The 140,455-nt window shown below is 35.3% G+C and overlaps 5 protein-coding genes and 1 pseudogene across 8 annotated transcripts; 3 read left to right on the forward strand and 3 right to left on the reverse strand.

The window, feature by feature from the left end:
- Window positions 1-49,045: 49,045 nt before the first annotated feature.
- On the reverse strand, window positions 49,046-50,220 carry LOC131643226 (protein FAR-RED IMPAIRED RESPONSE 1-like; annotated as a pseudogene).
- Window positions 50,221-66,824: 16,604 nt separating this feature from the next.
- LOC131643270 (triose phosphate/phosphate translocator, chloroplastic-like) lies at window positions 66,825-69,924 on the forward strand. Its single transcript, XM_058913461.1, has 11 exons — window positions 66,825-67,321; window positions 67,419-67,490; window positions 67,626-67,691; window positions 67,823-67,901; window positions 68,162-68,282; window positions 68,390-68,598; window positions 68,688-68,765; window positions 68,838-68,954; window positions 69,053-69,152; window positions 69,349-69,449; window positions 69,561-69,924. The coding sequence occupies exons 1-11, from the start codon at window positions 67,062-67,064 to the stop codon at window positions 69,588-69,590; spliced, it is 1,233 nt and encodes a 410-aa protein (XP_058769444.1). The 5' UTR covers window positions 66,825-67,061; the 3' UTR covers window positions 69,591-69,924.
- A 6,582-nt stretch (window positions 69,925-76,506) lies between these two features.
- Window positions 76,507-81,237, reverse strand: LOC131643268 (pentatricopeptide repeat-containing protein At1g26460, mitochondrial-like). 2 transcript variants are annotated; one of them, XM_058913459.1, is made up of 7 exons: window positions 80,500-81,237; window positions 79,011-79,233; window positions 78,432-78,911; window positions 77,963-78,169; window positions 77,558-77,695; window positions 77,284-77,472; window positions 76,507-76,990 (listed from the first exon to the last, which is right to left on the reverse strand). In XM_058913459.1, the coding sequence occupies exons 1-6, from the start codon at window positions 81,099-81,101 to the stop codon at window positions 77,287-77,289; spliced, it is 1,836 nt and encodes a 611-aa protein (XP_058769442.1). In that variant the 5' UTR covers window positions 81,102-81,237; the 3' UTR covers window positions 76,507-76,990; window positions 77,284-77,286. The 2 variants fall into 2 exon arrangements, with proteins under 2 accessions (XP_058769442.1, XP_058769441.1); XM_058913458.1 differs by having other exon boundaries at window positions 76,507-76,974; window positions 80,500-81,236.
- Window positions 81,238-88,109: 6,872 nt separating this feature from the next.
- Window positions 88,110-91,300, forward strand: LOC131643271 (PLASMODESMATA CALLOSE-BINDING PROTEIN 3-like). The gene is made up of 4 exons (XM_058913462.1): window positions 88,110-88,384; window positions 88,678-88,923; window positions 89,019-89,052; window positions 90,668-91,300. The coding sequence occupies exons 1-4, from the start codon at window positions 88,333-88,335 to the stop codon at window positions 91,005-91,007; spliced, it is 672 nt and encodes a 223-aa protein (XP_058769445.1). The 5' UTR covers window positions 88,110-88,332; the 3' UTR covers window positions 91,008-91,300.
- A 5,034-nt stretch (window positions 91,301-96,334) lies between these two features.
- LOC131643269 (putative pentatricopeptide repeat-containing protein At1g12700, mitochondrial) lies at window positions 96,335-100,934 on the reverse strand. The gene is made up of 2 exons (XM_058913460.1): window positions 99,147-100,934; window positions 96,335-98,406 (listed from the first exon to the last, which is right to left on the reverse strand). Exon 1 carries the CDS (start codon window positions 100,794-100,796, stop codon window positions 99,153-99,155), a length of 1,644 nt encoding a protein of 547 aa, XP_058769443.1. The 5' UTR covers window positions 100,797-100,934; the 3' UTR covers window positions 96,335-98,406; window positions 99,147-99,152.
- Window positions 100,935-115,338: 14,404 nt separating this feature from the next.
- Window positions 115,339-119,519, forward strand: LOC131643179 (putative pentatricopeptide repeat-containing protein At1g12700, mitochondrial). 3 transcript variants are annotated; one of them, XR_009296147.1, is made up of 3 exons: window positions 115,339-117,122; window positions 118,004-118,161; window positions 118,540-119,519. XR_009296147.1 is itself a non-coding variant. In XM_058913333.1 (2 exons), exon 1 carries the CDS (start codon window positions 115,476-115,478, stop codon window positions 117,114-117,116), a length of 1,641 nt encoding a protein of 546 aa, XP_058769316.1. In that variant the 5' UTR covers window positions 115,339-115,475; the 3' UTR covers window positions 117,117-117,122; window positions 118,540-119,519. The 3 variants fall into 3 exon arrangements, 2 of the variants coding, with proteins under 2 accessions (XP_058769316.1, XP_058769315.1); XM_058913333.1 differs by lacking the exon at window positions 118,004-118,161; XM_058913332.1 differs by lacking the exon at window positions 118,540-119,519 and having other exon boundaries at window positions 118,004-118,533.
- The last annotated feature ends 20,936 nt before the right edge of the window (window positions 119,520-140,455 follow it).

Consider the following 140,455-nt stretch of genomic DNA (forward strand, 5'->3'; position numbering starts at 1 on the left):
GCCATTCAACTGAGGATTGTGTGTCGTTCACTCCAAGAGGTTCATGCATAAATTGAAGTCCCTATGAGGTCTCAAAACTGCATAAAGTATTCAAGAGCAATAAGTCCATACGGAGTCAAGTCTCCTTAACAGTGACATTCATTCAGTTCTTTATTGCATTCTCATTTGTAACATTTCATTGTTTGTTTAAGCATTGTTAGCATGTAAAAACTTGTTAATTTCTGAATGAAAATCTTAATACATTATTTATGTTTGTCTTGAAGAAACCCATTCGTTTTCACTCATAAAATGTTTTTGGCATTACGATACCAACTTTACTAATCGCTTGCTTAGGCAAAAAGCTGAAGGAGAATGATGAAAAATAAAAATGCAAAATCTCTAATCGTGTTTTTGAATAAAACCCTACTGAGGATGTACAGGCATTATTTCAAATCCCCAAACACCGAAGATATAAGGGAGATAGACCCTCGTCAACCGCTTTGAGCCTTGAAGTAGGAGTTTCTTTTCTAATCATAAGAAACCCTTATCTTAACCTTGGGGCAGGGTAGTGTTCATTTAACTTGATCGAGTGTTCAAAACTCACCAAAGGGTATGCATCTAAGGATACAACAATGGTTATCCTTCAAAAGGTTGAGGAATGTCAAAACCGCGATGATTATCCTTATTCCATCAAGAGATCGAGAGATGACGATATCACAATGGTAATCCTTCATCAAATCAAAGGAGTGAGGCGGTCGCAATCACCTCCAACGAATCAAAGATAATGCGAGGTCACACGACTTGTTAAAAAAAATATAGAAAAAAAAAAGAAATGGCAAAAAAAATAAGAAGAAAAGGATGAAAAGAAAAATGAAAAAAGAAGCAAAAAAAAAAGACGATGAAATTGCCAAGCAAGAACAAAGTCGTGTGACAATGAATCAAAAGAATAAAAGGTGAGCGACCGCCATGTCCAAAGAACCTCATTGATTCCTCAACCATTTCAAATTCCTTGTGAGGGATGAACACTCGTGTCGAGTTAACTGAACAAGGGAATGGAGGACATCACGAAGGGGGTGGGTACAAATAACTTTGAGCCTAAAAATCCTTTGTTTTCTAAAAAACCGTGAACCCGGCCAAATTACAACCCTTAAAAGTCCTAATTGAAGTAGGGTTTATTTTGAAAACGCACTCCAATGAGATAGTGTTTAACTGACTCCTAATGAAGTGAGACTCATATCCATGTTGGTATCGTACGTTTGCTTTATCTTCCATATGCAAAAATCGAGGTTGTGTCAACTAGTGATTCAGTCACAAGAGGTCGCAACCTCATTTCATAAAAAGTTTTAAAACTTCAAGACTAACATAGGCTTTGCATTAGAATTATCATTCTTAGAATTAACATTCTTTTGCATACAAAATATGTGCTTAACATCTAGGAAATTTTCAAGGATGAGAATCAGTGAAGAGCTTGATCACGTCACAATAACAAGACTTGAGAACTTTGAGGAGTAAAAGCTAATCATTTCAAATGTTGACTATCAAAGAGCAGGTTCTCTAAAGAACTCCGTTGGGCATGAACAATTAATGCTTTCTTTGAGTACCCTGAGGGGAAGAGTTTAAAGACCTCGTTGAGTGTGGTAAAGTTGTTTCCATGTTTGTTTGACTTCAAAACAAAGAAAGCCCGAGGATTCTAGTAAGATATACCTAATCAGGGGCAATTGAATCGAGGTTTGACCTCTCAAATTCAGCATATCTGGGGCAATCATGTCGATAAATCTCTTCAAGCTTCGATCAATCTGGGGTAATCAAGTCGAGGAATCTCTCTTGAGTTCAACCAATATGGGGCAGTTACGTCGAGATTCGAAAAATCTCTCCAAGAATCCTTTGAGGAGAATTCCTCCGTAGGTCACGAAGCATAGGGCACAATCTTTTGAGTTGTATTGTCTCTCCCCGACCATTGGAGTTTATTTCTCCTAGAAATTTGGTCTCTCCCCAAACACAGGAGTTTGTTTCTCATGGGAATTGTTCCACTTCCCCGACCATGGTTCCCTTATCTGGATTTCTCATCCCCAACAAGGTGAATCGAGGGAATTTCCTCAAGCTGAAAATTCTCCAAGCAATGGCACATGGTGAGAAGTCAGAAGTTATTCTTCAAGTCAAAAAAGGGGCATCTTGCAAGTCAAATTCCAATATCTATTGGCATTTCTATAGAATTCTTAATACTAAGGGGGTTCTCCCTGGTGTTTACCTCACTAATGCCTTTATCTGGCACTCTGCATATAGTATTCACCGCATATAACATTGCATCCTCAAAAGCGTAGCATATCCATCAAAATGGAGCATTACGCCATTGAAAAATTCAAACATGCATACAAAGCATAAGCCAGATAATACAAATCAGCACTCAATCAAGACGACGATACTTCCCCACAGAAAAGGTTGTCCTTACAAACTCTGATTGATATCTGCTACTACATTACAAATCTCCTCCAGCCACGGTGCCGATACCTGATATCCTCAATCCCCAGAAAAAGTTTCGTTCTCTCTCTCCAACATGGATCGGACACAATGTCTTTCTTCGTCAGAATCGTTGTCTCCGAGGTTATTTCCCGTGTGTTGCGTGCATATTAGAGTGTGAATGAGGGTGGGCATTCAACCCATCTCATTTTTCAATCGTTTGAATAACCATACTTGGTGTGTGGCAATTCGAACGATTGCCGCTCTTGAAGAGTTACACCCCGCCTTTTGGCCTGAGGGATTAATGTAATTCTTATGCTTCGTAAGCACCGATATCCTCGTAATCCCCAGTGGTTACTGTCATCTTATTGTCGAGTCTAGTCGTCACTAGTCTCCATGGTCACTTTCCCTCATGCAGACAAAACTTTCAAGTCCAACCCCGTGTTGTGAATCCTTTGCCTTCCATCCTGGCAAACTATTTCAAGACCAATTCCCAATCCCTAGTGAGTCCATCTACCAAGCTTCTCAAACACTCATTTGTGTCATTCCTTTGGTACTCGTCTGTATCATATTTCGATGCTCGTCTGTATTGTTCTCAAACACTCGTTTGTGTCATTCCTTTGGTACTCGTCTGTATCATATTTCGATACTCGCCTATATTATTCTCAAACACTCGTTTGTGTTATTCCTTGATACTCGTCTGCATCTCCTTTCGATACTCGTCTGTATTGAGTCAACACTCGTCTGTGTCTTTCCTTCGATACTCGTCTATGTCTTTCCTTCGATACTTGTCTGTATCTTCTTTCGATACTCGTCTGTATCTTCTTTCGATACTCGTCTGTATTGAGTCAAACACTCGTCTGTGTCTTTCCTTCGATACTTGTTTGTATTGAGTCAGACGCTCGTCTGTGTTATCCTTTTGGTACTCGTCTGTAACTCCTTTCGATACTCGTCTGTATTGAGTCAACACTCGTCTGTGTCTTTCCTTTGATACTCGTCTGTATCTTCTTTCGATACTCGTCTGTATTGAGTCAAACACTCGTCTGTGTCTTTCCTTCGATACTCGTCTGTATCTTCTTTCGATACTCGTCTGTGTTGAGTCAGACGCTCGTCTGTGTTATCCTTTTGGTACTCGTCTGTATCTTCTTTTGATACTCGGCTGTTTTGAGTCGAACACTCGTCTATGTCATTCCTTTGGTACTCGTATGTATCTTCTTTCGATACTCGTCTGTATTGTGTCAAACACTCGTCTGTGTCATTCCTTCGATACTCGTCTATATCCTCTTTCGTTGATACTCCTCTGTATTGTTTCAAACACTCGTCTGTGTCATTCCTTTGGTACTCGTCCGTATCTTCCTTTGGTACTCGTCTGTATCTTCTTTCGATACTCGTCTGTATTGATTTAAACGCTCGTCTGTGTTTTTCTTTTAATACTCGTCTGTATCTTCTTTCGATACTCGTCTGTATTGATTCAAACGCTCGTCTGTGTTTTTCTTTCGATGCTCGTCTGTATCCTTCTTCGACACTCGTTTGTGTTATCTTATCTCTCCGTCAAGTCCATATCTTTCAATTGCTATTCCATGTAACAAGCATTTCTTTTGAGAACCTTGTATTGGCACCGCTACCACGTCACAAGCTACCCCCATTCAATCATTACTTACCATAAATCCCTCCATCATGAAAAACAAAAAAGCAAAAATTTCTCTTCCCCCAGCAGAAACAAAATAAAAAAATAAGAATAATACTTGCACCATCTTTTTAGGACAAATTTCAGGTCTTGGTATTTAATCTTCTTCTACCTCGAATGTTCGAAAGGCTAACGTCAATCTCACTTTCAGGTTTAAGACGATTAAATAGGGGCAACTGTCATACCCCAAATTTGTCCTACCCTTTAATTTCTAACTGGCTTTAACTTCGCATTTCATCTGCATACCTCCACTAGGTCATTTAACACATCATGCATCATTAATCAATAAATTTGGCATGGGATCAAGGATCTTGGAAATTAGGGCTTCTAGTTCACCCAAGCTTGATTCCTTTGGTTCTTCTTTGAGTATTGGACTCTGAAATCAGGGTTTGGATTCATGGTATTATGGACTTCGTTGTCATTAGGTTACATGGCTTGTATCATGGTGAAGGTGAAAAAAGGGTGAAGATATCAAAGTTAAAGGCTTGCTTATTAAATTGTTGTGCTTCCAAATGAAAATTAGTTTGAACTTTAAATTCAAGTATTGAACTAAAGTTTCGCTAAAAAGCAAGTATGAGATATGAAGCTAATTGGTTCGCAAGAGATCAAGAAAGAAGAAAGATCATTCAATTAAAGAGGAAATTATAGAAGAAAAGCTTTGAGTCTCACGGAGATAATATTGAAAATCAAAAGAAAGTCATTTGGAATGCTTCACTTTTCATTAAATTCAAGTTTCTTCCCAAAGGAAACTAACTACAAGCTTTATCTTATTGTCATTTCAAAATCAAGAGGAGAGATATGCAATTCAAGGATAAGACTTTGAACATTGAATCTGTCAAGATAATTACAAATAAGGGCATTACACTTGGCCGTTACAAGTTCGATCGCATCATTTGTGCTAAATACGACACTTTACATCAAGAATTGCAAAGAAAATTACATGGAAAATTTACTGATCCTAAGCTTAAGTTACAACCACCAAAGCATATAAAGAAGTTACACTGCACCATAATTGCAGCCACTGAGCCACCTATTCCAAGTAAAACCGAGCTGCACCTTCGTCAAGCCAAGCTACTGAACCACAAGAAACCCGCCCCTGCATCATAACAAAAACTGGTTAATGTCAAAATCGACATCCATCAAAACAGTTCAAAACATGACATCTTGAAACCTAAAGGAAACGACATCGGTTCAGGAAATAAAAGAAGAAATAAAAGTCATACACAGTTAGAACAAAAGACATTCAGTATACTTCATTCACATACCAATTCACCTATTTAACCTAAAATAGTCTATGTCATTCAACACACTTCAAACCCAAACTCCAAGTCACCTTGAACTTCCTCTTTGTACTTCCAACTGGAAGCCATGAATCCCAAGACCAACATACATTTATACGATACAACCCTATAAATACAAAACAAACAGCATCCAGAGCTAACATTCATGGCATTTAAGGAGTTCCGCAGCGGCTCTCATTAACCGAAAAAGTGACCTTCTTTTGATAAGAGGTGCAAACAATCGCAGACGGTCATTCGGTGGGTTGAACTTGTCCCAAGCTTCGACAACATTGTACAAAGTGGCAGGATCCCTGCATATTCAATCAGGGAGAAAGCTCGAACCTGCATAAACACAATTAAACCAAATTCAAAAAAGAGAAACCAAGCATACATACATACATGAAGAAGAACTACATCAAATTGAGCTTCACTTCCAAACATCCAAGATACCTCTAATTATTCTGGGGCAGAAAGTTCTACGACATTGACTAGTACTCAAGGATTCCGCTCACCGCAAAAATCAGCATCATACATGAACCGACTCTGCACATTAATAAACAGTGTCAATCCCATACTTCAAATTCAACTGGAATTCAAAACCCCACATAACCATTTACTAACCATAACTAATTTTACTGAAAATCTAAAAACCAGCCTAACAGAATCACTAACTCAGTTCCAACTCAGTCTAACTGACTGAGTCAACAGTCATAACTAACTGAGTCAGTTCTAACCAACATAACTAACTCTCAAATCCTCACCCTTCAATTCATAACAGAATCTCTCTAATCCAATGGCTCAGCTAACTCCACCTCCAACTATAAATCCTCTTCCCTCCACAACTCAAAGACCTTCACCACTTTTTTTCCAACACAGAAGTTCATTCTCTCAACCATTTCCACACCCTCCACCATTCATCTTCTCTCTTCAACACTCTTCAACTTTCAGACCTTGACCATCTTCATCATCCAATCATCATCTTCTCTCTTCCTTCATAAATCTTCAATCACCAACAAACTCAGAAAATCACCATCGTAGCAAAATTGGAGAACAGAAAAAAATCAAAAAGAGAACGAACCTTGTAACAAACTCTCTGCAATCTTCATCATCTTCAATTTCCCTTATCTTCTCTTCTACGTTCTTCAACCACCAGATTCTTCAAGAACCGAAACTCTCGTCAATCTCAGAACCTCGTCTTCGTATCACATCTCAATCGCACGATTCAACCTTCAACAAACCTGCAACAACCGGTTCCATCAGTACCTTCGCATCATAATAACAAAACGTTATTCAGAAAAACAACAACAACACCAGGTGAAGGTTCGAATCAGGAAATAACGAAAAGAGAAGTGGAAGAGTTCGAGAACGAAAGCACGCACTTGAGGATTCTGGATCATAACCTCTAGCCGCCGTCATCGTGTTCGTCATGGTGGCGAAGAGAATTTTTCATCAGAGAAGACTGCCGCGGTTCATCCGAGTTCATGGGAGAGACGAGAACTGAGAGAGTGAATCGAAGAGAGGTGACCGCTGTTCATCGCGCGATCGTTTGATGTTGGTGCCACCGTGTTCAATCGGAGAAGATGAGTTGATCGCCGGAGATTTGAAGATTCCTCCGCGCCGTGTCATTGAGGGAGAGGGAGAATTTCTGAACGAGAACTTCAAGGGTCACTATACAGGTAACCCTAATCCCCTTTTAATTTCATATAATTTTATAATTATTAATTGATTTTAATTTGTATTAAATGAGTTTAATGTGTATTAATTAAATTTAATCTAATTGTTGATTGGTCTAAGTTGATTAAATGACATTAACACAAAAAATCTGAAAATCTGATAGTTAGATCCAACACCTTGGGCCACAATTTCTGATTCTCATTCCCTTTGGCCCATGTTGTTCACTTCTCCTTGCCAAAAATTTGAAACAAAAACAATACTTCAATGGGCTTGATCCACAAAATGCTCCCTACACCCCTTAGCCCAGTCATGCACCATCCTTATTGTTGCTAGAAACTGAATAAAAATTTCTGCTGGGCCTTAATCTGATTGGGCCTGCGTTTGATTTACTGAACAACTTTCTACACCTTATTTTCTGGTCTTCACCCCCTGACTCACACTTAATTGATGGATTTTAGGTCTTCTTACTTAGTTTTTTTACCATATTTTTAGATGATAAAAAGCATGTAAAAAATTATAGTTTTGTTCTAATATTTTAGATAATAACAATACTTAGAATCATAATTTTTGTTCGATTTTTAGGTAATATAAAAATGACATAGAAACCAATAAAAAATGCTAGTTTAGGTTTATTAGAATACAAAAATTTGAATTAGATTTTCTCCCTCATAAAAATAGTAGATTTTTTAGGGTAATTTCGCACTAATACTTGAACCGTTGTCCTTATATTTTTGTACCATTTCTATGATATTTCTTTGTGATTGTTGTGTGACTTTGTTACTTAACTTTGGCCATATTTCTGGCCTATTTTGATACCATTTTAATGCTCCTTTTAGAATTTAGTCACCATGTTAACATAAGGATTTAAACTAGTATAGACAACTTAGATTAGAATTTAGGATTAGTTCCCTATTGCATTCTTTTTCTTTTCAACTCTTTAAAATACTTAATAAAAGGAAGATGCGAATCACAATAAGAAAGTGATAGAGAAATGAGTGGGATTCATTCCCTAATCTGTTTCTCAATCGCTTAGTGGCATAGAAACGAGTGGGATTCATTCCCTAATCTGTTTCTCGGTCACTACTTAATGGGAGAGAAATGAGTGGGATTCATTCCCTAATCTGTTTCTCAAACATTAATTAATGGGAGAGAAATGAGTGGGATTCATTCCCTAATCTGTTTCTCGAACATTACATAATGGGATGGAAGTGAGTGGGATTCATTCCCTAATCTGCTTCTCGATCATTATACATTTTTATGTGATTCAAATCGCAAACAAATTCCCCCTAAAAAATACACAACCAAAAAACACTTAAAACACCTAATAATGGTTCAAATTCAAAACAAAGTAGAGAGAGTGGTGAGTGGCCCGGTATTGGGAACTGTTCATCACTCATCTATGCTGAAAGACACAAACCAATCATTTCTTTTTCTTTTGCCTCGTTGGCACCTAAGGGCACTGTTATTTCCGCTCGAACGCATCGTAGGTCGATCCCTTATGCAAGAGTGCGAACGTTAACTCCGCCCAACTAAAAAACACAAAAACAAACGGAAAATCGTGAGTCGAGCTACGGTATCTCTGATTCCTGAAAAGGATACTGTCATACCCCAATTTTTGACCTAAGATACCACCTCATATCATTGCATATGCATCATCTGCATCTCTAACAAGTTGCATAGCTTGTGTTTGTTAATTGTGACTCAACAGGATTTAAACAAGAAATCACTCATCAGTACAAGTAACAATCAATTAGGGTTTTGTTCTCCCTCCATCTCAAAAGAACTATCTTCATCAACAATCAACATTTGGTCCTCAGAGGTTCATTTCAGCAAGCTCGAAGGCTCTGAATCGACTGAATTAGGGTTTTGACTGAAGACAACATACTCTTGACTTTTACTCAGGATTTGACCTAATGACTTGGGACATGACCTCAAGACTCCCAGTGCATCATTTTGACCTAATCCATTGGCTCATAACATCTCCTACACAAAGATTGATCAGACAAATCCTCAGATCAGGGTTTTGAACTATCAGGGACTGAAATCAGGGATCACATTTGGGAAACCCTAAAAATCCCCAGGAAGTCAATCAAAGGTTTCAATCATCTTCAAATAATCCCTATGACAATATCCAATGGAAATTACATCTCAATTCAAGATCCACAGTCATCAATTTCATCAGGTCGACAATTAGGGTTTTTGACCTAATTCACTAAACCATTGACTTTTTAATTAGGACATGGTGCCACAACTCAAACCATGGCTCAATATCCTCTAATGCTTCAATATGATCCATTCATACCATTCATATGGTGAGGATAGCCTGTTTCATTTGAAATCTCCAGAAACGCGATTCGTTTGAAAAAGTCAACTGTACAAGATCACCATTGACTTTTGGGGAATTTTGGTCAACCATGACTTTTGAAGTTTTGAATCATCAATATATGATATATGAAGTCATTTGATCAAGAAAAATCAAGAAAATCAATCAAGAATCAAAAAGTCAAAAGTTTGACTTTTCATACTTAGAAAAATTTCTAAGTGTTTTTCATGGTTTTTTCCAAACTTTGGAAGGGAATTTCTCAAAATTTCACCTACAAACTGAAAAAAACTTCCAACATGAAAGTTGTAGATTTTGATCCAATAAACAACTTTGACACATATAAATTTTTTCCATAAGATCAACCATTTAAGAGATATGGAGCTTCAAAGTTGGTATCTTTTGAAAATTTCACTTAAAACTTCATTTTCTTCAAAGTTCATGGATCTTTTTCACCCACTTCCTTAAGGATCTTGAAGAAACTTTCAACTAGGGTTTTGAAGTGTGTAATATGAGCTTTCCAAAATGTCCAAGAGCAAGAAAAAATATGGAGTGTAGCTATGGTTTTGAATTATGCATTTAGTGATCTTTTTCACTTGAATTTTCACCATTTTTCACTAAGTTTCAAGACTACATGACCTATAATCCAAGCAATGATGCATAGGAGCAATAATTGAGAGATATTTTCTGATTAGAAGATCAGAATGGAAGAGGATAAGAAGCTTGAGAAATAACCATGGTTAAGTCACTTTTAACCATTTGCATTTAATGTGAAAGATTCCTTTTTATCTCTTAAGCCAAATCATCATTCTTGATCAACTTGCAAGAGCTTTGTATTCAGAAACTTTGGCCTATAAATAGAGGTCCTTACCTCATTCAAAATCACACCAAAACCTCACAATTATATGTTTTCTCTCTTCTTTCTTGAATTGCAAGTTTCATAGTTTTCAAAGAGGTAGAAAACTCAACCTCCAAACCCTTGAAGTTATGGCCAAAGTGATGGTTCTAGCAACTCATAAACATCATATGGGATGTGTTTGAACCACTCACACACCCCAAATCACCCCAAAACTCAGATTCACTCTTCAACCTCCATATGAACACATAAAGAGCCTTATCATGCCAATTTTCATTCCAGATCATTTCTGTCCAAATTAACACTTCCCACACCTCACATATATCACATATAAGCTATCTAAACACTCATCACCAACCTGAAACATCAGAATCATAGAGCTCGATTCACACTTAGGCTTAACTGCAGATCGGGTACCTCCAACTACTCCAGGTGTTTTCAATCCACTCCAAGCATCCAGACACCTTCCATATGGTTCATTGAAGCTGTCCAGATCAAGCAACAACATCTGTAACACCTCCTTCGCAAAATTCAATCTCCAGCTTGGCCGTTTTTGAGGTAAGTGTTCATGAACTTCAAACTCTATCATACATGCATCATAAATGCAAAACTGAGTTACCATCTTGTTTCTGCACCATCACTGAATAATAACCCTCAATCAATTGCATCATATCATGATCATACACGATTTCACAAAGATTTTTCATATTAGGGTTCTTCGTGTTCATCAGAGGATTAATCATCTTAGAGCAAAAATAAATGAAATTAAAGGTCATCATCATGTTCCTCGTCCAAAACCGAGTGAGATAGACCCTTTGATCGATCAAAACAACACAGTTTTGAAGAATTTTGAAAATCAGTTAGGGTTGTGTTCTTGGCGCCAGATTTGGTTTGGGAAATTCAAATTCTTGATTTAAAATATATTTTATCAAACGCGTATGTTTAACAAGCCACAAGCGTGGCTCAGTTGGTTCATGTTTTGGCTGGTGAGAGAGAGGGCGTGAGTTCAAGCCCTAGTGGAGACAAAACCAATTTTTTGCAACCTATTTTCTTTCTTTTTTTAACAAACTTCACCAATTAATTTAACCAATCAAAATTCATCATTTTCACTTCATTTTTTTTACACTCTTTATTTAATATACATATTTTGATAATATTAAAAAAAATCACAAAAAAGGATTCATTTAATATATTTTTAATTGAGTTTAAAATGACATGTTTTAAATGTTTTAATACTTTTTAAATATTGTTTTTCACTTGATTTTTCAAACTTAATCACTTATAAATATTTTTGGAGCAAACCCTAATCATCTAAGTGTTAATTGAGGATAACCTTTTTGTTATTTTGATTAATTTGATTCCTTTCAAAATTCAAATCGTTTTAAAACAAGCGATCGCGATTCTTTTCAAAAACGATAAACCATTTCTTTTTGATTCTCAAAGGAAACTATTGATTAAATCTTTTTTATTGATCAATTAATTTTCAAAAACGAAGTGGGGCCTCTCGAATATTAGAGAGTGTAAGTCCCATTTCTTTTCCTTTTGTACAGTTTTTTTCAAAACAATAAAACTTCTTAACAAAATCTTTTCAAAACAGTTTTCAAATCATTTTCAAAACAACAAAACTTCAAAGAAACAAAACTTTTCAATATACCATGGGCCTCCATGTAGGTATAAGCCCCAAGCCCTTTTGTACATACCCACTCCAGTACATGAAATTAGGTATTTCATTGTACGCCTTTTGTACATATCTCAATCTGTTTTTTTTTAACTTTGAATAACAAACCAAAAATGAAGGTTTCTTTAAATCTTCCCAAAAATATACCATGGGCCTCCATGTAGGTATAAGTCCCAAGCCCTTTTGTAAATACCTGTTTACATAGCTTTGAATAAACTCAAGTGGACCTCTCCCCGAGTATGAGTCCCGAGCCCTGTGTATACAAATGGATCATGCTTACAGGTATATTTCCTTCATAAACTCCATTATGTACACATACTTTGTCATATATATGTGCTTGTTCATACTTGTTCATGTTTGTTCATACTTGTTCATGTTTGTTCATATGTGTGATATGTGTGCTTATTCAACTTAGTACAACACTAGGTTCCCCATAGCCTCCTATTGGGCTTCGTGCAAAGAATCTCCCTAGTTTAGGTTAGGATATAGAGTATGGTTTCCGGTGAAATCGCTCTAAGAGCTCAAACCAACTATACCATGCCTCCCCTTGGGCTTTGTACAAACGAGTGACCCTCCCATAGCCTCCTCTTGGGCTTACAATGCAAGGACCCTGGATTGTCCCTCCCATAGCCTCCTCTTGGGCTTACAATGCAAGGACCCTCGGATAGCCTCCTCTTGGGCTTCGTACAAGGACCCACGGGCTTCTTATAAGCATCCCCAATATCCAAAACAAATACCCTAGGAGATTAGACATTTTTCATCTCTATGATAGGAGTATCTCTTCTATATCATCACAAACAATCAATCAATCAATCAAACTTTTTTGCCACAAGGCTGGCTAATCAATCAAACTGTTTTACCACCGTACTGGATGATTAATCAAAGTTTTTGTCACAAGGCTGACTTCATTGAAACTTTTGCCACAAGGCTGGCTGATTAATCAAAGTTTTTGTCACAAGGCTGACTTCATTGAAACTTTTGCCACAAGGCTGGTTAAACAACAAAAACATCTTTATCATTCTAAGCACCCTAAGTGGCATGGCCCCGGGCTTATAATGAAAAGATTTTCAAACAAAAATCAAACAGATGTATGTGATGATATAGATTAGATACATCGAACATTTAGATGACATTTGTCTCTTTTCCTTTGCTTCCACTAGCATAAGTGGGAACTACGATTGCTCTGACTTTCTCAACATCCCTTTGAGAATACGTAGGCACAAGGTCGATCCTTGGCGAGCAAAGCAAAACAAAAAAACCATTCAAACCTTAGCACCCGTAGACCCCGAGCTACAGATGCTCTGATTCCCTCTAAGGGATATGTATGCAGAGGATCGCGATGATCTTTGCGAGCATAATCAAACAAACACCTTAGGTCCCACCTATTTCACAAGAACCTCCACCACAACAAGAATGGAATAAACAAAACAAAGAAACCTATAGAGTACTATAGATACGTTGGGTGCTAATACCTTCCCTTCGTATAACCAACCCTCTTACCCGGAATCTCTCCCCCACTTTTTAGGTTATTGCAGCTTTTTTCCTTTTCCTACTTTGGAAACAATAAAAAGTTTGGTCGGTACAAAAGAAAAATCATTTTTTGAGCACTCGAGCCCAAAGAAGGCATCAGGTGTCTCATCCCGAAAAAGGACAAACGATTTTTCCCCGCGACAGAAAAATGGCGACTTCACTGGGGACCATCTTTTTATTGTTTCCAAAGAAAGGGTTATTTCTATTTGTTTTGTTTTTATTTTATTCTTGTTACATGTGTGGTTCCTTGGTTCTGTTACTTGGGTGATTCTGTTACAAGTGATACATTATGGACAAATCCTAACCCGGATTAAGTACACATAAGAATTAGGTGGAGGGTATAGTCATGTATGGCATACAAGGAGTTAGTCCTTAAAAAGTCAGCATGAGAATCCTTCCGCTCAGTGGAGGTTCCTTGTTTGTAGTATATGTTTAGCAAGTTCAGTTGCGAAGACATTATTGCTTTCATTGAACTGTAGAAGCTGAGTTGGCTGTAGAACCCCAACCCATCCTGGCCTTATTAGGACGTGGTGCAGAAACGATCCAGGTGAAGACTTGGATAGTTGTCATGCGGAGAACCACACTCAGACGAGTTTTTCTTGAGAATATTTCTAGCTCACAAGTTCAGTTGTGCAAGCCGGTAATATCCGAAAGAAAAATGTAGACTCTGACGTATCAGTAGAACATGTTTTGCAGGTGATAAACCCTAGTACTATCCCATGTTTGGTTCTCTGACCTCATGCTCGTGACGCTGGACCTTTGAACCTATGTGTACTATGTTTGAATTACCATGTTTGTAGTACCATGTTTGCGTTACCATGTTTGAACTACCATGTTTGCTTTACCATGTTTGAATATGTGGCATCCACGCATCCATGCATTCATACATTCAAAAATCCATCTTTTTCCATAAAAATATGATTTTTCCAAAAAAAATTTAGAGAATTTTCTTTGCAAACATTATAGGATTAAGTTATGGAAGGGGTAAAAAGGCATACCAAAAAGTACGATTTCAAAATGCCTAATGTGGAAAGGCTGAAAGAGTTAGCATCTTCTGTACAAGATCCTTCTGATTTTAGGAAAAGCCATGGAAAGCTTTTGCCTATCTTGAACACTCATGTTGATGAAGGACTTCTCAAAACTCTGGTTCAGTTCTATGATCCCGTCTACCGGTGTTTCACCTTTCCAGACTATCAGTTGGTACCAACCTTGGAAGAATACGCCGATCTTTTGGGTATTCCTGTATCTGACAAAATACCTTTCAATGGTTTGGAAGCCATTCCTAAGTCACCAGTCATTGCAGCAAGTATCCACTTGAAGAAATCTGAAATAGAAAGTAATTGGACTACTAAAGGAAACTTTCCGGGTTTAACTTCGCAGTTTCTAATAAAGAAAGCCTTTGATTTCATTGACACTGGTAGCATGATAGCTTTTGAAGCTGTACTAGCCTTGCTCATCTATGGGTTGGTTCTGTTTCCCAACGTCAACGACTTTGTTGATATCAACGCCATAAAGATCTTTCTGATTGGAAATCCCGTTCCGACTTTGCTTGGTGACATGTATTTCTCTGTCCATCATAGGAATCGCCAAGGCGGTGGAATCATTGTATGTTGTGCACCTCTTTTGTACAAATGGATTGTTTCACACTTACCTAAGTCTCCTACTTTCACGGAAAACCGAGAAGGCTTACGTTGGCCTCGAAGACTTATGTCACTTACTAATAATGATATTCATTGGTATACCTTGGCTCGCTGTGGTACATAAACCATTGATAGTTGTGGAGAGTTCGCCAACGTACCTCTCATTGGCACACAAGGAGGAATTAACTATAATTCGGTCCTAGCCCGACGACAACTCGGGTATGCAAATTCAGTTAAACCAATGGGTCTCGCAGTGGAATGCTACTTTTACCGAGAAGGGGAGGATCCTCAAAGGTTGAAGACAAGAATGGTGAGAGCTTGGTATGACGTCCGAAGAAAAGAAAAAGGTGGGGAAAGAAACTGCATTGCTACGAACGCCTACACCAGCTGGGTGAAGAAAAGAGCAAAGGAGTTTCAAATGCCTTATGATTATGAAAAACCCATGTTCCCTGTGGTGTCTCAACTACCCAACATTCCCATTGACACTACGGAAGAATACCAAGAGATTTTAGCCAAGATGAGGTCAGAAAAGGACGCTTGGGAAGAAAAGTTTCGTAAAACTGATGAGGAAAATAGAAAGTTGAAGAAAAGAATGAAAGATCACGAAGAAACTCTCTATTATCAAGATGGATGGCTCATGAGTAAAGATGAGAAGATTCGTCAGAAAGATGCTGCAATCAGAAGGTACATCAAAGAAAGCAAGAAGAATCTTGAAGGCTCAACAAGCAACGCTCTGATGCCTGGCGACTGGAAGAATGTTGTTGACAAACTGAAGGCTGAAAAGGCCAAGTTGAAAGCTTACTATGGGAAAGAAATCCTGAAGCTCAAGCTGCACAATGCATTTGGTTCTTCGTCTGATGAAGATGCTTAGGATTTGTTTAGCTTTTTTTATTTATCATTTGCTTTTGTAAGGAGCTACGCTCCAATGTTGTAACATTTCCCATTATTTCAATAAAAGAATTGTTTGTGTTCAAATTTTTGCAAGGAAATAATCTTTAAAATGTTTGGAAAAATCATAAATTTCTTTTTGCATACATCATTCTGCATATCGAGTCTGTTGTATAGAGTCTTATCTTTTGGATCTTTCTCCAATAGATCGTCAAGCTGTCGCGTCTCAAAGTTTCTCGACCACGCTCGCAATCAGATCACAGATACAATACTCGTTCAAGCAGAAGAAGAGTAATGGAACACTCTGAACAAGAGAATATTGAGCTCCGTGGTACAGTGACCACTCTTCAGGAAAAGTTGGAAAGTCTCACTACTCTGGTTGACTCCTTAATGGCCGCACAGAATCAGCAGCCGCCACCCAACAGTCAAGCGACGGTAACATCTGAAGTCACTACTCCGGTTTCTACAGTTGCATTCGGTATTCCATCTTTCTCCATGCCAGAAGGTTGGGGCCCGCCTTTCAGTTTTGGTACAGGTTTCCGCCATAATTTCTCTGGGGTTCAAACAGCTACAACTGAAGCACCTGCTGCACAAGGTTCAGCATTTATTCCACATTCAGGGGTAACTTTTTCCCAAATCACTATGGCACTTTCTCAACCCACTATGACAATTCCGACTCCTACAATTCACACTGTTCCTTATGATGGCAATGAGATTTATCATGATCAAGGTGATAGCACAAATCCGCGTAATCTTGTGGAAGATCTCCAAGAACAGTTCAACAAGATTCAATTGGAAGTCAAAGCTATTCGTGGGAAAGATTTGTTTGGAAAGAATGCCCAGGAACTATGTTTGGTTCCCAGTGTGCAAATACCTGCTAAATTCAAGGTCCCAGACTTTGAGAAGTACAAAGGTAGTTCTTGTCCGCAAAGTCATCTCGTGATGTATGCCAGAAAGATGTCTACTTATGCAGATAATCATCAGTTGCTTATCCATTACTTTCAAGACAGTTTGACTGGTGCCGCACTGAAGTGGTACACAAGCTTGGATAGCACTAATATTCGAACATTCAATGACCTAGGTGAGGCCTTTGTCCGACAATACAAGTATAACTCGGATATGGCTCCAGACAGAGATCAGCTTCGGTCCATGGCTCAGAAAGATCATGAAGCTTTCAAAGAGTATGCCCAACGATGGAGAGAAACTGCTGCTCAGATTAATCCACCGTTAAAAGAGAAAGAGATGACAAAGATCTTCTTGAATACTCTCAGTCCGTTTTATTATGAACGCATGATTGCTAGTGCTCCAAGTGATTTCACCGAAATGGTAAACATGGGGATGCGTCTAGAAGAAGGGGTCCGAACCGGACGTCTAACTAAAGAAGGTGGATCTTCGAGTGGAACCAAAAAGTTCGGAAGTGGTTTCCCAAAGAAGAAAGAACAAAGTGTTGACATGGTGTCCCAAGGGAAGCCAAGAGGAAACGTCAATCGTCAACGACAGGTTGCTGCTATCACACCAGTCGTTAATACAACACCGAATCCGGGATTCACTCCTCAGTTTCAGCAACAACAGCCTCGACAACAGGCTCAACAACTTAACAACAATCAGAATCGTGTGCAAAGAGCTCCACAGTTTGATCCGATTCCAATGACCTATACAGAATTGTACCCTGCTTTGATTGAAAAAGGTCTCGTTCAAACTAGAGCACCACCACCACCAGTACCTGAGAGACTCCCATGGTGGTACAAAGCTGAGGTCTCATGCCCTTATCATCAAGGAGCACCTGGACATGATCTTGAGCATTGCATAGCTTTGAAATATGAAGTTCAGAGGTTGGTTAGATCTAATCTTCTCTCTTTCAGAAATTTGAATCCAAATGTGCAAGCAAATCCCCTGCCCAATCATGGAGGGCATGTTGTAAACATGGTGTACGGATGTCCTGGCCAATACCGAGTCTATAATATCAACTTCTCAAGAGCAGATTTGGTACAAATGCACGCTACTCTTTGTCGGGGGCAGAATTTTCGCCAGCATCAATACGGTTCCTGTAGAATATGTTGTGTGGATCCTCACGGGTGTTCGATTGTGAGAAGAGATCTCCAAGTGCTGTTAGATAATGGTACTCTTCAGATCTACAGAAATAGGGATGAAAATGAAGTTAACATGATAGGATGTTATCCGCATGAGCTTTTAGTCTCAGATATCAACTCGGAAATGCCTACAGTTAACGTCATCGTTCCTCATTTCAACATGCCTGGGCGCATGGAAGTTACTTACAACAAGCCAAGGGTTCCTGTTGCTCCTTTGATCATTTGTCTACCTGGACCTGTTCCTTATGGCTCTGACAAGGCAATTCCATACAACTACAATGCAACAATGATAAAGGATGGACAAGAAGTTCCTTTACCAACTCTCTCATCTGTCGTAAACATCGCTGATGTGAGTCGAGTGACAAGAAGTGGACGTGTGTATACTCCACTACCTCCAAAGCAGCCTGTTGCTCCTGCAACCGGACAAAATCCTGTCAATACACCAGTGGGGAATCCTGAGGAAACTCCTGTCAGTAATACAAACACTGATGTTGGTCAGTCCAGTGGAACCAATGTCAATCCAGATTTTGATGAAATTTTGAAGCTTATCAAAAGAAGTGAATACAAGATTGTGGATCAGCTTATGCAGACTCCTTCAAAGATCTCAATACTTTCATTGCTTTTAAACTCTGAAGCCCACAGGGAAGCCCTGATGAAGGTCTTGGATCAAGCTTTTGTAGACCATGATGTGACTGTTGATCATTTTGATGGGATAATAGCCAACATAACTGCTTGCAACAATTTAAGCTTCTGTGATGAAGAACTCCCAGAGGAGGGCAGAAATCACAATCTTGCTCTACACATTTCTATGAACTGTCAGTCAGACTCTTTGTCCAATGTGTTGGTAGACACCGGATCTTCCTTGAATGTGATGCCAAAGACGACTCTTGCTCGCTTGTCTTACCAAGGAATGCCTATGAAATTCAGTGGTGTAGTTGTCAAAGCATTTGATGGATCGCGAAAGTCTGTTATCGGCGAAGTCAACCTTCCCATGACAATTGGTCCACATACATTTCAAATCACTTTCCAGGTCATGGACATTCAAGCTGCTTATAGCTGTCTGTTAGGACGACCATGGATTCATGAAGCAGGGGCAGTAACTTCGACGCTCCATCAAAAGCTAAAATTTGTAACAAATGGAAAATTGGTAACAATAAGTGGAGAATAAGCCTTGATGGTGAGCCATTTATCCAATTTCTCTTTCATCAGTGCTGATGATGTGGAAGGAACTCAGTTCCAAGGTCTCTCTTTAGAAGACGAATTTTCCAAGAAGAAAGCATCGATCTCTTCTTACAAAGAGGCAGTGAAAGTAGTGAAAGATGGAACTACCACTGGCTGGGGGCAAGTTGTAATCCCTACCAAGAATGAAACTAGAGCAGGACTCGGATGTTCACCAACATTCTCAAACTGCACCAAGAAGGATGAAACCCTTCGTCCGATCAAAGAGACATTCATTAGTGGAGGATTCCTTAACCCAATTCCTCAGGAGGTTAATGTCCTTATCGAAGAATGTATCGAAGAAGGTCTACCTGATTCTGAAGAAGAATGGAAATGTTATCTCAATGACTCGGGATATATATCTCAGGAAGAACAGTATGCACCATTTCATCCTCCTTCAGAGAAGTCTAAAGAAAATGAGCCTATTCCTACAGAAATATGGGATACCTTGGGACAACCAAGTGGAAAATTTGATTATATGGTGAAATATACTGCACCTGAAAGTTCAAAGATTGCGATTGAGGACATCCAACCAACTGGATGGGGAGATTCCTTTGAATATGATAGTCAACCAGAAGGGGCTTATCAGCCCTGTCAATTTTCTCAGCAGCCTGAAATTACTGAAGATTTCAGCTTCAACGCATCTACCAAGATTAACAATCCTGAAGATGGTTATTATCACATAAATGCCATTTTTGAAGATGAAGGGGAAGATGGTCCCGCAACTGACTCAGAAAGTGTCGCTGACAATGAGTCTCTTCATCCTGAAGACTGGGAAATACATCCTGAAAATTCTGAAGATTGTGACTCATCTTATGCTCTTCAAGAGGTAGAAGAAGACTGTTTCAACTCTACAAAGAACAAGGTTGACAAACCAGGGCCTTCAAATCCTGCTCGACCAGCGGTCAATGTCAATACTGAAGATAATTCTGAGGAGAATTTTCTTGAATACATAATGCACAGAGGAGTTCGTTGCTACTGGAAGGCTGTCGACGTTCCGAATGTTGTTCGCCGCTCAAAGTAATCACCTCGTTGTTATTTTGACCTCCTGCCTTGCCCAAAGCAGAGAGATGTTTTATAGGGCTTTGCTTTTAAATGTTCCGCCCAAATAACTTTGTGTATAGGGCTTTGTTTTAAAAGTTTCCCTCTTTGTCCTGCCCAAGACAAATGAGTTTGTGTTTAGGGCTTTGTTTCAAAAATGAATCATAAATAAAGCGTCATTTTGAATTCCCTACATTATATGTTTTATTTTTGCTTTTTCTGGAAATGGTAATCCTAAAAAACCAAAATAAAATAAAAAAAAACTTTTTCAAAAAAAAAAAATCTGCATACACTCCTGCATTCATAAATTTTCTGAAATAGATATAAATCACATGTGCAGATTTACTATTGATAAACCCATTGAATGCAATAACCCTATGCCCTCTCCCAACTTTGAGTTTCCTGTGTTCGAAGCCGAGGAAGAGGAAGAAGAGGAGATTCCGGACGAGATCTCTCGATTACTTAAGCACGAGGAAAGAGCCATTCTGCCTCACAAAGAGCCTTTAGAGAAAATCAACTTGGGTTCTGAAGAAGACAAAAAAGAAGTGACCATTGGATCGCTGCTTGATGCTGATATCAAGAGTAAGTTGACAGACCTGCTCAAAGAATATGTTGACGTGTTTGCCTGGTCCTACCAAGACATGCCTGGGTTGGATACCAATATTGTTCAGCATTACTTGCCATTGAAGCCAGAATGTCCGCCAGTTAAGCAGAAATTGCGAAGGACTCACCCTGATATGGCTAACAAGATCAAAGTGGAAGTTCAAAAGCAACTCGACGCAGGTTTTCTTGTCACCTCAGAATATCCTCAATGGTTGGCTAACATAGTGCCAGTTCCGAAGAAAGATGGAAAGGTCAGAATGTGTGTTGACTACCGTGACTTGAACAAGGCCAGTCCAAAAGATGATTTTCCATTACCACATATCGACATGCTGGTTGATAACACCGCTAAGTTCAATGTCTTTTCCTTCATGGACGGATTCTCCGGTTATAATCAGATCAAGATGGCTCCCGAAGACATGGAGAAGACATCTTTCATCACCCCATGGGGTACATTTTGCTACAAAGTGATGCCGTTTGGATTAAAAAATGCAGGCGCAACTTACCAAAGGGCAATGACTACTCTCTTTCATGACATGATGCATAAAGAAATTGAAGTTTATGTGGACGACATGATAGCCAAGTCCAGCACAGAAGAAGAACATATTGAATACCTTTTGAAGTTGTTTCAACGCCTAAGGAAATATCAGCTTCGCTTGAATCCTAACAAATGTACTTTTGGGGTTAGATCTGGAAAACTCTTGGGTTTCATTGTCAGCCAAAGAGGTATTGAAGTAGATCCCGACAAAGTCAGAGCTATTCAAGAGATGCCTGCACCAAAGACTGAAAAACAAGTTAGAGGATTTCTTGGACGATTGAACTATATCTCCAGATTTATCTCTCAAATGACTGCTACTTGTGGGCCAATTTTCAAGCTTCTCCGCAAAGATCAAGGGGTTGTATGGACTGAAGATTGCCAGAAAGCGTTCGACAGTATCAAAGAGTACTTGTTAGAACCACCAATATTGATTCCTCCAGTTGAAGGAAGACCACTAATCATGTACCTTACCGTGTTGGAAGAATCCATGGGTTGTATGCTTGGACAGCAAGATGAAACCGGTAAGAAGGAGCATGCCATCTATTACTTGAGTAAGAAATTCACAGACTGTGAGTCTCGTTACTCCATGCTCGAAAAAACATGTTGTGCTTTGGCTTGGGCTTCAAAACGTCTCCGCCAATACATGATCAACAATACTACTTGGTTAATCTCCAAAATGGATCCGATCAAGTATGTCTTTGAAAAGCCTGCCTTAACAGGAAGGATTGCCCGATGGCAAATGCTGTTATCTGAATATGACATTGAGTACCGTGCTCAAAAAGCGGTCAAAGGAAGCATTCTCGCCGATCACTTGGCGCATCAACCAATTAATGAATATCAATCTCTCAAGTTTGACTTTCCTGATGAAGATGTCATGTACTTGAAGATGAAAGATTGTGACGAACCGTTACCTGAAGAAGGTCCTGATCCTGGATCAAGATGGGGCCTAATTTTCGATGGAGCAGTAAACGCTTTTGGCAATGGAATTGGGGCAATCATCATCACTCCCAAGGGTACTCATATCCCGTTCTCTGCCAGATTGCTATTTGATTGTACCAACAACATCGCAGAATATGAAGCTTGTATCATGGGTCTCGAAGAAGCCATTGACTTAAGGATCAAGATCCTGGACATATATGGAGATTCAGCCCTTGTGATCAACCAAATCAAAGACAAGTGGGAAACTTACCACCCTGGCTTGATTCCTTACAGAGATTATGCAAGACGTCTGTTGACTTTCTTCAACAAGGTTGAATTGCATCATATACCTCGAGATCAGAATCGAATGGCAGACGCCTTGGCTACTCTATCTTCCATGTTCAAAGTCAGTCACTGGAATGATGTGCCTAAAGTCAGAATCACGCGCCTTGAAAGGCCCGCCTATGTATTTGCAACTGAAGCAGTCATCGATGATAAACCGTGGTTCCACGACATCAAACGCTTCCTTCAAACTCAAGAGTACCCGCTTGGGGCATCAAACAAAGATAAGAAAACTCTAAGGAGACTTTCTGGCAGTTTCTTCCTGAATGGAGATGTGCTATACAAAAGAAATTTCGACATGGTTTTGCTCAGATGCGTGGATAGACACGAAGCAGACATGTTAATGCATGAAGTGCATGAAGGGTCCTTTGGAACTCATTCAAATGGGCATGCAATGTCCAAAAAGATGTTAAGAGCAGGATACTATTGGTTAACAATGGAATCTGACTGTTATAAACATGTGAAGAGATGTCACAAGTGCCAGATCTACGCAGATAAGATCCATGTGCCACCGACTCTACTCAACGTTCTCTCATCTCCATGGCCTTCCTCCATGTGGGGTATCGATATGATTGGAATGATCGAACCGAAAGCTTCAAACGGTCAACGTTTCATCTTGGTAGCAATTGATTACTTCACCAAATGGGTCGAAGCAGCATCTTATGCCAATGTTACACGACAAGTGGTTGTGAGGTTTATCAAGAATAACATCATTTGCCGATATGGTATTCCCAGCAAGATCATTACTGACAATGGTTCAAACTTGAACAACAAAATGATGAAAGAATTGTGTGAGGAATTCAAGATTGAGCATCATAACTCTTCTCCTTATAGACCAAAAATGAACGGCGCCGTCGAAGCCGCCAACAAGAACATAAAGAAGATCGTCCAGAAAATGGTCGTCACTTACAAAGACTGGCATGAAATGCTGCCATTTGCTTTACATGGGTACCGTACTTCAGTGCGTACTTCAACAGGGGCAACTCCCTTTTCTCTAGTATACGGCATGGAAGCTGTGCTCCCCGTAGAAGTTGAAATTCCATCAATGAGAGTCCTCATGGAGACCAAGTTATCAGAGGCTGAATGGTGTCAAAACAGATACGATCAGTTGAACTTAATCGAAGAAAAACGTATGACTGCTCTATGCCATGGACAGTTATACCAAGCAAGGATGAAACAAGCTTTCAACAAAAAGGTTCGACCTCGTGAATTTCGAGAAGGCGACCTCGTGCTTAAAAAGATCTTGTCTTTTCAACCAGATTCTAGGGGCAAATGGTCTCCTAATTACGAAGGCCCGTATGTTGTCAAAAGAACATTTTCTGGCGGCGCCATGATTCTTACAACCATGGATGGTGATGAACTCCCATATCCTGTGAATGCTGATGCAGTCAAGAAATACTTTGTCTAAAAAATACAAAAAGAACAGCTCGGTAAGTCGAAAACCCGCAAAGGGCGACTTAGGCAAAAATGAGCGTCTCGGTGGACTGAAAACCCGAAAGGGCGGTCCAGGCAAAAATTAGAGACAAAAACAGAAAAAATTCATCCTGGTAGATTGAAAACCTGAAAAGGCAATCTAGGCAAATATTAGGGATTTATGACAAAATAACTGCATCAGTCTGTACTTCGTCACCTGAAGAGTCTGTACTTCATCAAAGGATCTTCAAACAAATCATTGTCAATCTGAAGCGACAAGCACAGTTGGAACTCAAAGTTGTTGGGGGGAATAGTGGTTATTGCTTTCAATGTAGCCTTTTCCGCATAATTACCATTTCCAACTTTTGTAAATACTCCATGGAATCACGCCTTTAGCTGATTACCATCCTATTAAATAAATTTGAGCCTTGTGCCCACTTGTTTGCAATCTCTAATTTCTTTTAGCTTGCAAAATGACGCTTTAATTGTGTTATTCATTTTTGAAAGAAAAGAAAAAAAGTTTTAAATGAATTTTACTTCACTTTTTCAAAATAAAAGCGAAACTTTCCTTTGAGTTGTGAACAACAGAAGGAACATCAACAGCTATCTCCATAGGACGAATCAAAGATTATGATAGGAAAAGCTCTTCTATCCCCAGTGAAGAAGGTCTTTTATCCCCAGTGTCGAAGATTTTCCATCTCCAGTGAAGAAGATTTTTCCATCTCAGTGAGAAAAAGATGCTTATCTTCCCCAAAGAAGTTTAAAGCACGTAACACCATTCATCACCTGTGTTATCTACACCGTGTTGAAGAACATTTGCCAAGTATCTGGTTGTATTGCGACGTCGGTCCTTCTCCAGTACATACTTCTTTGTCTGTCAGTATCGTCAGCATGCATGCTACATTCATGACATTCATCATTCATACATATTTGCATCATTTATGCATTCTTGCATTTTTCAATGTATGCTTTAAAATCACTTGTTTAGGATATATCTATCCTCAAAAAAAAAAAAAAAAAAAAAGCAAAAAAAAAAAAAAGAAAAAAAGAAGCAGGTATGGGCGTGTCATCTCTCTAACAGGTTGTCACCCATAAGCAGAAAGAACATCTTCTTTCTCCAGTTCCCCACTGAGATCATTCCTCGTGGAAGAAGGTTGCTTTAGTTTCTCCTCTCAAAACGAAGGAGAAAATCCCATTTGAGTTCATTCCTCATTGGGTACAAAGTCTTGTTTGACCGTTTCTTTCCAATTCATTCTTGGTTAGAACCCTGTCTTTACCAGAGATTCAAGTTCCGATTCCTCAAATAGAGTCGTGAAAAACAGACAATAAGCAATAGCCTCATCATCCGAGCAGCTTGTGTCTCTTTCAAAAGCTTTTTCCTCTCAAGGAAATCAATCATGAAGACCATTTGACAATCAGGGCCTTATTACTGTTCACAAGGCTGAATAACCAGTAATTTCCCTAGCTAAGTCTCCAGAATCATTTTATCACTCGGCTGATAATTGATCATGTCTTCAAAGCCACTATCACGAGGCTGGTAGTCGGTAACTTTTTGTTCTGGTTATATTATTTAACATGTCTATCACCATGCTGATAGTCGGTAATATTAACCGAACCTTTGAAGCTCTTTTTGCCATGTCAAGTCTATCACCATGCTGATAGTCGGTAACACAGTTTCATACCTTTCACCTTCGCATTATTAAACAAGTCTATCCCCATGCTGATAGTCGATAATGTCGATAGGTAAGCTTTTTCTTACAAAGCTATCATTCCCCGGTGAAGCATACACTTGCTTTCCCGAAAAACGGATTCTCTTCCTAAAACGGATTGAGACATCCTTCCCGATCTCTTTTCCCCAGTGGAGTCAGTTATTGATATCCCCTCGGTAAAGATATCCTTGCATCATTCGCAATTTTGGTATCTTAGGTCCAAAATTTGCGTCTTCTGATATTTAAGTCTCTTCCACCCTATCAAAACGAAGATTTTCAATCTTCATGTCTCAGGTTGAAGAAACTTAAATAGGGGCATCTGTCATACCCCAATTTTTGACCTAAGATACCACCTCATATCATTGCATATGCATCATCTGCATCTCTAACAAGTTGCATAGCTTGTGTTTGTTAATTGTGACTCAACAGGATTTAATCAAGAAATCACTCATCAGTACAAGTAACAATCAATTAGGGTTTTGTTCTCCCTCCATCTCAAAAGAACTATCTTCATCAACAATCAACATTTGGTCCTCAGAGGTTCATTTCAGCAAGCTCGAAGGCTCTGAATCGACTGAATTAGGGTTTTGACTGAAGACAACATACTCTTGACTTTTACTCAGGATTTGACATAATGACTTGGGACATGACCTCAAGACTCCCAGTGCATCATTTTGACCTAATCCATTGGCTCATAACATCTCCTACACAAAGATTGATCAGACAAATCCTCAGATCAGGGTTTTGAACTATCAGGGACTGAAATCAGGGATCACATTTGGGAAACCCTAAAAATCCCCAGGAAGTCAATCAAAGGTTTCAATCATCTTCAAATAATCCCTATGACAATATCCAATGGAAATTACATCTCAATTCAAGATCCACAGTCATCAATTTCATCAGGTCGACAATTAGGGTTTTTGACCTAATTCACTAAACCATTGACTTTTTAATTAGGACATGGTGCCACAACTCAAACCATGGCTCAATATCCTCTAATGCTTCAATATGATCCATTCATACCATTCATATGGTGAGGATAGCCTGTTTCATTTGAAATCTCCAGAAACGCGATTCGTTTGAAAAAGTCAACTGTACAAGATCACCATTGACTTTTGGGGAATTTTGGTCAACCATGACTTTTGAAGTTTTGAATCATCAATATATGATATATGAAGTCATTTGATCAAGAAAAATCAAGAAAATCAATCAAGAATCAAAAAGTCAAAAGTTTGACTTTTCATACTTAGAAAAATTTCTAAGTGTTTTTCATGGTTTTTTCCAAACTTTGGAAGGGAATTTCTCAAAATTTCACCTACAAACTGAAAAAAACTTCCAACATGAAAGTTGTAGATTTTGATCCAATAAACAACTTTGACACATATAAATTTTTTCCATAAGATCAACCATTTAAGAGATATGGAGCTTCAAAGTTGGTATCTTTTGAAAATTTCACTTAAAACTTCATTTTCTTCAAAGTTCATGGATCTTTTTCACCCACTTCCTTAAGGATCTTGAAGAAACTTTCAACTAGGGTTTTGAAGTGTGTAATATGAGCTTTCCAAAATGTCCAAGAGCAAGAAAAAATATGGAGTGTAGCTATGGTTTTGAATTATGCATTTAGTGATCTTTTTCACTTGAATTTTCACCATTTTTCACTAAGTTTCAAGACTACATGACCTATAATCCAAGCAATGATGCATAGGAGCAATAATTGAGAGATATTTTCTGATTAGAAGATCAGAATGGAAGAGGATAAGAAGCTTGAGAAATAACCATGGTTAAGTCACTTTTAACCATTTGCATTTAATGTGAAAGATTCCTTTTTATCTCTTAAGCCAAATCATCATTCTTGATCAACTTGCAAGAGCTTTGTATTCAGAAACTTTGGCCTATAAATAGAGGTCCTTACCTCATTCAAAATCACACCAAAACCTCACAATTATAGGTTTTCTCTCTTCTTTCTTGAATTGCAAGTTTCATAGTTTTCAAAGAGGTAGAAAACTCAACCTCCAAACCCTTGAAGTTATGGCCAAAGTGATGGTTCTAGCAACTCATAAACATCATATGGGATGTGTTTGAACCACTCACACACCCCAAATCACCCCAAAACTCAGATTCACTCTTCAACCTCCATATGAACACATAAAGAGCCTTATCATGCCAATTTTCATTCCAGATCATTTCTGTCCAAATTAACACTTCCCACACCTCACATATATCACATATAAGCTATCTAAACACTCATCACCAACCTGAAACATCAGAATCATAGAGCTCGATTCACACTTAGGCTTAACTGCAGATCGGGTACCTCCAACTACTCCAGGTGTTTTCAATCCACTCCAAGCATCCAGACACCTTCCATATGGTTCATTGAAGCTGTCCAGATCAAGCAACAACATCTGTAACACCTCCTTCGCAAAATTCAATCTCCAGCTTGGCCGTTTTTGAGGTAAGTGTTCATGAACTTCAAACTCTATCATACATGCATCATAAATGCAAAACTGAGTTACCATCTTGTTTCTGCACCATCACTGAATAATAACCCTCAATCAATTGCATCATATCATGATCATACACGATTTCACAAAGATTTTTCATATTAGGGTTCTTCGTGTTCATCAGAGGATTAATCATCTTAGAGCAAAAATAAATGAAATTAAAGGTCATCATCATGTTCCTCGTCCAAAACCGAGTGAGATAGACCCTTTGATCGATCAAAACAACACAGTTTTGAAGAATTTGAAAATCAGTTAGGGTTGTGTTCTTGGCGCCAGATTTGGTTTGGGAAATTCAAATTCTTGATTTAAAATATATTTTATCAAACGCGTATGTTTAACAAGCCACAAGCGTGGCTCAGTTGGTTCATGTTTTGGCTGGTGAGAGAGAGGGCGTGAGTTCAAGCCCTAGTGGAGACAAAACCAATTTTTTGCAACCTATTTTCTTTCTTTTTTTAACAAACTTCACCAATTAATTTAACCAATCAAAATTCATCATTTTCACTTCATTTTTTTTACACTCTTTATTTAATATACATATTTTGATAATATTAAAAAAAATCACAAAAAAGGATTCATTTAATATATTTTTAATTGAGTTTAAAATGACATGTTTTAAATGTTTTAATACTTTTTAAATATTGTTTTTCACTTGATTTTTCAAACTTAATCACTTATAAATATTTTTGGAGCAAACCCTAATCATCTAAGTGTTAATTGAGGATAACCTTTTTGTTATTTTGATTAATTTGATTCCTTTCAAAATTCAAATCGTTTTAAAACAAGCGATCGCGATTCTTTTCAAAAACGATAAACCATTTCTTTTTGATTCTCAAAGGAAACTATTGATTAAATCTTTTTTATTGATCAATTAATTTTCAAAAACGAAGTGGGGCCTCTCGAATATTAGAGAGTGTAAGTCCCATTTCTTTTCCTTTTGTACAGTTTTTTTCAAAACAATAAAACTTCTTAACAAAATCTTTTCAAAACAGTTTTCAAATCATTTTCAAAACAACAAAACTTCAAAGAAACAAAACTTTTCAATATACCATGGGCCTCCATGTAGGTATAAGCCCCAAGCCCTTTTGTACATACCCACTCCAGTACATGAAATTAGGTATTTCATTGTACGCCTTTTGTACATATCTCAATCTGTTTTTTTTTTAACTTTGAATAACAAACCAAAAATGAAGGTTTCTTTAAATCTTCCCAAAAATATACCATGGGCCTCCATGTAGGTATAAGTCCCAAGCCCTTTTGTAAATACCTGTTTACATAGCTTTGAATAAACTCAAGTGGACCTCTCCCCGAGTATGAGTCCCGAGCCCTGTGTATACAAATGGATCATGCTTACAGGTATATTTCCTTCATAAACTCCATTATGTACACATACTTTGTCATATATATGTGCTTGTTCATACTTGTTCATGTTTGTTCATACTTGTTCATGTTTGTTCATATGTGTGATATGTGTGCTTATTCAACTTAGTACAACACTAGGTTCCCCATAGCCTCCTATTGGGCTTCGTGCAAAGAATCTCCCTAGTTTAGGTTAGGATATAGAGTATGGTTTCCCGGTGAAATCGCTCTAAGAGCTCAAACCAACTATACCATGCCTCCCCTTGGGCTTTGTACAAACGAGTGACCCTCCCATAGCCTCCTCTTGGGCTTACAATGCAAGGACCCTGGATTGTCCCTCCCATAGCCTCCTCTTGGACTTACAATGCAAGGACCCTCGGATAGCCTCCTCTTGGGCTTCGTACAAGGACCCACGGGCTTCTTATAAGCATCCCCAATATCCAAAACAAATACCCTAGGAGATTAGACATTTTTCATCTCTATGATAGGAGTATCTCTTCTATATCATCACAAACAATCAATCAATCAATCAAACTTTTTTGCCACAAGGCTGGCTAATCAATCAAACTGTTTTACCACCGTACTGGATGATTAATCAAAGTTTTTGTCACAAGGCTGACTTCATTGAAACTTTTGCCACAAGGCTGGCTGATTAATCAAAGTTTTTGTCACAAGGCTGACTTCATTGAAACTTTTGCCACAAGGCTGGTTAAACAACAAAAACATCTTTATCATTCTAAGCACCCTAAGTGGCATGGCCCCGGGCTTATAATGAAAAGATTTTCAAACAAAAATCAAACAGATGTATGTGATGATATAGATTCGATACATCGAACATTTAGATGACATTTGTCTCTTTTCCTTTGCTTCCACTAGCATAAGTGGGAACTACGATTGCTCTGACTTTCTCAACATCCCTTTGAGAATACGTAGGCACAAGGTCGATCCTTGGCGAGCAAAGCAAAACAAAAAAAACCATTCAAACCTTAGCACCCGTAGACCCCGAGCTACAGATGCTCTGATTCCCTCTAAGGGATATGTATGCAGAGGATCGCGATGATCTTTGCGAGCATAATCAAACAAACACCTTAGGTCCCACCTATTTCACAAGAACCTCCACCACAACAAGAATGGAATAAACAAAACAAAGAAACCTATAGAGTACTATAGATACGTTGGGTGCTAATATCTTCCCTTCGTATAACCAACCCTCTTACCCGGAATCTCTCCCCCACTTTTTAGGTTATTGCAGCTTTTTTCCTTTTCCTACTTTGGAAACAATAAAAAGTTTGGTCGGTACAAAAGAAAAATCATTTTTTGAGCACTCGAGCCCAAAGAAGGCATCAGGTGTCTCATCCCGAAAAAGGACAAACGATTTTTCCCCGCGACAGATACGTAGGCAGCGGGGTAGGGCCCGTGCGAGTACAATTCTTTATTTTCCCTACATTTCGCATTCATTCGCATATAGGCTTAGACATAGATTACACCCTTTAGATAGAAACAAACATAGGTGGATACCATCGAGGACGATGGGCGTGAGGGGTGCTAGTACCTTCCCCTTGCGTAACCGACTCCCGTACCTAGATTCTCTGGTCGCAAGACCCTGTTCTTATCCTTTGTTAGGTTTTCTGATATTCCTTTCCCTTATTGGATAAATATATTGGTGGCGACTCTGTTCCTTTTTTCGCGAGCGTGCGACACACCTGAGATCTTTTCGGCTTGAACTGTGTCTTCAAGGAATTGAGGGATCGAATGTGTACCAGAATCCGTCGTTTCTTCCTTTCTTGGAATTGCACCTACAATCATGTTTGATAATTTGGCTTCGAGAGCCGTTTTTCTTTTGTTCTCGTCTATGTAAGCCGAAATCTTTTCGAAGAAGGATGATTCAGACATCATCAACGTCGTCGTCCCAGCCGGTTGGCCGTATTGTTGGAAAATGCTCTATTGGTGCGGTATCTTCTGGACCGTCCATTATTTCTGTATTCCATTGGAACCCATTTGGGTGTAAAGACAAATAGTATAAAGCATTCTTATTTGGGGTGTATATATCTTCTGCAGCGTGGCAAGGCCCTATGTTCGCCAAATTCCTGTCGAAACTGGTTTTATTGACTTGATTAACTTCAGCCATGTAGTAACTTTGATCCCCTTCAATGTTCTCTACTATACCATCTTCCCTCCAAATGGTTAATCTTTGATGCATTGTCGAAGGCACTGCAGCAACTCCATGGATCCATTCTCTTCCTAGCAAAAGATTGTAATTTGCCTTCGCTGGTATCACCATGAACATCGTTGGCCTTGTGACCGAACCTACTGTTAGATTCACTTGAATGACACCGAGAGTTTGCCCTATTTTGCCTTCATAGTTAGACAAGACCATGTTATGTGGCCTTACATCGGTATCGAACATACCAATCCTCTTCAACATATATTGGGGCATTAGGTTCACCGCCGCCCCCCCATCTACTTGGACTTTGTTAATGCCAACATTTTTAATCTTAGCCCTTATGTAGAGTGGTTTTAGATAATTTCTCATAACTTCATCAGGCCTCTCGAAAAATGCATTCTGCTCTTCAACTGCCCCGTTGTTTAGCACATAATAACACACAGGTTTGTGTCTGGCCATCTCTTCCATATCAGCTTCCTCACAATCTTCAACTTCTGTTTCTTGGTTAAACTCATGAGGGAGTACTGACACAACATTGCAATTGAGGTTTATAGATGACACTCCATCTGAGTCGAAATCATTTGTCATTCTATCGTCTTCTTTCCGAGGGCTGGAATACATCTTTTCTTCTTCCTTCTCATTTTCAGAATCGAACAACTTGCGTTCCACTGGAGGTTTACTTGTCCTTGTCCCTTGTGTTAGGATTTGATTACTACTAGACTCTCCAATCTCCCTTGGTTTGTATTCCCTTTGGGCCTTCTTCATCCTCTGGTGCCTTCTCCATTGGGATCTGGACATAGGATTTTTGCCTTTGTAATTCTCCAACCTGTACATCTCTCGATTTGAGGTTTGGAATTGCTTCCTATAAGCCATTGCAGTTCTTCTCCCTTGGTCCCAACTTCGCCATTTGTTGGTTCTCACACCAGCTTGCATCCATCTATCCCTGGGTATGTCTGCAGGGACTTTGAATGTGACCCTTTGAGCTCTAGGATGGGGGCTGTCAGGCCTCTTCGATGGGGTCCAGTTATCGAACCCATACAGGTTAGGACGAAGCCCTTGAGTTTCTCGACCCATATAGAAATATAACCTTTCGAATGATCGTGCCAGCAATTCGTCGTAGACTGCTCCACATCTGGGGCACAATGCAACCTCAGTGTTTGCTTTGTGACATTTGACCAAGAAACCCACTAAGCTTTCTTCCATTCTTGGGTACACATTTAGCAATAGGTTTCCTCCTCTCCAGGGTTGTTCCAATCTTTCTCGTAGGGCCCTTTCGAAATTGGCCTGAACCCTTCGATTCAACATGATTGAACACCTTGGGCACATCAGCATCTTTCCGCCATTCTTCTCATGGCAATTCCAGAGATAATCTTTCAAGCTTTCCCCTCTTGGTGGGATTTCAATGTTTCCCTTCTCCCTTATCAGCCATTTTTCTAGTTCCTCTATTTCAGACAAAGGCCGCCTAACATTGACCATGTTAACAACTGTCGGAGGAGCTTCAGAAATCTGTATCTGCTGAAGTTTCACCCTGAGGTCTTCAGTGGCCTCGCTAGTTTTTCCTTTCATATCTTCAGTCATATCTACATCGAAGGATTCTTCAACATCAGTGTTGAAGACTGCATTGTCATTTAGGCCTTCAGTAGCCTGCTTTCCAGTTGAAATTGTCTCCGATTCAGCAAGATCTACTTCAGACACTTCCACCATGTTGACGTCAAGTGGTTCACACAGGTTAGTGGCAGCAACATTCAAAGGATCTGTGTCAACCTTCATATGACTCTTGGTTTTGTCAGCGAATTTCAGACGTCCGTCCTTGATAGCATTCTGAATTAGATCCCTGAAAAGAAAACATTGTGAGGTTTTATGGCCTAAAAAACCATGATATTTGTAAAAGCCTCGCTTCTTCCATTGTTCTAACGAAGGAACTTTGGAATTAGGAGGCACTATCATCTGGACATCTTTTACTAATAAATCAAATATTTCGTCACACTTAGTGACATCAAATGTATAAGTTTTCTTAGAAAATCTATCATTTTTATCATTATCTACTGGATTTTTTCCATTGGCAGGGGTGAGCAATTTGCAAGAATAAGGTGGTGCTTCTTTTAATTCAGCTAGATCTATTTCGACCTCTTCCACGCTGTATGAATCTTCGAAAGATTCTCCGTCAACGTCTTTAGCTTCAATATATGCTACCCTCTCCTTCTTGTAACTTTTATTTGCTCTGGCCTTTTCTGCTTTTAGTTGTTCGACTTGTCGAACCCTATCTGCCAATTGAGCCATATCCCTTAGGTATTGGGTATCTAGTTTCTTTCTGATTGAATAATCTAGACCACCTGCAGCCATTTCGACTAATTCATGTTCTGGTACAACCGTGAAGCATCTCGACTTCATCAAACGGAACATGTTTAAGTAATCATCTATAGGCTCTGTGAACTTCCTCTTGATGCTAGCCAATTCTTTCAGGCTTATCTAGGTTTAACCCATATAGAATTTTTCATGGAATAATCTCTCCAAGTGTGCCCATGCGTCTATGGAATTTGGGGGTAATGTGGTAAACCAAGTAAAAGCATTTTTCGTTAGCGAACTGGGGAAGTATTTAATCCTAAGGTCCTCGTTGCCTGCTAAATCGCCGGCTTCCGTCAAATATCTGGCTATGTGTTCCACAGCTGACTCGCTGGTGTCCCCTGAAAACTTAGTGAATTTTGGTATTTTGGTACCTCTTGGTAATTCTGTTTGCATGATATATTCCGCTATGGGGGACGTATAATTTGGACGTCGAAGTCCAGTATTGAGGCCATTATTGGCCATAATTCTCTCTATCATGGTGGTTAGGTTATTTTCAGTGGCCATATTCTCTCTTCTAACCCTTTGAACTACTTCATCCGGGTGTTCGTTCCTACCTACTATCCTTAACCTTGGTCTTTCCTCCGCAATCTCCTGGTGGACAGGAATAGTCCTTTGACTCGAACCTTCTAGGTCTATTACTTGGTTCCTTTCGATTGCTGCTGTTCTAGGTGGGGGAACTATGTCAACGGTGATTGCCCTAAGCAAAGGAACTACATCAGCGGTTGTTGCTCTAGGCGGAGGAACCGTGTTAGAACAAGATTTGTTCTTATCAATTATCTTAGTTTTGATGATAACAATAATATGAATTTTGCTTAAGATAATATGGTACTCTAATCCAATGCAATTTCCCTTTCAGGAAATATATAAAGAGTACGCATAATTCAGCGCTCAGAAGTTGTGTCTCAAATGGTTCAGTATGCAACATCAGAACATGGTCTGGCAAGACATCAGAAGATGGTCGATGCAGAATCAGAACATGGGTCTATGGAAGCATCAGAAGAACATGAGATCAGAAGCACTGAAGATCAGAAGATGGTATCACGCTCAGAAGCACTTCAAGGTCAGAAGATCAGAAGATGCTATGCACCTAGCTGTTTGACTCTGATGATATTCAAACGTCGTATTCACAAACATCAGATCAGAAGGAAGTACACGTGGCAGACTACGCTGACTGACAAAAGGAACGTTAAAGCTACTAAAGGCAACGTCAGTAGACACAGCGTGAACAAGGCTCGAGGTAGTTGACAAAAGCGTATAACATTAAATGCAATGCTGTACGGAACACGCAAAGCATTAAATGCACTCAACGGTCATCTTCTCAAACGCCTATAAATATGAAGTTCTGATGAGAAGCAAGGTTAACGATCCTGAACAAAGACAATTCAAATTAACTTGCTGAAACGCTGTTCAAATCTAAACTCAGAATCTTCATCTTCATCAACTCACTACATTGCTGTTGTAATATCTTAGTGAGATTAAGCTTAAACTGTAAGAGAAATATCACAGTTGTGATTATAGCTTTTAAGAAGCATTTGTAAACTCTTGAATTGATTACATTAAGTTGTAAGGAACTAGAGTGATCAGTGTGATCAGTATACTCTAGGAAGACTTAGCAGTTGGCTGAGCAGAAAGTCTTAGGAGTGAACTAAGCCTAGAGTGATCGTGTTGATCAGTAGACTCTAGAAAAAGTCTTAGGAGTGAACTAAGCCTAGAGTGATCGTGTTGATCAGTAGACTCTAGAAAAGTCTTAGGAGTGAACTAAGCAGTTGTTCCTGGAGTGATCAAGTTGTGATCAGAAGACTCTGGAAGACTTAGTTGCGACTAAGTGGAAAACCATTGTAATCCGTGCGATTAGTGGATTAAATCCTCAGTTGAGGTAAATCATCTCTGCGGGGGTGGACTGGAGTAGCTTCGTTAACAGCGAACCAGGATAAAAATAATTGTGCAATTTATTTTTATCGTCCAAGATTTAAAGTCACACTTATTCAATCCCCCCCCTTTCTAAGTGTTTTTCTATCCTTCAAACCGTATTTTGAACACGTTCCATAATGGGTTCACCCTCTCGATAGGGGGGTTGATTACTTTTTCGCCTAGGTTGTGGGACTCCTAAGAAATCCGCCATTCGCTCTATTTGTGACGATATTTTTTGATATGTTTCCACATTGTCTTGGTTAGTCCTTGTAATGTTTGCTACTAATGGATTGAAAATCGACCCCAATTCTTTAGCGAAGACTCCTAACATATCATGGTTACTTGCGTCCATCTCCTGTCGAAATGCTGCTTGACTATTTGTGGTTAAGGGAGGTATTAGGGCAGAGAAACCAGTGTTTTATGCGCTTCGACCTATCGAACCGACATTAGGCGAAAACGCTGTTGGGTTAGTTGTAGTGTATGTAGAACCTGTCCCTTGTAATACTGCCATGTATGAATATGGCATTCCATATGGGTTGTTGGGTCTCTAACCTTCGAAAGCGGTTGATGGTCCTGGGGTAAATAATTGACTTGCGGCGTTTGTCGAGAAAAATGGTATCTCGTTTACGCTTGTGAGTGGAAGCACGGTAATCGAACTCGAGACTGGAACAGTCCCTGTTGTCCATGAAGTGTTCTCGGGTATAGCCTGGGAACTACTTATGGGTCCAGATCCTGTCGAAACCGGTATATCCTGCGCCTCTTGAGTAGAAGTCGAAACGTGCGTGGAATTTGCCGCTACTGTTCCTGACCCCTGTGGGGGATCTTGATCTCCCCCTCCACTGGCCGCATTGACCATTTTCTTGTTGTACCTTCGTTTAGGAATCGGTTGTGCACTGTTGGTTAATTTACCGTTCCTAAGGTTCATACAAGGTCTTGATATTTTCTAGACAAAACAAAACAATCAATTAATAACAATTTGTTTGACACTGTCCCACTGGGCGTGCCAATTTGTTTACGGTGATTTCCGGTAAACAACCGCTAGTCCTCCAAACTATAAAATATACTTTGGTTACTCGCAGGATCGACTAGATTGATCCTAGGACATAGTCAAACAATTACCTCTCGATATGATTTGATTCATGTTCGTTTGTTCTGACTTCAAGAAAACTTGTTTGTGATGTGATCGAACGAATATTCACTTAAAAACAACACTTGTTACATATGTTAATATGTCTTTCGACAAAAGAAACATAAACAAAAGCATGTAAATTGCAGGAATGTAAAGTGCAGAAATATAACGTGCAAGAATGTAAAGTGCAGAAATGTAAAGTGCAGAAATGTAAAGTTCTTCGAAATGAAAGTTAAACAAAGAAAAAGGAATTGAAAAGATACTTGAATAAAGAAAGATACAAATGTATTTAAAATGGTGTTGGTGTCATACGTACATTTCTCAGCGAACTCGTTCTCTAAACACTTGATACTTGAGTGATTTGTGAGTGATTTGTACAAAATGAACACACGGAATCCTAACATTAAGACCCTTACTTATACTAATTTCGACCCTAACGGTCCTACACTAATCTGATGCCACGTTGCCCACAAGAATCCCTGGGATGCCATCTGTCCTTGTGCAGTTACACAAACTACTTCGAAATTCAAATCCTCCCGCCTGAATCCTCTTTCGACGCGTGGCAACGTGATCAGAACCGAGAATGCCACGAAAACACGTTCAGCCTCAGTACCTTATGTATTTCGCAAAACGTTTAAGTCTCAAAGATAACCCTCTTCAAATTAGCTCCAATTCTGACTATCTTTGTTCCAACTCAAACAATCATTCTCGAAACATGGCCATCAGTAGCCATTTTTAATCTCAGAAATGGTCATCAGTAACGATCTTCCTTCGAATTCTAACTCTTCAAAGAACATTCTTTCTAAACGAAATCTTCAGCCAACATAGGCCCAATGAGAATATTAAAATGGTGAAGTTTAGGTTAAATAAAAATTAGGTTAATTAGAAAGAGGAAGAGAAAGAATTGGAGAAATAGTGAACGTGAGAAGTTACAGAGAATAGGAAAATGGGCCAAAACTAGGTTCAATCAGAGAGTTATAGAGCGACCTTCAATTCAAGATAAGTGTGGAGTTCTGACTCTATAATGGGGTTTATGATGAATATTATGTAGGGATTGGGTTTGTATAATATTGTTGTTGTGTATATTGTGGTTGCGGAATATATTGAATCTCTGTTGTTTCGCCTATCTGATTGTTATGATGTTATGAGTTGTTATTTCTGGAATTAGTGTTATAACTGTTATAATTTTCTGATATTATAGCATTATACAATTGATGAATTTGGCTGTGGAAAATAACGCATGGTTATATAGTGACCTACTGTTGTTACGGTGATTATGTGTTGTTTCGGTCTGAGAGTGATGATCGAGTGAGAAATTGGTAAATCGAAGGAGGATATGGGTTTAACTGAAAAAGAAAATTTAGAAAAACATATGAACCGGGGAATTTGTGTGTGAGAGGCGTTTGCCTCAAGGGAGAAGGAGGATGAGAGGCGCCTACATCTCTTTGAATATGGAAAGAGGCGCTTGCCTCCTCATGTGGGAGAATAGAGAGACGCATGCCTCACTGGTAGGTAGTAAGAGGCGCCTGCCTCTCATTGAAGCAAGGAAGAGAGGCGCTAGCCTCTAGATAGTGAAGATTTGTAAGTAAATAACAGAAAATTAGTGGAAGCTAGCTGACAGTAGAACAATACCATTATTAGTATGAATTGCAGGTGGTGATGAATTTTGTTGTGTTGCCTCTATTGATTGGCAAAACCAAGTCGTAGGCTTATGACAGTGTTGAATTGTTGTCATTATTATTGTTGCATTCATAATGTTATCGCATACATAGCATAAAAGTTGGGAGCTTATGCTCTGTAAATTGGCTTGAATTGGTACAAGTTTAAAGTTGGAGGCTTATGCCTTGTTGATGTCTCTATTAATTGGCAATAATAAGTTAGGGGCTTATGCTCTGTTGGTACCACATGCATGTGCATTGTAACGAGTCGCATTTCCTTGTTGCACTTTTATGTTGAAATGTTGTGATGACGAATTAATTGTTATATTGTGTTGACGATATTATTGTGATAAATGTTGTTAATTAGTTGTGAAGCGGTGATTTTGTACGAACTGATTCTAATATAATATTTATCATACATTCGATTATATTGTTCGATATCTCACCCCTTCTGTTTGAATGTTACTCCTATGTTGGTAACGTGCAGGTAATCCAAAATGAATGTTGTATACCTTCATTAGTTCGAGTCGCTGTCGTTGCTCTGATACGTAACACTCAAGGGGATGAACGCTTGTTGCTTTATTGTTGTTATTACTTCAGTTGCTGAATTTTAAGTTGATTTTATTAAGTACTTATTGTTTTGAAGTTGTTTTCAGTTGGACAAAGACGTTATGTCATTTGAGTTGAAGTTTGTGATTCCGCTGCTTAATTAAAAAGTTGTTTTAATTTTAAATACTAAATTATGTTGTTATCGGTTCATTCGAATTTAGATGTTATGTATCTGTTTTACATGCGATTAAGTGTCGTTGTTTTGAGAAGTAAATGTAGCATCCTATTTATTTGTTGAAATTTTGTAACTATAATTTTAATAATATTCGTCGGGTAAAATGGGGTGTTAAAGTATCTACAAAAATTAAATAGTTAGTTCCGGAATCAAAATAATTAACAAATGCCACAAAGACAAAGAAGTTATATCGTGATGAGTGACATGTTGTCGGTCATCTGCTTCGCCGTCCACCTAATTCCTTCATCCAACTTTGTATACAAGTAAACCATGCGAACAGTCCCCCAGTTCCACTGGTGGATTTTCATAAAATCATTAAAATATCGCAAGTACATGATATCAGTGTAAGTGGCACTAGTGTCCATAAAAATTCGTGTGCCAACAAGATACAAAAGGTATGATCTCATAGAAAACCTCTTGTAAATGGTAACCTTCTCGGGATCACCATCAGCCTCTCGTGCACGCCTTATCTCATTCGTGAACACCTGACCCAAACCACGGGTTTTATCAATCTTTCCCAGGGCACTCTAAGGGGTTACTCACAACATCTTTGTAACACCCTATTTTTATTAGATTTAATTAATTAGGATTATTTGATATTTGATAATTGTTTGTGTGTTTTATTTAATTATTGTTTGAGTGATAATTATTTAATTGGGTGGTAATATGTTATTTAGCTAATTAATAAATAGTAGAATTTTATTAGAAATTAGTTAAATGGGTTTAGTTGAGTGAGAAAGATTATTGGGTGGGTTAAGCCCAATGAAATAATGGGAGTTAAGAGAGAACTCTATGTCATAACCTAAATAGAAAGAAAAGAGGAAAAAGATAGAAAGAAGAGAAGAGGAACATAGAAGAGAAGGAGAAGGGATTTATAGGTTGCTAAATTAGGGTTTATAGGTAAAAGTCAACCGAACTTTGACCAGCCATAACTCTCATACTTTCTCAGAAATTCCTCAACCAAAGCTCATTCTCAAGGAAATTTGATTCTCTACAACTTTGATGTTGGGCCCAAGGTTGAGAAATGCTTCCGCATAAGAGATATGAACCAAAACATTACAGGTCCTTCTAGAAGATCGCAAAAAGCTGTTTTTTGTCAAGAGTGATATCATCAAGATAAATTCTCCAAATGAAAAATATGTTCCAAAGTAGCTTTTAGAGGACATCTTGGGCTTTCCAAAAAGTCCTAGAACATCATCATATGATAAATAATGAGGGAGATATGCCTTGTCGAAGTTGGGCAAAATTTGAGAAATGCATGAAGCTTTAATTGACAAATTTCATATTTTTGACTAATGGGCCATGACGTTTGGATTACCCACGAAATTTTAAGATTATAGGAGGCCCAAGGTCCAAATATTATTTATTTTATGATATTATTTCATTTATCTTTGATTTTATTCAAATTAAATCAAACTAAATCAAATAAAATCAAAATTTAAATAATAGAAGATGATATGGAATAATCTCAATTATTATTCAGATTCAAATCATCATGCAAGTTCCAAGAATACGTGGAAAATATTGAAGAATTAGAGAAGCACCCAAAATAGCAAGATTTGGTGCAAATCCCATTCAAATATTTTCTCAACTTTCTCTCATCAATCACATGATTTGTGTCCATATATCCAACCCTAATTCATCACATATAAAAACACAACATTCTCAGCTTTACAGAGGAGGAGAAATTGGAGACAAAGCCAAGGGTTTCCAAGTGACAAAATTTCAAGAAAATAAGGGCACGATCAAAAATAATCCTTCGGCAGTTTTTGTCCAATTCCAAGGATCTTCCCATCCTACTGAGCATCCCAGTAGTGGATTGGAGTCATTAGACAAGCAAAGACGTGCCCAAAGCAAGCTCCCTCGGACTCACTATCGTTGTTAAGTTTGTAAGTTTCGAATCTCTCTGATTATTCATTGTTGACTAACGTGGTATGTGCAGGCATGTTCAGGATTCTATTTAAACGAGAATAGACGTGGTACATGCGCGTGAGGGGGTCGGAATCTCAAGGTGCCATTGTTAAAGCACAAGGTTCTATTTTCGTCGAACCGTCGCATACAGGTTTTTTTAGGCGAAAACAACCCCACCATCGTGATCGTAAGGGTCCATTTATGGGGGTAGGGTATCCTTTGTGCATTTATTCTGTAATTTTGCAGGTTTGGTAAAAAGTCTCGCCGGAGAAGATGAAAGTGCCGTCGCCGGCGGCGGTTGAAACCTCCAGGGTTTGGTCAAAAAACGCGTGGCCTTTCCAAGCAAGCTAATTTGCCAGTCAATCTCGCTCGTTCCTCTCTCCCGCGCTCATTGGCTCGTACAAGAATCAGGGGCCCCCAGTTTGACTTTGTTTTAATTCTTCCATATAATTCACGCTTTCTTCTTATTAATTGATGTTGGAATTATAAACAGCTAGTAAATGTAGCACAGAGGGCAACGTGAATGGATTGGTAACAGAGGCGCCTTGGGGTCGATTCCTACCAAAGACGTTTTATTTCTTGCAAAGTTTTTCTGCAGATCCAATACGTCCAAGCCACACAAGTCCAGGACGCACCCTCTGCGATCAACCATTGGATCTCCGTCATGCCAGATCTTGCGCCCAGATGATGTGTGCCCACCATGCTCCCTCAGGAGCGCATCTCATATGATCCCGAGCTAAGTCTCAATTAATTCTTTTTCTTTTCTTTTTTAAATTCCATTTAAAAATTATTTCTTTTCTTTAATTCTTTAATTAATTTCTTTTTTTTCTCTCTCTCTCTCTCTAAAATTTGTTTTTTTACTAATAAAATAATATTATCTTTTGATAACTATTTAGTCGAAAAACCCGACTTTTCTCATAAAAATTTCTTTTACAATAATAATTAAGTTAGCGTTTTTTAGTTAAAAATTATTTTAGGTAATAATTTAATTTTGGGGCTAATTAAATATTTTTATGCCTTAAACCCTGATTTTATCATGAGCACTAATCACTGTATCTTTAGGTTTGTTCATTACCCCTCAAGATTTATAATTTATCACCATAAAAAAAACACTAATTGTCTTGCTAACCCTTATTGTTGATCTTTTAATACACTAACGCATTTTTCTTCTTTATGCCCAATTTTCAGGGTTAATCAAAGATGTTTCAGCCACGCGCCATACAAATTGAAAAGCTAAGTCCTAATCCTTGTTTTTATTTAATTTTTATTTTTTTGCCTTTTGATTAAAATAGGGTTTGTTCCAATTACCAATGAATTTGTAATGCGCTCACCCCTATTATTTTTTCTTTTTTTAATCTTCAGAGTCGAGTTGATCGGGTTCGAGGAAGATCAAAGCGTCCAAGGATGTTTAAAACTAATTGTTGATCCCTCTTTTTTTTCCGCCTTTTAGATTCCCCCATCCCCGCAGGTGTTTATTGTAATAGCGTAGGAAATTTTATTTCGGCCTTTATTTTATTTTAATTGCGTGGTTAGTAATTTAGGGAGTGATAACCATGAATTGAACATAGATCACCTAATTACAAGATAAATGTCATCGAAGTTAACCACGTGATTGTTGCACCCACACACCTTTAGGGTAACCCTTCTTGTTGCCTGTTGCCTTATATTGTTGCCTTGTTGCCTCTAAGTATACTAAATAGTCAAGTCCCTCGATTCCGAGGATACCTAAAGCAATGTTGCCTGTTGCCTTCAAAGTTATTGAAACTCCCTCGATGTTGCCTTATAAAGAATAATTGTCCCAATTGCTAAGGTATCCTCGCATGATGCCTAAAGGTTAAATGACTATTATATCCTTCCCTTAGACTACCTGCCCTCTTTATGGCAGGGACAGTCTTATGGCGAACGATACTTTTCTCGATGACCCTTCAACATCCAATTGAAAGACTTCCTGCCCTCTTATGGTATGGATAGACCCTTTCGCCCGAAAGACTAAAAGAACGATTTTTCTAACTTAGGGTAGTTGCTACTAATTGCTTGCTCTAAAATTCAAATTACTTTTCACACCTCTTTTCAAAATCAAAATTCAAAAAGACTACGCTTATTTACAAGCTAAAGTTCTTCTTCGAAATCTTTTCTTATTCAAAATCTTTTCAAACAAATCAAACATTTTGAAAACAAAGTGAGCTAAGCAATTAAGAGCCCGTGGATAACCATGGATGCAAAGGGTGCCTTACACCTTCCCTTTGTATAACTTACCCCCCGAACTCAAAATCTTTTTGAAAGGTCTTTTCCTGTTCTTTTAGCCTTTCCTAAAATTGGATAAAATAAAAGTCGGTGGCGACTCTTGCTTACCGCGACATTTCGAATAAAAGTCAGTTCACCGTATTACAGATTGGGTAATGTTGTGTATGCTTTCTATTCTTCCATTTCATGAATTTAGAAAATGTTAGGGTTTATGTGAGATCAATTGGATTTTTTTGATTTGTTCATGTTCAATGTGTTGTATGGATGGCCCATGGTTATGAACATGTTTAGGAACCTTATATGTGTGCTAAATTTGCTTTCAATTGATGTATGGATTGTGTATAGGTTAATGGGTGTTGTATGAGGGAATTAGGGAAGAAAAATGGTGAACTCTGAGTTTTCACGCGGCCTGGGTCCACCTATGCAGAAGCTGCGTCGACCTAAACAACCCAGAAAGTCAAAAATCTATTTTCCTTCAGTTTACGTCGACCTGAAGGAGTTTGCGTCGACCTGAGAGATGTATGCGTCGACCTAGGGGTTCAATTTCGAGCAGATTTTGTAAAGACCATAACTTTTGATCCGTAACTCCTTTTTAGGTGTCGTTTGAAGCATATTGAAGCTTAAATAATTGTCTATATGATAGAATAGAATGGATTGGCACTTGTTTGATTAATTATGATGATAATTGGGAATAACATTTACCTATATGTGTATGTTATGGATGAATTGTGCATGATCAATATTCATGGATGCATTATGTGATATGATAACCATGAATTAGGTGATTGATTGCTAAATGCTAATTGATGTTTGATAATTGGTGGAATGTCATGTTGTGTAATGATGTGCAAAGTTGGAAAGATGTGATTGTGTAGTTTAAGAGATAGAGGGATCGTCTTAAATGCATGAGTCTTGTTTTGTTGCACACGTACACAAGCATGAGTCTTTGAAAGTGGCAATGTTGGGTAATCTCACGAAGGTTATTTACTTGTCCCAAACCTAACGAGTATGGAGTTTGAAAGCTTAACGAGTATGAGGCTTTGAGGTGGTTATCTAGTCTAGAGAGAATGACAATCGACATGACCGGAAATGATAACAGAGGGATCCACATGCATATCGCATATAGTCACACTTGAGTCGCACGTGTCGGTGTAAAATGTTGTTATGTGTGATTATGTCGTATGAATGTGTGGATGTGAATTCGATTGATATGCATATATGTGGAATGATGACTCATTTGATATGAATTAGAGAGTGTGATGGGAATGAGATATATGTGATTAAATACATATTTGATGTGAAATGTGAAATATATATATATATATATATATATATATATATATATATATATATATGAGTGATATATGTGTATATATGTAAATCGTCAATATATGAGGTTGCGAATTTGATTCTGATGCTTAATTGTATTGAACATGTTAACTTTATATTGGAGATAAATGCATGTTTTGAGAAGAGTAAAGAATTGTGAAATGTATGCTTACTTATGTTGCATTTCCCATTATTATATTTTCTATTGAGAATTTGAATTCTCACCCTTCTGTTTGAATGTTACCCTTGGTTGGTAACGTACAGGTTCAGAAGAGTAGTTGCTTGATTCGTGGCTTAGCCGGAGAGCTCCGAGATTTCGTTTTGATTAGGTAGTGAGTCATATGCTCTGATCATGTAAAACTTGGGGGTTTTTCTTAGACTTATGTTCATGTTTGAATATTGCTATTTTCTATGTTTCGTTGAATATTGGATGTATGTGATAACATTTGGATATGTTGATTTAAAGGCCGTTGTAGCCTAGAATTGTGATTTTTAAGTAACAAAGATATTAATGTTATTTGAATTTGGTAGATGAATGTAGTATGGGATATATTCATTGAAATCTTTAATAGCAACTCAAATTGTTTTCCACAAGCGTTTATGCATAAGGTATGAGAACATGAGATTACATTTGTGTTACAATATGATCTTTGCGTATTATGGATGTTGTATGTATGTTATTTCGGGATTTTCATTTTGTGAAAATCAACATGTGGCGCCCTTTTTCCTTTATGCATGCTTACTCTGTTTGATTGTATGATATATTTGGGGTTAGAAAAGGGGTGTTACAATCTTAACTAACATATTCAACGCCTCCTCTTTATCAATCCTCTCATGATCCAAGAATGTCACTCTAATTGGAAGATGCACCAAACATGCGACGTCGTCGAGTGTCATCATCATCTCACCATGTGGTAGATGAAACGATGATGTCTCATGGTGCCACCTCTTAACGAAAGCGTTAATCATACCCCATTTGACCACATTATATCCAGACTGGGCCAAATCTTTAAACCCTTTAAGTTGTAAAATCTCATCAAACCATGGCTTAACAAGGATTACGAGTCCACTGATCTTTCGCGAGTCTATCACGTTCTTGCATAAATATTTTGACGAATTTAATCAACAAACCAAAATTCAAAATTCATAACAAAAATGTAATAGAAATCAAAATTCAAAATTCATACATGTTTGTCCCCATATATATCTAAAAACATGATCAGGGTAAAGAGGAAGAAGGGATAAATCAGATGGTCTTCCTCCAAAATCCTGAGGCGTCGCAGGTGCAGCCTTAGGTGCCGCCTCATGAGTCGTCTCAGGTGCCTGGGATGACTGAGAATCCACCTCAGGTGTTGTTTGAGATTGAGGTTGTAATGGAGGTTATGGTTGGGCCTCTAGTGTCTCTTGACAACCAGACGTCTCTCCCGCCTCAAATGCACTCAGTGGATAAGTGCGTCTGCGGAAGGACGGGGGTGGAGACGAATGAACTGGAGAATCCCGCTTGCTGCAGGATGATGACGTAGTAGGATTAGAAGCAAGAACACCGGGGGCTGAAGCTGTAGGAGGTGTTCCTGGTATGACTTGTCAGAGGCAGAGGAGGTTGGGTTTCCTGACTCCTTTCTCTCTGCATAGAAGCATGTTATGCAACCCTGTTATTCCTCAATTGATATGCTTAGTTAGTCATCACTCCTGTAGAAGTACGAAAAAATGTTAACTTAAAGACCAGTGTTCAAAACAAAGATGAAAACACATACAAACAAAATCCGAAAATACATTTGCGGTTTTGTTCTTCCTAAAATCGTAAATGCATTTTCGGTTCCTGCTGCGATTACAGAAGAACGTTAATGGCTTCCCCAAATGAGCTAAAAAAAATGTCAGTGATCATGAAAATAACATTGCCAACACCTTTCTAATGATTCATAATATTGATAACAAACTACAAAATCCCAATTTCTAACCTAAAACACATATTTGAGTGGATTTTATATAAACTCTAAAAAGTTCAAAAACAACTTACTTGATTGATTATGGTTGATTTTCCTTGATTAATTGTGGTTGGATGCTTGAGAGACTGGTGCTTGATGATTTATAACAACTTGGGTTGTAAATATGGTTGATTTAGTGAAAATGAAATTGAGAGAGTTTTTGTGTTTTTTGTTTTTGAAACTGTAATGGGAGAGGAAGAGGCAACGCGTCTTTTAGTTGTTCCATGAACCGAAAATATATTTACGGTTCTAAACCGTAGTTATATTTCCGATTAATAACCAACTCTTCCAACATTCATGTCTAACATGGTGCGAACAGGAAATATATTTCTGGTTTTTATGGGCATTTTTGGAATTTTGCATGGTGCGCTGGAAAAACATAGGATGGAATAAGAAATTCCCAGAATTTATCTTGTCATCCCGATACTTTAACTTGGTGCCCCACATGAGCAATGTTTTTACCGTGATGCTCTGATATAATACTTTTAGTTTTTTAAAAAGTACCATCAACTACTCAATTTTTCAATATAGTACCAAATTTTTGGAGTTTATATGAAGAAATATCGGATTTAAAAAAAATACTGGATTCTTTTAGATTATTTGAAGAAATACTAAAAGCATTTAAAATTTTCGATAAAAATGCATTGTTTTATGATAATTGTATGGAATAAGATCCTTTCCTGCCTTATCTCTCCTGCTTTTCCTCCAGTACAATTTTAAACCATTTGATTAATCTCATGGTTAAACATTAAAAGAAAAGAAAAAACAATTAGAAGAGAGACAAAACGATTTATCACAGGAAGTTAGAAGAGAGAGAAACTGCTATATATATACATATTTTTTATTTCAAAACTGTTTTAGAATCAAGGGTTAATCCCTATTTTCACCCCTTCCATATGAGGTTGGTTTGAAAAATCCCTCAGCCAAAAAAAAGTTGCAAGAATTCCCCTAATAATTGAAGATTCTCTCGTTTTAAACCTTGTAAAATTGTTATTTTTAAAACCAACCTTGCCCGTCATATTCCAGAGGGTTTAAAATGACATAATCTACAAAATTATAGGGTTTAAAATGACCAAATCTTCAAATAGCAAGGTTGGTTTTAAAAACAATTTTTTTACAAGGTTTAAGACAAGAGAATCTTCAAACATTAGGGGAATTCTTGCAACTTTTTTTGGGTAGGGGTTTTTCAAACCAATCTCATATAGCAGGGGTGAAAATAGGTATTAACCCTAGAATCAATTATTTTCTTCTCTTCTCATAAGCAAAATATTACATCAGTAGCTACAAAATTGATATTTTACAGCCGCCATCGCCGGTAATTATGAAAATTAGTTAGATGAAAATTGTAATAATAACAATCATAATCTCATGATTTAAAGAAAAAGATGAAATTTCTTTCTCTTTCATTTACATTATTCGAGTCGGACATTTATAAATATTACTGCTGATTACAAAAGAATGGAACCACACAAACCATCATGTAGCAGAAACTTTGTTAAACCAGTAGAAAATCAACATGCCACAAATTTTTAAAAAGAGGGTTTATAATTTAAAATTAAAATGGTAGACAATTATCCTAATCTTTTTTTATCAACTAGTAAAACTGGCAGAAAGTTATTATAATAAGATAGAATCATAATCCCATCTTCCATATATAAGAATTGTCAATAAAAACAATATAACAAATTCATTAATTCTGAATGATTTCTTCCCAAACTAAAAAATCTTTCACAAAATAATACACTACCACATGTAGCAGGAAACATTACTATTATAAAACACATACCAACACATTTCTGATATAAAACACAGACCAACATTTACCAGGAAGTTCATTAAACCAATAGAAAGCAATTCTTCACTTCTCTATGAATTGGTCAATGTTGAAGCATCTCCATGAAGATTTTCCTATAATTAAAAGGATATAAGTTAATAATTTAAATATAGATATGAAAAAAACCACTTCGATAGAAATTAAAATTTGTAAAATTGTTAAAATTTACCATCAATAATCTAGTAAAACTAATGGTACTAAATTGACTTGTGTTATTATTTTCCTGCACAAAACATAAAATCACTCAATTACTAAATACTTTTTGACAAGTTTACATACTCAAATTGAGATTTACTTACCATGGATGGTATGTTGTAAGAGTTATTGAGCCAAACAGATGCACTTGTATTGGGAACCTCATATTGAATTTGTGTTTGTGAGTCACCTATTTAATTGTCCTTTTCTTTTCCATGAAATTGTGAATCACACCCCTTATTATGCTACATGACATAAAAGAATATAAATTATGAATTTACTTAATTGACAAAAGACAACAATTAAAATAAATAATTAAATAATACCTGAACTTGTGAAACTTTAGAGCCAATATTTTTCTTTCTTTTGGGAGGTTGGCGCTCTACCCAGCCTTTTTGACTATTTGAACTCCTTTTGCCTTCTCTCGTTTTGAATCCCTTTGTTTGTGTCAAATCATCATGGTTTCTAGTAGACTCTTTAACTCCACCGATAAACTCATTCACTTGAGAACTAATTATTAGATTGTTTTGAAATTGAGTATGTGTCTATCCAATTCATTAGTGATTTTGCAAAGAAAACTGAATGCTTCTGGGTTTCTACATGCTTCAGTGGCTATCCTAATAAGGCGAGGACAAATCTCCTTGTAGCGTTGAGCTAGGGATAAGTCAACATCTTCCACCACATAGTTAACCTCAACATTACGTGAAGTCTCACTTCTAGCTAACTTTGTCCACTTTTTTAAGATATAATGTTCTGGAACTGATTTGACATCCATGTGAGTAAACAGTCTTAAACAATGACAACAAAGTATGCCGAAACTCTCAAACTTACGACAATAGCAACAAATTGAATTCTTCCTTTGTTGTAATCCCGCGTCATCGGCTAGATCAATCTGTTGACATTGAACTTGAGAGGCTTTCCTTTGAGATGGCAACATACGAGTTGTTTCTTGTAAATGTAAATTGTGATTATGTTCTTCCACAAAATCAACGACCATAAATTTACCATCCATATTCTTAATTCCTAACCTTGTTTGACAATTTGTTCTAGTCTCCGGCCTTGGATTGATCGTTTTTTAATCTCGTTTATCTGGTTTTCGTATACCTTATTTACAACAAACAAACTTGTAAGAAGTAATTATACCATTCTTGTTCTTGTGAGAATATTGTTTCCTCACCCCAAATCCAATCTTTCCGCCATAATTAACCCAAAACTTCCAAGCATCTTCAATGCTATCAAAAATCATTTTTAATTTTGGTTTCCAATCTTCCATTTTCTACACACAATATATATATATATATATATATATATATATATATATATATATATATATATATATATATATATATATATATATATATATATATATATATATATATATATATATATATATATATATATATATATATATATATATATAACTATAACTTAATGACTAACTAAATTATTAATTTATAAACATGTAATTTTAGTGTAAATAAATGTCTTATAACTATAAAACATTTATAATTTGTTCATGACAATGATAGTTTTACAAGTTATTATATTATCATAATATTAACTTAGAAATAAAAAACAAAATTTAAAAAAACTAACCTTGTATGGAGAATAAATTTCTGGAAATTTCGTTGATGAAATGATGAAGCTATTTGATAAGTTTCTGGACATTTTTTGTGAAGCTTTTCTTTGTTAGAATAATGATTTTTTTTTTGACAAATTGTTAGAATAATGATTATGTACTTGGAAAGTTAAAAGTAAAAATGAAACTGAAAAGCTAAGAAGATGTATCGTTACTATTCCCGCTATAAATTTCCATCATGTTATTTTCTCTCTCTTCTTTAGTAGTTGTTTTTTAATTAATTTAACTTTATGAATTCTTAACCGTTAGATTGTAAACTGGAGAGATGGAAGAATAATTATAGCAGGAGGTGATCCAATTCCTAATTGTATGAAGAAAATCGATTTTTTTCAAATTTTTGGTGCATGTATTAACCTATATTACGTACCGCGTATATTGAAAAATTTGGTGCATACCAAAATTTTGAAATATTTGAAAAGTTCGGTAGGCATTGGGGATTTTTGAAAAATCCTAAAGTTTTTGACATTTTTGACAAAACATTTCGACAATACAACAATTAACCCGATAAAATATATACTTATAATGCAAAATGTACTACAATATGAATACAAAATAAATTATGTTGACTTCCTAAATTTTTCTTTCCAGTGCCTATATGTCCCCGCATATGTTGTTTCTTGTACTCTTGCACCTTCATTAGAGTTCTGTCTCCATCAGTTAATGATAGGAGAAAATGGACAATCAGATTTCAACTTCACATTAACCCAATGATTGTCACAACTATGGATGGAAATACCACTAATGGAAAGAAAATGATGTTACGGATCATAGACAAATATGAAATTGTATTTATAAGCAATAGGTTCCATGGAATTTATCAATGTCAATTTCTGATCCATCACCAAAACCTTTGACAATGCCTTCTCGGAAGCGAACAACTCTTTCAGCTTCTCCAACTCTCATGTGAAGTTTTCCTCCCTTTTATGTTCGTTTTGAATGTACAATCCAAAATCAACACCAAATGAAACATGTTCAACAACTTCATCAAATTAGGATGTGTCCAAAAAATATTAGCAACAATATTTGAATTGCTCATGTTTTTGGTCCAGTACATGTGTTTTTGTTCATGAATAAGACTTAACATATGTTGCATTTTAGTCAATAGGTCTCTCTTGCTCAGATTGTATTAAGATTTCGGCTTGTACACTTAGGTAACGCTTGTGAGATTGTCTAGTCCTCTATCTTTCAAAGCAGCAATTATATACTTGAGAGTCATATTGTATTTGTCATGTCATTCATAAATTATCTTTCATAATCTTTTAAACGGACTAATATGTCTTGGCCATCTAAATCCATAACAAATTTATGTTTGTGAAACCCACACATAACCATAACCTTCCATCCGTTACCATTTGGCACAGATCTCAACATAAATAGACATTTAACTTTCATACTATAACTGTCTTCAGAGGATTTCTTCCTTTTATAATTTCATCCTCTCTCACAACTCAAAATCAATTTATATGTCCTCCCTCTGATCCCATTTGTGCTATCAGAATGAATAGTAATGACAATAATACCATGATATTTACCAATGAACTGTGTCCATGCTAACACATCAGCAGGACCGGTAAAAGAGTTGTGCAAGACGTGCCTCTGCATAGGGCCTCTCGATTAATGGGACCATAATTTACCGATATTTACTATTTTCAATTAAAAAAAAGCTAAGGAAATGAGTAATTGGATAAATAAATGCGCCTTATTATATATAATGTATAAGCTTAAATAACATTAATTATCTCATTCATCTATAACTAATACAACAAGTTAATTATACTTACACAAATAAATTTTAAAATGTTATAATATTTTCTCAAAAAAATTATTTTAAATTATACCACGTGTTTTTATGATATGATATAAGTTAAAAAATATAATCAATTAAATATAAAAAATATAAATTTTATTTATAAAATTTTATTCTATTTAAAAATAAGAAGGGATAATAATTATATTGCAAAATATCATTTTTCGTCCCTTAACTTTACCTCGGAGTCCAATTTGGTCCCTTAATTTTTAAAAAGACCATGTAATCCTTTATGTCTTTAAATAACGTCATTTAAATCCTTTTTGTCTAATTTCCACAAACGTTGTTTATGTTTGTATGTGTGGCATCCGACGTGGCATCTGACATGTCATCTTCATACCAAGGTCATCAAATTTCCAAGCAAAATGTTAAAATTTTGCCTCAACCAAGAATTGAACTAGTGGCTTCAACCAAGAGAGGAAACACCTCCACCAACTGGGCTATTTTACACTTGTGAAATAAAAAACTCATTATATTTAATTTAACTATCCTTCAAAAGTTTCACCAGCTGAACTTGAACACAACATAATGTTTTAGAAATAACTGGAAAACGTGATAGTTGTTGCAACATGAGTTTTTCCAAAATTTGTGCCTTCATGTAATATATTGGTAATAATATTCCATCAGACAAAGATCCCAATTTTCCACACATTTTAAACATTTTTAGTACGGGCATAATTTTACTAGTACGGGCATTTTAAACAAAGATCCCAATTATGCATTTTAAACATTTTTAGGCACATAATTAAACATTTTTAACAATTTTCCACAATGACACCCAATGACACATTTTAAACATTTTTAGTACGGGCATAATTTTACTAGAACATGGCCTCCGAATTATTGAAGACGGCCCTACACGTCAGCTCGAGAGAGAAATATATGTCATTTACAACAAATAATGAAGAAATTATCAATGTCAAAGATACTAAAAGCCTATTAAATTTTGAACAAGTTAAAAATAAAACATGCAAGTAAAACATACATCGTCATTGTCCAAAAAGTACATATGTGTGTGTGTGAGTTTCCCTGCAAGGGAAGAGAGACTCAGAGTCACTAGTAGGTATTACACGTTTGAGATGAAGGTTAGCTCACGGCGGCGAGTAGCCATTTACGGTGGTTTTTGAGGCTGTTTAAGAGACGAGCTTGTGTGAGGTGAGAGACCCTAATGGCGGTCGACGGTGCTAGGTTACAGGCGGGCGGTTAGATTGACGGTGTTAGAGCTACTAGGAGTGAAATGCTCTCTGAGTAGTATTGGATGATATTGAATGTGTATGACTTGATCCCTATATCCCTTTAAGGGATAATGTATTTATAGGAGTTCCTGATCTTTAAGGTTTTCTTGGGAAAGATCACCACCCACCTAGTCAAGAGATGGACGGTTGAATCCATATTCCCAAGAGAAACGTGGGTCGGTAACGACTATGAATTTATCTTTATCCAAGACACGTCTCATCACACATTTCTTCTCCCCAGGGGCGAGGAAGCATAAGGGTGAGGCGATACCTCCATTCAGGCATCCTTCTGTCATCACCTTTTCCTAGGGCGGTCCAAGCTGACGCCCTGAGCAAGGTTATTTGCAAATATACTACTACATAAAACATTATGAGCTACCAATTTTTTCAATACTAGGCTAAAAATCTAGTAAATCAAAATTTTCAAAAAATCTGAAATATTTTAGTGTTTCCCGAATTTTTCAAAAACTCTGGCAGGCAATATAAGATTCTCTAAAAATCTGGTATAAATGCATTGGATTTTTAAAAAGTCCGGTAAAAAAATCCCCAAAAATTTAAGATTTTTTTAGAATATGAGGTAAAAATGCACCAAATTTTAAAAAGTTCGGCAAAAATGCAACAATTTTCTAGAAAATACCAAATTTCTTAAAGAATTCGATAAAAACTCATCAATTTTTTTAAATATTTGGTAAAATTGCATAATTTTCACCCTATTTTGAAATTTTTTGGGACCGTTTTTCGTTTTTTACAACTTCTCCAAAGTAAGCATTTTTACAAGATGTAATTTTGGATATGTAAATAATGAGAACAACGTTTTTACCAATATGAAAGTACGGGGTGAGGGTGCCAAGATAAAGTTTAGGGGTAGCAAGTTAAATTCTCATATCTCTGGGGTTGCTCTCCCATCGTTAGTGGTGAAAAGCCACCATAGAACGATTGCATACGAGGTAGAAAGGTTGGAAAAGCTTAAAAGGTTCCTTGTCCAATTGTTGGAGGTTCCATATTTTTGGCGTCGGAACTGTAGGATGAGTGATTAGGACCAGAGCATCCTCTGTTGGTAGAAAGAGTGAAGCCTCCCTCACCAGATCTAGGGCATTGGTTATGGATGTTGGCGCGACGATGGTGTTGTGTTCGACGGTCGAACGAGTGGCCTTCGATGCTACCATGGCAACAAGAATTGGATTGATGGCATGTGTGTTGTGAAAAACGATACCAATAACAAAGTATAATAGGGAATTAGGGGAGAGAATAAGAACACAAGAATTGGTTATAACTGCTATTCTTTTACTTTCTCTTAAAACAAGATTACAAGTTTACAAGAATAACAAATAACCTCTCTCACCCTAAATTAGGATTTGCAGCTTAGCAATGATGAGAGACTAGTATGCTATTTATAATAAAACCTAACATACTAACTAATGGGCTTTTTCAGCAAGGCCCATTACACAAGCCAACTTAATAAACAAGCTAACTTAACAAATTAGGGTTTAAACACTAAAACCTAATTTAACATGCTAACAACCCTAGCATCTTCGACACCTGCATGCTCGACCCATCTTCGACTACAGTATGCACACTTCGACACCAGCATGTGAGCAACCTTCGACTTCATGCTTAACTCTGTCAAAATGTCGAACCAAGAAGCTACCCTTCGGCCATACTAGAGTTCGATCCAATATCTCACAAATCTCCACCTTGGATCTAACTCTTCAACATCAAGGGAACAAACTAGCTTTCTTCATGCAGCTTTATCAACTGCATACAGTGGAAAAACTTGCAACTCGGCAATGTCTTGGTGATCATATCAGCAACATTGTCTTCAGTCGAAACCTTCAGCACTTGGACTTCTCCACGCTTGATTAATCCTCTGACAAAATGCAGCCTCACATCAATGTGCTTAGTTCGCTCATGATAGGCTGAATTCTTGGACAGGTGTATTGCACTCTGACTATCACATTTAACAGTGATACCTCGACCTTGAAGTTTCAGCTCCTTCGCAAAACCTTCAAGCCACAATGCTTCTTTCACAGCTTCAGTTAGGGCAATATACTCCGCTTCAGTGGTTGATAGAGCAACAACCTTCTGAAGTGTTGCTTTCCAACTAATTGCAGTGCAAAACATAGTGAAAATATATTCAGAAATAGATTTTCTGGAATCCATACAACCTGCATAATCAGAGTCGACATATCCTCCAATTGCTGCTTTATTATCTTCACCCAAGGCTCCACCATAAATTAGGACTCTATTCAGAGACCCATTTATGTACCTTAAAATCCACTTTAATGCTTGCCAGTGAGCCTTTCCAGGATTCGCCATGTACCTGCTTACAAGACTTACTGCGTATGCTATGTCGGGTCTAGTACAGACCATAGCATACATCAAAGAACCGACTATATTAGCATATGGGATGCTATTCATATAGGCTCTTTCGACATCAGTACTGGGACACTGATCAATACTCAGCTTGAATTGAAGGTTTGTTGGAGTCACAACTGGCTTCGAATTCGACATACCAAACTTTTCAAGAATCTTCCGTAGATATGCCTCTTGAGATAGGCATAACTTTGACTTCTTTCTATCTCTTCGAATGTCAATTCCAAGAATCCTGGAAGCAGCTCCCAGATCCTTCATATCGAACTCCTTATTGAGTTCAGCCTTCACCCTCGTCACATCTTCAACATTGTTGCTTGCTATGAGAATATCATCCACATAAAGCAACAAAATAACAAATGAATTACCAGGTCGAAATCTGAAGTAAACACAGTGGTCGAACTGACTTCTAATGAAACTTATGCGTGCCATGAACTTGTCGAATCTCCTATTCCACTGTCGAGGAGATTGTTTCAGCCCATACAAAGATCTTTTTAGCTTGCACACATAATCTTCCTTTCCCTTTTCGACATACCCTTCAGGTTGCCTCATCAGGATCGTTTCATCTAAATCACCATACAAGAACGCAGTCTTCACATCCATTTGTTCCAGTTCAAGGTCGAACTGTGCCACCATGGCAAGCAACATTCGAATGGACCTATGCTTTACAACAGGAGAAAACACATCATTGAAGTCGACACCTTCTTTCTGAGTGAAACCCCTTGCAACTAACCTTGCCTTGTATCTTTTCGACGTCACTCCTTCAATTCCTTCCTTAACTTTGAAAATCCATTTACAGCTGACTAACCTTGCCCTGACAGGTTTCTTGATCAGTTCCCAAGTATGATTATCATGAAGAGATTTCATCTCATCATCCATGGCCTTCAGCCATTCAGTCTTATTTCGACTCCTCATAACTTCCTTATAGTCTCTAGGTTCTTCGTCTAGAACCTCACTTGCAGAGATTAAGGCATAAGCTATAAGATCTGCATATCCAAGTCTCTGAGGTGGCTTGATGACTCTTCTCGACCTATCTCTCGACAATAGGTAGTCATCGTCAGTTTCCTCAACTTCAGCATCTTCTGCTTCTTCTTCGACTTCATCTGGGATATGCAATTCAGCATCAACATGCTCCACCTCAACAGGAATCTCTACCTGTTCCAGCTCTTCTGCACTTCGATCATCATCATCATCAGTTTTCTTAAAAGCCATTTCAGCTTCATTGAAAACTACATCTCGACTGGTGATACACCTCCTGTGACCTGGCTCTAGGCACCATAGCCTATAAGCTTTGACTCCTTCAGGGTATCCCATGAACATGCATTTTAGAGCTCTAGGTTCGACCTTGTCTTGCCTAATGTGAGCATAGGCTATGCAGCCAAATACTCTTAGTTTGTCGAGATCTGGTGGATGTCCCGACCAAACTTCTTCAGGTGTCTTCATATCTAACGCTGTCGAAGGACATCTGTTTATCAGATATGTTGTTGTCGAAACAGCCTCAGCCCAGAACACCTTCTTTAAACCGGCACTAGTCAACATGCATCTGACTCTCTCCAAAATAGTTCGATTAAACCTTTCAGCTAAACCATTTTGCTGTGGAGTACCTGCAGTAGTTCTATGCCTTGCAATACCAGAGGCAGCACAAAAACTGTCGAATGCCTCATTGCAAAATTCAAGGCCATTGTCGGTTCTCAACCTCTTGACCTTTCTGCCAGTCTGATTTTCAACCAGAGTCTTCCAACTTTTGAAATTCTCAAAAGTTTCATCCTTAGTCTTCTGGATGAATACCCATAATTTTCTGGAATAATCATCTACTATGGATAGAAAATACCTTGCTCCTGAATGTGATGGACACCTTGCAGGCCCCTAAAGATCAGCATGGATGTAATCAAGGGATCCATGTGTTCTTTGTTTGCCTTTGTTGAACTTCACTCTGCAAGATTTTCCAAGTACACAGGGTTCACAAAACTTCAGCTTTTCGATTTTGTCTCCACCAAGCAGATTTTGTTTCCCTAATTCGACCAGACCCCTTTCACTGACATGGCCCAATCTCATGTGCCAGATTTCTGTTTTCGACAAAGGTTTCGTGGATGCAACATTTGTCGAACCACTTACAACTTCAGCTTCAAGGGTATACAAGCCTTGTTTCTTCACGCCTCTCAAGACTTCCTTCGAACCCTTCATGACTCTTAGGATACTTTTCTCTCCTTGGAAAACATATCCTTTCTTGTCGAATTCACCAAGAGAAAGCAGATTTCTCTTCAAATCAGGAACATACCTGACTTCAGTCAACAACCTTATTGACTCATCATGGAGCTTGAATCTCACAGATCCAACACCTGCAATCTTGCAAGCCTTGTTGTTTCCCAGCAATACTGATCCACCATCTTGATCACATAATTCCTCGAACAAGTCTTTGTTTGGAGTCATGTGCCAAGTGCAACCTGAATCCATAATCCACTTCTTCTTAGAGTCACTGCTTGAAACCACAAGAACATCAGATGATTCGAAATCATCTTAAACAATGGCAGCGTTGCCATTATCCTTACCTCCATGATATTTCAAGCGTTCAGGGCACACCTTTCTTGTGTGACCCTCCTTCTTACAATGGTAGCATCGAATGCCAGATGCTTCGCCACTGTAAGTCTTCGACTGGCTTTTGCCTTTCTTCTTGTCGAACTTACCATCCTTTCGTAAGAGTTTTCCTTTAACGGCCAAACCTTCGCCAACAGTCGAAGGTTTATGCTCCTTTCGTTCATTCAAGTCCTTAGAGTACAAGGCTGATTGAACTTCTTCAAACGTCAGGGACTCCCTTCCATACAAGAGAGTTTCTTTGAAGTGAGCATGTGATCGAGGCAAAGCGCACAATAGTAACAGCGCTTGATCTTCATCATCAATCTTCACATCAATATTTTCAAGATCAAGAATCAGCTTGTTGAACATATCCAACTGCTCAGCCAACACTTTGTCTTCAATCATCTTGAATGAATACAAAGCTTGCTTCAGGTAGAGTCGATTTACCAGCGATTTGGTCATGTACAAACTTTCAAGTTTCACCCATAACCCTGATGCCGTCGTCTCCTTTGATACCTGCCTGAGAACCTTATCACCAAGGCTCAACAAAATTGCGCTGTGTGCCTTCTCAATCATAGTCGTCTTCTCCGCTGCCGTTAATGCAGCATTCATGGCTGCCTCTCCCTTCAACGCTTCCAAACACCCCTGCTGAACCAGTAGGGCTTTCATCTTCAAGCGCCACAGACCGAAATCATTCACTCCGGTGAACTTTTCAATCTCATACTTTGTTGACGGCATCTTCTCCACGCTCACCGCACCAATTTGTTGTGAAAAACGATACCAATAACAAAGTATAATAGGGAATTAGGGGAGAGAATAAGAACACAAGAATTGGTTATAACTGCTATTCTTTTACTTTCTCTTAAAACAAGATTACAAGTTTACAAGAATAACAAATAACCTCTCTCACCCTAAATTAGGATTTGCAGCTTAGCAATGATGAGAGACTAGTATGCTATCTATAATAAAACCTAACATACTAACTAATGGGCTTTTTCATCAAGGCCCATTACACAAGCCAACTTAATAAACAAGCTAACTTAACAAATTAGGGTTTAAACACTAAAACCTAATTTAACATGCTAACAACCCTAGCATCTTCGACACCTGCATGCTCGACCCATCTTCGACTACAGCATGCACACTTCGACACCAGCATGTGAGCAACCTTCGACTTCATGCTTAACTCTGTCAAACTGTCGAACCAAGAAGCTACCCTTCGGCCATACTAGAGTTCGATCCAATATCTCACAATGTGCAATGGGGAGATCAATGTTTTTATAAAAGAAAAGTTTGGTTATCTAAAAGAGAAAAGGTCAAGAATATGGAATTATGATAGAATATTGGTGGCTCTTCATGGAGATATGCGGGGATCAGAAGTCAATTACCACAAACGACACCATTATTCCTTATTAGAACTAGAGATATGTGCAAATCAAATGAGTTTAATCTCTTATGTAGTTGAGTGAACTTCTGATACGGCGGAGTAAGGTGAATCTGCAAGGTTATCACTTCAACGCCTAAGTCATTGAATAATAAATATAATAGTTCGAGATGTATGAATGAAAGAATCACTGAAATAACCCGCTCGGTGCTTTATATATGATGAACGGTCAAAACTATTTATGTGAGATCCAGTGTCTTACGTGTATGGTTGTTCGTTCAAATCCAACTATACATGGTGTGTTGGAGGTCAGAATCTTATATGCTCAACTTGGTTGAGGTCCCATCTGTTTTGTGTGCCTTTCTACATGACACTCATTATTTAGACTTTTTGTCATGCGCCTTACGATCCGTCTAGAGAAACATTAACTCAAAAAAACTTTTTATTTTTGCTATTAATAGTTTAAATTCAAAAATTAAATTTCATATATACTAGAATGATATGGCGAATGTTGGATGGGCAGACAATTTGCCTTAGATTATTAATGAGGTCATCGTTTTTATCTAAAACTAGTAACAAACCCGTGCATATGCACGAGTTCTATTTTGTTACATGCATTTGGATACATAATTTATTTTAAATAAAACGTCAAAAAAGAAAAAATATTTAAATAACTAATTGATTATTTCGTATATAAAAATATTTAGATCAATAATAGATTTTTTCCCGTATATCATTGTTGGCTAAAAAATATTTGATCATAAATATCATTTCTCGTATATAAAAATATTTAAATCAATAATAGATTTTTTCTTGTATACATACTTCATTTCTGTTTAGGTATCATTTACAAAAATATTTGGATCAATAGTAAATTTCGTATATAAAAATATTTAGCTCAATAGTAGATTTTTTCTGTATACTATTTTTTAATAAAAAATATTTGAATCATAAATACTATTTTTCATAAATAATAGATTTTTTCCGTATACAAATATTATTTTTGTTTAGATATCATTTACAAAAATATTTGGATTAATATTAAATTTTCGTATATAAAAATATTTAGATCAATAATAGATTTTTTTTTCTGTATACTATTTTTGGATCAAAAATATTTGATCATTGTAGATGTTAATGATTGACTTCATTTTATGGTAAAACATCCCTGTGTGTTCTGATGTCTTGACTGGCTTTTTGTAGTGTTCTGCAGGATTTGAATGTTTAAGCTAATACAAAATCTAGTTGGATGTCATGCTGGATGTTGTGACATCAGTATTTGACAATTGACAGTAGTGTCTGTTATGTTTTCTGTTATGTTTCCTTATTTATCTCAGGCTATAGTTTAGGAAACTATCTATTTAGTGCTGAGTGGATAATAGTAGAAGGTCTCGTCTGCAACATATGTGTTAACACCTTGATTATGTGAAAATTAGGTTAACTTGGTTAACCCTAATTTGTGTTTGTTAGGCCCAAGGCCCATGTTCTGCCTATAAGAATATTGGTAATTCTACTTGAAGAGGCGAAGATTTTTATGTGAAGAATTTATTGTGCTGCTTTCTGTGCGTTAGGTTTATTGTTAGTATTCTCTTGTGAGCCAAGCAATTGTCACTTTGATAATTGTATTGGAGTAGGGTATTTTTGAGTTGTAATTTGTTGTGTCACTCTAAGCTTTTAAGCACGAGTATTGTGTCTCTTGATTGAAGCTTTTAAGCAAGATTAAGAATTGTTTAAAGTGTGTCTTCATGTTGAATTTGTTTCTGTTTGTTTGTTATCACTATTGTGATTGAGGGGGAGTGAGTAGGAACTCAAGTTTAGTATTAGATTGAGATTGCATTGGGTAGGTTTTAAGTGAGGGGTGTAAATTGGTAGTTTAGCTCTGAATTAATACTGCTTATAGTGGATTTCCTCCCTGGCTTGGTAGCCCCTAGAGTAGGTGTAGTTGTACACCGAACTGGGTAAACAATTCCCTATGTTCCTTATTTTATTGTTTACTTACTGCTTAATATAATAATTTGTTCAGTAGTGGATGTCATAACATCCGATACGATATCGATCCACTGTTACTAGAATTTTCAATTGGCATCAGAGTAGGCACCCTGCATGTCTATTTCTGGGTGAGATCTAGGGACAGTAAATTCTGGTACTACAGACAAGGATGGAGGATTTGGGAATAGACCACGATTCTGGATGGATCTAAATATGACTACTGGAAACCTCATATGATAGCCTTCCTAAAATTTATGGATAGAAAGGCTTGGAGAGCTGTAAACAAAGGATGAGAACATCCTGTTAAGAAACAGAAAGATGGAACAACTGTGTTAATACCTGAAGAAGAATGGAGAAATGAGGAGGAAGAGTTGGCTTTGGGCAACTCTAAGGCCCTAAATGCATTGTTTAATGGAATAAATAAGAATATATTCAGACTGGTGCATCACTGTGAACTGGCCAAAGAGGTTTGAGATACTCTCAAAACAACTCATGAAGGTACTTCCAAGGTGAAGATGTCTAGACTTCAGATGTTAACTACTAAGTTTGAGAATCTAAGGATGAAAGAGGATGAGACCATCCATGATTTCTATATGAATACTCTTGAGATTTCCAATACCTCAGGAGCTTTAGGAGAAAAAATGTCTGAAGAAAAGCTGGTAAGAAAGATCCTCAGATCATTGCCCGAGATTTGCTATGAAGGTTACTTCTATAGAAGAGGCTCAGGATATCAGCAACATGAAGGTAGATGAACTCATTGGTTCCCTCCAAACATTTGAGATGAGTATGTGTGACAATGTTGAAAAGAAGAATAAGAGCATAGCTTTTGTATAAAAAAATTAAGAGCACTCAGAAGAAAGCAATGGCGGAAGTGATGAAAATCTATCAGAAGCCATAACTATGCTTGGAAGACAATTCAACAAATTTATAAAAAGAATAGATCAGAAGTCCATACCTAATCTCAAGAACATTCCCTCTTACAACAGCAGGGCTTATGATTCTAGTAGAAGATCCAAATCTGAAGAAAAGTTCAACCAAGTCAAAGGGATTCAATGTCATGGATGTGAAGGCTTTGGACACATTAAAGCTGAATGTCCCACTTATCTCAAGAAGCAACAAAAAGGGCTATCTGTCACCTGGTCTGATGGAGATACTGAGAGTGAGTCTGAAGAAGAATCTGCAAAATATGTCACTACACTAACTAGTGTACGTGTATCTGATGATGATTCAAGTGAAGATGAGCTAACCTTTGATGAACTGGATGCATCATATAAAAAGTTGTGTGTCAGGAGTGCATAAGTGTGCCAACAATGGGAGAAGCAAAAGAAACTCATAAAGGAGTTGGAAGCTGAGAAGAAAGAGCATCTTGCAACCATAGACTCACTCAACAGTGAAGTTACCTTGCTGAACTCCAAACTTAACCAGATGACTAAATCTCTCAGGATGATAACAGTGGAACTGACACATTAGAAGAAATTCTGCAAGTGGGCCAGAAAGCTGGAGACATGTCTAGAATAGGATTTGTGGGTAAATCAGAATCCATCTTAGGGTCCAGAAGGTCAAAGCCTGAAGCTCACATGTCAAAACAGATGTCAAGACCAATGTCACAACATCATGGAAGCAGGGGGAGGAACCAGACTAAGAGGAAATTTCAAATATGGAGATGTCACTACTGTGGAAGATTTGGACACATAAAACCATTTTGTTTCAGACTGTATGGCTACCCTAGTCAGGCACCTCAAGTCAAACCTAAGCAGGAAGTTCCGACCAAGAAACAACAATGGGTTGCTAAAGCTACTGCCTTAATAGCCCACACTTCACTGAGGGTGTCAGCCAAAGAAGACTGGTACTTTGATAGTGGTTGCTCAAAGCACATGACTGGAATAAAGATCCTATTGGTAGACATAGAACCTCATTCCACTAGCTATGTGACCTTTGGTGATGGAGCAAAAGGAGAGATCAAAGGGGTTGGAAAACTAGAATATCCTGGAGTTCCAAAACTGGACAATGTTCTGCTGGTAAAGGAAGTTATTACTATGCTCAGAGAAACTTGCAAGGAACTGGATGCCGGGAAGGTGGCTATAGAGAAGATGATAAGCACATTGGAGATGGAAGAGAATGATACTTTTGCTGATGCTGTAGAGACAGAAGGTAAAGCTGATGAAGATGAACAAGAAGATGGTAGTGATTCTGATGAAGAGGTGGAAGAAGAAGAGGCCAGTCCAGCTGATGGCACAAATGAAGATGTTGATGGTGATGGCTCTAGTGGCTCTGAGTCTGATGACTAGAGCATTAATGGTGAATTTTAATGTTTTCTTTTAACTTTTGATCATGGTTTGTACCTAATCAGAATATCTTAGTTGCTTTGGCAACTTTTATGGCCAAAAAGGGGGAGAAGTATGTCACCCTAGAAAAGATGTGTGTGAACAGCTAATTCTATTCAGTGTTGATGAAGTTGTATGGAGTATTTCTGAAGTATGTCTGATGTGGTAGTATAGCCTTGTGTGATGTGGTAGTGTAGCTATTTCTATTGTGTGATGCTTGTTTGATCAATAGTAAATTTTTTTCCGTATACCATTTTTAAATTAAAAAATATTTGGATCATAAATACCATTTTTCGTAAATAATAGATTTTTTCTGTATACAGATATTATTTTTGTTTCATTTACAAAAATATTTGGATCAATATTAAATTTTTCGTATATAAAAATATTTAGATCAATAATAAATTTTTTGAATAAATTTTTCACGTATATCATTTTTTAATAAAAAATAGGGTTAATAGTCATTCACCCCCCTGCCATATAGGCGAGTTTTGATTTCCCCCTTTAAAAAAAAAGTTTTGGATTACCCCCTATAATTTTAAAATTTTTAAAATTCTAAGTCTTTTTCCCCTAAGAGGAAAAATTACCCCCTGTAAAATATTTTATTTACCCCCTGGTTTTTACACGCTTAGGGGTGCCCGAAAATTATAGGAGGTAATCCAAAACTTCTTTTTTAAAGGGGGAAAAAATCAAAACTCGCCTATATGGCAGGGGAGTGAATGGCTATTAACCCTAAAAAATATTTGGATCATAAATACTATTTTTCCTATATAAAAATATATAGATCCATAATAGATTTTTTTGTGGAAGAAAGAAACGAGAAAATGATGAAAGAGAAAAAAAAGAATGAAGAGAGATTTGATAAGTTTGATAAAATATGAGTGTTGTAATATTTAAATAATAAAATTAAAAAATTTATTGTGCAAAGACCAAATGAAGACAATTTTAATGTGGTGACAAAAAATTAACTAAGAATATTTTAGACTTTTTCACAATCATTAATTTTCTTATATTATATAAGAGAATAAATATAGTGCACTGACAATGTAAAACCACATTACACTGTCAACCAATCAGCTTTATTCAATTTGCCATGTCATATTCAAACAATATTATTAAAATTAATTGAAGAAAAGTTTTAAAACAATTAAAATAAGGACAAAACTTAAGTACAATTCTTTAGGTGTGGTTCTTACTATTTTTCAATAAAGTTATGACAAGTGTATAATTTTCTATTACACATATGCTAATTTTTCCTATTTTCACTCACTAAATCATATTTAAGTATATTTGTCATATTTTCATTGAAAAATAGTAAGAACCACACATAAAGAATTGTACCTAAGTTTTGTCCTTAAAACAATTTGACAGTGGTAATAAGAAACCGCTCCATCATGTATATTTTCTTAAGCCGGATTCCATTTTCTCAGACCGACATTGTTTTAGTCCAAATAAAATACCAAAGTGTAATTGGAGTGACCTAATTTCAAACAGAATGCCTCTTTCTTTCCCATTCTTTCATTTCCTCCACCTATTTTGTGCAAAGCACATTATAGAAACAAAGCTGCAAAAGAATGAGTTTGATTTTGATACTGTGTGGAGATAGGGCCGACCCAATCAACGCAGAGGCTCCTTTCTAATTTTAAAAATAGGTCCAAATTTAAAATATAAATACAATTATAATAATTAAAAAACACATAAAATTACATTTATGTATTAATCAATAATATATTTAATTAAAATTATCGAGTTTTGATATATCTAAATTTTTATATGTATTGAGTTTTTATTATAGCATTTTTTAATTTATTGAATTTTTATTATAATATTTTATTTATTTCAATTAATATTTATAAAAAAGATTGGACCTTTTAAAAATTTGGGCCCCTAAAATTGGGGGCGTGTGCTGTAGCACTTCTTGCACATGCACAAGGCCGATTCTGTGTGGAGAAAATGGCACACGACATACAAATACGGCATAAGAAAATATACATGATGGAGCGGTTTCTTATTACCACTGTCTAATTGTTTTAAAACTTTTCTTCAATTAATTTTAATAATATTGTTTGAATATGACATGACAAATTGAATAAAGCTGATTGGTTGACCGTGTAATGCGGTTTTACAGTCGGTGCACTATTTTTATTCTCATTATAATAATATGGAGATATAAAATTTGTACCAAAAAATATATAGACATATAATGGGGCATATGCCGGCAAACACGGCAATACTAAAAACATTTGAAGTTTATTTTTTATATTAACAAGTAACAACGTTTGTGGTGATTGAAAAATTAACGTCATGCATCATGCGTCTCTTGTCTAATTTTCTTATTCTCATGAAACTCCACTTACAACCAAGTTATTGGTTAACACACTTTTGATTATATTTTAGAGCGAAACTTGACAACAACATTGAAACGCATTATTATACTCTTTTCTTTTCCAACATTGTTTTCAACGTTCAATTATGTTTCCAAAATAAACACTCACAACTTCATTGGAATTTCAGTATTCTACCTTTTGAAAATGTGTTCGGTAACAAACTCAGTTCTCATATCACTTCAAAAACCTCAAATTTCTTCACTTTTTTTGTCACCCAAAAGAGTTTCAACTTCAACCAGTTATGCCTTGTTAAAGTCTCCAACACTTCACTTTGAGACTAAAGATTCAAGCTTGGTGTTTTCTCCATTGGTGAAGGCCTTGGGAGTAAGACAAAGAAGATTTCCAGTTGTTGTTGCAGCATTAGCAGCTGATGCTGATGACAGTGAAATTGAAATTTCAAATGGGTTAGAGTTGCACTCTTCATGTTTGATTCTATGATTATCAATTTTTTCTGGTGTTTCAATTTTGATATATTTTTTAACTATTGATGTCTAATTACAGGTCAGTTATATCCTCAAAGAGTTTTGGTGAGAAATTTCCTGCATTGGTTACTGGTTTCTTTTTCTTTATGTGGTAAAAATTTCTCCTTTTATTTTTAAATTATTCCTGGTGTGGATGTGTCAGTGTAAGTGTCGTGTCCGGTGTCTATGTCTGTGTCCGGTTGCAAGCTAGCAATATGTTTTCTGAAATTGTCTTTCTTCTATGCAGGTACTTCTTAAATGTGATTTTCAACATACTCAACAAGAAAGTCTACAATTATTTCCCATATCCATAGTATGTTTTTTTCCTCAATGAGTATAATTACTATAATTAGTCCAAGATAACTGTTCTTTCAAGATTAAGACTTCATAATTTCGTAGCTTTCTGTTGATTCAGATATGCTAATCTTTTCAAATTCTTTTCAGTTTTGTTTCTGTTGTACATCTCCTTGTTGGGGTGGTATATTGTCTTGTTTCTTGGGGTTTAGGTCTACCAAGACGCGCAGTAAGTTATACTTCCTCTGTACTAATATCTTGTAATCAATGTTTTTGAAACACGACTAGAGATCGAACCGAAGAGATTTGAGAATAATAAACCATCCAAACCCTAGTTTGATCTGGTTCTAAGAGACTAAGAGCCAACCACAATTGAACCAGCCAGCAGACTGCTCGGCTCATCGATCAACCGGCTGGTTGGTATTAGTTCTCAACTTTGAAGTCATAGTATAGATTTCAATAACATGTTTTTTTTCCCTCTCTTGTCAGCCAATGAATAAGGAGCTTTTGTTACTATTGACTCCAGTTGCATTTTGTCATGCCCTTGGTCATGTTATGTCTAATGTATCATTCGCTGCGGTTGCTGTGTCTTTTACACATACCATAAAAGGTATTAAAACTTAAACACTTCTTAGTTCTTACACTGCTTTTATCTATACACTATATGTGTCTGTGTGTTGATAAATTTCAATCTGTTGTATTTTTTTTCCTTTGAAGCTCTGGAGCCATTTTTCAACGCTTCCGCTTCCCAGTTTGTTTTAGGCCAAAATATTCCCTTGTCTCTGTGGCTATCCTTGGCCCCTGTTGTTTTTGGTGTATCAATGGCATCACTAACTGAACTGTCTTTCAATTGGACTGGTTTCATTAGCGCAATGATTTCAAATATAGCGTTTACATACAGAAGTCTATATTCTAAGAAAGCAATGGTAAATAAGATCCTTTGCCACATTACTCTTGCTCACTGGATTGTTGTCTGATCTTTTCTAGATTGAATTGTTTTACCAAATTTTAACAGACAGGAATGGACAGTACGAATGTATACGCGTATATTTCAGTAATCGCGCTCGCCTTTTGTATCCCTCCGGCAATACTTGTAAGTTCATTTGCTACAACAACTACTGATTTTTTGTTAGTTTGTGATTGATTTTGTTACGGGTGCTTCCAGATTGAGGGGCCCCAACTCATGGAATTTGGATTTAGAAATGCTATAGCCAAAGTAGGATTGATCAAGTTTTTGTCTGATCTTTTCTGGATTGGAATGTTTTACCATCTTTACAATCAGGTATGCTTGTGTTTTAGTACTTTTCTTCTTTGCAGAATTAAATTGGTGTGCATGTTGTGAAATTTTCACAATTTCTTTTGATGTTGTTATAATTGCAGCTTGCTACTAATACTTTGGAACGTGTTGCGCCACTGACACATGCAGTTGGAAATGTGTTGAAGAGAGTTTTTGTCATTGGATTTTCAATAGTGGTGTTTGGTAATTAAATTAATTGACTTATTTGAGTTTATTTACTCATGAAACAATTTAGAAGAACTTACGGAAACAACTTATGAGTTATGACATGTTCATAAGTGATTCTGAGCTTATTTTCACAAACTCTATAGGATGACTTATTATGAAAACAGTTTATAGTTTATACGCAAACATTCTGACTTTATGTTAACATCTGCAGGCAACAAGATATCTACACAAACTGGCATTGGAACTGCGATTGCGATTGCAGGTGTTGCCATCTATTCTCTGATAAAAGCAAACCTGGAAGAACAAAAACGGGTAAACTTCGATAAAAAAAATTCAATTTTTTGTTTGTTTGTACCATGCCTCTTTACATCTTGATGGAATGCTAAATTTCTATTATAAATCAACATCTAAATTCCATTTCAGAAAGCTGCTGCAGCCGCGGCTGCATCTTAATGGAAGCTCTTTCATTCTTCAACAATATTGGATCAAGCTACATTGAATAAAGTGGTATGAGAAGCATTCTGAGAATCTAATATTTATTAACATGTTTCATTCTTTGTACCTTTAAAAGGGAAAACTTTAGAAAAAATGGAAGATGTACAACAGGAATAGGCTTATTTTACTTCATTTTCTCTATACCTTTTAGTATTTATTTGATTATGTATAATTTAACTATTAGTGGATTTTAGTTTATGGGTATTATCATATGTGAATTTTTTTATCGATGTGGTTAAACCGATCCTGTATAAATCTTGATCCAATTGTATCTACACTAACTCTTTTTTATTTGTGCTATTTACTCTGATTTTTTGTTTGCCTATTTATTTTGTTGCCTATTTTTTTTTTTTTTTTTTTTTTTTTTTACGTACAAATCTTAACGCTTTTATTTACCGCATTTTAGATACTTTCTATTCATTTTTTTATTGTAGTTTTTATTTATCGTTTTGTTGTAGCTTTTGTACCTCATAGATATTCTTAATTCTCGCTTAGGTTCAAACCATTCAATGTTTTTTTAAGATTGAGCAATTGATTAAAAGTCAACAATGTATGATTTGAATCACAAGTAAAAAGACTTGAAGATAGATTTTTTTGCTTGATTCGAGTCAAAACTTTGTTTGAATCGAATCATGAGTATGTATGAAATCTAAATTTTGCCGCTAAATGACTTGATTCGATTCAAGGTCTTGCTTGACTTGAACCAAAGGTATCTTGACTCGAGTCATAGTAATGGTTAACTCAAATCATGAATGAAATCAAAATTTTGGAATTTCATTCGTGAAACGTGACTTGAGTCACGGTTTTATTTAACTCTTATCACATGAATCAAATTATAACTTAAATCAAAGCTGTTGAATCATAATTGTACCATCTTGATTCAAGTCACTCTTTCATTTGATTCAAATTCTAATTTTGGGTTATGTCTCCATTCATTCTGCTTACTTTTCACCTATTTTTTTTGCATAATCTTTAGCACATATAAAAGCAACAAAAAAAAAACTCTCTAGAATAAAAATTCATGTGATAATTTTGTTGGGGAGTCCGGGAGTACCAACGGGACCAATGCTCCAGGACGACACGAGAGGGAAACACCACATCTCAACCTAAAACCTTGAAGCGTTAGGTAAATGGACCATCTCTCTTATAAATTCAACATTCCACCCATTCATAGGCAATGTGGGACTTTAATCACTCACACTTGCACCCAATAAATTTTCATACATTTGAAAAACTCAACGCAAAACTAAATACGCTATTCATTCGTGAGTTGATTTCTTGAGTGTAAGTAAAGTTATGTGTGAGATTCTTCAAGAAAATTTCATCTTCAACCTTTAGTCAAAAAGTCGGCTATTGTAATTGTTCAGCTCTAAGTGAGACTATGAGTGATGAATGTAAGGTATATTAGAGACTATAATGTTTTTGTGAATTTTGGTAGTGATTTTAGGTTAAAGAATCAGATTGTATTTGTGAATTATGGAGATTTAAATATAATGAAGAAAACAATTTCTTCTCTAAGAAAAATTTGATAGGATTAAAAAAAGATTGATGTGAATGAAGTCTTGGAGTTTATAACTCCTTAGTCAGTTCAAAGACTCAAAGAATGAAATTATGGTAGTATTGAGTGAAGATTTCTATAGACAAGGTGGTTGGTTCAAAATCGAATAAAGATCTTGAAGGATTTGCAACTTAGTGAGTTGTGTACAATAGAAAGAAAATCAAGATTTAGATATGTGTTGATTAACATTTGGCTTTAATTTTTTTCAATTTGTCTATGATGATGTGTTGTATCAAAAGACACTTATAATAATTTTAAATTAGTGGAAGACCAATAAATTTTCAATGGTTCGCTGTGGAGTCTTGATTAGGTGCATGGGAGGAACACACATCGAACCAATTTAAGTTTGGTGTAAAATATTCTCCATCTCTCTCATTTAATTTTTGCATAGTTTGCATGTTTTTCAGTCTATATCAATTTTTAGTATTGTATATTGTTAGTTTTACTGTTTATAGTGATTTAATATTTACGTATGGGTCTGTGTTTGATCTTGTATGTAAAATACTTGTTGGTTTTTTTATAAGCAAAAGATAATATTAATAATACGAGTACAAGGGGTACTCGAACCCATACATAATTGCTCAAATTAGATTAGTTACTATGTTGTGTCTAATAGATTCATCATTAACTAGTATTTATTGTATTCTTATTGAATTCATTTGAACATTCATTCAGTTGCGTAACTTGATTCGTAAAATTCTTTCAAACTTCTGCTCCCACATATTTTCTAAACTCTAATTTTTTAAAACCTTTTTGAAAAGGATTTTAGGGGAAGGTTTATTCACCCCTCCGTTGACCATTCTCCTCCCATATCCAACTTAACAAAGATAATTAGTGTTGAAGTCCCTAATCCTTTAAAAGAGCCTAATGTATAATTTATAATTTGGAGTAAAAGTCACATGGTCTATACCCCGTGGGTTGAAAAATCAAAATTTCAAGTGCATGAAAAATGTAAAGTGTGCCAAGTACATCCCAAGAAATTCCAAGATGTAATTGTGGTTGATCAAGATGGATATCTAGTGTATATAAGAAGAGATAATAGAAATACAGTTGAGAAAATTTAAATTAAACTTCATATCATGTTGTCCCTCACAATCCAAGTTGTTGATGAAGTATGAATTCCACATGAATATGGAATGATACAATAAGAGTACTTCAATCAAATATATATTTAAGTAAATAAAAAAGGGTTATTGTTGAATTTCAGCTCTTATCGTTCTAACTATTCTATCTGCCACAACAACATTATGAGGTGAACAAAACATTGATGAAATCAAACAATACCTTGAAGCAATTTAAGAAGGTTGTACTTAAACACAATATGTTGAATGGTAGGGAGGTGAGGTTTGCCAAAAATGATTCGAAGAGGTGTAGGGTTGTTTGCAAGGACAAACAACAATGTAACTACACAGTCCTATGCACTAGGGTATTGAGAACAACATCTTTTAGAATCAAAACTCTATATCAAAAGCACAAGTGTGGTAGGAAGTTCTTCAACAAGAATGTTAATGCTGATTGGGTCTCTAGAGTTATTGTTGACAAATTAAAGAACAACTCAGGTATGAAATTGAATGAAGTTGTGGTTGATGTAAGACTTAGGTTTGCCACTGAAATTACTCGGCGTAGAGCTTTTAAGGCAAGGCTGCTAGCTAGAAAGGTTGTTGAACGAGACTCAGCCAAGCAATACAATATGCTTTAGTCATATGGAGCTGAATTGAGAATGGCATCAAGAGGAAACACCTTTAACACGAACATTTCTGGCACACCACCAAGATTTGAAAGATGCTACATGTGTTTTAATGGTACTAAGAAAGCATTACCGGTTAGATGCAGACCTTTCATAGGGTTAGATGGATGTCACCTTAAAAACAAATATGGTGGTATCGTGTTGATTGTTGTTAGTAGGGATGCAAATGATCAGTATCTTCTTCTTGCCTTTGGGTTGTGGACAATGAAACTAGGGACTCTTAGAGTTGGTTTGTTAAACTACTTCTTGAGGACATTGGTCATGAAAACAGTTGGTGCTTTATGTCTGATCAGCAGAAGGTATGATTACAGCCTCATTAATTTCTCATTTTCATCCATGTTTACTGTTAGTTTATTTCTGATCTAATGTCCTTTGTATAGGGACTGGTGAATGTATTTGAGCAAGAATATCCTGAGTTTGAACACAGGTTTTACCTGAGGCATTTATATGCTAACTTCAAGAAGAAGTATGGAGGTGGTACACTATACAGAGATCTCATTATGGTTGCAGAAAAGACAACCTATTTGGAAGTACATGAGGACAAGATGAGTCAGATTAAGGAGGTTAGTTTAGATGCTTTTGAATGACTAAGTGTTATACCTAAATATAAGTGGTGTAAGCATGCATTTCCACTATACTCTAAGTGTGATGTTCTGATGAACAACCTTAGTGAATCCTTTAATGCAACAATTTTAATGTAAAGGGATAAACCTATTATCACCATGTTTGAGTGGATTAGGAACTATCTTATGGGTAGGTTTTCCACTCTTAGGAAGAAATTAGAAAATTATAAGGGAGAGATCATGTCAAAACCACTTAGGAGGTTACATAGGGAGATAGAAAAAAGTGCAAATTGGTTACCAACCTATGCTGGTAGATTAACTTTTCAGGTCACTCATGTTATGTTCACATATAGTTTTGTTGTAGACTTGGAAAAACATACTTGTTCTTGTAACTTTAGGGACTTGGTTGGCATCCCCTGTAGACATTATGTTGCAGCCATTCATAGGAAAGTCGATGATCTCGTTAAGTATGTCCACAAATGTTATCATAGGAATACTCATTTAGCATGCTACAATGAAGTTATCACACCTCTTAATGGCCAAAACAAATGACCAAGGACTTTTGACCCAGACATATTACCACCTAATTTTAAGAAAGGTCCAGGTAGACCCAAAAAACTCAGAAGAAAAGAGCCAGATGAGGCTTCCCAAAACAGGTGGCAAAGGACAAACACAACTCATAGGGGCAAAACTTGATTTGAATATGGGCACAACACAAAGACCTGTAAGAAAAACAGACAACTAGCATGTGTCGACACTACACTTACTTGAGCAACTACATTTCATAAAGGACACAACAAGATACACATTACAACATTAAATCCAATACATCACACTTACTTCAGTAACTACATTTCATAACAAAATACATATTAATCATAAAGAACATAACAAGACAAAACATCTTCAATCTCCCATGAAATTTCTTTGTTTTCAACTTTGTCTTCAAGTTTTTGTTCTTCTTTCTTGATTCTTCATACAAGGACTTCATATATCCCACAGATGCCATGGCTTCCGAATCCGTGTTCGTCGTATATGCAACTTTAGTTCGAGATTTTTCTGCAAAATTTTCATCACAGATGAAGAGATTACACGTATATGCACTCCTCCAATAAGGACACCTCCAAAACAACCTCTCTTTATTTGGTCCATTCTTGCAGTGATACAACATCATACGAACCTGACACCCACAAAACATCCCAACTCGAGATTTTACCGAAGCAGTTAACATGATGTTGGAGAGGAGAAGAAGAAGAAGAAAGAAGAAGAAGAAGAATAAGAGCATAAAGGTGACGAAAACGAGCAAGTGGGAAAAGAAAATGTGAAGATGGGGTTCACGATTTTCAGTGGGGAGGAGATGAAGGAGAAGATGAACATAAAAAATTGGGAAGATTAGGGCATATGAAAAATTGGGATCCTTCTTTAAATTGGACTCATTTGTGCCACGTTGTCATTCAAGGAACGTTAAAGAATTAAAAATGTATTCCACGTGCACTGCCACATAAGCAACGTTAGTGGCATTTGACGTTAGAGATCAATTTTTCAGACGAAAAATTTTGGAGGGATGATTTCTTGAAAGAAAATTTTGGAGGGACTAAAAACAAAATTTAAAATATTTAGAGGGACAAAAAAATTCATTAACCCAATTATTTATTAAAGTTATTTTGTGACATATTAATTGTGAATCTTGTGTGATAAAATTGATTTAAAATTGATATACATCTTTACAAGTTTTAATAACAAAATTATTCTTACCATGGTGCTACACGTGCGGTTACTCTTCAATATAATATGTTGCCGTCATATTGAATGTGTTCTTCGTAAATACTTTCTCCGTCCTAAATTATAAAATCTTTTAGACATTTTATGGAAATTAAAAAATATAATTAATGTTGTATGGAAAAGACAAGTTATATGTAATTTTATAATATAATCCAAAAGGGAAATTTAAAGAATTGAAAATAGAAATAACCATAAATGATAGAACATATATTGAAAAAAAATATCATTAATGTTGCATTGAAATTGAAATTGTAACGTAACTTATAATTTAAGATAACCTTTTTTTTACAATATAAATTGTAATTTGAGACTGAGTGAGTATTGAATAATAATCTAACTAATATGTTTGTTCAATTAATTGATCATAATAGTTGAATTTTAAAATCTCAATAACACGACCATAGCATAGTTCTTCACCAACCATAATTAATAGAGACATTCCATGATACTAATACCAATTCATGTTTACAAGGATTTAAACATAAGACAAAATGTAAACCATTTTGTTTGTTAACTTGATATGTGTATTTCAAATTTTAATGTTATTGGACATGTTTAATTTTACTTTTGGCGATAATAAAATTCTTTCACAATTAATATAATTTTGATAAATCATGTTAGCCTACTATGATCTTATGAAATATTTTAAAATCTGTTTCATATTTTTTTAATTAAAGGTTTCATATTTTTATATGATCGCAAATTTTTATCTTTATTATGTATTGATCAATTTATATTAAAAAATGATAACCAATGTCCTTAAGACAATAATTAAGACTTTAAAATAGTTAATTTATCTCGATAATTTGCGTATTTAATGCATTGAAAGTTGAAATATTAAATTTTGTATAAAATCTTTTATTTTTTTAGAATGCTTAACCGTTGTCCTGAAGACACTAGTTAACAAGAGTTTTCATGTTTTGATAGAATGTACTTAATAAATTTGGTATAGAATGCAAAAAAAACCATAGGATACCAAAAAAGCAAGGATATTGATGATGATGAATTGATGCCAGAAACCTCTCAAGAACTAAACTACGGACACATCTCACAAGAATTTTACAACCTGGAGAGGAGTAAAATTGATAAATTGAAAGGCTCTTGAGAATGTTTTGGGGAGGAGACATTTTCACATACAAGGTGGAAGTTCTCACACACAATTCCCATCGACATACATACACATACAATAGTTATTACTTATTAGCTATTTTTTGACATTTTAAGTTTGAGCACCAAATTTAAAAATGTTGCCATTATTTTGCAAAAGAAATTAGTAAAACCACAGGTCCATACAATTAGGATGTAATTCTTTTACAAAGTTTCCATATCCTTGCAGCTTCTAGTCGTTAGAAGTACTGGGTTGTCAAAGTAGGAAGTGCCAAAAATCAAAAAAAAAAAATTAACCAAGAAACAAAAATGGCTACCTCAATACCTTCTATCCTACTGAATTTGGACCAGTTCTACAATTATTTCAAAATAAAACTTATACCACGAAGTTCACTAGGCGGATTCCATCTTCAACGCCCTTCCAGCTTCATAAACACGTTAATACAGAAATGAAAATTCCTTGATTCGCAAACCTCAATATCATCCACAAATATACATACAGGGATTCTCTTGGAAATGGACGCAATAAAAGAATTACTGATCAGCTTATAAAATAATTCATTTTGACATCGTAGAGGGATGGACCTGCCAAAAAGAAATACTATTGTATATCAATATGAAGAATGGCTTTGGATATGCACTTGGCAAGCCAAACCAAACTATATAATGGCAAAGAACAGAGTCGGACTACATGGAATGAGACAGGGGTTACAAACAAAATAATGCAACGCAGCACTTCAAAACAGTTATTCCTGTATGTACCTGTGAGTGTGTGAAAGAAACAAGACTCTTCACCAAAATATACACAACACTACAATTACAATGCAATTTTCATAATCAATAAAAATAACTTGGTTCAAGTTATATATCACAAGAAAACTAGCCAAAACTTACCACTCAAGCCATATCCATACTGTAATCAAGATTAAACAGCATGTTTCGTCGGACTTCTGAACCCAGTCGGAAATTCAAAGATCGAGCGAGTGACTCCACTCGTTGATCGCTCTCATAGTCAGACTCTCGTATGCATCGCCTTCTGACCTTTTTTAGGGTTACTTTTGAAGGTTCAAATCCAGCAGCTGTCTGCAAATAAATTTGACAAGTCAACGACCTTTGCAGGAATTATCTACTCAGTACATAAATTTTTAAAACAGAGCCATGCAGATACCATATCATCAATCACGGCTAGAGCAGATTTGACATCCCTGTTAATCAGGTGAGCATCGACAAGCAGGGTATACGACTTTGCATTAGGCTTGACACCTAAACTTACTAGATGCTCGAACACCTTTGAAGCTTCATGTGTCTGCCAAAAGATGATTAAGTAGCGAGTTATTAATGGTTTGACATATTATATAGAGGGGCTTGATCAAGGAAGTTAAGAGAGAATTAAATACATTGGGAAAATGACTTAGAAGAGTCGATGTGAGGGGAAATCAACAGCTCATGATTGGAAAGCATGAGCAAAATAGTTAAGAACAATGCATCATTTCAAAAGAGGGGGAAATGGTAGTGAAGAGAATGAGCAGAAAGATTGTGTAAGAAAAGGTGCGCAGGAAGCAAGATCCATCACCTTCTTGAGCTTCCCAAAGGCATACATCAGCCCATTGTACGAATGAATATCAGGCGTCATCCCAAAAGCAGATCCAATTGATTCAAAAGTTTGGTATGCTCGATCAAGGTCCCATATGTTGGCACAACCTAAAATGATGCAGTTTAGCGCAGCAACAGACTTGTAAGGACGCTCAGCACGGCTTAAATTCTCCAGTTGAAAATAAACCTAAATACAACATAAGATGATTAGATCAAGCTAGGTATGTGTATATCAAGGTGGCAATTTAATGTATTGTGCAACCAAATGCAAAAGGGTAGTATAATAAATATAAATTTAGGTAAATACACACTAAAATACATATATTTATTTATAGAAAACTAATCAATAATAAAATGCCCATATAAAAAAAGTAACCGAATTGTATTAATTACGAATCCTATTAGTTAGGCCAAAGTGATAGCTTTCTTAGATAGAAAGAAAGACATACGGTATCTAGAGTTTCAAAACCCTTCTTGGAGCAGGCCACAACCAATGGATGTAAAGAAGTAAATGGGCAGAACAAGTCATCAGCTTCTTGATTGGAATCTCCATAAGCAGACTCATATTCATGGAGAGTACCAAATGCCTTTTGTAAATTCCCTAATGATGCAAGGGCATATATCTTTCCAAGATATGATTCTGGGTTTGGCAGCTTCTTTTTACGCAATGAGCGGTCCAAAACAGCCCATGCCGCTCCTAGCAGCTCAGAATTATAGGTTCTACCTGCAGTCAACAAAGCTGCCACAACTAAACCTTCATCTACAGAGAGCAACACAGGAGGTCTTGCATGTTCACCCTTAACAATCCATCGGGCCATAAACTCCAGGCTATAATAGGCTAACTTGCTATTGTCCTCTCGAATTGCAACTTCAGCTATAAAAATACACAAGTTCCAGGAGGGGCAAAGGGCTTTGTTTTGATCTGTTGTCTGCATACAACAATGAGAAATCATATTAAAACAATGACAAGTTGATAGTGAGTCTGCTACAGAAAAATACATTAGGCATCAAGAAGATTAACTACTCACCCTGCACTTTTCAATTATTGCCACCAATGTATCAAGTCTTCCCTGTTTGACACAACTTCTCACACAGTTCATAAATAAATTCATTGACAACACATTACCATGTTTCAGAGTTAAATCTATATATTTGAACGCAGCATCAATCTGATCAGTTGAAAAGAGCATTCCGATGACTAAGTCATATGATTCATCATCAGGGAGAGCTTCATTTCCTGACTGCAGCATCCTGATAACAAAGCACAGCTCAATAGATATTGAAGAAAACTTCCAATTAACACACATACAAATTATACAAACAGACAAACAATTTCTGTCTTAGATTTGGCAGATACACTAATCAGCAATTGGTATGCTTCTTGGCATTTCAAATTTTTGCTCAATAACAATAAAAGATGGGGTAAAATGCAAGAGCATCTTCCATACTCCTATTCGGCTAGGTTTAGGAAGCAAAACCCCTTATAAGTGGAGGCTATCCCTTCGTAAAAACCAAGCTATTAGGAACTGGCTCACCTCAAAACAAATGACAAAGAATCACTCTTGTCCACCCACCATTGTATGTATTGTTCCTCCAAATGCAGTGAGATTGGCACAGAAACAAAAGTTCAGAATGAGCTGGGAATCAGACATGAAGTTCTCATTTTAAAGTTATCGCTCTTAGCTCTTAACAGCCTGACTTCTACAAGTGGGCTTTCCTCTATACCAGCCTCTAGAAAAGGCAAGATACTGAAAATAATCAAAGGCGCCACAAGACTAACCAAATCCTGATTAATAATTTTCATTTAACAATTGACGAAACAAATAGTTAGTTTAGTTAATGTATTCCTATAAATTATTTTGTATAACAATGGATAAAATCCATGCTGTTAATCTCTGTTGCAATGAACAGCACTGACCCCCAAAAATGCTGTAGAGATGTATCTGATAGCCTCTATTGCAAAAAATTAATCAGTCTACTTATTAGTTAAATATCCTTATAGCAATAAAACTTGGGCAGAGAAGAAGAACATAACATAACATAACATAATAGAATGAAGAACAGTACATTACTCTTAAAAGGGTTCGAACAATTTAAAAAAAGATTTTGAGGAAACCCACAAAACCCTAATATCTAACACACTAGTGGTTTGCAGCCGTAACAACCGCTATAGTTGACAACAGCTTCCAGACCAAAAGAGTCGCTCGCGCCAAACTCTACCACCGCTGTTCTATTCCACTATAGCGTGCTATTGAAAACACACCATCGCATAAAGTTAAATTACTTTAATACAAGCTATAAACTGTTTAAGCTTATGAACATATCATAATTAGTTTCCAAATGCTCTTCCAAACTACCTCACAAAATATAAACAAACTCTACTAAGAAAATACAAAAACACTCCAAAACCAATAACTTTTCACCATTTGTAATCCTAAACGAAATGATATGATCTCAACCGATTCCTTATTCAATCCACAACAGAAACAAAAAATTCAAATAATGCGAAGAACTAACCGTTCGAGAAGTTTTTCAGCAGCAAGCGTTTCCCCAGCCTGATGCATAGCCTTCAGAACCAAATTAAACGACGCGGTATTCGGCGAAACAACAAAATGTTCCATCTGAGCCAACAAATCAAGCAAATCAGCAGCAGAAGCCCCCATCATAAGATTCGCCCTAAGATAATGATTAAACAGATTCACATCCGGCTTATTAGGTTTCCCATTCTTATCCAACGACCTAACCCAAGCCTCAAACAAATCCTTCACATCATGCCACTGTTGCGAAGCCATCCAATCGCCGAACATGTTGAGAAGCGCGTGGGAATCGTAGGTTTCCGAGAGTGAAGCGCGCGTGACGAGACCAAACGGAGCCACCGCGTTTGAGCTTGAGGATGGGGGTTTCGGGAGAGGGTTTCGCCAGTTCTCGTTGTAGAGTGGGCTTCCGGAAGCGGGATTTGGAGGAAGAGATGAAGGTGTTGGTGTGGGGGTTGGTTCTGCGAGTTCGGGTTCTTGGTTGAGAAATGGGAAGGTTGAAATGGTTTTGATTGTGATGTTGGTTGATTTGGATTTTGTGAGAAGAGAACGGGTTCGATTTAGGATCGCCATTTGTGACGCCATTGATGAATGAACTCGAGAGAGTGAAGTACGTGACTGTGAATTCTGTTTTGGGGTTTAGCAGATTTAGGGTTTGTTTTTGGTTCGGAGTTAGGTTCGGTTTTTTGGGATGGTTCCGATCGGAAAAATGGTGAAATGGTTTATTCGAATTTGGGTTTGGGCCTAATAGGCTTAGTAAAGAAATGTGACATATTCTATGATTTCTAACTAGATGTTACTATTAGTAACAAGTTTTTTATACATTTTTTCATGAGTTAATACTTGAATTTTTTCATGAGACCGAATTGACACCTCATAGGTACACATATTATGTTATAAACAATTATTATGTCTCTTAAAATATAACTATGAGATACTATTGGTCTAGAGATATGAGACCCTTTAAGGATCTCATAGATATCAGACATAATAGAGATATAATAGACGTTAAAAGATTAATTTGGACATAACGTCACAATCACATCAAACACGTAAAATGCACAATAATGTAAAAATTTAACTCTAACGAGAAAAAATTTAGTTATACATGACGGCGATAGCTAGATAGAAGGTGCATAATAAAATATTCATTTTTTATCAATCTCATATTCCTGAGTTGGTCGTTTCGACAGTCATTTGGTATTACAACAACTCCAATTTTTCCATTGAAAGTCTTAACAAACTATTAACTAACTACTATTGAAAATTGATATCGCTAGTGAATTGTCAAGCTCCTCTATTCATAGATTTTACGGATAATGTCTCATCTGATACATAAAATCTATGAATAGAGGAGCTTTGGAGTCTACTCAACCTTCTTTGCTTTGTTGCTTTTAATTTGTCAGGTGAGCTGCCAACAAATTTTCCATGTTCTTGACTTTTTTGTTCTGTCTCATATTCGATGGTCGAGCTAAAATTTGCCAAGTGAATTGTCCATATATTTTACACATGCCTTATGTTTCTCATACAGTAATTGAGCCACTTGTCCAACAAATTTGGCCTAACTTTGGGTTATAGGCCTAGGTTAGATAATCTTGTTTGGCATGGTAATTGATCCTTTTTTGTTTGCTTTTTAACTTTCAATCTAAATTTATGTAAAAGATATAAAATAGGATCGATGTGCAATTATCATTACAATTCTCATTTCAACATGAATCACAAGTTTCTTGTGTTACTTTTGAAGTTGATTTGCCTCCTTTAAGGTTTCAACTTTACTGCTTGTCTCATTTTTCTATCTTATAGTTTATTATTTTTGGTTAAGAGTCTCCTTAAAGTTAGATTTTTATGCATATCTTTGAATTGAGTGCAACATATTCAAATCATGTTTTGCATCAAATCATGTTTGACATGCATTAAATTAAACTCAGAGATAAAAGTTGTTGCAAAATGGTTCGAGTTAAATTAGTCAATTATTTGAGTCAAGATACACATGAATTCATGAATCTTATCATACTAACCTTAAGTTCAATCAAACATTTCATTTTTCTTAAAATACATACTCTTTTAGTGTGATTCAAACTAATAATAAGCATGATTCAAATCAATAAATGAATGTGAAAAATAGATTTTTCTACTTTCAGTGTGATTCAAATCTTAAACTTTTCTGATTGGAATAAGAAACAAGCTTGATACGAGTTAAACTAAATGCTTATCTGAATCAAAAATTCATTTCAAATCCTAGATTTTGGTTATGTTAGTATGATTATGATCACATGATTATTTTAATCAAATCACTTACTTGAATCATTTATTCGAATCTGTTAGTTCCATGGTTTTATGATTGACATTAATTATTCTATAACATAGTTCATAACTGATGTTGAGTAAGATGTGGAAACATCTTGACCAACTGTCATGACAGGTTCTGTTGTCATGAGTTTTGACGATGCTCTGACATGTTATACCAGAACATGATGATAGTGCATACTGGTTTTTAATCCTTGAAGATTTGATTGAAAAATATGAGATTCTGGAAGATTCAGACACTCATACAAGCGCAACCAATCATGGAGTTTTTAGGGACAATGCAGATTTGGTTGAGTTTCATAAAAAGGATTATTGGAGACTTTTTTAGAAAACTTAGATTTGATTTGATTTATTCTCATTTTTGTGAAGTTCTTGCAGTTGATTGAAAAGGAGAAGATTTGATTTGTTTCAAAGTTTTAGCCCATACTGCAATAGTCTACAAATAAGGTCTTGCTAAACCAAGTATAGCAAACATTCACAAATAGAAATCGCGAGTGAAAATAAGGGTTTAATGTTTTGGGAGTCCTTTAAAGTTTCATGTGTTTTTGTTTATATGTCACTCCTCACTCATGTATCTTCTGATACATTGAGGTAGAGTGATTCTTCTCACTCTTGAAGCTTTTAAGCAAAAGAGTTGAGTATTGTTTTTAGTTGAAGCTTTTAAGCGAGATCAAGTATTATTTATTGGAAAGTGTAATATTTTTTTTTGTTCTTCAAGTCACTGAGATTGTGACTGATATTGATACAGTTGTGGGATTGTAATTGTTTTTATCACTGTGGTGATAGTGGGGAGTGAGAGGGGGTTCTCATATATAGGAGGTTCCTTGGTAGAAATTGCATTGAAATAGTGATTAGGTGATAAGTTATAAACTGGGACTGTTTAGGCTTTAAACTAATACTACTATACTGGATTTTCTTCATGGCTTGGTAGCCCATAGAGTAGGTGACATTGCACCGAACCGGGTTAACATTTGATTGTGTTGTTTAGCTTTCTGCAATTTATTTTCTGCATAATCTGTTTTCAGTTAGCAGCCGATATTATAACATTTGTCTTGACATTATGATTTGTGTTGAGACATCTGTCTTTACATATGTATTGTAAGTGCCAGAATCTCAGAATCAAAAAGGGAAAATGATGAGTTTTAAGTTCTTGATTTAAATCATTTTCTTTTTTGTCTTCTATTATATCCACTGCATTCGACTCAAATTAAATATATATTTTTACTCACTTATAGTGCTCCACTTGAAGCACATATATAGATCATTTTATGTCATTTTTTCAACAATGATATAAAATTATATGATTATAATATCATGACTTTGAGAGTCCTTCAAAACAATTTTTTTATCTTTCAAAGCATATCAATTCATAATTTTTTATTGCATTTGAATTTATCTTGCACTATAGCAAAGATTATCATAATTTAGTTGTTTCGTAATTCTTACAGAGAGTGAGATTTATCATAGAGGAAGGTCATTCATTGTTAATGTTTGTGATGTTCTTGAGTTACAAGTCAAGATTAGTAATGTGAAGTGTTGTTGGGAATTGGCAATCCAACAAGAGAAAAAAGAAACAATTTCTTCTCCATTGAAGACTTCTGTAGAATTGCATAAAGGTTGGTGCGGAACGAAGTTGGGAGTTTCTTTTCTTTCGGATAAGCAAAGAGCTGAGACAAGGTAAATGTAGGATCGAGTAAAGTTCATTGTGGAATAGATGCTTGAAGTAGATCTTGAATTTGACTAAGGAGATGATCAAAACTGAGTGAGTATCTTGAGTTTTCAAGTGTGTGGGTTGTGTACAACTGAAGAAGGAAATATTCAAATTAAAGTTGTTAATTTTGTTTTTAAATTTCAGCATCTGTTTTCTTGATTACATAAAAAAACACGTTGTAAAATCATCAAAATAGTGGAAGACTACAAAATTTCAATTGTCCACCATTGGAGACTAGATTAAGCGTAAAACAAGAACAAACACGTTGAACCATTATAAACCATGGTGCAACCTTCTCTTTCCTTATCTCCTTTAAATTTTTTGTATAGTTGCATGTTTTAGGTTTTTACCGCTTTCTTAGAAATCACATGTTACTAGGTTTATTTTGTTCATGGAAATTTATTGTGTAAAGTTTAAGTCTGGTAGTGACTAAGTCATCTGAATTATCTTTCTAGCGATTGAAGTTGTTTGTAATTGTAATGTTAGATTGATTAAATTAATCAATAAAATTCTATTTAGACACCTCATTTAATTTGTTTTTTAAGTTGATTAATTCAATGATTGGATATATTGTTCACAGTTCTATATTTTCTTAAAATATAGTAACTTGTGATATCAATCCAACTTATACATAATAAAATTTCCGCTGCCCAATTTTGTAAAACTATGATTTTTTAGAAAACCGTTTTTGAAACAAAATTTAAAGGTAAGGAGTATTCAACCCCCCCCCCCCTTTTCTAGACCTTTTCTCATCCTATTCTCCCCCTAACCATTGATATCAGAGTTGGTATTTTGACCATGTCTCGCAACTTCAAAAGTTTAGAATATGGACAAGGACGATCTGAAGGATGTGTACAATAGAGCTCTTGTATTCAAGGGTGGGAACTATGTTTAGTGGAAGGATAACATGTATGTTCAATTAATATTAGTCGATTAAATGCTTTAGGTTGATATCAAAGGTGATTTTTTTGTCACAAAAATAACCATTGAATGTGTTGAAACTATAAACCCCTAAAGAATTAGAATGATGAAGAAACTAATAAAGTTTCTTGTGATTTGAAAGCAAGGAGTATACTGATTTCCTCCTTAAATAAAAATGTATATTTATTTTGTATCATAAGACTACTCAATCAATGTTGAATGCACTTCAGGTACTCCATAAGTGAAATGAGAATGGGAAGCAATATAAGATTAACGTGTTGACAAAATAATATGAGATATTCTATATGGAACCCAGTGAAACCGTATAATTTATACAAATGAGCTTTATTTATTTAATCAATTGATTAAAGAGTCTAGGTACGACTTTATCTAGGATATATGTGCATATAATGTTCGTCAAAAGTAACAACTATAAAAGAGTCACATGATTTGAACACTTTGGATATAACAATAATGTTTGGAAAGCTTAGCGGGCACGTGCATGAATTAAAGAGACTTGAAGCGAGTAAAGCTAAAGCAAATAAGAAAGAAAAAGTAACAGAAGAAAAAATAAGCTTTGATCAAAATTTCTTCGACTAGAATGTACCATTTTAGTGTGAGGTGAAGAAAGGAAATGTTGATAAAGTGTTTCTCACATTTGGTACCAATGATCAGTTATAGATCTAATGTATTCACTACTAGACTTATTAATCTAGATTTGATGGTGCGCTCCGACTTATGACACACATTTTGGTGTCTTGGTCTGACGCTTGGGGGGAGAGTGGTATATGTAATACTATGGTGTCCAATTCAATGACTATCTTAGATAGAAAAAATATTTTTGTTTACAAAAAGTGTGTACCTTGTCTTTCTCAGTTGCCCTCATTCTATAATCTAATTATAAGGTTTTATATACCTATAACCTTCTTGTGTCGAATAACTGACCAATGGGTCAAATGCCAATATACTATTTATTCAATGATATAAGATTCTTCCTTCAATCATTCACATTAATTAGGTATTTTTTAGAGCATGATCACACATGTTTATGAGGTCTTATAATCTTCTTTTTCGGGACATTTATCTTTGTGTTTGTTGATCTCGTGGCCTTGATATGAAAGTCTCTAAAATAAAGGATCAAATTTAGTCATCTTCATTATGAGCCAATACTTTGATTGGTCCTTTTTAAACATGCCCATGCGGGAAAATTATGGGACCTCAAATAACTTCATCCATACACAACATAATAGGACAATGTTTAGACAATATTCCATTAAAAAACGATTATCTACAATTTGACCACTTCAAACCCTACTATTGAAATAAAAAACAAATCAATTCTACTAATAGATAATCCATCCAACCTCGACAAAGTAAACTTTCTATCATGAAGTGGTAAATCAATAAATTGTTATTCATCATTGAAGTTATTAAAACGATTGACATCTTCCTTCTACTAATTCTTTTCACAGTTTTTTTGATAGTGATAAAGTATCCACAAATATACCACAATGAATTATTTTTTCTCCTCATAACATCTCATAAAAAGTCCAACCAAAATTATTTACTCATACTATCACATGATGCATAAACATTTGCAAGTAAAACTGATTCTCTAAAAAGATGGTCATTGATAATTAACACATTACTAATGAAAGGAAGAAGGTAATACCTCAATGAAATTGCACTTCCACATAGTAAGAATTGCCATAAAAACACATTATCAATATATTTAATTTTTGTTTCTTGAATATTAAAAAATTAACTTATTTTCTCTAATCAAAGATTAGACTTCTTTCCTTTTGAATTTCTTAAATACACAAAACTCTTACACCCTAACATACTTACCTTCATAGTTGCTACTGCATAGAGTGAACATATCAAAACTCTACGAATCAGACCTACCTTCATAATTGCTACTGCATGTAGTGAACATATCAAAACTCTACGAATCGGAGGGTTTACGTTTTAAGACGATTTTAAATTTTTTTTTTTTTTTGGTTTATAACCACCGGTTTAGTCCGGTTCGGGGGAACAGCTCTGGCATCAAGTGGGTCAAGCCCCCTCCCGATCGCAGTTGCGGGGGATCGAACCGTGGTTCTCCCTACCAAGTCCAGCGCCAATCACCACTGGACCAACTAACGATTGGTATTTTAAATTTTTGTATAATATAAATTTTGAAACTAAAATTTAAACAGTCATATTTTAATTCAATAAACACAAACGTGATGATTTATAGTGATTGTATACAAGATCCAAAAATAACACATATTAATGTATGTTTGGTGTGTTACACAGTCCATGTTTAGATCACTATAGAGACTATTTATGTATGTTTGGTGTGTTACATATTAGGTTAGTATTACACATTTCTTAAGCCAACTCACTCATCTAAAAGAAAAGATCAACAAAGACAACCACATACAATGCAACAAGACCCATGAGGCAGTGGTCCATTTTCCTTTTCACACAAAAACTATTTTAAACTAACTTGAGTTACCCTACATGAGTTTAGAACCGTTTGATAAAATATAGACAAACTAGTCACATACGTATTTAATATTATATAGTATAGTATTACATAAGCTTCAACTTTAATACAATTCCCAAGAACTCTCTTCCCTGTTATGCACACATCAAGTTACTCTTTATGTATTTTATTAATTAAACTATATGGTAAAACACAGTACAAACAATAACGTTGTTACACATAATAGTACTAGAAAACTGTACAAGACACATATCTCTTGTCCAGAAATTTCATTCTTCATTCTCTCTCTCTCTTTCTCTCTGCCACATATTGGAGTATCCTTCTGAACTTGATCCAACTTTTTCATCAAATAGATTTCTCTAACAACTTCATAATCTTCCTTAATCATGGTTCTTCTGCCTTATTTTCTGCTCTTCCTTTCTCTAACTGGATATTCAAGTAAGCAACTAAATTTTGTTTCACAAACTTTATAACTATAACAATCCATCTCATCACTTTTTTTTATTTCTTGCTTTTCTTTTGATTATGTCACACATCTCTTTATATAGCAAAATCCATTTTTCATCAAAAAGTTTCCTTTTTTCTCCTTTTCTAAAGATTTTAGTTAATTTTTATGTCAATTTCATCAACCCCCTTTTTTTCTTTGATTGAAAAGATAGGATTTTTATGTTGATTAATCACTAATTTTGTTTCTGTTTTTTTAATATTTTTTTTTTTTTTTGGTTTATTAGGTGGTGCTCTTTATTGTGTGTGTAAAGATGGTGTTGGGGATCAAAATCTTCAAAGGGCTATAGATTATGCTTGTGGTGCTGGAGCTGATTGTTCACCTATTCTACAATCTGGATCATGTTTTCAGCCCAATACTGTGAAAGATCACTGCAATTATGCTGTTAATAGCTATTTCCAGAAAAAGGGTCAAACTCAAGGTAGCTGTGATTTTTCTGGTTCTGCTGTTACCAGTCAAACTCCACCAACTAGTAAGTTTCCTCTATTTTTTTACCATCCTTCAAAATCCTTGCCTAAAAATCAATTTTTTACATACTAATTTTGTTCATTTTTCTCTGATCTGCAGCTTCAACATCTACATGTGTTTTTCCCTCAAGTGGGTATGTTTCTTGATTATTTAGTCCATGGATCTTGCTGTTTTTTTATCTATCTTGTAATTTGGCCTTAGTGTTACATGTCTTATTGATAAGTTGTTGAGTTTGATTTTCACAATGTATTACTATTGGTTTGCTTTTCTGGATTTAGTTAGATTTAACTTAGAATTTAGCTCTAGGTAGGCATGGCAATGGGGCGGGTCGGGGACAGTTTTTACCTCCCCCAAACCCAAACCCGAATCCCCAATCAATCCCCGTTACCCGCCCCAAACCCAAACGGGGATGGAGAATTTAAACCCAAACCCGTCCTTAACGGGTTCGGGTTGGGTTCGGGTATCCCCGTCCCGCCACCATGTATTTCGTAAAATCAATTTTTTAAATAAAAATATTTGCTTTTTCAAAAATCAAATTACATTATAAATAACAAAATAAAACAATCTCAAAAAATTTCATACATATATTTCAAATATTTAAAATAATAAATACAAATCAAATTATTAAAACATTAGTCATATATTTAATAATATAAATTATGAAATATAAATAATAATGTACATATTGAAATAAACGGGACGGGTTCGGGGACGGGTTCGGGGTGGGTACTAGTATCCCCATTACCCGGCCCATCCCCATGTTTTCTAATCGGGGAAAACCCAAACCCGAACCCAAACCCAGTCAAAGTGGGTTTTCCCCGTCAACTTCGGGGCGGGTTCGGGTGGGTACCCGTGGGTCTGGGTTTTATTGCCATGTCTAGCTCTAGGTTTCATTAGCACTGAAGAGCATGAATTTATTTTTTGTGTTACCTTTTTGGTAATACTTTTGAGGCTTAGATTAGCCAAAAAGCCATTTTCTGAGGGGTTGATGCTGTATCCACTGTTTCTAGACAAGAATTTACATTCAAGCCATGATATGATGGTGTTTTTTTTGTTGAACATTAGCTGTCATGAATAGGATGTTTCACTATTAATTATCTTTTGTACTCTTCACATTCACCCTCCAATGTTTATTATTCTTAGATCTGTGATCTTATTTGATATAATAAAGTAATCTAAACTTGTAATTGAAAAAAATCTAAAAAAATGTAGAATATCTATTTGCATGTGTTTGGATGCAAATTTGGCCATTGTACCATATTCAATGTGGGCGGTGGCTGGCTACCGTACATGGTTTAAAATTTGTCATGGTTAAATTGTGGCTGAAAAGACTCTCATTAGTTGTCACAGTTGAACAATGACTAACTTACACTATGACTAACTTACATTGAGTCTCCAACAATTTACGACGATCAGGTGGACGGACTGCCGTACATGGCTCAAGTTAGTCATGGTTAAATCGTGGCTGAAAAGACTGATTTGTTTTGTCACGATGAGCCGTAACTAATTTACCCCGAGTCTCCAAAAATCTAAGACGGCCAAGTGGGAGCGGACTACCGTAATGGCTCAAAATTTTGTCATGGTTATACTGTGACTAAAAAGACTGATTTGTTTTGTTGTGACTAAAAAGACTGATTTGTTTTGTCACGATTAAACCGTAACTAAGTCACCCTGAATGTCCAAAAATTTAAGTTCATTAGTCCAAATGAAATCATTATATGTTGATTTTATTTGGCTTCAAAATGCAGCAATGCAGGAGGAGGTACAGGCACAACACCAGGAACCAGTACACCTGTAGGCACAGCACCACCTTCCACCATAACTCCAACCACTCCTACAGGTACAACACCAGGAACAGGTACAGGCACAGGCACACCAACAACAGGCACACCAACAAGCACAGGAACAGGCACTGGAGTTGGCTCAACCACAGCTAGTCCTAATGTGTTTGGCATGAGTCCAACATCTTCAACTGGTACTGGAAGTGGCTTCACTGACCCTAATGGAGTGGTTCAATTAAAAAAATGTTCTCATGTTTTGTTACTATCCCTTGTTTTTACTTTATGGCTAGTAACTTTAAGGGACTAAATAAATAAACCTTTTAGGCAAAAAGTTGTGGGTGAGATTTTGTGCCACTACATGATGCAGGATGGGTGTTTTATGTAATTTCATCATCACTTGGAGAAAGAATCATCCAGAAACAAACCCCACTTTAGTCTTGTGTTCTTTTTGCTTTTGTTTTGTTCCTACTATGTGCAAAAAGGAAGAGAATATGGTTCCTTTTTAGTGGTGAATACTAATGAGTAATTTGGGGGTATAGAACCTACTCACTTTTTCCATTTTGTATAATTATGAGTATAAGATTCACTATTTTTTATTTAGTTGAACCTTTATCCACCTTATATGTATGTATATATAAATGATGATATTCATGGTTTTATTTTAGCCTTGAAATTTTTCTTTCAAGGCATGATTTGCATTTGATAAAACTAGACATACATCATTTTCACTTTTTCAACAACCGAACATTACGTTATACTTGATTTGTCATTTTCCTTGTGGACGACACTAATGATAACAACTGGTTCTGGCATCAACAAACAAGTGTATGCTTGCAATATATTCACACTACATGGACTTTCATGGGTTTAAAAGCTTATTTCTTTGCAAGGTTGTCTTCATAACTATTGGATTTTTCAAAAATGACGGTAACATATTGTTTACTGTGAAATTTAGTAAACAAGCGGTAATCTTTCAAAATAGTTACTTACATGATCGATTAGTTGATCGTAGGACATATGTGCGTAAATACTTGTGATTTTGCTTAAGTGTTTAGTGTGAAGTAAAATTTATTCTAATTTCTACTAAGTTTGAAATGTAAAGTTTTGCAGAAAATGAAGGATTTCAACTTTGTCGAAATCTTTGTAGAAAGTAAGGCGAAAAGGTAAAAGATAAAATACAAAAAAAAGCAATTTAAAATAAAGGAAATTTGTTTAAGGTGTAAATAACACGGTGTTCAAGAACATACATTTCGCTCAATGGACTAGTTTTTCAGTTGACACTTGGATACTTTGAGTTTGTGAGTTTTCGTAAAGATTTTGACACCCCAAATTTTAACACTAGAGCTCCTATTTATACGAATACAAGATTAAATGTCTTCAACGACTTCTCCTTAGAAGTTGACACATTTTCGCTGCATGCGCTCCGCCCTTGGATTTGTCTCTATGGTGTACTTTCAGATGAGTCTATAAAACAGTTGTGTTGCTCTTCTCCACGCTCAATCCATTGTTGTAAAAAATTAATGCCAATCTTTCTCTCAAAATCTTGACCGCATCATTTGTCATCAAAATCTTTGGACAATTACTCTTGCAGAAAACGCTAAATTCACACTTCTATCTTATGCTTGAAACTTCGACGTCTTGAGCTAAAGGAATTGTGTCAAAATACTCCTTTGATTTTTCAAGTGTTACTTAGTTTTCCTGAACCTTTCTTTCATACACTGAGGTCACCGTGGTCGAAAACTTAGGCTAACAAATTGTCCCCCAAAACGCCTCTTTCGACTAATTAAAGATAATGGTATTTTTGAATCTTCTTAACACTGTGCTCTGTACTGTGATGACATCATGGTCATCATGACCACTTTAACAAAATGTCACTTTGAGACGTGTGAACTCAAAAAACTCATCATGGATCCGATTTTCAAGCAGAACGTGGCCACAAAATCAACCGCCTTATTTACCATATAGGAAAAAAACACGTGTCCCATGTTTGGCGCCATTTGTAAAAAATGAAACTGAAAAGTTTCTTTCTTCCTATAAATACCTTTTTTCTCTTCATTTCTTCCTCTTTTCCCTTTCATCTTCTAATACTTTACCCAATAATTCCTTTTGGCCCTCTCTTCTCTTCAAACACAAAAAGTTTCTTTAACTCTTCTTCTTCTTCTTCAACATTCATCATATGCAAGAATGTATGCTCCTTTAAAATCAAATATTTAAATCAAATATTTAAAGGAGTCTAAAGATTCTTTGCTTTTTTTTACCAGACTCAGAGCTCCAATCACCGTCGACGACCACGAGTATGTTCCCGAGTCACCAATGCAGGAGGAGAAATTTCATATTTACAAGTATCAACTATTAATTCCTTTTTCTATTTTTGGTGATATTCACATGCTTGGGTTCACTACCTGACCCTAAAGCTAACACTGATAAACTGAAGAAGTTTTTTCCTTCTTTCCACCGTACTAAACCCATTGTTAGCAGGAAAATCCCAATGTTGATGTCGAGAATCCCAATGCGAAATCCTCTGGTGATACAAAGAATCCTAATAAAAAACCCATTGCTGATGCAAATAATCCATTAGCTTTAGACTACATAACTTTTACTTTTCGTGTTTTTGTTTCCGCCCCTTAAGTCAAGAAAGCTGAGGGTTATATTTCTTAGTTAGGCAAAGTCAAAAACAAGAAAGCACAGACCTGAAAAAATATGAGTATTTATGATTTAATCCAGTTGTCAAAAGTAGGACCCTCTTACTACTAAAATATGCTTGTCGTCGCCATTTATTTCTGGGAGAGCACCACCAATACATTCCAACCTCCTTTTGGTATGGTTACACCTACCCCCTTTTTGACGTAGCGGCCATAAATGGCCTTCCCCCAATTGGGAAATTTTCAACCCAAATGAAAGAGATAAGGATACCATTAATTTCGATATTGACTGTGCTAGTTTTGGAAAGTACATTGCTAACCATCAAGACACTACCACTGTCAAAGTATCTGAAGAGGAACATATTTCTATTTTAGCATTGTGGTTGTCGCGTTGTATCTTCTATTGTAAGTCTTTGAAAGTGGCGAAAAGATTTATGGCTTTACTTAACCAATTACGTGACAGTCAAAATATTTGTCTGATCCAAGTGATACTAAGTTATCTGTATGAGACTTTAGCGGTAGTTGTCGAAACCCTAAAAACTCTCAAACTTGGAGCATATTTTCTGCTAGTTGGCCCTTACTGGATACTCCAACTATGGCTAAATGCCATGTTTGAACCATCTTTTCAAATCAACAAACCAAATGATGATGTCGAGGAAATCAAACATATGAGGATAAAAGGTGCTCGACAGGACTTGATGACTCATACTGAGAATGGACGTACCTTGCAAGAAGCTTTTACAGGGTATTTCATGATGTTTGCGAAGTGTCATAACTTTACTCCTGCAATGGCTTCTTTCGTGAAACGAAGTCATGGGCCTGAGTGGTTCATCCGTGAATTTCCTACTCCTAATGCTGATAAAAAAGCGGAATCGCTTGAAATATGGGAAGCTTTTCTCATTTCAAAACTCTTTTCTACCAGGCTTGGACCATCTAAAGATAATGTGAAAATATTGCGCTATCAACCTAATCTGGTGTCCCAACAATTTGGGATTGACCAAATTTTGCCAAAGCCTTTTTTTTAATCGAAAGAATGAACTCTGCCTTTGCACCGTCGACTTCTCTGAGGCTTAATATACTAAGCGCCTGGATCGACGTGTTGCTGATACTGCCAAACTTACACCAGTCTATTTTCAACCATTTTTTTATTGTACAAAAGAATTTGATACTTGGTGGAGAGCCTACCATGCCAAAGAATTTATTGAAGTCACAACATTTTCGTAACATCTAACGTATGCTTTCTCTGTCATGCAAACAAAATTTAAAAAAGGTAGAGACAAACATGCCAACGAGATCTAGACTTTTCAACACTACTTTGAAACTATTTATGATCCAAATGATCTTAGTTGAACTATTCATGAGGAAGCAACCGTTTTGAGGAAAAAATTATTAGTAAAACTTCCTGATAAGAAAATTTCCTAAATGTGGAGTATAAGTATAAGTTTGCATTGGACTTTCATCTTCCTAGATTTCCTCCTTTTCCTTGCAGCGATCTGAGTTTGGCTTTTTGACCTCCGTTTCCATGATGGTTCGTTTGTGGGTCACATTTGAATGTTCTTAAGAACGAATTATTTAAAACCTACTAAACGAGTAGTTCCAACTTAACATGGTATATACAGTCTCAAGGGCCACCTTCATGTTGACATAAACCGTGTTACGATTTTATCTACCGTACATGAAAGTGAGGAAAGTAAGGAACTTTAGGAATTAACTTATCTTTTTATTTGCATTGTACTTTTCTTACACATCCTTTGTTGCTTTGTTTGCAGTGGTCGAACGTAGCATGCAGACCAGAATTGCTGCCAGTGAGGCCATTGCTATTTCACACAAAAGAACCCGAAAGGGGAAGATCCAGTCGAAGAAAAGGAAGTGCATGTTCACTTTCACACCTTATCTAGCTTCTTTGACATGTGTACCTTGCTTAATTATCTTCTTTGCTCTAATATCTTTATCAATATTTCAGACTGAAAGGGAAACTCAAGCTACTCCTCCAAAGCGATTGAAGAGCAAATAGAGCAAAAAACCTGAGGATCGGGCTGTTGTCGAGAATTTCTCCCCTGAAACTCCTAAATTGAAGAAGAAAAATAAAGTGGTAACCCTCGGGGTTGGTTCCCAAAAGTCCCTCCTAGTCCAAGTGTTGCCCCTAATGCTAAGGCAAAGAAGGGAAAAACTACCACCTCTCAAACTGTCGAAGAGAAAATCGAGGCAAAAAAGAAGGTTGTTTTTGGCGACCATGAAAGCACCAATTTTAGCCCTGACATCGGCATGCCTAAGGCACACTTTCTTCAACTTAAAATTTTCCTTGGCAAGCATTTTCCAAATGGTAACTAATTAATTTTTGTAGGAAGACCCATTTGGTAATGCCGTATCCAATATCTGATATACAATCCCTATCACTACGAGTTCTCCTTACTTCCATCCTAAGACGACCAAAGGCTTAGCTGGTGAAGTCGACCAACCTTTAGAAGCCCAAAAGGAACTTCCTAGTTTGGATCCTCATAGTCAAGATTCCAATGAATCTTCTTCAGACAATGATAGTAAGCAGTTGAACCATGAAAAGATGGACTTTGTCCTTGAAGAGGAAATTCCTGAGCAAGAGAATCATCACAAAGTTTCTTCCTCTGACAGTCTTGATCATGGTGACAATGTCCACTGCGCACTGCTCCACCTCCAAGTCCAAATGATCATATCATCTGTGTTGGTTGGGTTTCAAATCCAAGACATTTTGTTCAAGTTTATTTGAAATCAGGATTCTCTAATGGTCCAATGATACAGGGAAATGATCAAAAATGAAAAATAAAGTCTGGAGAGAGTTTATGTAATCATATGTAAATGAGCAGTGGTAAAATCTGTAAGCCTGTTCAATCCCATAATTCTTAAAGATTACTCTATCATACAGGACCATATTAAGTATCACCAAAACCTCCATCTATTACATAAAGTACTCGCAAACCAAACACCGGCCCTCTGAATATAAACTTGAAACTCAAACTGAGACAAGGTAGTTATTAAAACAAGGTAAAATCATCTTAATTTGAACATTATCACAATGCACTAAACTCAATGCTTATGATTAACTAAAGCTTAAATCAGAAGGAAAAAATTGGGAGAAAACATGGTACAGTTCCACGTCATGAATTATTTGGGTATTCTGCTCCATCCAACTCACTACTTTCAGTGATGAGCCTTGGCCTCAGCTTTCTGTTGAGACTTGGCTTTAGACTGAACTTAGAACAAATGTGATAACAGGAATCAAACATCAATGAATATACTCTTAAAGGCGGGAAGAAGTTATACAAAGTGATAATCATAGAAACATGTTGCAACAAGAATCTTAAATTGATCAAATTGATCGAGTCGACCACTACGACACAAGAATTGCGGTCAATGTTTAGTATCAACGTTCATCAATCGACGATGATAGATATGTTCAATTCACATACATGCAACTTCAAAACAAAGGTGAAAAGTGAGAACCATGTTCTTGATATTTTATCAGCATGGTACAATTTGATGTTACCCCTAGTCAGATATGTTCATATTGTCTATTCAAGTTTGATTTGTCTGATTTGTTCGTCTATTCAACTTTGATTCATCTCATAACAACTGATAAAATCATGACGTGTATGGAGGAATCTAGGGAATAAATATCTAGTTAGTTTACATGTAATTGATGTTTTTAGTTTATGTTGGCATTTTTTATGTATTGTATTTGATTTTATTTAGTGAATTGTTTATGTTCTATAATTTTTTTTCTTCATATTCTTATGTTCTTTAGGTTCTAGATTCTAAAATTTGAACCCTTAATAAATTCGTTGCGGATTCTAAAATCAGAAGAGTATTTTTAAATTTTTAAAGGATAAATTACAAAGGCATTCATATAAACTCAAAGTATATAAAATAATGAAAATGATATACATCTTAAAGCCATATTTGTTAGGAATCCTATATGATTGAGATAAGAAGTTTGTTAGGCACTGTGACACTAAAAAGAGCTTTGTAATCAAAGCCAAATTTAAAGCATAAAACTTTAGAAAAAGTGATATTAACAAATCCAATTCACACAAACAGTGACACAAGTTAAAGCAACTTTGCAGACTTAATTATAGAGGTCAGTTAATAACAATTAATTACAATGGCTTTACTTCATAATTTTCTGTATGTTGTTAATCTTTGATTAATTAGAAAAATCTTAAATTTCATTTTTCATATATTGAAATCATGATGGCAATTCAAGTTCTTTGAAGAATAACACTTAAGATTGGTTCCTTATCATTTTAGAACCCCAAAAAAGAGATTTAATGAACATTGCACATAGATTCGAAACACGAGATCATCACCCCTACCGAGTTCGAAACAAGGCGAATAACTCCAAATACCCTACTAGTTTAGGACTTCTACATTCAGTGTGTAACAATATTTCATGTCAAAGCATCATCAACATCATGATTTGTGCTTAAAGTGGGAGTAAAGGATCCAACCAACTCATTTTTCATTAGAAAAATATAAATATTAACAGAATACTATGTAACTCAAAATACTCATAAACTGAAGCTAACTATGAAGCTGTATCAGAGAGTTCTTACATTTTCCTTTGAAATCATGCGTCCTCTTCATCCTTGTGGCACACCCTTTAAGTTCTTCAATCATGACTTTTGCTTTAGAAGCTGCATTCCATCCAAAGATAACCAACTTCTCATATACTTTATCAGAAGACGAAATGTTCCATAGGATTTGAGATTGCTCCACTGCATTTCATGATCCTCTCTAGTCCCAATGGAAGAAACAAATCAATAATAGAAAACAAAGATTATATAATTTCTGATAAGCTTGTGTCTTGAATCTTCATTGACAAAAGCTCTCGCATCGCACAAATAACACAAAATTCAAAGAAGCCATAAATACAAATCCAACAGCCTCATCATTAGTACATACGAATCAATCAAAACTAAATACTGATGAATATTCAACTGATCCTGCAGTTCAAATATCCTTGAATATGTTGGTCGTTTGTTTGATTTGCCACCTAGCATAATGATTTAGATCAAGCAGACTGTAAGGAACCTGAAAGAAGTGCAGAAAACAATTTCCAAATTTGAGTATGTTGCAAAGAACTTTTAATAGTGACCCTTTCATAAAGGTACAAAATAGATTTAAAGTTCTTTTTTGCTCGTAAGGTAAAAGATAGATTCAAATATAATTGAAGAGTTGGATCCACAAATGGACCTGCCAAAGGGAAGTTAATGCAAACAACAATTACGGTAGTTAGTAATTAAATTGGTGGTTATATTATTATATGATTCACACTGTATACATAAATTTCAAAGTTTCAATCATGTCTTTGTTTTCTCCTGAGTAATATGCAGATTTGTGAACAACACATTTTGCCAAGACACAGGACTTTTATAGAATTATTGCTATATCTCGAAACTCAAGAAATCATATACATCACAACCATTTACAGGAACATAAACATTCAAATCCCTTCTCAGATTGATTTGTTAACCGACTCACTAAAAATGAGCAATGAAAGAAAATATAATTAAAATTAGATGAAGATGATCCAAGTACGTTGCAAAGATAAAAGATAACTATGTCCTGACAAAAAAAGAATCAACCATTGACGCCATTAAAATATCAAAATGAATATAACAACACATATTTAAATTGTAGTGAGTGTGAGACAATTGAGCAGTCCACCTTCTTTTGTGCATGTAACTATCAACAAAATATATAATTAAATCATATAATAATTACACACTTGTACGCAATATAACCAATTAAATAATGAGGAATTATCTTACCTATAGTTACTTTTCAAGTAGACCTCTAGTAATCATTTCACGGAGAAGTTTCTTTGCCTTTTCATTCTCATTTTTATAAAAGAGAGCACGGATAATAGTTTCATAAGTAATAGCATTAGGTATGACACCATTGCATTCCATTTTGGAGAATAGGGCATCTACTTCTTCAAACAAGCCCTCTCTACAAAGTCCATTGATCATAATATTATATGTTCGGATATCTAGACTATAACCTTTAATCAAGAGATCCTTAAAAACATCTCGTGCGTTCTTAAGTTGTCCTCCTTTGCATAGTCCATCTAGAAGTATATTATATGTGCACATATCAGGTTGAATGCCTTGGTCTTTAATTTTCTTGACTAATTCAATAGCTTTGTCAACATGATGGTTTTTGCATAAAGCATGTATTATAGAACTGTAAGTGAATATATTGGCAGGTTGACCATTGTCTTGCATCTCAAGAACAAGCTCCCAAGCATAGGAGATTCTTCCGGATTTGCACGAGCCATCAATAAGGGGATTGTAGGTCATCAGATCAGGAATAATATTGTTGCTACCCATTTCTTTGAAGAGATTGATGGCCTCATCCACCATTTTACTCTTGCATAATCCATTGATCATTATATTATAAGAATGAACATCAAGAGCCACTCCACTTCGAACCAGAGTATAGAATAAATTTTTGGCCTTGTTCACTTCATTAACTAGGAAATATCCATCGACTAGTGAATTGTATGTAACAACATTAGGTGTTACACCTTCTCTCATCATCACGGCTAACAGTATCTTAACTTCTTTCAGATTTCTTTCCTTACAAAGAGCATCAACCAATATATTAAAAGTATAAGCATCTGGGTTGATGTTTTTTGATATCATTTCATGGAACAAGCCAAAGGCTTCTCTCAATTGACCAATAATGCAAAATCCATAAATAAGAGCGTTGAAAGTAACAACACTGGGAGAAATTTTCTTTGCAATCATTTCAGAATATAACTCATAGGCTTCCGTTACAAATTTATCTTTACACAAACTATCAATTATCATGTTGTGCATTTCCACATTCACATTGACCAACTTCCCATCAATTTGTCTCAACATTTTCATGGCGGCTCTTGTTTCCCCCATTTTACACAACCCGTTAATTAGCGTCCCATAACTAATTGGGTCCAGTTGAAATCCATGTGAAACCACATGGTCATGAAAGTGCAGAGCTTCATGAACCTTACGGTTAAGACACAGACCTTTGATAAGAGTATTCAATGTTATGATATCAGGCTGATAACCAATTTTGAGAATCTTTGCTAATATAGAAAAGGCAAAATCCATTTGACGAGTGTGGCAATAACAATTGATGAGAGTGTTTAAAGTAATAATACTTGGTTTAACTTGGTTGAGTTCCAATTGGTGAAAAAGGGAGATGGCAGTGGTGTAATGATTTTTAGTCTTAACAAGGAAACCTAAAATCTTGTCAAATTGAACAATGGAAGGAGTAGAACGCATTGTTAGCATGCGGTGGAATGAGGAAACGGCATCATCGACATTAATATTATTATTGGGAATGAGTCGATGTAGAGAGTGAGAGAAAACCCTAAGCGGAGAGTGAGAGTGAAAGGAAGATAGTAAATTGGAGTAAAAGACGAACCTCGACATTTCACGATAAACGAAGGAGAAGTATTCTGAGTTCTGAGATTGGCAGTGCCGCGTGGTATCTGTGAAAGCTATGAAATTGATAGAATGGTGTGTATGTCTTTGAGAACGGAGAGCTGGTTTTGAAAATGAGAAATTGTAGTGGAGCTGGTTTTGAAAACGGAGAGCTGGTTTTTTACCTCATATGAATAAAAAATGCATAAAATAATTATTCTCTGCCTCTCGCGTTGAAAAAAAATTTTAAATAACAAGGTTTAAAAAAAAAATTACAAAAAAAACAAGTTTTTTAAAAAATTTACCAAAGTGTCTAGGTTTTGAATACCTCCTGGAGTATGCGCCAAATGAATTGGCCCATTAGTACAAAAATTAGGAGTATGCGCCATATGGTTTGGCGCAAATGTGGATTTTTTTTTTTTTATTTTTTTTTTTACTTTTCACAAACACATATACGCCAAATGAATTGGCTAATTCAAGAAAATTTATACTAATGTGCCAAATGGTTTGGCGCATACTCTAGGGAGTCCTGCAAAACCTAGACACTTTGGTAAATTTTATGAAAACCTTGTTTTTTATGTAATTTTTTTTATAAACATTATTATTTAAATTTTTTCATCTCTCGCGTTATCTTTTTAATTTTTATTTGTCTCTGTTTATTTAAAATATTAAAATAATATTTATTATATTTTTCAAAAAGGACATTTATTAAGAGACGGAGAGAATATATGATTTTTTTTTTTTTGCTTAAATGAGAATATATGATTTTAATAAAAGACAAAATTTCTCTTTATTAATGTGTACGTCACTAAATTTTTTAATGAATTCCGTCGTATTTCAAGTTTAATAAAAGAGGTGATTCCGTATTAGTGTTTGTTCATTTAAAGATTGACCACAAATAACAATAGATTTGATACAATATTCATTTAATTATTGAATTTTAAGTAATTTAGTAATTGGAAAGGGTAGGAGTATGCATGATTGGTTTTTTAAAAATGAAATCATAATCATTTTAAAATTATTTAAATAATTTTAATTTATAACTATAATCACATTTCAATAAAAAATTGTTATAAAATCGGTTATAAATTTAGTTATGATTATATAATCGGTTTTTTAAAAAATAATCAGTTTTAAAAGTAATTTTTTATTTTAAAAATTAAAAATTTATAATTAATAATCATATAATTATATCTGAATATTTAAATTGATTTAGATTTGATTATGTATTTGAGTCTCACAACTGGATATTTTGCACACCCCTAAGGAATGGAGGAATTTTAATTACATATATATATTCGGTTCAAAATATGAAAGGGAATGGGAGGGGAGGGAAGAAATTTTAAAATTTATTTATTTTTTATTGTAATTTTACCATAAGACTCATCAGGGTATAATAATCTACTTTGTTTTCCAAATTCACACATGCCAACAACATCATCATCAATGACTGATAAATTTTCAACCAAATCATGAGAAATCATTTGTTTTAAAGTTGAGTAACTAAGGTGACTCAACCTTTTATGCCACAAGTAGGAATCACGAACAGTACTTGGAAATGCATGCATGGTTGTTTGCTTCCATTTTACTAGAAAACTTTTACCTCTCATTTCAACAGTCATTAACTTAGATTTAGAAGAATATAGAATAGTGCATCTCATGTCTTTGAAATGCAATGAATAATTCTTTTCCATCATTTGTCCCACACTTAAAAGACTTTGATTTATTTCAAGTACAAATAAAACACCTGAAATTTATTTGATACCCGATGGAGTTTCATCAGTTACAACACCTTTTCATTTGACATCAACATGGTCTCCATTTCATATAGTAACTTTAGAGTAGAATGACTTATCAAGTTCCTTAAAAATTCCAACATTATGTGTCATGTGATTGGTGCACCCACTATCTATTAGCCATGTTTCTTTGCTACTATTGACCAAATTGCAAGAAGCCATGAATAATTAATCCTCTTGTTGGTGGTGTTCAACAACTTGGGCTTGTTGTCCCGGTTGGTTTGCTTTGTTTTTGCAAACCTTTTCCACATGACCAAGTTGATTGCAAGCTCTACATTTAACTCCTCGCTTGTACTAACAATATTTCTCTAAATGAGTATCTTTTTTGCAATGTTGACAAAGTGGAAACTTCTTTTTCCAACTCCCTCCTTTGTTGTTGAATTCCTCCCTTTTTCCTTTTCCTCTCTTCTCACTAAAAGACTTTTTCCCAAAAATGTTGTAGCTTTCGTTTTTGCCTTTGGTGCTAGCCATAAAAGCACCTTCAACATTTTCTTTCATCCTTAAAGATCTTCTCTACTCAGTAGCATGCAAAGCATTAACAAGCTTTGCAAGTGTGATTTGATAAAAGTCTTTAGTTTCTTCGAGAGAGGATATTTTTGCTTCAAACCTCTCTGGAAGACACACAAGAATTTTTTCCACAACTCTTTTATCACTGAGTTCCTCTCCGAATAATCTAATTTGTGAAACAACCTTCGAAATTATGTCAGAAAATTCTCTAACAGTTTCGATTTCTTTCATCTTTAGTGCTTCAAACTCTCTTCTCAGGTTCAACACTTGCATCTTCTTTGTTCTTTCACTCCCTTGAAACTCTTCCTTCAGCTTGTCCCAAACTTCTCTTGCAGTCTCAATGATAAATTGCTCACTTCTACTCGTGGCACGGTGCACGTCATTGTGATTCTTTTCCTTCTTTTTCCACTTCCTCATTATGATTTTTTATTTGAGCAATTGTTGAGTTATTTGGAAGAGGTGGTGGGTTGCTTCCATTTTCCACAACATTCCATAAACTTTGAGATCTCAAATAAGCTTTCATTTTTGCAGTCCACAAATGATAGTTTTCTCCTACAAACATAGGAGGTAGAGGTAAAGAACTACTGTTTGAAGCCATTTATGGTGTTTAAAGATTTTTGGTGAATTTTTTCTTGTTAGTTTTCTTTCGTCATAGACCCGTTAAGATCAATGAAGCTCATAAAGTTTTTGTGGGAGGAAATGGTTAGGTTTTTTAATTAAAAACTACTACAAAATATATAGAATCAAGCAATAAGCTTGCTTGTTAGAGTGGAGATAAAACCCAAAGGAAATATACTCTAAATAATAGACATCACTCTTTGGTCTACTTTTACTAGCTTAACCCACAAGAATCTAATCATTATCGTAGCAACAACAAGTAAAGTAACACCAATAAGTAAAGTAACAACAACAAGTAAAGTAGTTGCTATGTTAGAAAAATATCAATTTCTTACAAATTCAATTTCCTCCACACCATTATAACACCCATAACCAAAAATCCACCACAACCCTAAATCCTTATCTCTACGAGCATTAATTTCTCAAAAGACCAAAATTTGCATCTTCTTCATCGTAAAAATTTCAAAACCTTAAAATTTTCATAATAAAAGCTTCAATGAAATTTTAGAGGAAAAATATATATCCAAAGAAATGCTAGAAAGAATCCAATTATCTATACACGAAAAATTAGAGGTAATACCCATGTTAATTATTATGACATTATTTTCACAATGATGTATATATGAAAAAATTAGATATTCTTTGTAAAAGGAAAATAAAAGTTATTAGGAATGTAGATAATTGCATGAGTATCCTATCGATATCATGATGTAAATTGGTTGGTCATATAGGTTAAACCTATTCCATGTCCATGAAGTGTAACACTTTTTACTAGAAGCACCTTAAATTTCTTAACACCTTTAAAGTTGAAATCACTTATGGGAAAGGAAATTTGTGAGGAAAAAGTTTTTGATCATGATAAGGTCTCTCACATTAATAATTCTCACACGTCCAAAAGTGCGATAAATACCAAAGATACGGTGACGGTGACGTCCACCGTGCCACTGGTAGAAGTGAGCAATTTATCGTTGCCTTTTTTCTTTTCCTTGGAATGGAAGGGATATTTTAGGTTCTTTACCTTTGAAACCAGGAAAACTGGAGTTCCTGATTGTTGTCGTCAATTATTTCAAAAAAATATATCAAAGTAGAAAGAACCATTTACAAGTATTCACTTTTTTGCTCATAACGTCCCTCGACTGACAAACCTCGCTCATTTCCTTCTCCATATCTTCAGACTTAACGTAGACTTTTCTCTCTAATACATAACTCTTGATTGGTTATAAGCAAATGGAACTAGTTTAAGTCACTACTCTAGCAATATTAAAGAAGACACTCGACAAAATTTTTTGATGGCCGAAGGTCCTATCTCGACCATTAATTTTCACCATTATACCTAATCACACGGAAAGAAGAGTGAGATGTGAGTAAAGCAATATCATTTCCTCACCATTCTCCTTCACATGAAAGAGATGAGGACAGAAAGAAAAAAACGACACTATCCTATAACCACTATCAAAGTACAATTATCATGCACTAAAATTATAATGACCAAGAGATGATGAAAACTTACTAGTGTAGAGTGGTGAAATAGTTGAAGAAGAAGAAAAATGCTTCAGTGAAAATTAAGAATGCTTCTAGAAGAAACCGAAATTGGCAAGGAGAGCTCAAAGACAAATTCCTGTAATCTATAAACATGTAAAATTAAGGGTCGAGCATCAACCAGTATAAGAAAAACACGTCACTATTGGCATAGTTGGAATAATAATGAGAATGGAAATTCATAGAAAAATAATCTCACATTAGATCTAGTAAAAAGCCAAACTGCTAAAATATATAGATCGACATGTAACAGACAACTAAGGTAATAAGTTTCTAGAAACTCCATCATTTCCGGACAAAAAGGGATGAAAATATCAAGGTTGTCTAACAAAGAAAGGGCACAAAACCTTGGGAACATATCAAATTCCCCTATGAAAATACACCAAATACGACCAACTATGAAAAAAGGTTGTCTAAGAAATATAAGGCACAAAACTTTGGGAACATATCAAGTTCCACTATGAGAATACACTCAATCATGAAACATGTTCAGATGAGGCTCTTAGATAGTAATGAGTAATATTATGACATCTTCCACGAGAAAAAGGTTATAAACTCCCAAAAATCCTAGAATATAACTATTATAGACTCTCTAAAATCTAAAATCATTCTTCCATGCCTTATTCAATCATGGACTTGGACATCAAAGTGTTTGCAGGTACCACCCCTCCCTTTTTTTGGTGCAGAGTAAAGTATAAAGGGAAAATGCCATCCTAATGAAGTTGAATCTATCATAAGATATATTAGGTTCAAATAGGATCATGTTCTATACCATTTTTCTTTAAGTTCTTCGAGTTTTAGATTCTAAAATTGGAATGCTTAATAAACTCAATGTTGTATCTGAAATTTGTAGTGAGTTTGTAAGTTTTCTAAGGACAAATTAAAAAGGCATTCATATAAACTAAAAGTATATAAAATAATGAAAATAAAAATTCGTCTGAAGTAATCATATAACTATGAAGCTTCATATTGTTTCTTCAATGCAATCTTTAAGATTGCTAATGAAAAACAATTTTATGAAGATATTTTGACTTTATTTTATTGTTGAATAAATAAATTATACAATAACAATTATATTATAAACAAACATCGATAAAAAAATATCAGCGGAAACAACCAAACTGACGAAAATTAGAGCCTACAATCTAGCCCCCATCACAAGCCACATCAAAGGTACAACACCAGATCACGACATTGCGCCATAAATAGTTACTAGAGCTTTCTGCCGAAAAGACCCAGCTACAACTAGGGGTGGCAAAACGGGCCGCCCGCCCCGCCCGCCGCCCGCCCCGCCTTATGCCCGCCAAAAAACGAGCGGGGCGGGCATGCCCGCCAAGTAAAATGGGCATAAAAGTCATGCCCGCCCCGCCAAGATGGCGGGTTGGCGGGCGGCGGGCTTACCCGCCTATTTTTATTTATATTTTTTTAATAGATTAATAGGCTTTTTTTACCTTTTAATTAAACTTTTCACTTAATTTTTAAAACAATTTTTTATAAAAGTAATTTTTTAACAAATTTACTTAAAAAATATTACATATATTTATAAATAAATGTATAAAATAAACCATCAAGAATTTGAATTACTAGAATTAACTAAAAAAAGAGTGAATTTTGGAGGAGGAGCGGACTTTGGCGAGCGGCGGGCTTTGGCGGGGCGGGTATGGCGGGCGGCGGGTTTTGGCGGGGCGGGCTTTGGCGAGCGGCGAGCCTAAAATCCCAACCCAACCCGCCATTTTTTGGCGGGTACGCGGGCGGCCCGGCGGGCCCCGGCCCGTTTTGCCACCCCTAGCTACAACACTGCTGCGATGACAAACTCGGATAAAAGTAACACCACATTTAACACCACAACTGAATGATGAAACAAAACAAAATTATGTTGCAGACCCACAGCCGCCAGGACTTGGACGATTTAAAACTCCAGTAGTTACAAAACCACTACATGAGCCAAACTGAATCCTCTGCAACTATAAGTTCGCGGAATGCCGACCACAAAGGAGTAAAAGCACACAAGACATAGCAGGGCCCTTTGCTGAAAAGGCAGCAACTATACAGGACCAAACAAATTGTTAATGCCTGAACTTCCCTCATATTCACTGCTGAATGCTAAATCAAATTACGCACAATTATTTTATGCGTAATCTGGTGTTGTACCTTTAGTTCCAATGTATTTCTCATTTTAACAATATCAAAATACAATTTATAGTCATCTTTTCGACACTTTCTAATTTCTACATTACCTTTTTCTGCACCTCTATCTTTAATCATTTTAATAACGTTATCCAAATGCCTTTGTCTTTTTCATCTATATATTCTTAAAAAATTATCTAGACTGCCAAAATTCATATATGCTTGAGACTTACAAAGTTTTTTTTTGACAATTTAAATCTTTCACATTTGTTAATTTAAATGCCTCTCAAGGAATATCCGTGGATCTAGCTTAATCTTTGTTATCTGGCAAAGACCGTAATAGTTATCACAACACAACCTCATCACCACTCATTGATCTTGCTTTCCCTTCCCTGTGTAAAATACTTCACGTGCCTGGCATGGATTTACTAATGAACATTGAAAAAATTCATCAATTTCTGTAAAATATAATGGGTTTTTCATATAACTGACAAAGATGCGCTTATGAACATTGAAAATTGGAAAAATTCATCACTTTAAGGGTGTGTTTGGTTGAGAGAAGAAGTTGGGAAGAGAGAAAGAGGTGAGAGAGAGTGTGAGAAGAGAGAAACAAGTGAGAAATAGAGAAGATTTGATATATGGTTTGGAATAAGAGAAAGAAGTGAAAAATAGAGAAGAGAGATTTACAATAATTTTGTGAAATGACAAAAATGCCCATATCTAAAAACATTCCATATTAATAATAAAATACAAAAATATATTTTTTAATTTTTAATTTACAATTAATTATATTACTTATATATATATTGTATATTTATTTAATTTTACTTATTTTAATTTAAATTATTGTTGTTATTATTAAGTCACTTTTTATTTTAATTTTTAAATCTATTTTTTTATCAACATGCTGTTACGTTAGAATCTGGTCTTAAAATATTTGAAGTAATTTTATTCTTAAAATTTTTTTTATAAATATTATATGAGGAGGGTTATATTTACTCCAAGAGTAAGTTATCAACACTTACTCCCCATCTTGACCATTAATTCTTGTCAATCTAATGGTTAAAATTAATGAATATTGATTTTCTCTCTCCATATTTAATTACTCATTAATTTTAACCATTAGATTGAAAAAGTTAATGGTTAAGATGTGGAGTAAGTGTTGATTACTTACTCTTGGAGTAAATATAACCCTCCTCATATTATATATTGGTGTCAAAATCTTTACAATTGATTTTTAAAAGATTAAGAGGGCTATAATTGGAAAAATAATTAAAGAGCAAGTTTCTATCACATTTCTTCTCATATGAGAGAAGAGTATAAAAAGGTGTGAGTCCCACTAAAATCTGGTCTCTCTATCCTACTTCTCTGCACACCAGACAAGAGAAGTTGGACATTTCTCCCCTATTTCTCTCTTTGCTAACTCTCTCTTCATGATTTCTCTTAAAACAAACACAACATTAGCCCCATACAGGAGATAAAGTACAACGAATGATTTATAATTGACGTCTTCATTACATTGTGGCTTGGCTACGGAATTAGAGGAAGCAGAGTCATATTCTAATTGTCATACTCCCTCTGGCCTGAATTATAAGCAAATATTCTCTTTTTAGATTTATTGAATAATGAATGTATATGATCTACATAAAAGACCAGATACATTCATTATTCAATAAACCTAAAAAGAGAATATTTGCTTATAATTATGGCTAGAGGGAGTATTTATTACATGATGGTTATCAAATTGGAGGACGAAGAGTCATAACGCTTCAATAATATTTATGATAAAAATATGAGTAATTTGAATAAAAACAATAAAAATAAATAAATTTAAAAAAATGATAAATTTATTAATTTAATGAAAGCTAAAATATATATATAAATATATATATATATATATATATATATATATATATATATATATATATATATATATATATATATATATATATAGGGGACGACTCAAGTGAGAACACTTGGTAATTATGAGAAATGAGAACAATGAACCACGACTATTAAATTTTGATTTTGTTGATTTTAATGGACTCGATTGGTTTCTCTTTCTATGTTGATTTAAAATAAATACTAAGGATCATAGAAAGAGAAACCAATCGAGTCCATTAAAATCAACAAAATCAAAATTTAATGGTCGTGATTCATTGTTCTCATTTCTCATAATAACCAAGTGTTCTCACTTGAGCCGTCCCCTATATATATATATATATATATATATATATATATATATATATATATATATATATATATATATATATATATATATATATATATATATATATATATATATATATATATATATATATATATATATATATATATATATATATATATATATATATATATATATATATATATATATATATATGAGGAGAGTTATATTTACTCCAAGAGTAAGTGATCAACACTTACTCCAAATCTTAACTATTGATTATCATTAATCCAACGGCTTTAATTAAAGTTTTATATAGAAAAAAATATTTCTAAAAATAATTAAATTAAATGATCAATTAAAACCGTTAGATTAATGAAAATCCATGGTTAAGATTTGGAGTAAGTGTTCAACACTTACTCTTGGAGTAAATATATCCCTTATATATATATATATATATATATATATATATATATATATATATATATATATATATATATATATATATATATATATATATATATATATATATATATATATATATATATATATATATATATATATATATATATATATATATATATATATATATATATATATATATATATATATATATATATATATATATGAGGAGGGTTATATTGACTCCAAGAGTAAGCTATAATAATTTATTCCACATCTTGACCATTAATTCTTTTCAATCTAATGGTTAAAAATAATAAGAATAGTTTTCTCTTTCCACATTTAATGACTTATTATTTTTAACCATTAGATTGAAAAGAATTAATGGTCAAGATGTGGAGTAAGTCATTATAACTTACTCTTGGAGTCAATATAACCCTCATATATATATATATATATATATATATATATATATATATATATATATATATATATATATATATATATATATATATATATATATGGGACGTATCAAATGAGAACCTTGGTTATTATGAGAACTGAGAACTTTTAATAATAACCATACAATTTAAATTCAATGTCTCAGATTACACTCAAATTTTAAGATACAAGAATTAATAGATAGATTCTGGTTTAAATACATATGACATTAATGCATATCTGATCATTGATTTTAAATTATATTGATGCTCCCTTCTAGCTATGGTTGTGGTTCAGTTTCAATTTTTCTTAATGTGAGTTTTCATTATATTAATCGTTGTGAAAAATATAAAAATTTAAAGTTCAAACACACCAAGACATTGATTGTGGGACAAGGAATAATAACAACAACCCAAATAGCCTAAGGACCGCACTTCTATCGCCATCGATGATCATATTCATTTACCTTTGAAATTCACGCCTATGCCTCTATATGAGTTTAATCAGACAACCAACCTTTGTCTCGTTGCCACCTCCATTGCATGATTGTGCCTTCTCGCCGAAAAAATTGGCAGTGCCAAAAACAAGTTTTTTTTCTCTTTTCTCACTTATGATACCTGCACTCGGACCAAAAAACCCTATGAAGCTTCATTATTCATATGGATTGACTTTGAATTTTTCTTGCGTAGATTAGGTGGGGTGCAGTTACCGTGCATAGATAAAAATCTATGCACCGTGCATAGATTGTTATGGACCCTTGGATCATTGGATCAAATTCTAGACATCAATTGTTATTACTCAATACTCACTACTCACCACTCAATACTCAATACTCAATACTCAATACTGGATTAAAAACATGATTCAATGACTTATGTAGGCTTATGCATGGTGCATAAGGAAAATCCTTATGCATATTAGCCAAAGCCGATTAGGTGGAAGGAAAAGAAGACCCTAATTCGGGGGACTCGAACCATCAATGAGATACCACTTTAGAAAATCTAGAACTCTAACCGTGTGTCAAAACAGACCAAGGGACAGTCTCAAGTAGACAATTTATATGATATTTAATTGCTTTTCAACAAATTTGGTCAAATCCAAGAATTGCTAGAACCTTCATCTTGATAATGATTTATTTGGTGAACATATCTACTTATTTTCTTCTGAGGGAACTTTCTGAACCTAAATCTCTTTTGACTAAATCATTTTCCTTAAAATGTGTGAACAAATGTCAATGTGTTTTGTACTTTCATGAAAAACTTTATGGCTGACCAAGTGAATGGAACTTTGAATATGACAATTTATCTTCACACATTATGGCTTTGTTAACCCCTTAAACAAGGGATGCACGAAGGATAAACTAATTTTCATGGAAGATCTAACTTTGTTGACTTGGACCCTAGAGAGGCATACACGGAGGATAGAATAATTCCCATAAAAGACATAAAGGAAGTCAAAATTTCCGCTCACAGTTTGTAGTTAGGAAATATTTATCAATGAAATCAATTATCCCACTTGGATGGATAACATCTTGATGATCGAGAAATCACCAGGGAAAGTAAAAATGTGTGTAGACTTTACTGATCTCAACCTAGCATGCCTCAAAGATCCCTAGCCTCTACTAACATAGATAGATCAATTAATGGTTCCTCGTAATACAAGATGTTGAGCTTTATGAACACCTAATAAGGATACAATCAAATCAAGATAAATCCTCTAAAGGCGGTTATAATTACTTTCATGACAAACAATTGCAACTGCTACTATAAGGTGATGCCATTTAGTCTCAAGAACACCATTGTCACCTACCAAAGATTAATGGACGTGGTGTTTCAAACCAAATAGGGTGAAACCTTAAAGTATATATAGATGACACAATTGTTACCTCGAGACGAGAAAAATCACTACGAAGACCTAGAGAAAATATTGAGGTATGTTAAGAAGTACAACATGTGCCTAAACCCTACCAAGTGCTCATTTAGGATTCAGGCGGAGAAACTCACGTGGTTTATGCTAAAGAGAAGGATAATATAGGTCAACCTAAAAATTTCAAGCCATTATCAACATGAGGAGCCCTACCACAATCCAAGATGCCCAACAACTGGCATGGTAACTATCTCCTTACTCCCGTTTTCTTTCATGCATTGGATAAAATTGGAATGAACTGAGGAATGTAATGAAGTCTTCCTCAAATTAAAAACTTTCTTCACGACATCTTGATACTGATTTGCCTAAGGGAATTTACACTTTTTTTCTTATAATCGTCTATGATTAACAACACCATAAGCTACGTACTAATCCAAGAGCTAGACACAAATGAACAACCAATTTATTTTGTGACCAAGGTCTTCAAAGGGGCATAGCTAAGGTATTAGAAAATAGAAAGACTTGCATTGACACTGGTTCTAACCGTAAGAAAGAAGAGAATATGAGAAGAAGTGTCACATCACTGTTGTTTGGTTTGCAAAGAAATAGAGAAGAGAGATTAAAATAAGGTGGTCCCCACATGCAAATCCTTTCTCTCCACTTCTGCGAAGAAAGGACCAAAATACTGTAATATTTTGTCTTTCTCAATTATACCCCAAATAATAATATTTCAATGAAAAACTAACTGTGTTAGTTTACTATGTTGATTCATAATCACATTGTATTATAAAAATTTAATAAAGACTGTGACAATCATGTATTAATAATTAATATATTAAAATTAAACTATAGTAATAAATGTATTAATTAATAAATTAACTAAATTGATTGAATTTAAATACTTTTGAAACAATTAATTAATAAAGTAAACAAACAATTTAATTCAACTGTAAAATAGTAATTTAATTTCTTAATTCAATTAAAATAAAATTTACATTTACCTTTCTATAAATATTAAATTTAAATATAATAAAATTATATGTTTTTAAGATAGGGATATTATGGTCTTTTTAAAAGTTTAACACACTTCTTTCTCTATTATTTCTCTTATCTTTCTCCTATACCAAACAATACATTAATTCTTTTATATTTCTCACATATTTCTCTCTTCTCACACTCTCTCTCCCCTCTTTCTTTCTTCACACTTTCTTCCCTCCACCAATCACACCCTAAGTGCTAAAGAAGCTAAACTTGGCAGGAAGAACGGTCTCATGGTTTTTCGAGTTTTCGTAATATGTCATACACTTCCTCTTGAGAGGCAATATTAACTCCCAATTCCTAGCATATTTGTTGATTAAATCCAGCTTTCAAACTAGTGAATACATTCCCTATGTGTGAATCATATCATTATACAAATTATCTAATTTAAAAGGAAGTGGGGTCGAAGTTGTATGGAGGGCCCATGTGACATGTTGATCCAACAATCGTTAAGATATGAGGTCAAAGCTAGTATGATCAAGTGAAGTATGAATCCCTTATTGCAAGAATGGCATTGGCCAGAGAAATGGGTTCGTCCAACTTCAAAGCCAAAAGTGATTCTTAACTTGTTACTAGTTAAGTCGTTGGTGATTACCAGACGAAAGACGATAGAAGCACAACTTATGAGGTATTTGTAGTAGGTTCAAGAGTTTGCAATTCTTGTAAGGGAAAACTCAAGAACTAGCCTCTTGTCAAAACTCACCAACACCAAGTAGCCGGGTCACAAAAAAATGATCACACATGAAACATTGCTCGCCCCTAACATAGAAAGTAAAGTCGTCAACTTCATAGATACCATAGACGCCAAAGGTTAGATGATGCCCCTACTGCGATACCTAACATATTAGAAATTGTCCCCAAACAAAAAGGAAGTGAAGATAAGAAAGATAATGCAATAAATGCCATCAATACTCAAACTTACATCACATCCCCACAGAGGTCTTGTATTTCGTAACCTCGCCTTAACCGTTTTATCAATGGGGGCGTAGACATCTTAGGTCCTTTTCCCTTAGCACTAGAAAACTAAAATTTTTACTTGTGGAAGTGAATTACTTCACTAAATGGATTGAAGGAGAAACAATGTTAACACAATATATAAAGGATGACGCTTTTATTAGAAGTGAACAATCAACATGTTCAAGTTACCAAGGTGCATCATAATTGAAGAACCCCTGAATTTCACGGTTTGATTCACAACGTCTCTACATTAAGGGTCCGTTTGGTTGGAAGTAGATGGAGGGGAGGGGAGGGATTATTTATAAATATGTGTGTTTGGTTCATTTTTATGAGGGGAGGGGAGCAAATTCCCTCCTAGACTCACTTTTTGCTCCCCTCCAAATTGGGGGAATTTGGAGGGGAGGGAAGATCATTAATCAAAATTTTATTATTTTTCCTATTTTATCCTTTATTATTTTTTTTTTAATTTCAAAATTGTCCTTATTGAATTATTAAAGACTTGATTTTTCTGTGTTATTTTATGTTTCATTTTTCTTCTAGCTATTTGTGTGTTGTTGCTCTCAATTGAATTTTTTCCTTTTTATTTTGTTGAATTTCTCTTTTTAATATTATGTTATTTTTTTTATAATAATAACATCCTTATATCAGTTCTTATTTATAATATATAATAGTAATAGAATTTTTTTATTATACTATCAATAATAATAATAACATTATGCAAAATATATTATGTTTACGTTATAAATTAAGATTTAAGTTTAATATTATTTGTTCAATTTTTTTAACATTCTAACATTATTTTATTTATTTTTAATTATAGAAATTGTTTTATTGGGTTAGATGAATCATCAAGATCAGATAATGATTTGATTTGCGTTGAAGATCTATAATTCAACTAAGGTGTGTTGTTGATTACTATTATAGTATGATTTATGAACGAACAAGTTTTTTTTGTTGAGAAATTTACTCGATACTATTGTTATTTAGAATTATTTTTACTAAGTACAAATAACAACAGTACTTATAAGGATTAAAAAGTATTTATAAGTATTTACTAGGCCAAAACGGGTTATCAATTTTTGGTTCCAAATCAAATCCCACTACAATCCATCACTTTTAAAATCAGCTCCCCGTTCTCACAACGTTCTTTCAATTTCATAGCTTTTGGAGATAACCACGCGACACTGCAAATCCCAGAACTCAGACCAGTTCTCCTTTGTTAATCGTGAAATGTGGAGGTTCGTTTCTTACTCCAATCTTCTATCTTCCTTTCACTCACACTTTCCGTTTAGGGTTTTCTCTCACTCTCTTCATCAATTCATTCCCAATAATTTTAATGTCGATGATGCCGTTTTCTCATTCCACCGCATGCTAACAATGCGTTCTACTCCTTCCATTGTTCAATTTAATAAGATTTTAGGGTTCCTTGCTAGGACTAAGAATCATTACGCCACTGCCATTTCCCTTTTTCACCAATTGGAACTCAACCAAGTTAAACCATGTATTATTACTTTAAACACTCTCATCAATTGTTATTGCCACACTGGTCAGATGGGTTTTGCCTTTTCTATATTAGCTAAGATTCTCAAAATTGGCTATCAGCCTGATACCATAACTTTGAATACTCTTATCAAAGGTTTGTGTCTTAACGGAAAGGTTCATGAAGCTCTTCACTTTCATGACCATGTGGTTGCACATGGATTTCGGCTGGACCGAATTAGTTATCGTACGTTGATCAAAGGGTTGTGTAAAATGGGGGAAACAAGAGCCGCCATGAAAATGTTGAGACAAATTGATGGGAAGTTGGTCAATGTGGATGTGGAAATGCACAGCATAATAATTGATAGTTTGTGTAAAGATAAATTTGTTACGGAAGCCTATGAGTTATATTTTGAAATGATTGCAAAGAAAATTTCTCCCAATGTTGTCACTTTCACCGCTCTTATATATGGATTTTGCATTGTTGGTCAATTGAGAGATGCATTTGGCTTGTTCGATGAAATGGTATCAAAAAACATCAACCCAGATGCTTATACTTTTAATATATTGGTTGATGCTCTTTGTAAGGAAGGAAATCTGAAAGAAGCTAAGATACTGTTAGCCGTGATGAAGAGAGAAGGTGTAACACCTAATGTTGTTACATACAATTCATTAATGGATGGGTATTTCCTAGTTAATAAAGTGAAAATGGCCATAAATATATTCTATACTCTGGCTCGAATGGGAGTTGCTCGTGATGTTCATTCTTATAATATAATGATCAATGGATTGTGTAAGAATAAAATGGTGGATGAGGCCATCAATCTCTTCAAAGAAATGAGTTGCAACAATATTATTCCTGATTTGATAACTTACAACGCCCTTATTGATGGTTTGTGCAAATCAGAGAGAATCTCCTATGCTTGGGAACTTGTTCTTGAGATGCAAGATAATGGTCAACCAGCCAATATATTCACTTACAATTCTTTAATATACACTCTATGCAAAAACCATCATGTTGACAAAGCTATTGCATTAGTCAAGAAAATTAAAGACAAGGGCATTCAACCAAATATGTGCACATACAATATACTTCTCGATGGACTATGCAAAGGAGGACAACTTAAGAACGCACAAGATGTTTTTAAGGATCTTTTGATTAAGGGTTATAGTCTAGATATCCAAACATATAATATTATGATCAATGGACTTTGTAAAGAGGGCTTGTTTGATGAAGTAGAGGCCTTGGTTTCCAAAATGAAATACACTGGTATCATTCCTAATGCTATAACTTATGAAACTATTATCCGTGCTTTCTTTTATAAAAATGAGAATGAAAAGGCAGAGAAACTTCTTCGTGAAATGATTACTAGAGGTCTACTTGTAAAGTAACTCTAGGTAAGATAATTTCTCATTATTTAATTGGTTATATTGCGTACAAGTGTGTAATTATTATGATTTCATTGTATATTTTGTTGATAGTTACATACACAAAAGGTGGGCTGCTCAATCGTCTCACTGTCACTTTAATTTTAATCAAACGTCATGTGTTGTTGTTATGTTCATTTTGATATTTTAATGCCGTCAATAGTTGATTCTTTTTTGTCGTGACATAGTTATCCTTTATCTTTGCAATGTACTTTGATCATCTTCATTTGATTTTAATGATGTTTTTTTTCATTGTTCATTTTTAGTAAGTCAGATTAGAAACCAATCTGAGAAGGGATTTGAATGTTTATGTCCTTGTATATGGTTGTGATGTTTATGATTTGTTGAGTTTTGAGATGTTGCAATAATTCTATAGAAGTCCTGTATCTTGGCAAAATGGGTTGTTCACAAGTCTGCATATTACTAGGGGGAAAACAAAGACATGATGGAAACTTTGAATTTTATATACACACAGAGTGTAAATTATATAATAATATAACAACCAATTTAATAAGTAACCACTGTAATTTTTGTTTGCATTAACTTCCCTTTGGCAAGGTCCATTTGTGGATCCAATTCTTCAATTATATTTGTCTGCAAATCCAAGAGTTCTAATTGGTTGTTGATGTCTGTGTCAATATCTAAAGTGCCTTTGAGCTGATTATTTTTCAGCACCCTATAACTTATGTTAGCTTGTATATAAATATAATGAATTTGAATCTATCCTTTACCTTAAGAGCAAAAAAGAACTTTAAATCTATTTTGTACCTTTATGATAGATTCACTAATAAAAGTTCTTTGCAAGGCTCAACATACTCAAATTTTGAAATTGTTTTCTGTATTTCTTTCAGGTTTTACAGTCTGCTTGATCTAAATCATAATTTATTCTCTCCTGATTTGGATGTGAGATCTTCATCTTCCAAATCATACCCAAAATCATCAGGATGAGAATCCAGTCAAAGTCTATTTGCTAGTACTATAGATTTCTCTGTACTCAATTGGACTGCTGGTAGGTGGCAAATCAAACAAACGATCAACACCATTCAAGGATATTTGAACTGCAGGATCAGTTGATTATTCACCAGTATTTAGTTTTGATTGATTAGTATGTACTAATGACGAGGGTGTTGGAATTGTATTTATGGCTTTGAATTTTGTGTTATTTGTGCGATGCGAGAGCTTTTGTTGATGAAGATTCAGACACACAAGCTTATCAGAAATGATATACTCTTTGTTTTCTATTATATATTTGTTTCTTCCATTAATTCTATCACATTCTGGGAAATTATGAAATCTGTATTTTTCTTTAGAATATTTTCTATCCCCAAGTATAAACAATGTGAAAAATATCTAGTTAAATTCAATTACATATACACTATATATGCAGGGCCTGAAGCTAGCTTTAGACCACATCAAGTGGCCAACAATGCGGCTTTGTTAAATATCAGTTATAGCGGTGCTAAAGCGTGGCAGAATTTGAACAATTGCTTCTGGTCTGTAATATTCTTTAGTACAAAGTGCTGTCAAATAGTGACCATGTCGCTGCTTTACAAGATTTTACAGATGATGGAGTCACATTTTCCAGTTCTGAATTACCGAATGATTTGAGAGAAAAGAACTTTGCATGGTTCGGTGAGATCACTTCTATCTATTTCTACTTGACACTATGCTTTATTTTCTTACTTTAGTAGTCCTTACAATTTCATTCATGCTTTCCACTTGCTACAATAGTTTGAATCAGACACAATAAACATAGTCCATAGTTAGCTCAAATGCAGAGTCGGAATCAAGAATGTGTATGAATGGAGATACTCCGAGACTTTTGTGCTATAAACTGTCGGACACAGTTCATTACTCAATTTTTTTACAGCTTCATAGTGAGCTTCAGTTGTGAATAATTTGAGTACAACTAGTTCAAAAAGATCTGAAACGAAAAAAAATAATTCTGAAAACATTGCATTACAATACCACTATTACACTTAGTCGAACTAACCATGCTGATAATGATGCTTTGACCTGAAACATTGTTACACCATACAATCTGGTGTGACAGGAAAATAATATACAGCTTCATAGTTATAGTTTTACGAGTACCCTACTGTATGTATTCTTTGAGTTTATATCAATGCCTTTGTTAATTATCTAACTTCAATTAGCGTGAAATATCATACTAGTAAATATAGAATTTCATATGTAAATGAGATAGAGAAAACAAATACTATAGTTTAATCAATTTTATGATTCCTTTACAAAGAATATCACAACACCAGTGTCATATGTCTTCTTTATAAATATTTGGTTGTGGTTCCAAATTCCAAGCATAGTTCAATTTCTATGTGTAGTGAATATAAATATTAGTTAAATAAGATTTATATATTATAGGAATATATTTTTTGTTCATTCAAATATATCGGTTTTCAGTTTTAGTTTTTGAAAGCTTTTTTTTGTTTAGATTTCCTTCTTACAAAATAAAAAAGTGTTATTTTTTATTCACATCATGTGAACTTTACAAAAACGTTGAGTTCTTTTGGGTTACATGAAAAGAAAAAAAAAAGTTAGAAGGAATATATATTATAAACTTATTAATATTACTATTGTGTGTAATTAAATTGTATTTATTATCATGGTGAATTAAAATAAGACTTTGCGCAAGAAAAATTTGTGGTTCGAGGAGAGTATAAATGGAGCATTGGTTCGCAAGAGAGTATTTCAGTTTGGGGTTAAAATTGGTTGTACGATGGCACCTCCTTGATTAACTTGTGGCCGAACAACTCAGACATAGTCAGGCTGAAAGTTGCGGTACACGATGGCACCTCCTTGATCAATCCGTGGCCGAAAAACTTAGACATAGCCAGGCTGAAAGTTGAGGATTTAATGAGTCCAAATAGTAGGCAATAGAATCCTAACTTGATCTATTCTCTAGTTGGGGGCATTACGGAAACAGTCCAAAATACTCCGTTAATTGAGGCGGTCTAGGAGGATAAAATTGTGTGGAAGTTTGATGGGAACCCTAAATATTCCGAGCGGAGTTCTTATTATTTTTGAATTAATGAAGCTATACACAACTCTCACCTCAGAGCAATTGAGAATTGAGATTTACTTTGGAATTTAAAGATCCCTCCAAGAGTTAAAAACTTTATGTGGCGACTTTGTCGGAATTGTGTTCCTACTACAGTGCGGTTAAAAGATAAAAGATAAAGGAGTAAAATGTCCTTCTACTTGTGGAATATGTGGGATTAAGGATGAGAACAACCATCATTTATTTTTTTTCAATGCTCTAAGAGCATAGACTGTTGGGAAAAAGTGGGACTATGATCGAAGTTGCAACACATGCAGAATATTCAAGTGCCTTTTGCTACTATTGTGTTCTCTTTTTTGTAGGTCGTTAACCAAGAGCAACAAGCCCATTTTTCTACTATTTTGTGGAGAAATGCCTAACAGTCCAGGAAAACTAATAATTATCAACCTCATACTTCAGCTGATTCTAATTGGAGTAAGCCTCCGCTGGTCGTCTCACATGCAACACCAACACATCTTTCTCTAATAACAAGGTGGGTATAGGTGCTTGTATGAGAGATGACAAAGGCAAATTTATCACAAACAAAACGAAGTGATTCTCACCTATAGCTGAAGTCGTAGTTGGGGAAGCTTTGGCGTTACTGACATCTATCAAATGGATGCATGTGCTTGGTTATGACAGCGTGGATTTTGAATTGAATGATAAAAGCGTTGTGGATAATATGAACATACATCATCCTAATGATACAGATTGTGGTGCTACTACTTATGAATGCAAACACTTACTAGCTTATTTGTTTATGAACTCTTATGTTAAGTTCGCTAGGAGACAAACTAATGAAGTTGCTCATGCCTTAACTCAGGCGGCTCCATCTTTTGCTAGTTTTCAGATTTTTACTGATGTACCAATATGTATTCATTTCAGATTCTTATTACTAATAGCTTTTCCTTTAAAAAAAATATGTATACAATTTTAATTTTTTATATTTTACTATATTATATCTTAATTTTGTTTTGTTTTGTTTCATCTTATAATATGTGTGTGTGATTAACTTAATTTTTTAATTTGACCTAATTAAAATATTCTCTGGCTCTATGAATTAATATAAAATATTAATTTGCATATTATAACATCTGCAATTTCGACAATTATTGATTTAATGATAAGAATAAAATATGTATTATATTGATAATGACTTGTAAAATACCAATATAAACATCACTCAAACATAAAATCAATTGATTTGAGATTTAATTATTAACATTTGCACTTAAAATATGAAAAACTAATTTCTAAAATTTAATTGCAAAAGCTAAGGTCATTTTGCAACAATATACCAATTATTTTCACACTATCTTAAAAATAATTTCCATATCAAAAAAACATGTGTGATGCTTCATTATAAGTCAAAGACTTAACATTAAGTCAACATAAGGTTTTGTCTAGAAGGTACATTTAGAGATGTAAGTCAAAGACTTAACATTAAGTCAACATAAGGTTTTGTCTAGAAGGTACATTTAGAGATGTAAGACAAAAAGCTATAAAAGAAGTACAACCCTCCAACCTTTTTGGAAACTCGTGGTTAAATTTCAAAAATGCGCTTATATTTCGGAAGTGCATCTCCGAAATCATTTTTTTCTAAAAAAAGTTGATTTCGGAAGTGAACTTCCAAAAACACCTTATTTTTAAGAATAAAAAAGTGTTTTCGGAGATGCATTTCTGAAAACACCTTTTTTTTTTTGGGAAAAAGAGTGTATTCGGAGATGCACTTCCGAATTCACCCCCTTAAAATATTTTGAAGATGCACTTCCGAAATATTGTCTGATACATAAAACATGAATCAAGGTGAATCAATTGTATTAATAGTATAATTAATTGTATCTATTAAAATATATAATTAAATGTATACTATTTTAATCAAAATATCTATTTAATATAATAAAGTAAAAGAAATATTAATTATTTTATAATATATATATATATATATATATATATATATATATATATATATATATATATATATATATATATATATATATATATATATATATATATATATATATATATATATAAAATAACATTTATTTGATCGATTAATTTACCAATGACATATTTAAATATTAATATTCTTTTATTTTACGATGTATTTTTGGTTGAATGTATGATTTATCACCTTTATAATTTGAAATATTAATATTCTTTTATTTTACGATGTATTTTTGGTTGAATGTACGGTTTATCACCTTTATTTTATTTAGTTTGTGTTTTAATTTGTGTGTTAATATATATAGTAGCATTTAATTGATCGATTAATTTACCAATGACATATTTAGAATATTAATGTTCTTTTATCTTACGATGTATTTTTGGTTTTTGGTTGAATGTACGGTTTATCATCTTTATTTTATTTAGTTTGTGTTTTAATTTGTGTGTTAATAAAATTTGATACGTCAAATTTAGAATATAGAGAGGCTTAAATGTACATTTGGTCCCTGTAAGTTAGCGAGCTTTTGATTTTCGTCCCTGTAAGTTGTTTTTCTTGGTCTGAGTCCCTATATCTTACTTTTTGCTTGCAGTTTAGTCCCTAAATCCAAAATCTGCAGGAAAATCTGCAAGTTTCCTGCAGATTTTCCTACGATTTTTCGTGCGTATTTTGATTTTAGGGACTAAAATGAACTCGAAAGTAAAATATAGGGACTTAGACCCAAAAAAATAACTTACAGGACGAAAATCAAAAACTCGCTAACTTATAAGGACCAAATGTGCATTTAAGCCATATTGAGATATTTCGGATATGCATATCCGAATTAACCAATATCCCAAATTTTGGGAAGGGTTTTTCGGAGATGCATCTCAAAAAATACATCTAACACTTTAAATTCAACGTTTAAATTGAAAAAGAAGTGCTTTCGGAGATGCATATCTGATGGGTGTTTTCGGAGATGCATCTCTGAATTTTGGAAAAATCTAGAAAAAAATACTTCAGAGATGCATTTCTGAAGCAGGTGTATTTTGAAATTTTTAGCGGAGGGGAGTCTACAAAGAAATTGTTAAGAAGTATTTCAATAGCGGTTGAATCAAGCCTTCTAAGAAGTCCACCTTTCTTTGCAAGAAGCTACAAGTATATATAGGCTTAATAAGTTATGTTGTCCAAGTTAAGTGTCATATGTCATAATGGTTCATGCACACAAAATACCGAAAACAAATATTATAAAATCGACTGGAAGCTTAATTTTCGCCACAATTTCTCTCAATTAACACATTACAAAGATATAGCATATGAAAAACAGGGTTGGAAAGCCAAGTTTACAACTGTTGAATTACTATAGATACATTACAGGGCATTACAAATACTTCATTATATATTTTTTACATTAAGACGGTGCAAGAACTTTATCAAACACCATTTTGAACTGTAGTTTTAATTGTTAAGTTATGCAGAGAAAAGATGATGTCTTAGGATCATCCACTCGATCTTGCAAGTAATCTTTTGTAAGACAACCGCTTGTTTACCAAATTTTACGATAAACAAGTATGAAGATCAAGAGAATTGGAAAACAACATGAGCAATAATGGAGCGGTCAAAAGGGATGGGAAAGCAGGTTACTGATGATTTCTTAGAGATAATAATGGAGCTTGGGTAAGAGGTTTCACTAAATTTATAGGCACCAGTGAAGTTGTTATTGCAGAATTATAGGAAGCCTATGAAGGAATGAAACTAGCTAGAGAGAAAGGTCATAGAAAGGTGGAGTTTCACATTGATAACCAAGAGATTTGCAATGCCCTCTTACAAGAGCGACATCTAAATTAAGATTTGGAGGATGACTACTTCAGAGAATCAAGTTTCTTCTTAATCGAAATTAGAAAGTTTGTATTAGTCATATATATGGAGAAGCTACTAATTGTAATGTTACACCAAATTAAGACTTTATCTTGAATTGAATCTTTGTTATTACGATGATTATCCAATTAAATTGAACTTGACTTTAAAATTGAATTTGCTAGAAATTCCCTTACTGATATAATTAATCATTAGTTTTTTTTCTTTGGGTTGTATCCTCTTGTAATTAAAAAAAATTGTGACAGCGGTGTGGTAGTTCCGAATGATTTGGTTAATGCTAGAATAATTGATTTGGTAGGAGAAGATGGGACTTGGAATTGGCATATCATGGGTTGGATTCCAAACAAGATCAAAATGAGTATAGAGGCTATTCTTCCTCCTGTGAATAGAGATAGAGAGGATAAGCTTATAATTTCGACGGAAGAAGATGGAACTTTCTCCATAGGGCATATGTATCGGGTGATAATGCAGGAGATAGACCACATGATAGAAATTACGTGGAATCTTATTTGGCAGCTGCAGGTTCTGGAGCGGGTTCGAAGTTTTATCTGGCTCCTCAACCATGATAGGCTGCTCACTAACCATAGAATGTTTATTGCAGGTTTTGGTAATGCAGAGTGCAAACTGTGTGGTGCTGCTTGCAAGCATACGTTACACGCTCTTCGTGATTGTCGTTTCGCAAAGCAGGTGTGGTAGAATAAGATTCCTCTGCATATGGCTAATAAATTTTATCATGTAGATATTCATGACTAGATTTTACTTAACCTTTCAAGCAAAATAAACAATGATTTGGAATGGGGCAATTATTGGGCTATGGGATGCCATGCTATCTGGTCTTGGAGGAATAAAGAAGTTCGTCAAGACAATTTTGTGAGGCCTTATGATGTGGGGATGATTATAGAGGGAAGAGTTAAGGACTATAAAAATGATGTCATGATTAACAAGTCCTGAATAGGAGCCGTGAAATTGTTATGTCGCTTGGAAGTGTCTGAAGCCAGCATTTGTTAAGCTTAACAAAGGAGTAAGGATCCACTCCATTTCCTAAAACAAAATGGAGGGTCCATTACTATAGTTTTGTGTACATAAAGTTAAATAAATAATAAATATGTGTCACATGTTTTAGAAATACGTGTAATATACACACAAAACTATAGTAATTGAAAAGAAATGGAGTTTAAAAAATGGAGTGGATCCTTACTCTTAACACAGATGGTTCACAAGGGAACAACATTGTTGCTTGCGGTGGGTGTATCCTGGACGAGTATGGCACTTGGCGTGGTGGTTTTGCCAAATTATAGGAAAGTGCACTCCGTTAATGGCTTAAGAATGGTAAGGGAGCAAGGGTTTATGAAGGTTGAGATTGAGTCTGATTCAAAAGTAGCGATCGATATTATCAAAAAGAATAACAAGCTAAATAGTGGGAGCTGCAATCTTATTATTCAGATTAAAGCTTTGATGGGAGATTTTGAAGAGGTGGAGTTAAACCACATTTTTAGAGAAATTAATGATTATGCACACTTCCTTGCTAAGGAAGGGAAGAATCTTCATGGTAGTTTCAAGTATTTTCAAAAGGTCACTGGATGGCTTGAAGATATTGTAGAGAGAGACAAGAATGGTTGTGTCATTTTAAGATCCGTTGTGCTTTAGTTTTTCTGTTTCGGGCTTCGGCCGTCATTGTAACAAAAAAAACATTAAATTATAGGAAATTTTTTATTCCATCATATGATGTGGAAATGAATCCTGTGAAATTCTAAAAAAATCCCTTAATTTTCAAAATCGCATCTCCGGACGAAACTTAGACATTTATAATTTGTTTGTTTTTGAACTATTCTAAAAACTATTGTGATACTCATGCGTTCGCACGGGTATCCATCTTTTTCGCGCAATTGGATTGAGGAAAATAAAAGTTATTAGTAAAAGATTAAATTCGTGTTAAAATGGAAAAAGTTGTAAAAATACGGTTTTAAGTAAAAGAATAATTAAGTGTTATTTTATTAGTATGCAATAAAAATTGAAAAGATCAATTATTTGGTTTAAATTAGAACAAAATGTGACCTGCCTAAAGAATAGACAACACAATTTCGATTGTCCAGTACAATAAACTTTGTAACATTTACTTTCAATATACTAATATCGGTTCCCGTTAATATTAAATATTTTAATTAATAATTAACTTCATGTCCCCGTTAATATTCAATAGTTTGATCAATAACTTCATGTTCCCGTTAATATACAATATTTTCATTAGTAACTTAATATTTTTCGTTAATATTCAATATTTTGATCAGTAACTTCTTGCTTTCGTTAATATTAAATATTTTGATCTGTAACTTCGTGTTCCCATTGTTATTCAATATTTTGATCAGTAGTTTCATGTTCCCGTTAATATTAATACTTTGATCCATAACTTCATGTCTCCGCTAATATTAATATTTTGAATAGTAATATATATATTTGTTTATATAAATATTATTTTTGTTTTGGAATTATTGTCATAATTTAATATTTCCATTAATATTCAATATTTTGATCAGTAACTTCATGTTCCCGTTAATATACAGTAAATTTGATCAGTAATTTCATGTTCTTGTTAATATTCAATATTTTGATAAGTAATTTCATGTTCCCGTTACTATTAATATTTTGATATGTAATTTCATGTTCATGTTAATATTCAATATTTTTATCAGTAACTTCATGTTCTAGTTAATATTCAATATTTTGATTAGTAACTTCATGTTTCCGCTAATATTAATATTTTGATAACTGTTTTATCAACAGTAGAACAAAATATGACCCGCATAAAGAATAGACAACACAATATTGATTGTCCAATGCAATAAACTTAGTCACATTTGCTTTTAACATGTTCCCGTTAATAGTGAATATTTTAATTAATAACTTTATATTCCCGTTAATATTCAATAGTTTGATCAATAACTTCATGTTACCGTTAATATACAATATTTTTATCAGTAACTTAATATTTTTGTTAATATTCAATATTTTGATGAGTAATTTCATGTTTATATTAATATTCAATATTTTGATCTGTAACTTCATGTTCCCGTTGTTATTCAATATTTTGATCATTAATTTCATGTTCTCGTTAATATTAATATTTTGACCATTAACTTTATGTTTCCGCTAATATTAATATTTTGAACAGTAATATATATATATATTTGTTTATATAAATATTATTTTTGTTTTTGAATTATTGTCATAATTTAATATTTCCGTTAATATTCAATATTTTGATCAGTAACTTCATGTTCCCGTTTATATTCAGTAATTTTGATCAGTAACTTCATGTTATCGTTAATATTTAAAATTTTTATCAGTAATTTCATGTTTCCGTTAATATTAATATTTTGGTCAATAATTTCATGTTACTGTTAATATTCAATATTTTTATCAGTAACTTCATGTTCCCCTTAATATTCAATATTTTGATTAGTAACTTCATGTTTTCGCTAATATTAGAATTTTGATCAGTATCTTCATGTTTCTGTTAATATTCAATATTTTTATCAGTAACTTTATGTTCCCGTTATTAGTAAATTCATGTCTCCGTTGTTATTATTATTGGACCCTCATCAAAAATAAGGTCAAAACTCAACATTATAATATGTTTTTTATGTGTAGTATATAAAACCACGATGTTAATGCTCTTAGAGTTAGAGTTTTAACCTTTCAAGCTTGTTGAAATTTTCTTGTAATTTTCTATAAAATATTTTATTTACATTTGATTATTGCTTAAATCATTTATTCACATTCTATAATAATTTAAATTAGTATCTAAATCAAACTAAATCATTTTAAACAAATAATGGTTGAAAATACTTTAACCATACAAATGAATAATTAATTGAAAATAATTTAATTATACATTTTTCATAATCACCAAAGATGTATAATACTGATATATTACTATGAAGCATTGAACTCACTCTCTCTTTACATTTTCATAATCCAATTCTAACATTGGTTAAAAGAAACAACACAATAATACTACAATTGAAAGAGAGAAAAGCAAGAGAATAGTAGTCATTTTTTCAGCATGAAGCGAGCGAAGCAGGATCCACAATTGAAGTGGAAGGGTGACTTCGAAGAGTAAAAATACTAGTCCTCTTTCGCCAACACTCCATTTTCATAAGCTCTGGTCTATCAAGGAAGATACCACCAGTTTCATCTCTTATATTCCGGTGACTGTAGTTTTGCGACTGCCAGTGATTCACAACTCCAACATTCTGATCCGAGGAAGCATGAAACAATCTCTGATCATCGTAGCAGCCAAATTTCTGGATAGATGTAACACAACACTCTTGCCAGTTGAGATCAGCATCGTCAGCAAACGCGGAAACACTCTCGGAGAGCGTTGATCGTGGAAGATCCATTCTTCTAGCGTTTCCACAACATCCATTAACACTTTCTGCGAATTAAATCCAAAATAGATTCACATAGCAACAACAACACCGTCCAACTATACAACTCTTTTATCATTTGAAATCACTTAAATAAAGAGAAACCTTTGTAGCACGGTGAATTTTCTTAAAGTCGTGAATACGGATGACCTAGTACACACCTGGTACACAGTTGTAATGAGTAAAAGAGATAAAGAATGTGAGTAGAATATCTGAAAAGAACACCATTCTTCTTCATAATCAAAGTCAGTGGTGTGTTAGAAATACCTTTGGTTGTCCCAGCAAGCTCTTCAGTAGCAGTATTAATTGCATGAGAGACATTAGCCTCATCAGTTAAAACATTCTTGCCATTATACTCCAATATAAGTTATGGTTGTGGAAGTGGGTGATTCTGAAGGCACATAACCAAAGGAGCCCTAGTGCAGATTCCATGGCCAATGGGAAAGCTTATTCGAGCAAGAGATTCAAGGACACTTGATTTTCCAGAAGACTGATCTCGCATCAATAGATTCCAAATTTCCATACAAGCTAATGGATTTAAAAACCATATCAGAAATTGTAACACCCTATAATTTTAATTTTTAATTATTTGGTATTTAAATCAATAATTAGAATTATTTGACTTTTTGGAAATTAATTGAAAAGTTGGTGTAAGCCATTGGTTCATGTGTGCATTAGTAAGGAAGGGGGGTGTTATACTAGTAAAGAATTTTTACTAATTAGAACCTTTTTACAAAGTAGGGAAATTGGGGGAAAGAAAAAACGAACGTGAAAAGCAGAGCAGAAGAGACGAGAGATTGGGAAGCTGATACGTGAAGAGGAACTGTAGAGGGAGAGACCTATCAAGAATTTCGACTAAGGTAAGGGGGGACTCTCCGGTTAGCATATATTATCGCACTCTTAGATGATAATATTGATTAGGAATGTCGTTTGAGTCAATTGGATTGTATGTTAGGTTAGGGATGTTATAATTGATGAAATTGCATGAATTGTTGGATTAACAATGTGTTGTTTGATGTATAATGATGTAATTTGTGATTGTATGAATGTAACTGGTGTTTAGAGTCGATTTTGGGGCTTGAATGTGTGAAATTGCAGGGTCTGTCGCAGACCTGAGAATCTGCGAAATCGCAGGTCCGCTAAGCGGAGGGGGTTCGCTAAGCAGAGGACCTGACCTAGCTAGTTTCTGTGCAGGGTCGCTAGTGGTCCACTGAGCGGAGGTTTAAAGGAAGTTCGCTTTTGCCTCACGTCGCTAGTGGTCCGCTAAGCGGACCTTGCTGTGCAGGAAATTGTCCAAACTTGAAAATGACGTATCTTTTGAACCGTTGGTCTATTTTTAGTGCCGTTTCGAATACGGTGAACCTCATGAGATAGCCTATATGTATAAATGATGAAATGAGGTGTAATTCAAATTATTTTGAAACATGATTTATTTCTTGACGAATGATGTATTAGACATATATGTGATGAGATATGTTAATTACATGCTATGTTTGAAGTAATATTCGTGTGATGACTTATGAATTGTATGATATGATGATGATAATTGGATGATATTTGAATGATGCTAATATATATTTAAACATACTTGATGATGATGATGATGGTATAAGTATGTTATATATGTTTGAATTCATTCATAATCATTTGTTGAGGTTGTATCCATGATGATGTGTTGGATCAGTGAAGGGCATGATTCCTATTGTGTGGAATCTGTGCCGGAAGGGCCGTATCTTGACGATGTTGGATCGGTAGGTGGGTTATTCCCATTGATGATGTTTGGTACCACATGCATAGTGTCAATCATTACATATGCATGATTTTCATAACATGATTGAATGTGTTTTAGTGTTATGAATCGATGATGTGCTAGTTGTGTGTTTTATTGAATTGTCTGAATACAATACGATCAGGTGAATGATATAACTATGATATGTTATTATTTACAATGCAATAATATCTGTTAATTGCAATGAGACTCACCCTTACATGTTGTTATTTTCAGACCGAGGTAGCGGCTTTCCGACTTGGTGAGGATTAGCTCATGAGTCAGTGCATTTTAGTTAGCGTTAGGTGTCATGCTCTGATATAGTGTAACACTGGGGAACGTGATGTAATGAGTTTATATTTTATAATTCTAATTGTTTGTTTTGAGTTTGAAGGAATAAAGTTTTAAAAGATGTTGAACTTATCTGTATGATTTAAATTCCGCTATGTTGGCATGAATTGTTATGTATTATGATGAATTCCTCAGTGAACGTATTGCAATGACATTTGATGTTTGTTTTAATTATGAATTGTGGCACCCTTGTTTCATGTTACTCTGAAATATTTATTTAATTGCCGCGGGGTTTAGAAGGGTGTTACAATAGTGGTATCAGAGCATAGTCGGTCGTTGTGACCAGAGTCTTGTGCCATTCTTCTTTGTGTATGCGACTAGTGCGTGTTAAACACTATCGATACTTTTTATGACTGGATTGTTTGTGATTTAAGCAGAACAATGGCTGGAAGAGGTGGAAGAAACGATGATGCTATCGCTGAGGCTCTGGGCATGATTGCTGGTGTGCTTGGAGGAAATGCAAATGGAATTGGGATTGGTGCTGACCGGCAATTGGGGAACTTTCAGAGGAACAATCCTACGTTGTTCAGGGGCACGCATGATCCCGAAGGTGCTCAGAAATTGGTTAAAGGAAATCGAGAGGATTTTCAGAGTCATTGATTATGCTGAAGAACTGAAGGTGAGGTATGGTACACATATGTTATCCGAAGAAGCTGACGACTGGTGGATGGCTAGTAGAGATGAACTTGAGGCTGCTGGTGTAGCAATTACTTGGGCGGCGTTCAAGAGAGAATTCTTGATAAGGTACTTTCCTAAAGATGTTCGGGGCAGGAAAGAGATTGAATTTTTGGAGCTGACTCAAGGTAATATGACGGTACCAGAGTATGCTTCAAAGTTTGTCGAGTTGGCGAAGTACTACGTTCACTACAATAATGATGAAGCTAGTGAATTCTCAAAGTGTATCAAGTTTGAGAATGGCCTTCGTGATGAGATCAAGCAAGGTATCAGGTATCAGAGGATTCGAAGATTTGTCGATTTGGTGGACTGTAGCAGAATCTTCGAAGAGGATAACCTTAAGCTGAAGTCACCTCACTCTCATGAGTTGGTTGACAAGAAGGGTAAGAAGCCTATGGACAGAGGTAAGCCATATGGTAGAGAAAATCCTAAAGTTGGTGATTGGAGGAAGCCTAATGGGGGAGACTCCAGTGCTTTTGTCAGGTGCTACAACTGTGGCGAGATTGGACATCGTAAGAATGTCTGCAAGCTTGATCAGAAGAAATGTTTCAAGTGTGATAAAGTGGGCCATGTTGCAGCTGATTGTAAGAAGAAGGTTGTGACTTGCTATAACTGTGGTGAAGAAGGTCACATTAGCCCACAGTGTCCTAAGCCAAAGAAGAATCAGTCTGGTGGAAAGGTCTTTGCTTTGTCTGGGTCAGAGACTACTCCGGAAGATCGATTGATTAAAGGTACGTGTTTTATCCACGACACACCTTTAATTGCAATTATTGATACTAGAGCCACACATTCGTTTATTTCATTGGATTGTGCTAAAAGATTGGGATTAGAAATATCTAATATTAATGGAAGTATGGTTATTGACACTCCTGCGTCGGGTTCAGTAACTACTTCATTTGCTTGTTTGAATTGTTCGGTTGATATTTTTGGTAGGAAATTCGGAATGGATTTAGTGTGCCTTCCGTTGAAACAACTTGATGTGATCCTGGGAATGAACTGGTTAGAGTTCAACCGTGTTCATATCAACTGTTTTTCGAAGACGGTGTTATTTCCTGAAGCTGTTAGTGCTGATGATCTGAACATGACTGCTAGACAGGTGAATGAAGCTATCAGAGATGGTGCCACAATGCTTATGTTATTTGCGCTGATGGACTTGAAGGAGAAAGCGGTAAGTAGAGAACTACCAGTGCTATATAATTTTCCAGAAGTTTTTCCGAAAAATGTGAACGAATTGCCACCAGAAAGAGAAGTGGAATTTGCTATTGATTTGATTCCGGGAACTAGTCCAGTGTCGATGGCACCGTATCGTATATCGTCATCTGAATTGGCTGAACTGAAGAAATAGTTGGAAGAACTGCTTGAGAAGAAATTCATTCGTCCGAGTGTTTCTCCGTGGGGTGCGCCTGTGTTGCTAGTAAAGAAGAAACAGGGTTCGATGAGGCTGTGTGTGGACTACAGACAATTGAACAAGGTTACTATCAAGAATCGGTATCCACTACCGAGGATTAATGATTTGATGGATCAGTTGACTGGAGCGTGTGTATTTAGTAAGATTGATCTGAGGTCTGGGTATCACCAAATTCGTGTGAAAGATGACGATATTCAGAAAACTGCCTTTAGAACGAGGTATGGACATTACGAGTATTCGGTAATGCCGTTTGGAGTTACTAATGCACCTGGTGTTTTCATGGAGTATATGAATAGGATCTTCCATCCTTATCTTAATAAGTTTGTGGTAGTATTTATAGGCAATATTTTGATATATTCTAAGAATGACGAAGAGCATGCGGAACATCTCAGAACTGTGTTAGAGCTGTTAAGAGAGAAGAAACTTTTCGCCAAATTGTCAAAGTGTGAATTTTGGTTGGATGAAGTTAGTTTCCTTGGGCACGTGGTTTCTAAGAATGGTATTGTTGTTGATCCTTCGAAGATAGAAGCGGTATCTCAGTGGGAAGCTCCGAAATCAGTGTCAGAGATTCGTAGTTTTCTTGGTCTTGCAGGTTACTACAGAAAGTTTATCGAAGGATTTTCGAAGTTAGCATTGTCGTTAACTAAATTGACCAGGAAGGGTCAGGCTTTTATTTGGGATGCGAAATGTGAAGAAGGATTCCAGGAATTGAAGATGAGATTGACAAGTGCTCCTATCTTGATTTTGCTGAATCCGACAGAATCATTTGTGGTTTATTGTGACGCATCACTGATGAATCTATATGGTGTATTGATGCAAAATCAGCAAGTGGTAGCTTATGCGTCGAGACAACTCAAAGTGCATGAAAAGAACGACCCGACTCACGATTTGGAGTTGGCGGCTGTGGTTTTTGTTTTGAAGTTGTGGAGACATTATTTGTATGGTTCGAGGTTCGAGGTGTTTAGTGATCATAAGAGCTTGAAATATCTATTCGATCAGAAAGAGCTTAACATGAGGCAGAGGAGGTGGCTAGAATTCCTTAAAGACTATGATTTTAGTTTGAATTACCATCCTGGTAAGGCAAATGTTGTAGCTGATGCGTTGAGTAGGAAGTCTTTGCACATGTCTATGCTAGTGGTGAAGGAAATGGATTTGATTGAACAATTCAGAGACTTGAGTTTGGTGTGTGAAGATACTCCTAATAGTGTTAAATTGGGTATGTTAAAGCTGACTAGCGGTATTCTCGAAGAGATTAGAGAAGGTCAGAAAACTGATGTTGAGTTGATTGATAAGATGACTTTGATTAACCAAGGTAAAGGCGGTGAATTCAGAATCGACGAGAATGGTATATTGAGGTTTGGTGATCGAGTTTGTATTCCTGATGTGGTTGCGCTTCGAAAGAGTATTCTGGAGGAAGGACACCGTAGTGGATTAAGTATTCATCCTGGTGCTACCAAGATGTATCACGATTTGAAAAAGTTGTTTTGGTGGCCTGGAATGAAGAAAGAAATTTTTGAGTTTGTGTACTCTTGTTTGACGTGTCAGAAGTCAAAGATTGAGCATCAGAAGCCATCCGGGTTTATGCAGCCGATGTTTATTCCCGAATGGAAGTGGGATAGCATATCAATGGATTTTGTTTCGGGTTTGCCGAGGACTGTTAAGAATTGTGAGGCTATCTGGGTTGTTGTGGACAAGTTGACGAAGTCGGTACATTTTATACCGGTGAGAATGGACTACCCGGTGGAGAAGTTGGCTCAATTGTACATTGAGAAGATAGTTAGTCTACATGGTATTCCTTCGAGTTCTGCTTATCATCCGCAGACTGATGGACAGACTGAGAGGACGATTCAATCGTTAGAAGATTTGTTGCGTGCTTGTGTGCTAAAAAAAGGAGGTTCTTGGGATAGTTATCTGCCTTTGATTGAGTTTACCTACAACAATAGTTATCATTCGAGTATTGGTATGGCTCCGTTTGAGGCTTTGTATGGTAGAAGATGTCGAACACCGTTATGTTGGTATGAATATGGTGAGAGTGCTGTGATCGGGCCAGAAATTGTACAACAAAATATGGAAAAGATTAAAATGATTCAGGAGAAGATGAAAGATTCTCAAAGTCGTCAGAAGAGTTATCACGACAAGAGAAGGAAAACACTTGAGTTTCAGGAGGGAGACCATGTGTTTATGAGAGTTACTCCTATGACAGGTATTGGTTGGGCGCTGAAGTCAAAGAAGTTGACACCGTGTTTTATTGGTCCGTTTCAGATTTCTGAAAGAATCGGAGAAGTAGCCTATCGTATTGCTTTACCGCCGATGCTTGCGAATTTGCTTGATGTATTTCACGTATCTCAGTTGAGGAAATACATTGCGGATCCATTCCATGTGATCCAAGTAGATGATGTACAGGTGAAAGACAACTTGACCATTGAAGATTGAAAGCTAAAGAAGTTACGTGGTAAAGAGATAGCTTGGGTCAGAGTAGCTTGGGGAGGACCGACTCATGGGAATGTCACCTGGGAGCTGGAAAGCCGGATGAAGGATTCCTACCCGGAACTTTTTACCTGGGATATGTTTTCAAGGACGAAAACTCTTTTAATGGGGGGGGGGGGAGTTGTAACACCCTATAATTTTAATTTTTAATTATTTGGTATTTAAATCAATAATTAGAATTATTTGGATTTTTGGAAATTAATTGGAAAGTTGGTGTAAGCCATTGGGCCATGTGTGACATTAGTAAGGAAGGGGGTGTTATAATAGTAAAGTCCTTTTATTAATTAGAACCTTTTTACAAAGTAAGGAAATTGGGGGAAAGGAAAAAGGAACGTGAAAAGCAGAGCAGAAGAGACGAGAGATTGGGAAGCTGATACGTGAAGAGGAACTGTAGAGGGAGAAACCTATCAAGAATTTCGACTAAGGTGAGGGGGGACTCTCTGGTTAGCATCTATTATCGCATTCTTAGATAATAATATTGATTAGGAATGTCGTTTGAGTCAACTGGATTGTATGTTAGGTTAGGGATGTTATAATTGATGAAATTGAATGAATTGTTGGATTAACAATGTGTTTTTTGATGTATAATGATGTAATTTGTGATTGTATGACTGTAACTCGTGTTTAGAGTCGATTTTGGGGCTTGAATGTGTGAAATCGCAGGGTCTGTCGCAGACCTGAGAATCTGCGAAATCGCAGGTCTGCTAAGCGGAGGACCTGACCTAGCTAGTTTCTGTGCAGGGTTGCTAGTGGTCCACTTAGCGGAGGTTTGAAGGAAGTTCGCTTTTGCCTCACGTCGCTAGTGGTCCGCTAAGCGGACCTTGTTGTGCAGGAAATTGTCCAAACTTGAAAATGATGTATCTTTTGAACCGTTGGTCTGTTTTTAGTTCCGTTTCCAATACGGTGAACCTCATGAGATAGCCTATGTGTATAAATGATGAAATGAGGTGTAATTCAAATTATTTTGAAACATGATTTATTTCTTGACGAATGATGTATTAGACATATATGTGATGAGATATGTTAATTACATGCTATGTTTGAAGTAATATTCGTGTGATGACTTATGAATTGTATGATATGATGATGATAATTGGATGATATTTGAATGATGCTAATATATATTTAAACATACTTGATGATGATGATGGTATAAGTATGTTATATATGTTTGCATTCATTCATAATCATTTGTTGAGGTTGTATCCATGATGATGTGTTGGATCAGTGAAGGGCATGATTCCCATTGTGTGGAGACTGTGCCGGAAGGGCCGTATCTTGACGATGTTGGATCGGTCGGTGGGTTATTCCCATTGATGATGTTTGGTACCACATGCATAGTGTCAATCATTAGATATGCATGATTTTCATAACATGATTGAATGTGTTTCAGTGTTATGAATCGATGATGTGCTAGTTGTGTGTTTTATTGAATTGTCTGAATACAATACGATCGGGTGAATGATATAACTATGATATGTTATTATTTACAATGCAATAATATTTGTTAATTGCGATGAGACTCACCCTTACATGTTATTATTTTCAGATCGAGGTAGCGGCTTTCCGACTTGGTGAGGATTAGCTCATGAGTCAGTGCATTTTAGTTAGCGTTAGGTGTCATGCTCTGATATAGTGTAACACTGGGGAACGTGATGTAATGAGTTTATATTTTTTAACTCTAATTGTTTGTTTTGAGTTTGAAGGAATAAAGTTTTAAAATATGTTGAACTTATCTGTATGATTTAAATTCCGCTGTGTATGCATGAATTGTTATGTATTATGATGAATTCCTCAATGAACGGATGGCAATGACATTTGATGTTTGTTTTAATTATGAATTGTGGCACCCTTGTTTCATGTTACTCTGAAATATTTATTTAATTGCTGCGAGGTTTAGAAGTGTGTTACAGAAATCGACTGATTGAGACAATGAAATGTCTTTTATTATTAATCAGGTTGCTATAGTTAATAACATATAACCCTAATTTAGATTAGTAATTTGGTACTCGGAAGAGCGTCTCGCAATACATCGGCACGTGATAGAAAACAGTCAATACCTAACAATGGAAAGGGAGAAAATATAAGATATTATTGAATATTGAGTTATGTACTTCAGTTGTGTATGCAAAACTTCCTTATATTTCTAACAAATCAAACTCTTTATATGAATAGATGACAACTACAATATATACAGTTTTGATGTATGAAGTAACCCGAACTCGAGATTTTACAAACTTGGAGAATCTCAATCAGAATTACAGTCATATTCAGTCTCACTTCCAATGTCATATTCAGAATACCCGCTTTTAGTTATAGAATATTCACTTTCAGGTTCAGAGTATTCTTCCGAGTCGAACGTGAATCTCATATCAATATCCTTATTGCAGAGTTTATATGCATCTTTAATAGCCCTAAAGAACGACTCACTTCATTCAACCTCTCCATATTCACATTAAGAGCTTCCTTGCTTGAGTGGCATTCTGGACATGGAACGGAAACAGGTGGAAGCATATTAAGATGTTCCGAATGCGGTTGAACTCTCTAAAAATTCATTCAACGGTGCTCACATATATTATTACCATCATGAGCATGAGAGGTATAAAGAACATTGCATTGAAAACCAGACTTATCACCATGTGTAGCTCATAAATGTCCTGGATATCATCTATGGTTAATTTCTTCCTGCAAATATGTAGACACATGAATACTTGAGAATTTGAAGAGCACAAAAATTACAATGCACCATGTTGATGATGTTGTACATTTATATCATTAGTTTTAAATTTAAAATAGTTTCATTCACATAAATATAGTATGCTATTTAGATAATTGGACAGCCAAATAAAAAAGTACAATATATAATACGAAACTGTTAAATCCGAATAGATACTCTCTTAAAAAACAATTAGATGCACACAGAAAAAAATGTAGTTACATATAAGTTACATATAATTCCATGTATAATATTATCTGGATAACAAACAGAAAAATGGAAAATATAAAGGTAGTTAAGCGATAAGATATAATGGTTGGCTTTAAATGAAGTTGATGGAAAATCGTAGTAACATGCAAAGCATACGTACCGAAATTATAACACGTCCAGTGGTACCAAAAGCTGCTTGGCCAATGTCTGGGTATGTCTCAAGTCCAGGTTCACTATCCAAGCAATGGTGCAACAGTATGCCAGTATAGAAGGAGAATACTGAAAATATCAGCAAGATTGCAAGTGAACTCCATCCACCTTGTTGAAGAGCATAAGGGGCTGAAAGGATTCCAACGCCACAAAGGGCATTTATGCCTGTGAAATCTAAACCATTAATACATTGTTATTTAGGCCTATTTTTTAAGCTGCACCGAATTGACACTTGAGATTAAAGACATGTTCGGTGTTTGATATTCAATGACTTTCAGTTTTTTTAATATATGTTATTAGTACTTACCATTAAGCACAGCTTGTCCAAAAGAGCATTGGCTAGGAATTTGGACTTCATGAGAAATCTTGGAAGGATCCTTCCGCATTGAAGACTTCCTAGATGGGTGAGGAGGAAGCAATGTTTTAGAGCTCTTTTGCTGCTGTTCATCAGTTGGTTGTATCGGAGGCTTTTTCAGTGGAGGTATAAATTCAGCTGTGTGCCTCCTTGTCAATGATGAACCAAGAAATGAACTGCCCAATCCTATGAGCGATGAAGTGCCGAGAAATCCAATATTCGGCGATGGTACGCTACTGTTAGCTGAAGATTTCGTTTTATGTTGTTTATCCTTCGAAGGAGTTGAGAATCGAAGGAAAGATGGTTACTGATGGCCATCCCTTAAAAAAATGGCTACTGATGGTCATGCTTCGGAAAAATAAAGACTTCTAAGTTCGATGAAGATAAGTGAACGCTGAAAGATTGATGAAAGCATATGTCTTCGGGACTTAGACAAAATTCATAGAATATGTATTCAAGTATTACTACTTAGCGTGTTTTTTAGTAGTGTTTGTTTAATACACTGCCACGCGTCGAAGATGGACTCAGGCGGGAAGATTTGAAATTCGAAGACGGTTTCGTAACTGTTCAACAACAGATGGCTTCGCTGGAAGTTCTGATGAGAAACGTGGCAGCAGATTAGTATAGGACCGTTACGGTCGAAACTAGTATAAATAGGAGTCTTAGTGTTAGGATTCTGTGTGTTCATTTTGTACAAATCACTCACATATTTACTCAAGTATCAAGCGTTAAGAGAAAGAGTTCGCTGAGAAAATGTACGTATGACACCACCATTTTAATACATGTGTATTATCTTTTTGTTTTTATCTTTCAGAATTACTGCATTTCGTTTATTTCTTGCCATTTACGTTTCTGCATCTTTACTTTAACGTCATTTACTTTCGAATTACTTTCACGCTATTTACTTTCAAAGTCTTTTATATTTCTGCAGTTTAAGATTCTTTACGTTTCAATTGTCCTTTTAATTTTTATGTCATATCACTTCGATGAAGTCATAATTATATATAACAAAGTGATTGTCGAGACTATTTGTTCTGTTAATCGAACAACGCTTATTGAAGAAGACAAACAATGAATATGGTTCGAACAAACATTGATAACAATCTTCTTGACTATGTGTCCTAGGATCAATCTAGTCGATCCTGCAAGTAACCAAATCATATTTATTATAGTTTGGAAGACTAGCGGTTGTTTACCGGAAATCACCGTAAACAAATTGGCACGCCCAGTGGGACAGTGTCAAGCAGATTGTTTTAATCAATTGCTTTATTTTTGTCTAGACAATATCAAGATCTTGTATGAACCTTAGGAACGGTAAATTAAAGAACAGTGCACAACCGATTCCCAAACGAAGGTACAACAGGAAAATGGTCGTTACGGCCAGTGCAGGGGGTAATCAAGATCCCCCACAAGGTTCAGGATCAGGAGCGGCAAATTCGACTTCTACTCAAGAAGCACGAGATGCAACGGGTCCAAATGGATCGAGACCTGCAGATAATTCCCAGACTATGCCTGAAAATAATACAGCACCCTCAGGGACTGTTCCAGTTTCAGTGTCGACAACCGCACCTTCATCCACAAGCGCAGAGGACGTATTGTTTGCCTCGACAAATGCTGCAAACAATTTATTTGGTCAAGGCACGAACTCCGCTTTCGAATGGAGACCAAATAATCCATACGGAATGCCATACCCACATGGAACAGGCGTACGAGGGACAGGACATATATATGCCCCAACTAACAATGCGACATTTTCACCAAATGTTAGTTCAGTGGGTCGAAGTGCACATAACACTGGTTTCTCTGCCCAGATGCCTCACTTTACCACAAATAACC

This window comes from Vicia villosa, unplaced genomic scaffold (assembly GCF_029867415.1).
Source record: "Vicia villosa cultivar HV-30 ecotype Madison, WI unplaced genomic scaffold, Vvil1.0 scaffold8, whole genome shotgun sequence".
Taxonomy (NCBI): domain Eukaryota; kingdom Viridiplantae; phylum Streptophyta; class Magnoliopsida; order Fabales; family Fabaceae; genus Vicia; species Vicia villosa.

What these genes read in the sequence shown, in the direction of transcription:
- LOC131643270 (XM_058913461.1), top strand. Translation starts at nt 67,062, where the DNA reads ATGTGTTCGGTAACAAACTCAGTTCTCATATCACTTCAAAAACCTCAA. An exon ending in TTTTACACATACCATAAAAG is followed by an intron (nt 68,283 to 68,389) that starts GTATTAAAACTT and finishes TTTCCTTTGAAG; the next exon opens with CTCTGGAGCCATTTTTCAAC. An exon ending in TTTACCATCTTTACAATCAG is followed by an intron (nt 68,955 to 69,052) that starts GTATGCTTGTGT and finishes TTATAATTGCAG; the next exon opens with CTTGCTACTAATACTTTGGA.
- LOC131643268 (XM_058913459.1), bottom strand. Translation starts at nt 81,101, where the DNA reads ATGGCGTCACAAATGGCGATCCTAAATCGAACCCGTTCTCTTCTCACA. An exon ending in GCTGAAAAACTTCTCGAACG is followed by an intron (nt 79,234 to 80,499) that starts GTTAGTTCTTCG and finishes CTTTGTTATCAG; the next exon opens with GATGCTGCAGTCAGGAAATG. An exon ending in GTTTTGAAACTCTAGATACC is followed by an intron (nt 78,170 to 78,431) that starts GTATGTCTTTCT and finishes TGTTGTATTTAG; the next exon opens with GTTTATTTTCAACTGGAGAA.
- LOC131643271 (XM_058913462.1), top strand. Translation starts at nt 88,333, where the DNA reads ATGGTTCTTCTGCCTTATTTTCTGCTCTTCCTTTCTCTAACTGGATAT. An exon ending in TTCTCTAACTGGATATTCAA is followed by an intron (nt 88,385 to 88,677) that starts GTAAGCAACTAA and finishes TTGGTTTATTAG; the next exon opens with GTGGTGCTCTTTATTGTGTG. An exon ending in CAGTCAAACTCCACCAACTA is followed by an intron (nt 88,924 to 89,018) that starts GTAAGTTTCCTC and finishes TCTGATCTGCAG; the next exon opens with CTTCAACATCTACATGTGTT.
- LOC131643269 (XM_058913460.1), bottom strand. Translation starts at nt 100,796, where the DNA reads ATGTCGAGGTTCGTCTTTTACTCCAATTTACTATCTTCCTTTCACTCT.
- LOC131643179 (XM_058913333.1), top strand. Translation starts at nt 115,476, where the DNA reads ATGTGGAGGTTCGTTTCTTACTCCAATCTTCTATCTTCCTTTCACTCA.